Genomic DNA, 136,972 nt, shown 5'->3' with positions numbered 1-136,972 from the left:
ATTTGGGGAGTGGAAGGTTACATCCTTTGAGGGAAAATAAAACAACTGATTTATTCTGGTCCATGGATTCCATGTGGTCTGTTAGGGGAGAGGAGCAAGAAGGGGGATGAAAAGGGAGTAAGGTAAAAAAAAAAAAAAAAGTGGAGAGAAACAAGGGGGAGCAGTTCCCTTGTCAGACGGTGAGGAGGATGATTGGGTCAGTGAAGGAGTTACATGAGCATATCTAATCTGGCGAGTATAGTTAGGGTTTTTTATGTGGTTATTTGTGTGTGTTTCCCTAGAAGAGCCCCCTCCTGCCAGGGCTATAGCAGGGGATGAGGTACTTTGAAACTGACCTGCAGCAGTGACCTCAGGACATGATTAAGTGCTTTCTGATTAAAATATGCATATATTGCAACCAAGCAACTCTGCTGTTTTTTGTTTGTTTCTTGTTTGTTTTCAAAATCCTAGTTTCCCTTCAGGAAGCCAGAATCATATTGGGAAAGCTTTAATTACAGGAGGCAAGGGGAGAGAGCACACACAGCATCAGAACTGCTCTGATCAGCAGCTGCCTGACCCTGGCCGGCACTCCTTCCCCGCCCCCTCCCTCCAGTCCACCGACGGTCCACATTCCTGCAGCGCTCCCCAGGCCTGGCCTCTGAGCCAAGTTCTTGCTTCCAGGGGCTATGCCCCACTGAAGCATTTCAATAAAAACCATTTCTAAAATGTCCTGTTTGCAGTTGTTAGTGGGTCAGGCAGAAGAAATTCTACCCACGTCAGCTTCTTGGGTTTATTTAACCCAACTCATTTCTCCCTGAAGCTTTTGCCTCTGAGTGAGGTGCCAAGCCTAACTTGGTACTTAACCCTTTATAATCCAGACTCCGGTGTCGTCAGCCATGACTATCCACCCTAGTTTATTTGAAGGGAAATAAGACACCATGGATTCCACCTCTTCTGATGCCTCCTCTCTGGCCCCCAACCCATCTGCTCAGGCTGCCTGCCCCTTCTCTCTATTCTCCCTCTGCTCGATTCCATGTTTTCTCTCTGCTCCTCACTTTGTAAAAAAATTCCCTTTACTTGCCTCCCCCAGAATTTAAATAAAAACCAATCAATCAATAAACCAAGTGCTGCGGTGGACTTTAATGTAACGAGAAAAGGTTATCCCTAGCTGTGGGGTACCCAAAGCGCTGGTACTGCAGAGGGAAACATAGATGGAATGAGAGAATGGGAGCTAGAGAGAACCAGAGACAAATGAGAGAAGCAGGAAAGCAAGTCCTGGGCAGCAAGAGTGAGAGTGAGCAAAGTAGAGAGGGAGCCGGGGACATGGCAGGAAGGACGGCAGGAGACAGTGATGGGCAGAGCGGCACCGTGGAAGGGGAAGGGGGGGGCGGGGAGGAAAGGAGACTCCAAAGGACAGTGATCGAGAGAGTGGGCAGAGAAACGGGGAGGAAGGAAGCGGCTAGAAGCTAATGCACGATGAAACATGTCCCCCTGGAGACAGACCATTTCTCCAGCCGTGCATAATGAGCACGCGCCCCTCTGTGCGTTGGCCCTGTACTGTCAGCGTTACTTACGTTCCGCAAGAATCTCCCCATGTCTGCCCTGCTTGTGCGAGGTCGGGAAGAAGGTTTGAGCCCTCAGAACCACCTTCTCAACCCAGCCAGGCCAAAGACAGGAAACTAGAACTCTGTCTCACAGGAGGAGCTGGGTCACAGATTCGGTACCTTTTACCTTTTTACTTTTAGGTTCATGAAGAGACCCTCTCTCCCCTCTCGGCTCCGAACCCCTGGCCACGCCCACCACACTTGCATAACTCATCCCGTTTCTTTCTGTAATGCCCACAGGTCAGGGCCAAGGCTGTTCAAGTGGAGAGAGGAAGGCCACAAACTCCCAGAAAGACGGGAATAGCGGGTGCTCCCAGTGGGAAGGAAATAAGCAGCTCCAAGGAGGAATGTGTGCAAATCAGAAGGGACCAAAGTCAAGGGGATATTTTTGCAACTACTGCAGCTCTTTTCCCAGCTTAGCCTCAGTGCCACCGTTGTCTCAAGGACGTTCATATGTTTGAAGCTTCCCCATGCATACAGAGTTTCACACAATACCTAGGCTCTTGCATGGTAGCTCATCTCCAGCGGTGATGTGTGGTGATGGGCGGTGGTGTCTGAGCAGAGGGAATCCAGTGAGTACCAGGGTTCTGTGGGAGGGCTTGTAATCACCCGGTGTCTCTTGAGTCCTGAGGCTGCACCCCCAGCTTAATCTCTAGAAAGAAAGCAGTGGAACATTTTAAACCAAAACAACAGGTGAAGCATAGTCCCATAGTAGCCCCCAAAGAAGCAAAATGTGCAGAAAGGTGGCTCAGCCTTGAGTCAATAGAGCCTGAATGTGGTCCGTGGGTAGGGGTAGCAGTGTTCCCCAACTCATTTAAACAGTCTATGGCACATGGCCCATTGGAGAGCGTCTCTGTTAGGGTCTCTGGTTATTTGGTGATCTATCTTCCTTTTCAGTCAAACAATTACTAAGCTGTACTTTTTGTTTGTTCCTATATGTCTAGCACAGTGCAGTCTACTCGGTAGAGATAATATAATACATGTATTTTTTTAAAAAAGATTTTATTTATTTATTTGAGAGAGAGAGAGAGTGAGAGAGAGAGCGCAAGAGGGCTTAGGGTTAGAGGGAGAAGCAGACTCCCCGCCGAGCAGGGAGCCCAATGTGGGACTCGATTCCGGGACTCCGGGATCATGACCTGAGCCGAAGGCAGTCGCTTAACCAACTGAGCCACCCAGGCGCCCTATAATACATGTATTTTAATGAGTAAATGAATGAATGGACTTCACTATGTGCCCTTATGCCAATGGATTCTTTCTTCCCTTCTCGGAACTGTGACTCCCTGTAATTGTTGAATTTCAAGATGCTGTTTGCTGCCTTTTTGTTTGTTTCTAAAGATTTTAGGGGCACCTGAGTGGCTCAGTCGGTTAAGCATCTGCCTTCGGCTCAGGTCGTGATCCCGGGGTCCTGGGACCGAGTCCTGCATCGGGCTCCCTGCTCAATGGGGAGCCTGCTTCTCCCTCTCCCTCTGCCTGCTGCTCCCCCTGCTTGTGCTCTCTCTCTCTGTCTCTCTGTCAAATAAATAAATAAAATCTTAAAAAAATAAAAAAAAATAAATCTAAAAAAAAAGATTTTATTTATGTATTTGTCAAAGAGAGAGAGAACACAAGCAGGACGAGAGGCAGGCAGAGGGAGAAGCAGGCTCCCTGCTAAGCAGGGAGCCCGATGTGGGACTTGATCCCAGGACCCTGAGATCATGACTTGAGCTGAAGGCAGACGCCCAGATACTTAACTGACTGAGCCACCCAGGTGTCCCTGCTCTTTTTTTTTTTTTTTTTTTGCTGCTCTTAAGCATACTTTGAAACATATATTAATTTCTTTAAATATTTTATTTATTTATTTGACAGAGAGAGACAGCGAGAGAGGGAACACAAGCAGGGGGAGTGGGAGAGGGAGAAGCAGGCTTCCCGCCAAGCAGGGAGCCCGATGCGGGGCTCGACCCCAGGACCCCGGGACCATGACCTGAGCCTAAGGCAGACGCTTAACAACTGAGCCACCCAGGCGCCCCTTAATTTTTTTTTTTAAGATTTTATTTATTTGACAGAGACACAGTGAGAAAGGGAACACAAGCAGGGGGAGTGGGAGGGGGAGAAGCAGGCTTCCAGCTGAGCAGGGAACCCCATGTGGGGCTCCATCCCAGGACTCCGGGATCATGACCCGAGCCGAAGGCAGATGCTTAACGACTGAGCCACCCAGGCGCCCCTAAACATATATTAATTTTTAAAAAAGATTTTATTTACTTGAGAGAGAGAGAGAGAGAGTGCGGAGGGGGAGGGGCAGAAGGAGAGGGAGAGAGAGAATCTCAAGGAGACTCCTCACTGAGCACGGAACCTGACTCAGAGCCTGAGACGGGGCTCCATCTCATCATGACCTCAGCCAAAACCAAGAGTCAGATGTTTAACTGACTGAACCACCCAGGCGCCCCTAATTTTTTAAATTAAGACAAAATTGAGAAGTTTTTAAAAATGTTATGCCACCCCCTGCTTATAAATGAAGACAACTAGGTGTCATAAAAAGCAGTTTTTATTTTATTTTTAAGTAATCTCTACACCCAACATGGGGCTTGAACTCACAACCCCTAGATCAAGAGTCGCAGGCTCTACTGACTGAGCCAGCCAGGCACCCCATAAAAAGCAGGTGTAAGGAGCAATCTTGCCCAGATTCTGCAGTCCTGCTGTCTTTCCCTTCAAATGCTAGCATTAGTCTCACACAAAATATGGTCAGGCCCTGAAGAATTGAGTTCCCCAGGGTAGCTCTGCAAGGTATCTCTCTTAGCATGTGTTGTTTTGTTTTGTTTTCTGTTAGATCAATGGGCAGAGGCTTAGCCGATACTCAAGTCTGGTCCCTGGATGTCAGGTGCGTGAGTAAGTTGCTCTTCACAAGGGAAGACCTAATCGATGGTGAAAGGGAGGTTCGTGTATCACCAACCCCCTCATCTTAAAAACAAAAACCACTTTTCTTTGGGTTTGGGCTTTTCTCACAACTTAGAATTGTTGCCACTTGTTCTTCTTCCACCTGTTTAAAAACATTCTTTGATTTTCTAGGTGGTATTCATTAACATGTTCTTTTGAATTTTCTGAAGCATTGTATAACAAAGTCTAAAATAAATCAGGGAATGCCAGAGACCATGAGACTATTTCCTTGTCTCAAGTAAGGGCTGAATCTAAATATCTAAAGCAAAAACATGAACTATTTTTATTATTTTTCAAATTTTGAAATGTTTCAAGACCAGAGAAGTTGAAAGAATAGTACAACAAATACCCATATACCCTTCAAATAGGTTCACTAATTGATATCATTTTGCCACATGTGGTTATCTCTATATGTATATATCTATTTATTTGTTAACATGTATTTTACCGAATCATTTGAAAGTTAAGAGATCATGACATTTTACCCCTAAATGTGTCTCCCAAGAACTAAGATATTCTCCTGTGAAACCACAATACCACACCAAGAAATTTAACACTGATACAATCATATTATCTTGATATCTTGTTCATATTCAGATTCCTCATTTGTCCATATAGTGCCCATAATAGTTTTCTCTTTTCCTGATCCAGAAGTCAATCAAGGCTCACACATCACATTTAATTGTCATCTCTTTTTAGTTTATTTTTTTATTTTTTATTTTTTTTTAAAGATTTTATTTATTTATTTGACAGAGAGAGACACAGGGAGAGAGGGAACACAAGCAGGGGGAGGGGGAGAGGGAGAAGCAGGCTTCCCGCGGAGCAGGGAGCCCGATGAGGGGCTCGATCCCAGGACCCTGGGATCATGACCTGAGCCGAAGGCAGAGGCTTAACCGACTGAGCCACCCAGGTGCCCCTCTTTTTAGTTTAGTTTAGAACAGGCTCCCATGTTTGTGTGCGTGTCTTTTATGACATTTATATTTTGAAGAGTCCAGGCCATCATCTGTCATGTGCAGCCCAGATTGTCTGATTGTTTCCTCCTGATTAGATTCAGGTTAAACATTCTTAGCAAGAATATTACCTAGGTGATATTGTGTATTTCCCATTGTACCACACCAGGAGGCACATGTCAGTTTGTTACATTACTGGTGATGTGAAGTTTGTCTGTTAGATTTCTCTACTGTAAAGGCATGTTTGCCCTTTGTAATTAATTACTAAACTGATAATTAGTAGAGTGATCATTTGAGATCATTTGAATATCCTGTTCTCCAACAATCTTGCACCCAGTGGATTTAGCAACCATTGATTATCCTTCCTGAAACCATTTTTGCATTGGTGGTTGCCAAATGCTGGTTTTTCAATTTCTGTCATTCTTCTACATACATTAGCTGGCATTTATCTTTCTCCTCCTCCTCCTCTTCTTTCTCATTCTCCTACGTTTTCACATTTATCTATATTTAATTTTTTTACATTGTAACTTTTTCTATACTTATTGCTTTTTGCTGGCCTTTAAGAAAGACTTCTCAGCTGTTTATACAATTTCCTTTGCATTTAATAATCAGTCTGATTCAGAAATTTTTTCCTTTAAAATCTAATCTGCCCTGGGGTGCCTGAGCGGCTCAGTGGGTTGAGCAGCTGCCTTCAGCTCAGGTCATGATTCCAGAGTCCTGGGATCGAGCCCAAGTTGGGCTCCCTGCTCAGGCGGCGGCTGCGGCACCTGCTTTTCCCTCTCCCTCTGCTCCTCCCCCTGCTTTTGCTCTCTCCCTCCCTCACTCACTCACTCAAATAAATAAATAAAATCTTTTGAAAAAATGAAATAAAATCTAATCTGCCTTCACTCTTGCTACAGTATGAACTCCTTTACTTGCTGTTCCTTGAGTGCTATTCTCTGCTGCCTGCCTATCTTCCTTCTCTTTCCCTTTGCATTATCTTCGACCTTTCTGTAACCTCTCTCTTCAAACCTCAACTCTCTTACACTTCCCTCTCCAGTCCCTCTGAAGACATACTCCGAACTGAGTCTGGGATTTCCTTCCACTACTGTTCTAAAATGCTCTCGGGTGTGTTAATGAATGACTGCCGGAAGAAGCTTCCCGGCCTCACTCCAGGGGAAGTTAGATTTCACTGTATGGGGAGGCTCCCATGGGATTTCACTGAGTAGAAATAGCTTAAAATAGAGAGATCTCCTTGATTCAAAGCCAAATGAGCAGCTTTTCCTCAATCGACAAGTCATCTGTAAAGCTTAACATTTGAAATCTCCAATGTTTTGGAGTTCAAAATTATAATTTTTTTTAGGTGAAAAAGGTGCATTTTTCTTTCTATTCTCATTACCTAATAGCACAAAAATGCTTTACTCCAACTTTCTACCAAAGATTCCTCTATGACCATAGGGGGGAAAACAGAAACTTAAAATGAAATGGCTTTTCCAACTTAATTCTGACCTTTGTAGAAATGGACTCATAATTTTTTTTTTTTAAAGATTTTATTTATCTCACAGAGAGAGACACAGCGAGAGAGGGAACACAAGCAGGGGGAGTGGGAGAGGGAGAAGCAGGCTTCCCGCAGAGCAGGGAGCCCGAGGCGGGGCTCAATCCCAGGACCCTGGGACCGTGACCTGAGCTGAAGGCAGACGCTTAATGACTGAGCCACCCAGGCGCCCTAAATGGACTCATAATTTAAAACGTATCCCAGGAGGGGTGTCTGGGTGGCTCAGTTGGTTAAGCGGCCAACTCTTGATTTTGGCTCAGGTCATGATCTCAGGGTCGAGAGATCGAGCCCTGGGTTGGGTTCCGCTGGCCATGGGGCCTGCTTAGGATTCTCTCTCTCCCTCTCCCTCTGCCTCTCCCTCCCCCCCCCCACACTCTATCTCTTTCTAAAATAAAAAAATAAAAATAAAATATATCCCAGGAGACATTGGTGGGGGCAAGGGGGTGGGTATGAACATTCTATTGACCCTCAGAGGGAAGACAGCTAATCTTTCATGGACTCAAAACAAGAGACTAAAAGAGAGTTAACGCAGAAAGGCAGAGTAGATTTCAATTTAGGCAGAGACTAATGATTGCTCAAGGGCACAGGTTCTGAAGTCAGGAGGCCTGGATTCAAGTTCTGACTCCACCATTTAGTGAGCTCAATGACCTTGAGTCTGTTTTCTCATCAGTAAAAGAGACAGTATAATAGTACTTATCTCATAGAACTGATTAAATGAAAGAGTGCCTGGCACCAAATAAACCCTCAATAAATGTTGATTATAGTAATTGTCATTAACAATTCTATTTTTCCTTCATCCTAAAATTTTGAAAATGACCACCTATATGTTTGTGGATATAAGATGTTATAGTAGGGGCGCCCAGTTAAGGGTCCTACTCTTTTTCTTTTTTTTTAAGATTTTATTTATTTGAGAGGCGCCTGGGTGGCTCAGTCGTTAAGCGTCTGCCTTCGGCTCGGGTCATGATCCCAGGGTCCTGGGATCGAGCCCGCATCGGGCTCCCTGCTCTGCGGGAAGCCTGCTTCTCCCTCTCCCACTCCCCCTGCTTGTGTTCCCCCTCTCGCTGTGTCTCTCTCTGTCAAATAAATAAATAAAATCTTTAAAAAAAAAAAGATTTTATTTATTTGAGAGAGAAAGAGAACACGAGCGGCGGAAGGGGCAGAGGGAGATGGTGAGAAGCCAACTCTCCCCTGAGCACAGAGCCCAACATGGAGCTTGATCCCAAAACCCTGAGACCATGACCTGAGCCGAAGTCAGACGCTTAACTGACTGAACTATGGTGCCTCATGGCGTCTGACTCTTGATCTCAGCTCAGGTCTTGATCTCAGGGTTGTGAGTTCTTAAATATATATATAATTTTTTTCCCTATGATTTCCTGGCTGGCTTGTATTATTTAAAAAAAATTTTTAGGGGCGCCTGGGTGGCTCAGTCGGTTAAGCAGCTGCCTTCCGCTCAGGTCATGATCCCAGTGTCCTGGGATCGAGCCCCACATCGGGCTCCCTGCTCGGCGGGAAGCCTGCTTCTCCCTCTCCCACTACCCCTACTTGTGTTCCCTCTCTCCTGTCTCTCTCTCTGTCAGATAAATAAATAAAATCTTTTAAAAAAAAATTTTTTTTTAATGGAAAATATGGGAAAAGAAACAGAAAATCTATAACCCTTAAGAATATAAACACTGCTGGAGTGCCTGGGTTGCACAGTGGGTTAAGCATCTGACTCTTGGTTTCAGCTCAGGTCATAATCTCACTGTCATGGGATTGAGCCCCACATTGGGCTCTGCGCTCAGTGTGGAGTCTGCTTCAGATTCGCTCCCCTTCTCTTTCCCACTCACTCTCTCTCTCAAATAAATAAAATCTTTAAATAAATAAATAAATAATATTGGCTCAGTCAGAGGAGCATGTGACTCTTGATTCCCATGTTGGGTGTAGAGATTACTTAAAAAAAAAACCCAAAATCTTTTTTTTTTTTAAGATTTTATTTATTTATTTTGACACAGAGAGAGAGAGAGACAGTGACAGAGGGAACACAAGCTGGGGGTGGGGGTTGGGAAAGGGAGAAGCAGGCTTCCCGCGGAACAGGGAGCCCGATGTGGAGCTTGATCCCAGGACCTTGGGATCATGACCTGAGCCAAAGGCAGACGCCTAACGACTGAGCCACCCAGGCGCCCCAAAACCAAAATCTTTAAAAAGCAAAAAAAGCTATGCTGTGGAGCCAGTGAGGCATAATGATTAAGAACTTGGGCTATGGAACTAGATTTTCTGGGTTCAAATCCGAGGTCTACCTCTTATTACCTGTATAACCTTAGTCACTTATTACAGATGGCCCCTGACTTAGGATTTTTTGACTTTACAGTGGTGTAAAAGTGATACACATTTAGTAGAACCCATACTTGGAATTCTGAATTTGGCTCTTGTCTGGGGCTAGTGATATGCCGTAGGATACTCTCTCATGATGCTGGGCAGAGGCAGTGAGCTGCAGCTCCCAGGCAGCCAAGCTATCACGAGGATAAACAACCAATACACTTACAACTGTTGTGTTTTTCACTTTTGGTATAGTATTCAATAAATTACATGAGATAGTCAACTCCCTATTATAAAATAGGCTTGTGTTAGATGATATTGCCCAACTGTAGGCTAATGTAAGTGTTCCAGGCACTTTTTTTTTTTTTTTAAAGATTTTATTTATTTATTTGACAGAGAGAGACACAGCGAGAGAGGGAACACAAGCAGGGGGAGTAGAAGAGGGAGAAGCAGGCTTCCTGCAGAGCAGGGAGCCCGATGCGGGGCTTGATCCCAGGACCCTGGGATCATGACCTGAGCTGAAGGCAGACGCTTAACGACTGAGCCACCCAGGCGCCCCTCCAGGCACTTTTAAGGTATGAGGTTCAGGAGGTGAGGTGTATTAAAATCACTTCCAACTTAATATTTTCAACTTAAGATAGGTTCATTGGGAAGTAACCCCATTGTAAGTTGAGAAAGATCTATATACCTTTCTGCATTTGAGTCTCGAATATAAAATGGGGATAGGTGTGCCTGGCTGGCTCAGTCTGTAGAGCATGCAACTTTTAAACTCAGGGTTATGGGGCATCTGGGTGGCTCCGTCAATAAGCGTCTGCCTTCGGCTCAGGTCATGATCCCGGAGTCCTGGGATCGAGCCCCGCATCGGGCTCCCTGCTCCTCAGGAAGCCTGCTTCTCCCTCTCCCACTCCCCCTGCTTGTGTTCCTGCCCTTGTTATCTCTCTCTCTCTCTGTCAAATAAATAAGTAAAATTTTTTTTTTTTAAGATTTTATTTATTTATTTGACAGAGAGAGACTCAGCGAGAGAGGGAACACAAGCAGGGGGAGTGGGAGAGGGAGAAGCAGGCTTCCTGCTGAGCAGGGAGCCCGATGCAGGGCTCCATCCCAGGACCCCGGGATCATGACCTGAGCCGAAGGCAGACGCTTAACAACTGAGCCACCCAGGCGCCCCAAATAAATAAAATCTTTAAAAATAAAATAAAATAAACTCAGGGTCATGAGTTCAAGCCCCATGTTGGGGGTGGAGTCTACTTAAAATAAAGAGAGAGAGAAAAATACATTACAAAATGGGGAAAAACATAGTACCTCCCCACTACTGAGGAGATTAAATAAATTAATATTTGTGAAGTGTTCAGAACAACCCTTGCACAGTAAGTGCTCATGAACCATTACTATAGAAGGCACATTCTTGTTGTGGGATCTGAGTTTCAAAAATTTGTGTCTTAGCTAGAAAAAAATTCACTCATTTAATTATAAACGATTTTTTCCCAGTGCTTACCAAATGTCTACAATTATGCCAGCTGCTGAAGTAAGAATTAAACAAAAACAACAACAACAACCAGTTCCTGAACGGAAAAAGAAGTTTAAGATATGATCTCTGATCTCGAACAGCTTACTAGTGTGAAATCACTAAAGTATGTGAAACAATCAAGTTAGAGTTAAGTGCCACTAACCCGAGAAAGCCTGAAGTTCATGCTGATAGGGGAGAAGGAAATGGTCTGTGCTGACTGAAAATAGCTGAAGAAGAATGGGTAAAAACTGACTAGTCAGAGAAGACGAAACAGGCATTATTCCAAGCAGACAGGAGCACTTGAGCAAAGGAATAATTCGGGGCTGAAAAGGTGAGGGCAGTGGGAACCAAGCACAAACCAGGGTGTGGGACCAGATTATGCGTGGTTTAACATTCAAGTACAGGCCACCAGGTCCTCACACAGGAGGGAAAGGGGAGCCATTTTAGGTTCCTGGGAATGCTATTTTAGCCAGGTAGAGAAAAACTGGAGGCTCAGGCTGAGCAAAAGCAACGCCGGAAGTCTATTTTGTCCTCCACCTTGCTTGAAATGTTCGTTCATGTAAAGGTGGGAGTGTCAAGCAACAGACACGACCCAGAGACGTTCTACCTGGAAATCATGAGCTCAGGCCGACGCACCAAGTCCTTGATGCCTAATTCCAGTCTGAAATTTTACTGACTAGCTAGCTAACCAAGTTTAGCAAATTGTCAGAAGGAGCTCGCTCACTGAACTGTTACTCGTAATCGATGCCGAGGGCCTCGTTTCACTGAGAAAGGACGATGGGAAAGGGTGAGGAGGGTGAGAAAGTGAAAGGAAAGCGAGAGAGGTGGGGAAGGGGATAGATGCGAGCCGACCGCCAGGGTCCAGCTGGGAGGGGGTCGGGGGTCGGGGGGCCCTCAGGAGCCCCCTGGGGACCCAGCCTCGGGCGCGGCGCGTGTGCTTGCGGGAGGGGCGCCCGGCGGCCGCCGGCGACCAATCCGGGAGGGCGTCCGGGGAGGGGCGGGGCTTGCCGGCTCGGGCGCCGCGAGTCCTCCTTTTTGCACACACACGAATACAAAGAGCCATACGACCTTCGGGTATCCTTTTTCCATTTTTTTCCCTCCTTAATCTTGTGTGTGTTTTCAAAATTTTTAAAAATAGAGATCTGTGGCAGTGCTGGGGTGAGGAAACTGTTGCTAAGGGGAATTTGCGCTTTCCCCCATTTCTTTTTCTGTCTCTCTTCCTCTTTCTTTTTTCCTGGTCAAGGTTTTAAATATACCAAGAAGTTGAGAAGCCGGATGGCCGTGTACAACTATTTCCAGCCAAATTTATAGAGATTTTTTTTTTCTTTTTGTTATCACATTTTAAAAACTGGTAAATTTTTATGGTCGAGGTATTTAAAAAATTCAGCCGCTTGGGGAGTATAGATTTTTTTTTTTTAAGGCGGGGTGAAGGGATAATGTAAATTTCTGCCACGAGCAACGTCAAGGGCAACGTCGAAAGAAGCGGAGAATTGAGACTCCCTCACAAAGCTGTTTGCGTGCGTTTTACACACCCTCCCCCAGAACCAAAACCAAGTGGCTTTAATGTGGCAATTGTCCAAGGCCAATAGGTTAAAAATGTTTGGATATTATAATTGAGACACTCATCTCCCCGGGGAGGGGGGCAAAACCCTTCTTACAAATGTGTCTTACATTTTCATGAAGACATTGTGTGTGTGTGTTTGTGTGTGTGTTTTGAAGCAAATGATTTCATAAAGATTTATCTTGGGGTTTGTGCTTTGTGTATATGTACAGTATGTGTATATGTGCCATATCAGATTTTGTTTTCAAAAGAGATTACCTTTGATTTTATGTGTGCAAAGTAGCCCTTATTAGGATGTGATTTTTTTTTCTGTTGTGTTCCCAAATGTGATCCAAACAGGATTTCGTGTGCAAATTAGAGCTTAGAAGAAATCCTATGCTTAGCATACTTAGGCACTTTCATTTTATGTGCATTTACTGTATTTTTCTACTCCTCTTTTAAAGTATCAGATTAGTGAATAATTAAATAATTGCCAGGGAGTATATAGTCCATGTGGCAAATGAGAGTAGGCAATTTACTGAATCTGTGGTTCAAAGCCTTCTTTAGTGACTGTTTTGCCTTAAGTGGTTTTGCTTTTTATTGTCTCACGTTCTTAAATGTACAGCTGTGTATATTTTGGCCTTCATGTGTGGTTTGGTTGGTGTGTTCAGAGGGGAAGTTCTCTCTTGGCTTTTTGACAAAATGGTCGTTTATAGGTTGGGATTTGTTCGAAAAGCTCCACAGCTGGCAAAGTGTCAGGAAAATAATCCAGTCAAGTCCAATTCTCAAAAACCGTTCATGGTGGTTGTGATGGGGGAGGGGCGAAGAGGAGGCAAAGGCAAATAATACATAGGAGGGGGATAAGAAATGCATTGTGGTTATCGTGTTGCATTTTTGGATTGAGTAGCCTTCTCCCCAGGTCTAAGAGTCAAGAGAAAAGAGTAAAAGAATCAGAGGACAAAACAGGCTCAGAGCAAAGCCTGTTATGTGAGCCATAGTCTCACTTCATTCTGTTACTGAACCACTGTCTCCTATTAGGAGTCATATGGAAAATATATTCAAATCTGTTTCACAGATTGGAGTGAAAGCATAGGAAGTGTATGGGGTGATGAGGGAGAAACTGGAATGTCACCAGTGAAGTAGCAACCAGGATATAAAAAAGGATCTACTGTAGAGTTCAAATTTAATTACAACAAAGCCTCTGTAGGATGATGGTAATACATTTCCATTCCTCAGCCAGCGCCCTACTCAGTTTCAAGTAGTATTTAGGACGCCTCAACAACAGCTTTAAGATTATTTGTCCAGGTCTTGAAATTCATTATAATGAAAGTGGCCCTCTGTGGGCTCTCTGGGCTTCTTACCTGTACTGGGTGTATTTTTATTTCCTGACAGTGCAAGTCAGATCAGTACTTAATAAATACTGTCTCAAATATGGATCATTCCACAAGTTTAGACCTGCATGCGTATCTTTGAAATCTAGTCAGATTCCAATGACTTTGTGATGGCGGCAGCGCTGGGAATTTTTAATGGAGTTTTGTTCTAATTCTTTTCCACATCACTGCAGGTCATCACTCTTCAGCTTCTCGGGAGAGAGCGCTCGTCCCAGAGAGGTACACAACCCAAGCCTCTGACTTGCTAAGCTATTTGATTTTTCCTAGGAATCTAGACTCATGTCCAGTGTCCTTGCTTTGAGTCCCACGAACATATCGTTGGCTTTGTCTTCCTACCAAAGCACAGCTAAACTCGGTTGACTGGGAATCGCGGGGCTCCTAGAGATTAAAACTTTGAACTAAGGGGAACTGCCACTTTGCTAGTGGTATCTGAAAGACCCGTAACCATGGCCGACAGAAATTTTAAGCCTTCTACCACCAAATGTATGAGACCTATTTGTGGCACTGAATTTATAATCGTGTACACGCAGCTTTGTAAGCATCAAAGAACTAACCCGAGTAAACAAAACAAAATAAGCTAAAAATGGCGCCTGACGGCCTTGAAAAAGCCTCGCAGTCGTGTCCCTCCCTGAGGTGGCCCCTCCCCTCCCTGGCTCGTTGAGTGATTGCGGATTGCAGCCAATAACGTCCCTTGCCCTGCTCCCCTCATCGTCCAATCGCCAATCACCGGGAGCCAGGGACAGGCGGGGCGGTGCCTCCCCGCGTGCGCGCGCTGGCGGGGTACACGGGCCGGCGCCGCCGTCTTCTTTGCGAGGCTGCGCGCTCGTGTAGGCGCCGCTGAGTCAGCTGGAGCGGCGGCGCCGGGCACACGCGGTGGAACACCCGGGACGGAGCACCTGTAGGGCTGCCAGAGCCGGACCGCAGCGGGAAGTTCCCGGCGGCTCTCAGCCCAAGTCCGCAGAGCTTTTGTGGCCACGGAGTCTACCCACGGTGACCCGGCGAGATCCCCGACCGCGCCTCGGGCCACGGGGCTGTTTGCCGCTACACCCCTTTCCCCCGGAACCCCCAGGGCACTCTGCGGTGGGGCTCAGGGGCGAGTCGCCCTGACCCGTGCGGCCTGACCCGAGGGCAGTGCTCGAGCTCTCTTCTCCCAGTGTCAGAAATGGTTCTGCTGTCTCTGGTGCCCACCTTGTCATCTCTGACTAATATTTAATCAACATTTACCGAGGGCTCAGGGCACGTGATGTAGCTTTAGGAGCTAGCTTTTCATCTTTCTCAGTTGATCCAGAAATGCAGGACTTGTCCTTTATGTCAGGTACATTTCTATGAAAATCTTAAACCAATCTTAGCAAGTTGCATTTTAACAAATGTAAATTAAAAAGACGGCTACACTAGGCTAAAAACTCTTAAACCACTATACAAGTATACTTGAAATCTTCGGATTAGTGGAGGTCTTTTTTTGGGATCTCATTCTCCTCTTAGATCTACATCTCTCTCTCTCTCTTTTTTTAACCCCTGAAAATGAGGTCTTAGATTTTCTCTGCAGAGCAGTAGATGGGTCGATCTTTCAAAATGTAGGAAAATAATATTTTCTGGTATTTGCTTACTTGCTCTGGTGTGATAAAGGGGCTCTTTCTTGATAGAAACAGGTGAGCCATATTGCACCTCCAAGTGGAGGAGCAGGGCTGACCAGCACGGCTCGAGCTTTAAGTGGCCATTTTCCTCTCTTTATTTCTTAAAATGAAAATTATGGTATGAATTGCTGTGCTTTCAGTAATCACATTTAAGGAAGTCCATTGCTAGCGTGACCCTGAATGAGCCAAGGGCCCATTACAAAGACATATATCATCAGAGTGATACCATATCATACACATCTATTAAATAGTGAGGAAACTTTTATTTTTCATAGTTTGGAGGTGAACTCAGTCATGCAAAAAATTCTAAGCTCAGAATGGGTTGAAAGCAAGCAAGGGAGCTGCCAAGAGGATGATATATTTAGTTCTAACACAAATACATGTGACTTGGGAGGAAAGGCGTAGTTAAGATTATGGACAGTCTCACCCTGAACTGTCTGAAGAAGATGACTTTTCTTTCTTTTTTATCTAAATATTTATTTTTTTTAAAGATTTTATTTATTTATTTGACAGAGAGAGACACAGCGAGAAAGGGAATACAAGCAGTGGGAGAGGGAGAAGCAGGCTTCCGGCTGAGCAGGGAGCCCGATATGGGGCTGGATCCCAGGACCCTGGGATCATGACCTGAGCCGAAGGCAGACACTTAACGACTGAGCCATCCAGGCGCCCCTTTATCTAAATATTTATGAAGAAAATACCAAAATTACCGAAAAGTACATTTTCCGGGCCCCTTTCACATGTGTTAAAATTAGACACTGAATGAAGCCCAAATATATATTTTATGGAAACTTAAGTTTGACAGCTCCTGTCATTTTGTGCTGGCAACTCATCAAAAGATTAGAGATCTTTTTCTTAACACTGAATTCTAAAAGTTGATAGCATTTTGCAAATGGCCTGTATATTATTCTGTGGCGGTCAACCTTAGTTTATTCCTTTTTTTTTTTCTTTCTGGAATGAAAATATGAATTATTGGCTTGAAAATAAATTAGCAATCTGAAATTGCAAAAGTTGACCATATTAAAATGTTTAATAATGATGGTTTATATACTGCCCAGATAATTTACTTCAGTTAACCATTGCTTTGCCAAACATTCCATGGATTGCTTCATGGGTTATTGAATTAAAGTTACACATTTTGAGAAGTAAAATAAAGATATTAGAATAAAGTTTATGCACCTTAATAATGTTGGCAGGGTTAAATGGGCTCTAGAACCGTAAGCCAGTGCTGGAAAAAAGCAAGAATAATTAATTATGTTAGTTTGGGAGCGTTAGAAAAGGATTTAACAGGTTGTAACAACAAATAATGCAGCACTGTTTATAATAAAGTTCTGTTATCAATCTGGATTATTCATACTGAGGAAAGTCTGCCTCTAAGTAAAAAGAGAGTCTCAATAGTATATCTCTTTGTCTTCCTATCTCCACCTCAAAGAATTTTTGCCCTGTATTCATTTTTTCTTCTCTACAGTTTCAGGGAAAAGTTACCATTCCTTCCTTCTCACATTGGGAGGATCCTTCCTAGAAGAAAACTTAAATTCTTTTCTAATATCTTCATCCTTTACTTTCTCACGGCCTTCTTTCTTTCTTTCAAGTCTTGTTCTTTTTTTTTTTTTAAGTAGGCTGCACACCCAACCTGGGGCTTGAACTCATGACCCTGAGATCAAGAGTCACGTGCTCTACTGAGTGAGCCAGCCAGGTACCCTTGGTAGTTCTATTTTTGAGGAATCTCCATACGGTTTTCCAGAGTGGCTGCACCAATTTGCATTCCGAACAACAGTGCACAGGGTTTCTTTTTCTCCACATCCTCACCAACACTTGTTGTTTCTTGTGTTTTTGATTTTAGCCATTCTGAGAGGTGTGAGGTGATAGCTCATTGTGGTTTTGATTTGCATTTCCCTGATGATGAGTGATGTTGAGCATCTTTTCATGTGTCTGTTGGTCATCCCTATGGCCATCTTCTTTGGAGAAATGTCTCTTCATGTCTTCTGCCCATATTTAAATTGGATTATTTGTTTTTTTGTGTGTTGAGTTGTATAAGTTCTTTATATTTTGGATATTTATTGGATATGTTATTTGCAAATATCTTCTCTCATTCAGTAGGTTGTCTTAGTTTTGTTGACTGTTTCCTATGCTGTACAGAACTTTTTTGTTTTGATGTAGTCCCGATAGTTTTGTTGTTGTTTGTTTGTTTTTTAGAGAGGAAGGGGGGAGGGGCAAAGGAAGAGAATTTTAAGCAGGCTCTACGCCCAGTGCAAAGCCTGAAGAAGGGTTCAATCTCATTACCCTGAGATCATGACCTGAGCCGAAATAAGAGTCGGACGCTTAACCGACTGAGCCACTTAGGCGCTCCCCAGTAGTTTATTTTTGCTTTTGTTTCCCTTGCCTCAGGAGATATATCTAGAAAAATGTTGCTGTGGCTAATGTCACAGAAATCACTGACCTTTTTCCTTCTGCTTTGTAAGTGTAGTAAAGCTCTAGAGCCTCTTCTGACTTCCTTGTTATTTCCTTCCTTTCATAACTAAACTCTAGAAGACTTGACTTCATGTCTTGTTTGCATTTTCTCTCCATCAATTCCTCTTTCATCTACTGCATAGTATTACTTTCACTGAAAAATTACCTCTCTGATCATGACCAATGACCATCACAGACAAATAAAATGTATCTCCTTAATTTTCATCTTTTTTAGCCATTCTGCTGCACCTGTCACAGTTGATTAGATCCACGTTCTTGAAATTCTTTCTACTTTGGCTTTCATAACACTCTTTTTCTCCCACCTCACTGACCATTCTTCTCTTTTAATGAAGCCTCTTGCACAGAGTGGCTTTAAGCGCTGTCCTTGGCCTTTGCATTTCACACTTTATCCTTACTCCTGGGAGAGTGCATTCACTCTCTCAGGTTCAACTGCAACCCTCCTGCTAAAGATTCTAAATCTGCGTTCCAGCTCTGACCTTCCTCTGGGTTTTTTTTTTAGGTCCTAGTCAGTTGCTATCAGGACATCCATTTAACGATGTTGTTATCAGTTTGAAATTTAACTTGTTAAGTAAATACACATCTGGGGTGCCTGGCTGGCTCAGTTGGTAGATTATGTGACTCTTGATCTCCGGGTGGTGAGTACAAGCCCCAAGTTGGGCATAGAGCTCCCTAAAATATAATAAATAGGGGCGCCTTGGGGCGCCTGGGTGGCTCAGTCATTAAGCGTCTGCCTTCAGCTCAGGTCCTGATCCCAGGGTCCTGGGATCGAGTCCCGCGTCAGGCTCCCTGCTCCACGGGAAGCCTGTTTCTCCCTCTCCCTCTCCCCCTGCTTGTGATCCTGCTCTCACTGTGTCTCTCTGTCAAATAAATAAATAAAATCTTTAAAAAAAAAAAGGGGGGGGGGCACCTGGGTGGCTTAGTCGTTAAGCGTCTGCCTTTGGCTCAGGTCATGGTCCCGGGGTCCTGGGATCAAGCCCTGCATCAGGCTCCCTGCTCCGCGGGAGGCCTGCTTCTCCCTCTCCCACTCCCCCTGCTTGTGTTCTCTCTCTCGCTGAGTCTCTCTCTGTCAAATAAATAAATAAATAAAATCTTAAAAGAAAAAAATACATACGTACATACACATCTTCCCTAACATGGTGGTGCTTCCTCTCAATGTCCTCATTTCCTTTTTTTTTTTTTTAGAATTTATTTATTTGAGAGAGAGAGTGTGTGTGCACATGTGCACATGTCAGCAGGGGGTGGGCGGGAGGGGGAGAGGGAGAGAATCTCAGGCGAGTTCCCCACTGAGCACAGAACCCGATGTGGGGGCAATCCCACAACCCATGAGGTCATGACCTGAGCCGAAACCAAGAACCGGGCGCCCAACCAACTAGGCCACCTCAACTTTCTCATTTCTATCATTCTGTCAATGGTACCATCTGCTGACCCTCAGGTTGATAAATCTTAGCCAATATTTCTGTCCCCCATATTTATTAAGTAAAGAAATATTATCAGGTCTTCCTTCAGGATGTTGAAACTTCATATCCACAACCCTCATTCTCAACTCACTTCAGGATTGAAGAGTCTGCTAATAATCTCTAACTCTTCCACTAGGTATCTAAGACAGGGGTCAGCAAATTGCAGCCCATAGGCTGGCTGGCCTGCCATCTGTTTTTGTATGGCCCGTGACCTAAGACTGGCTTTTATATTTCTTAATGTAAGTGTTAAATATAATATCTGATGACATTTCTCTGTCCATAAATAAAGTTTTATTGGAACACAGTTGTGCTCATTATGTATTGTCATGTTTATGTATTGTCCGTGGCTGTTTTGTGCTACAATGGCAGAGCTGAGTAGTTGTGACAGCAGCCACATGACTTGCAAAGCCAGAATTACTTACTGTCTGGTCCTTTATGTAAAGGAAAAGGTTTGCTGACCCCTACACTAGAAGTTTCCTTAACATGGTTTTCAAAGTCCTATGTCAGCTTTCCATACCTTTGCTCTGACCTCGCACATGCACCTTGTAAATTCCTGTAATGTTTGTTTTTCCTTTCATCTCTCACGTCTTCTTTCCACCCTACCAATTCCTTCTGTACATTGCCCAAGGCTCAGTTGGAGGTTTTTCTTCTGTAAGACCCCTTTCTCATATGATTTCATTCTATTATCTTTCCATTATTTTAAACTATCGCCTCAAGAATTTTTGTCTGCACCATATTTTTAGGCACTTGTATTTTGCTTTGTTCCTTAAACATTCCATTCTCACATATGCTATAAGCTCCTTGCATGTAGGGACTTTGTCTTCCCTTCATTTGAGTACTTAGCGGTGGCAATCCATTTTGGTGACTCATCCTTCAGCATGGCCTTGCATACAGAGAATTTTTAGAAACTTTTTTTTTCAACTTGTTTTTTTTTCTCTAGTGGGGATGTATGTAGCTAATGAAATTTGTGCTTTGTTTTATTTTTAATCCAACTTATCCAGCATTTAAGTTGTTATCTGGTTATTAAATATTATAATGTGAAAGATTCCTTTATTACCTGCTGACTCTCCTTTCTTTCCTTGTCCTTTCATTTCAATGTCTTAGAGCTTAAGTGGATATAGGAGCCAGTACAATTAAGTCAGCAGGAATGTCCACAGAAACCAAATAAGAGTTATTTGAATACCCATTGTGCTACACTGCACTGTACCAGATTTATATAGACAGGTTAATTAAAAAAAAAAAAACACCAATTGTTGCTCTGAATGTGACGTTCTAAAATGGACATAGTTAGAGGCACCTGAGTGGCTCAGTCAGTTAAGTGTCTGTTGATTTCAGCTCGGGTCATGATCTCAGGGTTGTGAGATTGAGCCCCGAGTCGGGCTCTGTGCTGGGCATGGAGCCTGCTTAAGATTTTCTCCCTCTCTCTCTGCCCCTCCCCCCTCAAAAAATAATAATAATTAAAAATAAATAAAATGGACATAGTTAGGGTTTTTTTTAAGCTTTATTTATTTGAGAGAGAGTGTGTGTGTGAGAGAGAGCACGAGCAGGGGAGGGGGCAGAGAAGAGGGAGAAACAGACTCCTTGCTGAGCAGGGAGCCCCACTCCGGGTTTGATCCCAGGACCCTGAGATCATGACCTGAGCCGAAGGCAGATGCTTAACCGACTGAGCCACCCAGGCACCCCAGACGTAGTTAGGTTAATACACAAAGTAGAAAAGCAGAAAGAAATTGAGGAACAAAATTATAGAGACGGTAGAATCATGATTTAGGGTGGGGGGAGGGGCAAAGGGAGAGGGAGAGAGATAATCTTAAACAGGCTCCACACCCAGCACAGAGCCCGATGTAGGGCTCAATCTCGAACCCTGAGATCATGACCTGAACCAAAATCAAGAGTCAGACTCTTAACTGACTGAGCCATTCAGGCACCCCTAATCATGATTTTTTATGTCAACACAAATATGAAAATATATTTATCATTAAAAGCTAGCAGAGTTGTATATTATCCCCAGTCTAAAGCCAGTTCATGAGAGTAATAAATTGCAAATACTCTGGGTTTTTTGTTTTAAAGATTTTATTTATTTGACAGAGAGAGACACAGCAAGAGAGGGAACACAAGCAGGGGGGGTGGGAGAGGGAACACTGAGCAGGGAGCCCGATGCGGGGCTTGATCCCAGGACCCTGGGATCATGACCTGAGCCAAAGAAGGCAGACGCTTAGCGATTGAGCCACCCAGGCACCCCTGCAAATACTCTGTTTTCTCAATAACTTGTCTAATGTATATCATAGAAGCTTTTATATGTATACATGCCTCTTTGTAGACTTGAATTTATTGTGTCTTAGAAATTTGTTATTAAATTTAGCGGGAAGTCCCCCAAGTTCCATTTCAAGCCATTGCATTTTTTTCAAGATTGGGAAATCAGGATGGGGTTCCAGGATGGGAACACAAAATATTTCAGGAATAATCGTATCATCCAGCTGCTATTTGCGGAGCGCTGACCATGTGCCAGCACTCTGTAGGTGCCTTACATACATTATGTATGTATAATCATCACAAAAATACTCCAAGTAGGCAGACAGAAGAGCACTGGGGCTCAGAAAAGGGAATCATTTTTCCAAGTTCACACAGCTGTTAAGTAGTGCAGCAGGATGAGAAATACACACACACACACACACACATATTTTAAATTTCCAGTTCAGTGCTGTTTTGGAATGATGACCTGGGAATGACCATTCAAGGGGGAAGGAAGGGCTCGAGGCAGGCACAGCACTGGCAGGGGTTAAGGCCTCTTGCAAGAAAGAGTAAGTGTTGGGGGCAAGAACGTAGCCATTGTCATTTTGGTACCAGAAGGGGTACCCACCCAGTGTGCCAACCTGATGCATCTTAGTTTCTGATTTTACATATACTGAACCCAACTGGCAACCATTTGTATCTTATCTTCTACATAACTGTCTTTTTCTCACAATAGCCACGGTTCAGATTAAACTCCTTGCATGATGTTGGCTAAAAACCCTGCAAGAACAGTGAAGGCCCGGGGCGCCTGGGTGGCTCAGTCGTTAAGCATCTGCCTTCGGCTCAGGTCATGATCCCAGGGTCCTGGGATCGAGCCCCACATCAGGCTCCCTGCTCCGTGGGGAGCCTGCTTCTCCCTCTCCCACTCCCCCTGCTTCTGTTCCCTCTCTCGCTGTGTCTCTGTCAAATAAATAAATAAAATCTTTAAATAATAATAAAAAAAGAACAGTGAAGGCCCTTATTTAGGAAGGGAAAGGTTATATAAATGATTCATCCATAAACTGACACAGGACTTGCTTAGTGCTTTCCTCTAACCTTTAGTTTTAGGTTAAGCTGTGCCTTCCAGTGACTCTAATGACAGAGAAGCTGCAGATGGATTTGAGTGAAGTTCTTATAAGTAGAATACCTGGCACAGAAAACGTTTTGTTTTGTTTTGTTTTATACACACACACACACACACACACACACACACACACATACATACATACATATATATATTAGAAAGAGCAAATCAAAGACTATTCTTTATTAACCAAATGTAATGAAAATGCATTGTCAGATTTATGTTTTAGTACCGCAGAGGCATCGATATTACCTGTTTCTGAAATGAGATTGCTGATTCAAAAAAGCCCCCAAATCTCAATATATAGAAAATTCTCTTACCCACCTCCTCTTTTTTTTTTTTTTTAAAGATTTTATTTATTTGACAGAGAGAGACACAGTGAGAGAGGGAACACAAGCAGGGGGAGTGGGAGAGGGAGAAGCAGGCTTTCCGCTGAGCAGGGAGCCCGACGCGGGGCTCGATCCCAGGACCCCGGGATCATGACCTGAGCCAAAGGCAGACGCTTAACTGACTGAGCCACCCAGGCGCCCCTCCTCCTCTTTTTTTTAATTGTGATGTTATGATATAATTTACAGGGTAAGATGGAAATGTATCTCTTGTGGAAACTCTAAACATAAGATTCTGTCACTTAGGGGGCTTCAGGCAGAGGATTCTTTTTTCTATAATCAAGTATTTAGCAAAGACAACATGAAGCTCCTTGGACTGTTCTCAGTCGTACAATCCAACCCTCCCTTACCTTTTTTCTTTTCCTTCTAGAGTAGTTTAGTTGCTTACCTACGGTGATTCAAAAGTGAGGCAGTTTGGTTTATCATTGATATTCTGGTTTCCTCTTCAATGGGGCTGGTCATGTGGGCAAAGTGGCAGCACTGAGCTATTTAAGCATGCCTTTTGAGCTTTGCCCCTCCCTCAAGGAGTTTGAGAAGTGGAGATGAGGGGCCTCAGAGGTGATTTCTCTCGGGGCTACCAGCTGTAGGATTCAGAACAGCTGGATTCCTCTTCAGAGGCTGGACGCCCAGATGCACAACTGTGAGAGCCAGGGGGCTGTGCGGCCGGGGTCACCGCAGCTTGATTCTCTGATACAGCTTTCCCCTTCCTTTCCCTGCCCCACCCCAAAGCGTCAGTGATATAATAGTGTGAGGTTGGTGACATGTTGAGGCCTGTCGGCATATTCCTTACTTAGGAGTCTTACTCTGAATGCATCTGTAAGAAAATTATAGGGAGGGTAGAATCGTGATTCTTTATGTCAACAAAAAGTGGTTATCAGTTAAAAAAATAAACACTAGATTGAAAGTAGCAATAACTGGATTCCGCCGTCTCCCTCTGACCTTGAAAAAGATCTATAACTCGTCAGCATGTCTCTTCGGTGGACCTGGGGTAATATGTGTTTCCTAGAGTTTCTGTGTGGTTGAGATAACCTGCGGGAAGTGTTCTGAACTCCTTAAGGAATGATGTCAAGGAGACAAAAGGCAATGACTGTTATTACTGCAAAGATAGTGAGGAGGCAAAGACAGATCTGCATTTTCTTCCTTAATCTTCTCATCTTTCCAGATGCTTGTGGGTCCTTTTGAGTCCCCCTCTCTGTTCCTCAGGTTGGAGTGGCGGGGGGTTCCATGCTTGGGTGCAGGAAGAATGCCTTCTACCCCCTGACACTGTCTTCAGCAGGAAGGCCTGTGTAGGCACCACCCTCTGGGTCAGGGGTGAGTGGGACCCCAGCGCCCTGGGAGAGCACGGGATCTGCAGATAGAAGAAGGCATCTCTCCTCTGCAGGCCCAGGCTAGGCAGCCATGGACGGTGTGCTCCTGCACGGCTTGCCTACTCCTCCTTCACACAGCCCACTGCCTGGTGGCCAGGCTCCTCTGGTCGCCCTCCATGACACAGGGAAGTGAATCCAAAGAGGCCAGTGCTTCCTACCCGCCTTGAGTCGGGCCGACTGGGGACACCTTTCGGAGCAGTCCGGCAGTGTGAGCCCAGTTGTTCCTGTGGCCATCAGCCATGTCCTTCAGCGCCACCATCCTCTTCTCCCCTCCCGGTGGCAGCGAGACCAGATGCTGCTGCTGCGCCTGCAAAAGCGAGACCAGTGCGAGCAGCACGGGCTCCCAGGGCGGGAACCCTCCTGCCAGCACCCCCATCACGGTGACCGGACATGGCCTGGCCGTTCAGAGTTCAGAGCAGCTCCTGCACATTATCTACCAGCGGGTGGAAAAGGCCGTGGGCCTGGCCGAGGCCGCTCTGGGGCTCGCCCGGGCCAACAACGAATTGCTCAAACGTCTCCAGGAGGAGGTGGGTGAGCTGAGGCAAGGGAAAGCCTCGGCCCCGGATGAAGACGGGGACGGCCGGGCGCACGGCTCCCCGCCCGAGGAGCAGGGGCCTCTCAAGGAGAGCCCTGGGGAGGCCTGCAAGGCGGCGGCCGCGGCGGAAGAGGAGTGTGACAGCGTGGGCAGCGGCATGCAGGTGGTGATTGAGGAGCTGTGGCAGGTGGGAGCCGCCTCGGCCGTGGGGCCCGGGCCCTTGGGCTTCCCGGCGGCGCAGAGAGACGCGCGGCTCCCGGGGTGCGCCCTGGCGGCCGGCGAGGCGGCCCCGCTGCTCAATCCCGTGAGTATGGCCGCAGAGCAGGACCCGAGTGCCGTGGGGTGGCTCCCGTGGGCTTTTCCGGGCCTGTCCCTCTTCCTTCTCCCTCCCTCTGGTTCCTTTCCAGCCTTCAGCCTTGCTTTTTGGTGTTCCTTGTGCGGAAACAGGACCGCACCAGGCGTCCTTTGCCGGCAGGGATAGGCAGCCCTCGCCCGCTTTGCCCGCTTTCCCCTGAACCGCAGCCTCCGTGGCAGGAGCTCGGGTCTGGTGTGCGGGGTGCCGGCCGTGGCCGCCCCCCCCCCCCCCAGGAGCTCTGCGTGCCACCTTCCCGTCCGCAGCTGGCTCCGCTGCTCCGGGGGCTCTGCTTCTCCCAGCTAGGAGGCCTGCGGTGCACAGACGGCTCATTCATATTTTATCACGGGCCCTCCGCCTGCCAAGAGCAATTCAGTACAGAGAGAGATGGGAATGTGGGGGGGAGAGAGACAGAGGTGGAGAGAGAGGGAGAGCCGGAGAGGGACAGAGGGAGGGGCGGGGAGGGAGGAGACGGAAGGAAGGAGAGAGCGAGAGGCCAAAGGGAACGGAAAGACAGGTGTAGGGAGGGAAGGAGGCAGGTGGAGATGAAGGGTTGAGGAAGGAGGAAAAGTGAAAAGAGAGCATAGAGGAAAGGCGAATCTAAATGGCAAGAGACTCCACGCGCGCAAGAGAACGTGAGGGAAGGTGGGAAGGAGGTAGAGGGAAGGGAAAAACGTGAGGACAAGAAGTGGACGGCTGGGAGTTCCTGGGAAGAGAGACACGTCGGGAGAAGGAGGGAAGCAAGCACGCCTATTTTGTGAGCAGGAAAAGACACAGAAGTACACTGTGCTATTTCAGTTTCTTTACTGCTCAGGGCCATCTGAGCAGGAAAACCCTGGCTGAGTGGAGTAAAAACTGCAGAGCGTGGCACATGGAAGTACGGAAAGGAGATGGAGCAACTAGGGAGATCATAGAGATGGGAAAGTAACAGATGTGTCACCACTTGAGAGACAGTGGGAGGTCTGTCAGCTCTCCTCCCCCATGCTCTCCCCCCCCCCTCACTTTCCTCCTCCCTCCACAGGCACAAGGCCCAGACACCCAGGAAAGAGAAAAGGAGCAGAACACACAGGGGAGATGGGAGGGAGGAAACTCCCAGCCCATCTGCTAGATCTGAGAAATGAATGTAGAAACCCCCTGTCCCCTTCCAGTGTCACGCTGCAGCTGGTCACTGCTCCCTGAAGGCCTAGCCATGTGGTGGGTGGTGGCCACTGCCGCTTGCCCCACTCTGCCCAGCCAGGACTCTGGGGGGTGGGGGGGGAGGGTTTGGGGCTGCCGGGAGGTGGGAGGAGGGGGGCGGCGGGCAGTACCAGGTACCAGGCCAGGCAATGCCCTGAGCTTTGGTTCTGTCAGGCAGGGAAGCCTTCCAAGCCGACAGGATGGAATTAGATTTCACAGCGTAGAAAGCAGCTCACAGGTCTATAAATCTCAGCCTCCTCCCCCGCTTCTGTGTTTTTTTTTCCCCCTTCTTTCCCTGTTTTGTTTTCTTGGCTGCAGAAACCCCCCCTCCTTTCTTCCCTCTCTGTCTCCTTCCTCCCTCCTTCCTTTCCCTGCCCCGTATGTCCTTGAATGAGGGCACAGGCAGCAAGTGGATGTCAGGACAGTGACAGTAGGATGCGGCCAGGACAGAATCAAGGTGAGGGCACAGAGAGGTCCTGCGAAGGGAATGGGGTGGGGTGGGGTGAGGCAGTTGGTGCCAGCCTCTCTAGAAATTTCTGACTTTATATCTCCCTTCTTTGCTCCCATTTTTCTCCTGTTTGTTGTTACCATTTTATTTTCTTGTTCCTTCTCTTGCTTGGTGTTCCTTTCTTACCATCACTTCCTCCCCCAATCCCTTTTAGACAAAATACTTGCCTGGCTAGTGTTCTTATACCCAAGAGCAAATCACAGATGATTCCTCACAAATAGAGCGTCAAAACAATCCTTGTCCTTGTAATCAGTCCTGTGGGTAACGATTCAACCCGAGAGGCCCTGTATATCCAAGAAGTATTTGCCAACACTCCCGTAGGAGTCCCAGAGAAACAAGCTATTGACCATTAAGACTGTGCTGGATTCCCCCTGCTTTCTACTCTCTGTTCACTATCCTTGGCCAAAGAATGATGGTTGACCAGGTTCCCCTAAGCCTGGATGGCTAATAGGCTATTCTTTTTTATGTTCTTAGCTGGTGGATGATTATGTGGCCTCTGAGGGTGCAGTACAGCGGGTGCTGGTCCCTGCTTATGCCAAGCAGCTCTCACCAGCCACACAACTGGCTATCCAGCGGGCAACCTCAGAGACAGGGCCAGAAAATGGAAGCAAGCTGCCACCACCCCGCCCCGAGGACATGCTCAGTGCTGCTGCTGTGCTGGATGGTGCCTTGGAAGAGTCAGGCCCCGGGGGAACAGGGGAGCTGAGACACTCTCTAGGGTTTACCGCTTCCCCATGCAGGACCAGAGGGAGTGGGCAGAAGAACTCCAGGCGCAAGCGGGATCTGGTACTCTCCGTGAGTGAGCTCAATTCTATACATTTTTCTTCAGTCTGGAGAGAGAAGTGAAGAATGAAGTGTGGGTTGATTTTAAACATCCCATATTGAATGAATGGTATCCTGAATCCTACTGGAATGGGAGGGGCAAGAAGGAGACAGATTGGTCCATAGCCCTAGGGATAGGCAGACCCCCTGCTAATTGGGGAACTTTTTAAAGGCTTTTCCAAATAGATTGAAATCTTCTGTTTAAAGAAAAGAGAATTGTATCATATCTTCTCCCCGTGAGCTAATAGTCCTGATGGGAAGATCTTTAAGGGATTGATCAGACTGACCACTGAAGGATAGCACTGGGGTAGCCTGCAGATGACCAGTGTTCAGGGTAAGCAGCAAGGGGCCCCTTGGCAGAATGGCCAAGGTATGCTGAGGTAGTCCCAAACTCCAGAGGCGCAGAGGGCCCCTAGACACTCAGCTCAGTTATAAAGGTTTGGCGAGCCTAGGGATTCTAAGAGCTCTTGGCAGGGAAGGTACTGGGCTGAACCAGTTCTGCCTGAAACTTGGAGTGGCTTGGAGCCTCAGGAGCATCCCTAAACATCCTCCAGTGCACAGGGCAGCCGCCCACAATGATTCGACCTAAAACGTCCATAGTGCCAGGGTTGAGAAACCCTGCTCTAGGGTGACCATAATCCTTTGGATCACCTCTGTGTCCCCAAACATCTTTCTGATAACCGTCGGGGTGTTCTTTGGCTAGATCCTGTTCATATGGACTGTAAGGCATTTCCCTTCTCTGGCTCATGGCTGGTAGAGTCACTGGAGAGTTCTGGATAGGAAGGGAGCTCACCATTCACACCCACCCAAAATCTCGTCACAGTCTAGCCCTTTTCCTCTTGTCACAGTCTTAGTAAAGGTTGAAGCCTGCCAGGTACCGTGCGTACCTCCTTCATCTTCACTGGAGATTCTTCTTTCATTACTTCTTGCTTCTTTTTCCCTTTTCTAAGGGCTCCTGACTCTTACCCTCCCTTTCATTTGATTTGTTTTTACATTGAAGGGTTCTTTCCTTCCCTGGGAAGGAAGACACCATTCATAATCAGAATCAACTGGTTTCTAACCTTCATTTTCAATTTTGGTTATATTCAGGGATAGCTCACTTATCAAAAACGGAATGGATTTAGTTTTTCTGTCAGAAACTTCTGGCCCAAGAGGGCCACTCTCACTGCCAGTGACAGAAATGGAGGCATATACTTAGAAATGCACTGCAAGGGATTTCCCAAAACTTCATAATGTTTAAATCATGAATAAATGTGTGATAATTACAATTTGCATAAAAATGGGACTTTTGACCACTCCCTGTTCTTCTGCCTACGGCCTCCAGTGAGAGGTCTGGGGTTGAGGCCTGGCTGCTGCCTGCCCTTTGGAGAGCCTGGTGGAACTGAGGACCTTACAGGAGGACAGTGGGCTCACCCCTCCTGCTCTCTGTTGCAGTTGCTTGAAAAGGCTCTGAGGACCAGTCAGGGAATTTTGCTGCCCATCACAGAGGAAGGTTTCAGATGTTCTTGTGCCAGACTGTGGTTTCGAGGGAGACGGTTAGCTGCAGGCCTTTAGCTCTGGGAAGGAATCAGAGAGGCATCCCTCCAGTCTGCTCAGGCCGCTGTGGATTGCTGCTGGGGATCCAGAAAGGGGAACCACTGATTTCTTGGAATGCGGCTGATCCCAGCCACCCCTTGGGGAAATGTATTTATTTTTAGCTCACTCAGGAGGTGGGTGAGCCAGCAGCCTTTACAGTCTTAACACTTATTATTGTCTTAGAGTATTTTCCCTTTCCACTTCAAGCCTGGTTTGATTTTTATCAGCTGATTTCTTCCAAGCCACTTGAATTGGAAGCGGTGCAACTCCTCTTTTTTCTCTTTCTTTCTTTCTTTTCTTTCTTTCTTCCACTTTTTTTTTTTTTTTTCCAACACTTTCAGATTCTTTCTGAAGCATTCACCCATCCCTTGTGATTCCTTAAATTGGGACTTCTAAGAGGTAAAATAACGATATCAAATATGAAGCTAATTTCGTAACAGTCCTTTTTATAGAGTGGAGACCCTAACCATAAAAAGTTGACAGTACTTTCCTAAACTGATATGGTCAGTCAGTCATAGAGGCAGAAGGGTAAATTGGGGATTTCTCAATTGAAGCTGAAGTCCTGAGATCAGGATATGAGTCCATCGGTTTGGGACTGGGAATTTCCACTGACTGAGGGAGCTTGGGATGAAAATACCATCAGAAACACCGGAACTAAATTTAATCGGAAGAAATGTAAAATCCTGCATCAAAGTTTAAAAAACAAAACAGTTGCAGAATGGCCGAGATAGTAATCCGTATGAAAAATGGACTTGAGTTGACTGTAAGCTCACTAGGAATGACAACTGTGACCTTAGGAATAGGGGTGGGGTTGCTAAGAAAGGTAATACCATCTTGGGTTTCATTCCTAGAAGTGTAGCGTGCCACTCGGGGAAGTAATGCTCCCTTCGGCCAGGTCTCCACTGATGCATTAGATTCAGTTCCCACTGCCACGTTGTCCAAGGGACACTGGCAAGCCAGGGAGCCTGATGGTTTCAAGAGGCGTCTGTCTGGAAATTGTGTCATAAGGAATGGTTGAAGGACTTGGGGATATTTAGACTGGATAGAAGACTTAGAAAATACATGAGAGTCTTCAAAGATTTTAGGTGCTGTTAGGGGCAAAACTGGCCAGATTTTGGAGTCTAAGGCAACACTTTTTAACAATCAACAGTAAAAAAGCTGACTCGAAAAAGAGTAGTGAGAACCCATTCTTAAAGGTATGTGAGCAAAGCTGAAAACCTGTTGAATGTTGTGAAAAGGAGGTTGAGTGATAGCGTCTTCAAGGTCCTTTGCATTTCACATTTCTGTTATTTTAGGTTTGTGTTTTTCAGACCATGCTGTGTGTACCCTTGAGATTTGTGGTAATGTGCAAAGGAATATACTTAGGACATTTTCCTGGGTCATCAATTTTACTAGGAGATTAAGAAGACATTTTTTAAAAAATTTATTTTATTTAAATTCAATTAATTAACATATAGTGTAGTGTTAGTTTCAGAGGTAGAGTTCAGTGACTCATCAGTTGCATATAACAGCCAGTGCTCATTACAAGAAGACATTTTTAGATTAAAAGAAATACAGATATATTGTAAAGAGTAGCGGCCCTCAAGAAATGTCCACTTGCAGTAGTCCTGGTGTATATTTGCTCTCTCCTGGCTATTAGGAAGGAGTATGTTTGTGAAAATGTCTGAGACCTTCTGCCCTAGTGATCATATTCCCTAGAAAAAGAAGTAAGACCAGGGATGATCCTGGAGTCTCCATACAAATTAAATGAAAAGGACCACAAAAGGGAGGACATTCAAAATACTGACTTGGATAAGCTCTCTGGCTAAGAAGGGGCATGAACAGAGATGGTGCCCAGACTATGGGAAGGATTCAGGCAGAGAACCCCATAGGGACAATGCTTAGGGAATAGAGGAGGGTGTTATCATATCCACTCCCGGCTTGAATCTGTTTTTGTTTTTTTCCCCTAGAAATTGGTCCACAATGTGCATAACCACATCACCAATGACAAGAGATTCAATGGGTCTGAAAGGTATGATCCTCTTGAGGGAAAAGAATCACAAGGTACTCTGCCAACGAGAGGGAAGCACAGGGCTTCTCCAATACAATAATGAGGCTAAGGCTTTGCCCTCACCATTGTCCCTTGCCTCCTGTCCTTGGCCACGGGGGAGTTTGCCACAAAGTTGATTCGTGCCAGGAATCTCTGTCTGGCTTTTAATATGCTGACTGCCTTGTTCATGATCTTCTTTGTGGCAGCATCAAGTCCTCTTGGAATATTTCAGTAGTGAAGTTCCTTCTGGAAAAGCTCAAGCAGGAGCTGGTGACCAGTCCCCACAATTACACTGATAAGGAGCTGAAAGGTGAGAAAAACGGAATTAACTTCCATCTCATTCTTTTTCCACTCGCTGTTCTTGGTCAGAGAAGAGGCATAATGGAGATGATTTAGGTGGTTTTGAAAATAGTGGACTTAAAAATTTTTTTTGGCTATTCTCACATCTTCGCAGGATTGTTTCTTTTTCTTTTCTTTCTTTCTTTCTTTCTTTCTTTCTTTCTTTCTTTCTTTCTTTCTTTCTTTCTTTCTTTCGGGGGATTTGAGCGGGGGTTGGGGGGGGGGGGGAGGGAGAGAATCCCAAACAGACTCTGCGCTGAGCACGGAGCCCAACACAGCTTGATCCCAGGACCCCGAGAGCACGACCCAAGCTGAAATCAAGTCAGAAGGTCAACCGACTGAGCCACCCAAGCACCCCTTCTTTTTTTTTTAAAGATTTATTTATTCTAGAGAAAGAGAGAGTGTAAGTGAGGGCAGGGGCAGAGGGAGAGAGAAAATCTCAAGCAAACTCCCTGCTGAGCATAGAGCTGACTCAGGGCTCAATCTCAAGACCCTGAGATCATGACCTGAGCCGAAATCGCTCAACCAACTGAGCCACCCAGGCGCCCCAGGATTGTTTCTAATTGCCTTTTTTTTAATTCCCCTATCCCACTTGAAATGAAAATGGGAGAAGGAAAGGGCTAACACCAGCAGGCATGATGTTTCCGCAGGGCCTGAATCTAGGGTGTTAGGAAAAGGAAGTCAGAATCCAGGCCTGCCCTTTTGTCCCTAAATATTACCTCCTGGGTTTTCTACTTTCCTTACTCTTCTATTATTTGCCCATAGCTAACCCTGAAGCATTAAGAAAGCTTCTGCTGAAAACGCGCTGGTAATCCACTACCAGCAGAGTAGAATGGGAGTGGGTTTAATGGAGCCCAGGTCCGGGGAGGGAGCTACAGAAGCTTGGACTTGTTGTGTGCCAGTGGGAGATATGGGGGGAGTCAGTCTGGACAGGGAGGTGAGCAAAGAGAGCCAAACCAAAGAGGAGTAAATAGATGCTTATGGGTCTGTGAGAAAGCCCACCATCTAGAGTGATGCTCACCTCCCAGCCAGTAGTGTTAGGGCAGAAAAAAAGGGCTGAGCACCTGCTCTCTGCCCCCTCCCTTTTCCCTCCTCAGGAGCCTGTGTAGCCTACTTCCTCACTAAGAGGCGTGAGTACCGCAACTCCCTGAACCCCTTTAAAGGCCTGAAGGAAAAAGAGGAGAAGAAGCTTCGAAGTCGCCGATACCGGGTAGGTTTCTAGGCCTTCCTTTCAAGATGCTAAACACTAAACCCTACTAAGCTCCAGTGGGAAGGGCCAGTGGACGTGGCATCTGAGAATAGGGCTGAGAGCCAGGAATGTTGGCAGATAGAGGAGGAGGAGCGGGAGCCGGTTCTAAGATGACTTGGGGGCTAGGTTCTCTCAGACACAGATTTTACACAGCCTTCTTCCTACGAGAACCTGCTCCCCAAATCTAATGCATAGTTTGTTTCTCTTCCTATCTCTGCCCTGGGCCCCTACCTTAGCTTTTTGCCAACCGATCCAGCATCATGAGGCATTTTGGACCTGAGGACCAACGCCTGTGGAAGGATGTGACAGAAGAGCTGATGTCAGATGAAGAGGACAGTCTTAATGAGCCAGGTGTCTGGGTGGCCCGGCCTCCCCGGTTCCGGGCCCAGCGCCTCACAGAGCTCTGCTACCACCTGGATGCCAACTCTAAGCATGGCACTAAAGCCAACCGTGTGTATGGGCCTCCCTCAGACCGATTACCTTCTGCTGAGGCCCAGCTCCTTCCACCAGAACTTTATAATCCTAATTTTCAAGAAGAGGAAGACGAGGGAGGTGATGAGAATGGACCTGTCTCTCCATCCTTTGACCAACCCCACAAAACCTGCTGTCCTGACTTGAACTCATTCATTGAAATCAAGGTGGAAAAGGATGAATGAAATCTATAACCAAGAATAACTCTGGCATCTGCCACTCCCCATGTCCCAGGGATGGGTGGCCATGGGGCTTCCCAGATTAACAAGGTGTCCTCTGCAGTCTGAGAAAGCAAATCTGTCTCTCTTCTTACCACAGTCCCCAACGGAAGTGGAAGCTGGCAGCTGTGGTGGGGTAAAAAGACTTACCTAGAAGGGGGACCTCCCCGGCTCCCTGTGAATGGCAAGCCAGAAAATGCTTATTTCTAAGCATAAATAGTGCCTCGGGGCGCCTGGGCTGAGGAAAGGAGGAGGATGGGTCTAAGAAACATGAGGCCTTTGTGACATATGCCCCAGTCTCAGAGTTGGTTTTTTTCTGGTTTCACGCAAAGCCCTGGGGAAGCAGCCCTGGTTGCACCTTCTGCTTCACCCTGACTGCTGGTCTGGCTCTGCAGTGGCCGCCCCACAGGACCAGTCCAGGGTCCTACTGCCCCCTGGTGGGCAGTTTCAGTCATGGGCTTGCGTCTTCTGAGCAGAGCACCGCTCCATTATTTGGGAATTGGGATACAGATATAATAGCTATTGTTTATTGAATTATGTAAGGCAGATTTTATTATTCCCATCTAACACATGAAGAAATTAAAGCTTAAAGAGTTCCCATGTCTCACTGGCAGCTGCTGTCCCACTGTGTGACCCAGCAGTATATGGGGCTTTGTAGCTATTTCTTAGTCCTGTCAGCCAAGCTGTATTTGGAGGAAGGGGTGTGTGTGTGTGTGTGTGTGTGTGTGTGTGCGCGCGTGCGCACGCGGGTGCACACACTCACGCACATGCACCCACACACACTTGCATACAAACTTTGTGCCTGATGAATGGGTTGTGAATTAAAAACGGCTTTCTGTTCAGTCATACAACAAATACTAACTACTTACTAGGTGTCAGGTACTGTGTTAGGTGCTGTGGGTACACTGTTGATCAGGTGAGGTGCTGATTAGAGGTTTGGTTATCTAATCAGGAAGCCAAGCAGTTAAGTCGACAGTGAACAGAACTGCCGTGGGGGTGATGATGGGGGGGGTGTAAGGTGCCTCGGCAGCAGACAGCAGGGGTGGCTGACCTACTCTGGTGGTCTGGAAAGGCTTCTCAGACAGTGGTGCTTAAACTGGTACCTGAAAGATGGGGAGGCGTTAACCAGAAGGGAAGGGGAGGCCGGGAGTGTTCCAAACAAGGGAATAGCAAGGACGAAAGTCCAGAGGCAAGAGAGAGCACAGAGGAGTTGCCATCCTCCTGCAGAACAGTTTGAGGAAGGGATGGTGCGGAGAGAAGCTGGAGAGACACCGAGACCTCGTCAAGTATCTTAAATAATAGAGACTCTAGTTCGAAGGCAGTGAGAAATCGTTCAAAGGCGGTGAGCAGGGAAATGAGGTCATCAGTTTTGTGTTTGAGAAGAATCGCTTGCCCTTGGTATGAGATGGACGGCAGGGAGAAAGCCAGGCCGGGGTGGGGGGGGTACTTCTGCAGTGGCCCAGGAGAGAAGAGACAGCTGGACAGAAAACGATGGTGACAGGAGGACAGATTTGAAAGTGATTTAAGAAGCCGGACTGATAGGACTTGGTGATTGACAGGCCTTGCTGACGGGACTTGGTTGGACTTGAGGCGGAGGGAGGAGGACAGAAGGTTGATGTTCAGGTTTCTGGCTTAAGCAGCAAAGTGGTTAATGGTGCCATTTACTCAGGGGACACTGGAGGAGCCAGTTTCGGGAGGCAGGGAAGGTGAAGTCAACTGAAAGCATTGTATGCCTTTGAGACAACCAAGTGGAGATGCTAGTAGTCAGCTGAGTTTTTCAGTCCAAGAAAGTCTGGGCTAAGGGGCGCCTGGCTGGCTCAGTCAGTGGAGCATGTGACTCTTGATCTCAGGGTCATGAGTTCAAGCCCCATGTTGGGCATAGAGCTTTATTTATTTATTTTTTAAGATTTTATTTATTTATTTATTTGACAGAGAGAGACACAGAGAGAGAGGGAACACAAGCAGGGGCAGAGGGAGAGAGAGAAGCAGGCTTCCCGCCGAGCAAGGAGCCTGATGCGGGGCTCGATCCCAGGACCCTGGGATCATGACCTGAGCCGAGGCAGACGCTTAACTGAGCCACCCAGGCGCTCCTAGAGCTTACTTTAAAAAAGAAAAAGTGTCTGGGCTAGAGATAAGGATTTGGGAGCCATCTGTGTACATAGTTCATAATTCAAATCTTGAGGAGGGAGAACAGGGCGAACAGGGCCTGTGGAGCTCCTGGCTCCAGATGAGACTATGGAACAGTTACTACTGGAGCATGCCTTCATTGCATCCCTCTGCCCCTTCACTTGCCTCTGGTTCTTGTTATCCCCTGAAAATACAGGTCGTTGGTCTCAACTGTGCCCATTGCTGCCACCACCAACTCCCACATGGGCCTCCTTTAAAGGCTTCTCAACTTCTCATAAGGTTCACTCTCCCATCCTCACTCCAGCATGGGAAAGCTTACAAATATAAGAGGCTCTGTGGATATTTTGGTTGTAAGTAGTTGGAAGGAAGAATCCAGGTTCTCCTTTCCCATCTGGAGACAGGAAAGGAGGGAGAGCCTTATGGTTAATTCTGAAGATGTCGCTCACAGCAGGTTCTGGAGGCAACCTGATAGCTCCCCTCTGTTACTAATGCTTTCAGTGCTCCCTGCTTCTAGTCTGATAGTGAACCCTCCTCTGGATCAGAGAAAAGCTGTAGGCCTGACAGGGAAACAGAGAGGCTGATTCCCCAGAGAGATGAGGTCAGGGAGACAATGCAGCTAGGACAAAGAAGCCAAATAGTTTGTGCCATTCCCCAAAGATATTAACCTCCTTTGCTTCCCATTCCCTAAGGCTACACTAAGATTATGAAAGGTGTTCAAAATGTTGAAATGAAAATAATATGCATGATTTGTTTGCATAAAATTTTCATACTCATTTACTATCTAAATACAAAGGAATCATTTTCCTTCCCCATTTTACCTCCTCTACCTCTTGTCCCTGATGTGCTAAAGACAAAATCAGTTGCGCTGGTATTTAATTAGGCATGTTCAGCTTCAGCCACCGTTTCTTCTTTCCTTTATTCTTCATGTTTACAGTATGGCCAACACTAGAAGCCTCCTCTTTCCCTTTTCCACCCTGATCTTTTTCACTTGCTAGCCCGTCTAAATGACATTTCTTTTCTTCCTCTTCAATACTTAACTCTTTATCACAATCTCCTGTGGGCCCACCAACGGGCGAGGCGTTCGCTAGCCCTAACACCAGGCCTCCTATTCCTATAGTCCCCTGAAATAGTTGCTAAAAATCTCTTTTCCCAACACCAGGGGGTGTCTTCTAGTCCTCTTTCTGTCCTACCCGGACGGTAGAGATGAGTCCCAACCCTCCTCCTCGTTTCTTTTGCATAGACACCAAAGCTCCTTCCCTCCCTACCGGCGCAGAGCTTTGGGTTCAAAAAGTGGTGTCCTTTTATTGCAGTTTATATGTTGGGCTCTCATTCTGTCTGGACTTGCACAAATTTGCCTTTTTCTTAGTCTGCTCATCCTTCGGGCTGCGCACCACCCACGATCCCCTCCCTTTGCTCCGGCTCCCCCTTTCTTTCGCTACCTGTCTTCCACCACCTCTCTACGCGACCTTTCTCGCCCTTCTGGGCTCTTCACATTAGCGTCTCTGAACCTCTTTATGTATCTACCTTTCTTTCTCCCTGTCCCCCTCTTTATGGATCTCTCCCTGTCTCACTACTTCTGTGCCAGTCTCTCTTCATCTCTCCCACAGTCCCCACAGTAGGAACAAAGTCACGATGTTTGCGCAGAACATGCCTCGCGTCACCCCGTCCCGGACCGCGACATTCCACCGTGCCCCTCCGCGCATTCCAACTGCAAACAAAGAGTTCCTCTCCCCCCTCCCCCACTTTTCCCGGTCCCAATTCCTGAGAGATGTAGTAGCAGCTGCCCAAACTGCCCCTCGGCCGCCTCTCGCCTCCAGTCGGCGGGTCTCCACGTCCAGGACAGTTAGCATCAGCAGCACCCACCCTCGCCGGCGTACGAGAGATCCCTGCGCAGACACCCCCGTTCCTCTCGCACACAGCGCTCCGCCCCTCCCGGAAAGTAGATCCGGCCAGGCAGACAAAAGTTTGGGAGAGAAGTTCGGTCTGTGCTGAGTGTGAGAGCGAGGGGGGCGGGGGCCGGGGAGAGTGGGGCTGCCGGGCGAGTGGACGCGTGAACAGACAGACCTGCGGACGGGACAGCCGCGGCCGTAGGCCCTTCTAGCTCCGCTTAACCCCTGATGCGCGGGGGGAAGCAGCCCCTCTCGCTGGGGGATGCTGCGGGATTCCCGGCGCCGGGCATCCGGGCCGCCGGCTAAACCCCTGTGCCTACCCCGTGCCCCCGGGGAACCGGAGTCCGGCCGCTGGGAAAGAGAAGCGGCCGCCGAGACGCTGCAGGGTGCCGGGCGGGGAGGGGGCTGGAGGCCCCAGGCCCGAGGGCATGGAGCGGTTAGGGGAGAAAGCCAGTCGCCTGCTGGAGAAGTTAAGGCTCTCGGACTCCGGCAGCGCCAAGTTCGGCCGCAGAAAGGGTGAATCTAGCCGGTCTGGGTCTGATGGGACCCCCGGGCCGGGCAAGGGGCGCCTGAGTGGGTTGGGGGTTCCTAGGAAATCAGGGCCCCGTGGAGCTACTGGGGGACCTGGGGATGAGCCGTTGGAGCCAGCCCGGGAGCAGGGCCCCCTGGACGCTGAGCGGAACCCGCGCGGCTCCTTTGAGGCGCAGCGCTACGAAGGCTCCTTTCCCGGGGGGCCGCCTCCCACCCGGGCCTTGCCTCTACCTCAGTCATTGCCCCCCGACTTTCGGCTGGAGACCACGGCCCCAGCCCTAAGCCCCCGCTCCAGTTTCGCCAGTAGCTCAGCCAGCGACGCCAGCAAGCCGTCCAGCCCCCGCGGCAGCCTGCTGCTGGACGGGGCGGGGGCAGGCGGAGCCGGAGGTAGCCGACCCTGCAGCAATCGTACCAGCGGCATCAGCATGGGCTACGACCAGCGCCACGGCAGCCCCCTGCCCGCCGGGCCCTGCCTGTTTGGCCCTCCCCTGGCTGGAGCTCCAGCGGGCTATTCCCCTGGAGGGGTGCCGTCCGCCTACCCGGAGCTCCACGCTGCCCTGGACCGACTGTGCGCTCACCGGCCCGCGGGGTTCGGCTGCCAGGAAAGCCGCCACTCATATCCCCCGGCCCTGGGCAGCCCCGGAGCTCTAGCCGGGGCCGGAGTGGGAGCGGCAGGGCCCTTGGAGAGACGCGGGGCGCAACCCGGACGACACTCAGTGACCGGCTACGGGGACTGCGCCGCGGGCGCCCGATACCAGGATGAGCTAACAGCGTTGCTGCGCCTGACGGTGGGCACGGGAGGGCGAGAAGCCGGCGCCCGCGGGGAACCCTCGGGGATTGAGCCGTCGGGTCTCGAGGAGCCGCCGGGTCCGTTCGTTCCAGAGGCCGCCCGGGCCCGGATGCGGGAGCCGGAGGCCAGAGAGGACTACTTCGGTGAGTGAGAGAAGTGGTTAGGGACGGGACGGGACCCGTCACCGCTTTCGTTCCCCACTGCCCCGACGGCCCAAATTGCCGGCGCCGGGAAGTCGGAGGCGGAGACGCGGAGCTAGAAAAGAGACAAGAGGGATTTCCCCTTCCCACCAGGTCTCAAATGGACCAGGGGTTCCTTATTCCTGCTACTCTCGACCCCCCTGATTATCTCGTGAGTCCCAGTTGAAGCTTTAGAGCCTCCGTTTTTCGTGGTAGGAGGCCTCGTCGGGAGGGGACCAAGTGGGGAGTGAGAGCATCCCCCCATCCTGCTCCCCCCTTGGCGGCGGTGCCCCTGCAGGCTTCTGCGCGCCGCTCCCCCACCCGGGCCCAAGCTCCGCCCGCAGGAATTCGGGGAATGCGCGGGTGGGGGGCGGGGCGGGCGGGCCGCGTGCGTGCCGGCTCCTGCCCGGGCGCTCCAGGTGCCCGCGGGCGGGGCCGGCCGCGCGGCGCGGGGCGGAGGGTGGGGTGCGGTGGGGCGGGGTGTGTGTGTGGGGGGTGCTGTTTGCTAACACGCGCGGAGCCGTGGCCGCGGTCGGGGAAATGGAGCCTGGGAGGGAGGTGAAGCGCTCTGGGACGGAAAGCAGGGACCCTGCCGCCGGCTCGTCCCAGTCCTGCTGGCTTGCTGCGTGCGTGGGCATTTAAGCGGAGACCTGGCGGTGTCCGCTTCTACTTTCCCCATCCTCCGGAAGTCTGGGCAGAAGCCGTGACCACCTGGACACTAGCATCCCTAGCAGGTTAACGACCCTGTGTAACTGCCAGGAATAACCTGGCCTTCAGTTTGGGCCACAACCTGCTCAGAATTCAGGCTAGAAATGGCACGTTATTTTCTGCCGCTGTTAAGGAAACCTGGTCCCTCGCTCTCTCCCGCACGCGATTACCTTTAAGGAGTATTGATTGATTATATGTCTCAGCTACCGGGGGATATTGGGATCTTGAAGGATCTTTTTAGCTAAGACCCACAGCCACCACTTCGTTATATAAAGAAATGCTAATACGGTGGGAAGAAAAGAAATGGAAGGCCTTGGGCCTCTCCTCACCTTTCCCACCATCCATGTGTCTGCCCTGGACGCCATGCTCTAGACCTCTATGGCTAGAAATGGGGAGAGGGAGAGGAACCTAGCCAGGGAGGGCAGGTTGAGGCGGAAGTTGAGAGGTAGCAGGGCTGCAGGCCGACAGGGCCCTCCCTGCCCCGTTCAACCCCAATCCTCCCATCCTAAGAGAGGAAAACCTAGAGTAGATGACGCTTTGGTCAAGGGAGACTAAGTGACCAGGTCCTTTTAGCAGTTTCCTTTTGGGGCCCATGAGAAGTGGCAGTTAAGGGCAAAGAAGTCTCTTTGGCCAAGCCATCAGAATGAAAAGGAAGAAAGGAGCTTGGACAGAGTACAATAAAATGGCAGGAAGAACCTAGGTGTGGATATGCTGGGTTAGAGGAGGCTAGGTGGACATGTCTGAGCAGTTTGCACCTGTCTTCCCATAATGTCCAAGGCTTCCCAAAGAAATGCTTCTGATGGGCCCCCCTGGCATGGCAATCTTGGCTCAGTCTTATGGGCATTTTGACCCCAGAGGTAGAGGCTTTTTCTCCCTGAGAGTCAGGTTGCCTCCTCTGACAGAATTCCCAGCCTGACTGTACCCTCCTACTCTGGCCCCTAGTTAGGGGCCCTCTTCCTTGGCTCCAGCCTTGCCAGCTGCCAGAGGGTGGGAGCAGGACAGGCCTGGGCCCATCAGTCGCTGCAGCTGCTGCACGGGCTCCCAAGCCCCTGGGCAAAGACTGGGATGGGCCCCAACAGGCAAGGAGTATGGCAGTGTGCCGAGGGGGAGAGGTGGGGCGGGGTGAGGCGGGCCCGTTGGGATCTGCTCCCCAAAGACAGGCCCTAGCCCTCACTCATGAGCCTGGAATTGGGGAGTGGAGGGAGGGAAGAACACACCCAGGAAAGGTGGGTGCCAGAGCCAGGTGTATGTATTTTAGGAGGGGGGGTGTCAGAGAAGAGCAGTTCAGCTCTGTCCTTCCCGTGATAGATTTCAGGGAGACCTTAGGGATTCTGTCACCCTTCCCCCACCTTCCTGTGCAACCTCCAGTGCCTGGAACACACCCTACATTCTTAGCAGCCACCTCCCCACAGGAGTCATGCTCACATGGTCCCCTCTGCATAGGGCCCTCTGCTGAGCCATATCCGTCTTTCCATCCTTGGAAACCTAGAGGTGTGGAGCAGTAAGAAGTCATTCTGAAGCCATACAGCAGCTCGTTTTACGGATGGGGAAACTGAGGTCCCAGAGAGGCTTTCTAGGCCTCTAGGAGGCCACTGCTGGGCCATTATGGACTGGCATCTCTGACTCTTTGTCCCACACAGTGCAACGGGGGTCATACCCTTGCCTGTTAGTCTTTTCTCCCTGACAGAATCTGCACATTTGCAGGTCAAGGACCATATTTTTGACTCTCTCCCAATTTTCCACAGTATCGGGCACCATATTTTTGTCAGGCACAAAATAGATGCTCAGAAAATATCTGTTGATTAATCAGTAAACAGGGATGGGTCTGCTCAGCCAAGACCTTGCTGTATTCCATTTCTCGTTCTCCTCTCTTCCCAGGAGGGAGCCCATCAAAGGAAGTCTGGGACTGGTGGTCCTCTGGAACAATCAGGAAAGAGCAGTCAGGAAAGATCCTGAATCCCTGGTTTTGAGCTGGGGGTGTCGGGTGTGATGCTGACAACCTCTTCTCTCCCCTCAGGCACCTGTATTAAGTGCAACAAAGGCATCTATGGGCAGAGCAACGCCTGCCAGGCCCTGGACAGCCTCTACCACACCCAGTGCTTTGTCTGCTGCTCCTGTGGTGAGTGGACCCCTAGGCCTTGTGCACTGGCAGGCTGAGGCCTCAGGCACGCCCCACACGCATACACACTCTCAAGGGCCCGGGGAAAGCAGAGCTTGTGCCTCTTCGGGTCCCGCCCCCATGTGTCTGGTTGCCCACTGCTGCCCCACCTGCCCTCCTCTGGCTCTCCAGCCCCCATGGTGCGTCTGCTTTCTGGGGTCAGCCCTCCCTTCCTCCACTCAGCCTCTTTTCCTCCCCTCTGTTCCTCCCTCTTTCTTCTGCCTCCTTGCTTGCCCAGCCTGGACTCCAGCCCGGCCTCCTCGGCCTCTCCTTGGTGGGGTTTGGTCCTGGGCAGTCTGAGTTGCCTGGGGCGACAGTGAAAGACTGGAATGTGGGAAGGGTGGGGGTGGGCTGGGGGAGTGGGGAGCCCTGGGGGGCGGAGAGAGGGGGTTTTCTCTTGGCTGGTCAGAGTTCAGCCACCTCGCTGGAGTGCAGGCCACAGGGCCATGCCAAGCTGATGACATCACGCTCCAGGAATGCCCGCCACTGTTAGCTCAGGAGGCCCGCCTGGGGGGGGGTGCTCCCAGGGGCTTCAACTCCGCAGCCCTTCCCTCACCTCCCTCATTACCCCTCCCCACTGCTTGCCCACTCTTGATTCCTTTGCTAAACCTTTAATCTCCTATCTCTGCCTGTCTGACTCCAGCACTCAGCTTTTCTCTCCCCTACTCCAGCCACCACCAGCACCCCCGCCCCCTGCCGCCCCCCACCTCTGCCTGGTTCTCTTAGGTTCCTCCATCTGTCTGTCCTGTGTATAGGGCCTCTTCTGGGTGTGCCTCTTTCCCTCTCTGTACCCGCGCTGTGTCTCATGAGTTTCTAAGTCAGCTTTTCCAAACCATTGGGCAGAGGTGGAAGAGATTTTGATCAGAAGAGGGCAGAGGAGGTGGCACACTTGCCCGTTCTCCACCCTGGGTCTCACTCCTCCCCTCTCCCTGACAATTTAGACACCCTGGAGCAGTTCCTAAGTGTTGGTCACATGCCTTGTCTGCTCACAGAAGATCCTGGATTCTCTGGGTTCCTCTAAGCTTGGGGGAGCAGTCTAGTGCAGGGGGGAAGGGAAATGACTTTGCTCCCAAGCAAAGCACTTTGTCCCCAACAGTAATGCCAATATTTCCTGACCTCTACTGAGCCTGTCCCTGGAAGAAGACAGACAGGGCTAGGAGAGCAGGATGGCTGTGCATAGGCAGAGGCCCTTCGGTTGGAAGGTCCCAGAGGGCAAGGCCTGCAACAGAGCGACCCCCACCCTGGGCATTGGATGGCACCTTGTTCAGAGCTCCTTCACCTTGCACCCCAGCCTGGGGTTGGCTTTGCTCTCCCTGGTGGCTCCGCATGCACTGGATAGGGGGGCACTCATCGAGGGAGGGCGGGATCCTAGAAAACTGTTGAGGCAGGAACTGGAGGAGCAGCGAGCAGAGGAGAGGGGAAGTTGGCAGGAATGAGACCAAAGGAAATTGGAATTGCGCCAGATGGGATTTTTGTGTAGAGAGGGAGGACACACAGCAGTGAGGAGCATGGGCACTGAAGTCCAGGTTTAAATACGTCATGCGACATTGGAGAGCAGTGACCCTGGGGCGGGGACGCCCTGTACACGGACCCTGGGATGGCTCCAGTCCCTTGTCTGCTGCTTCTAGGGCGAACTTTGCGCTGCAAGGCTTTCTACAGCGTCAATGGTTCCGTGTACTGTGAGGAAGATTATCTGGTGAGTGAGGGGTCCCCCGGGCCTGGAATGGCTCCCATGCTGGCACCCCCCCTTCTTGGCGGCTCACTGGGGTTCCACCCATCAGGTCGTTCTCTACTTATAATATCCTCCCTTGGTCTTTTCTTTGTCCCTAGTTTTCAGGGTTTCAGGAGGCAGCTGAGAAATGCTGTGTCTGTGGTCACTTGATTTTGGAGAAGGTAAGCAAACTGTCGTCAGCTGAGACTCTCTGAGGCTGGGGGAGCTGATGGGTAGAACCAGGGTCTAAGTGGGTACTAAGGAAAGGTGGAGGGAGGAACCCTATCACTGCATGAGTCGCTTTCCTCTCACTCTTCCCCAGAGCAACTGTTTACAGTGGCTTCCCTCTGCCGGTGGGGTCAAGTTTGGACCCCTAATCCTGCCATCCCCAAGCCTCTGTGATCTGGTCCCTGCCTTATTCTGCACGCACAGCCAAGCTAGGAGTGCGGAGTCCTGGGTCTTAATCCCCTTCCTGCTACTGGTTGGGCTCAGTTAGAACTCAGGGTTGTTGTTGGGTTTTTTTTTTCCATATGAAGGAGGAATAGGATTAGATCAGTGGTCCTCAACCCTAGCAGATCACCTGGGAAGAAGTAAAGAATATGACCAGTGCCTGGGTCGTCATCAGAGATTGTGATGAAAACTTCTGCGGTGAGGCCCAGGCATTGATGGGTTTTACAAGCTCCCCCGGTGATCCTAATATGCAGCCTGGGGTGAGAACCACTGTCCTGGATGCTCTCTAAGACCGTTTTCAAGGTTTCTGCTTGTTTTTTGTTTGTTTGTTTAAGATTTTATTTATTTATTTGACAGAGAGAGAGATAGCGAGAGCAGGAACACAAGCAGGGGGAGTGGGAGAAGCAGACTTCCCGCTGAGCAGGGAGCCCGATGCGGGGCTCGATCATGGGTCCTGGGATCCTGACCTGAGCCGAAGGCAGCCGCTTAACGACTGAGCCACCCAGGCACTCCCCCTGCCTCTGTTTTAAGAGTCCTAGGCCCCTCAGATTACATAGCATTGTTCTGGGAGGAGGGCAGGGAGTTGGATGAGGTTGGGGGGCAGTGGGGAGCACCATGGGTAGCTGGAGAACTGAGACTAGAGGGAGACTGATTGATTCTCCTCCCACCCCGTGAGCCAGATCCTGCAGGCCATGGGGAAGTCCTATCACCCAGGCTGCTTCCGATGCATCGTTTGCAACAAGTGTCTAGATGGCATCCCCTTCACAGTGGACTTCTCCAACCAGGTGTACTGTGTCACTGACTACCACAAGTGAGTCTACCCCCATGGGATGTGGTGTGGAACTGGCCTCGGGGGTTCCCCAACCTCAACTCCTCTCTCTCTGCCCTCTCTTTTTCAGAAATTATGCTCCTAAGTGTGCGGCCTGTGGCCAACCCATCCTCCCCTCAGAGGTCAGTATGTCTGGGTTCTCCTGCGGGGCAGACAGTGCCGCTGCCCCTGGGAAGGGGATGGGGACATACGGCCCGGCTTCCCGCGGGAGGCGGTGGTGCTGAGGAATGTACTCTGAAGATTCCCGTGTGACTCTGCTCTCAGGGTCACCACCCTGACCCTAACATCCGGGCCTGGACATGTCTGACAGCCTCACTGGGCCCAGGCTTCATCCCGTCTCTCCCAGTCCAGAGGAGGAGACTTCCTTTCTTTGAGGTCAGGGTCACTAGATCCCAGATGTAGGGGCTAGAAAAAGGTGGGAAGAATCCTCAGGGCTGGTAGGAAGATGTCGGCAATGATTTATGCTATGTGTGCTACACGTTTGCCTAGGGAGAGAATCCAAAAGCCAGTGAGGAACCAGACCCTACTGGATCTCCTCGTCCCCAGCCTAGCTTACTTTACTTAGGCTGCCTGCCCCTTTTCCCTCCGCACAGCTCGGAGAGGTAGGTAAGGCCAGAGCTGCTGGACGGAGGGAAAACTGTGAGAGGACATGCCCTTCTGGAGGCAGCACCAAGGAAGGGGAGGGGAAAGCTCTAGGAGGACTTGCAGAGGCCATCTCAAAGCTACAGACGATTGCAGAGCGCTCTCTCTGGAGGCCCTCCGTATGATCTTCGCACTGGGGTGGGGAGGGGCCCGTAGCGGGGAGGGCAGAATCAGGGTTGTGCTACGCTCATCCCACGGGGGTCTGCATCATTTCAGGGCTGTGAGGACATTGTGAGGGTGATATCCATGGACCGAGATTATCACTTTGAGTGCTACCACTGTGAGGTGAGTGCTAGGAGCCGGGGCTCCTGGAGGAGAATCTGGAGCAGGGGAACGGGGCTGGGGGAAGAGGCATGACCCTGGACTGCCCGAGTCTGTAGGAGAGGTCTGAGGCATGGAAACCAGGAAGGTACTCCGACCCGTCCCCAGTATCTCTCCCGTCCTCCCGTCCTCCAGCCAGGCTCTCTGGTCCTGGGGGTTTAGTCCTTTCTGCATCTGGCTTCCCCAGAGGCAAGACTAAACTGGGGACTCCTGGTAACCCCTGCAGATGGGAGGCCGGCTCATTATTTCTGCTGTAGCAGCGACACCTGCTGTCCCACTGAGGTATTTTCTCGGGCTTCTCTGGGAGTCCGTCGCTTCCAACCCCACCCCCTTTCTTCCAGTCCTTAGGAGGCTGGTGTGGAGCAGGGCAGACTCCCAACATGTCCGAGGTGCCCGGGCTGAGGTGAACTAGGTGTCCTTCTTCCCTAGGACTGCCGGATGCAGCTGAGTGACGAGGAAGGCTGCTGCTGCTTCCCTCTGGATGGGCACTTGCTCTGCCACGGCTGTCACATGCAGCGGCTCAGTGCCCGACAGCCCCCTGCCAACTATATCTGAACTGCGGTCACCGCTGCTGCCTTCGCCACCCCTGACAAAGTCCTCTGGCCAGAGGGCCCCTCTGAGGCCAGCCGAGGCCAGGAACGTGCTCCCAGGTCAGGCAGAAGAGTCCTCTGGGGAGGGCCCCACGGGCCAGAGACCCAAAGATACGACATTCCAAATGGACTGTGGAGAAGGACCCTTCCGGTTGCCACGGTGGGGCGACCGGCTTGCTTCCCGCGTGCACAGCCTGTGCTGTAGCATACACTCAGGCGTGCGCAGGCAGGTTCCAGGACTTTCTAAAGGTCTGGTTTTAGTCTGTATCTCCAGTATCCGTTTATGCATAAGCCAAGCAATGTTCTGGCTTTGGATTATAGGAAGAGAGGACATTATGAACACTCCTCACTCTTTTGCACCCCTCACGTGGGTCAGATACGGGGTCAGCAGGTTCTTACCACAGTATCTTATCTCTGTATCTGGATGAAGAGGTGGAAACTGGACCTTATTCATGAGTTGTTTCTTGGTGACCTTCTCTCTAAGGACCAGGGGAGCCGCTCACCCCTGTGCTGGGAAGCGGGGGCAGCTCGGGTGGACCTGCTGCCTGTGTTGCATGTCTCTCAGGGACTCACGTGGGCCTGGGAAGGCCGGGTGGGTGCCTGTCCTGGGTTCCTCTTCTCCTCGGCTCGGGGACGTAACGAGTGGGTCTTTGGGGGTGGAGGTTCCAGGCGAATGGTGCAGGAGGCCTCAGGCTAGGCCACGCGCCCAGGTGCGGGCGCACGGAGCCCTCCAGCCCACTGTACACACGCAGAGGCACACTCGCTCTCTCACTCCCTTCTTCTCAGGACACTGTCATCCCCGTCCCCTCACAGGAGCCCACCACTCCAGACCTGCCACCCTGCAGAGGGATCCAGGATTCCAGCCACTGCAACTCCCAAGCCCTGAGGTTCTGGGGAGCCAGAGGGGCGACACGCTTTGACCTGGCTCTAGTCCGTTTGGCTAAAATTGGTCCCTTAAAGCCAATTCATGGAACATTTACACACTTCAACTTCACTGGTTTTTTTTGGTGGGTTTTTTTTTTCAGTGCAGAAAGGATGGTTTTATTGAAAGCGCGGGGACAGGACCCGTGGGCAGAGAGAGCTGCCAAAGTTTACGTCACTTAATGACCAGTTTGCCAAAAGCTTGGTTCCATCTGGGGAACCGTTTAGGTGTTCACTTAGGTGTTCTATTATGTTTTGGGTGTTTTAAGGATTTATATCTATTCCTCCAACAGTACTTCTGAGTTATTGCCAACATAAATTTATCAAATTTGCAGCACTTTGTAAATGAGATTGTTTCCTACTTTTACGGACATCTTTTCCTATGTTACCTACTTTTCCAACATTTTTCAAAAAAGTTTAAAGTTCCTAGCAATAAATATAATTAATTGGTACGGACATTTTGTGTATCATTTTTTGTGTTTCTTAATCTAATATCCCTTTACAAATTAGATGCCTTGGAAAACGTAATGGAGCTCATATGATTTTGATGCTTTGGCCTAACTTCTGCATTCCTGCTGTTAAAAATGCCAATGTATTCTAAACAAATGAACAAGCATGTGGCATATTCAGTTGGCTAACAATTAAAGGTTACATAGACAAGAGCAATAAAAAGTGAAAGGGTGACTCTGCTAAATCCTTTTGAAATGCTGCAGATTTGATAAATATTTGAGACTAATTGTCTCTAGGTGAGTTGGTTTTAGGCAAATTAATCTGATAATCTTTGATCCTTAGTCTTCATTCTTTGTCACTAAGAGTTTCATACTGGAAATGGTGACTCCTGAGAACAGAAATTCCGCATTTAGGGGTTATTCTAAGGTGGCTGTGTCAGCCAAGCTGGGGTCGCAGAGAAGAGGCCTGTGCATGAGGGTATGATTGAGAGGAAGAGCTCACATTCATACCACTGACTGCCGGAGGGGATGCACTTTTTGGAGTGATAAATGTTCTGAAACTAGATAACCTGGTCTACAGCTGGGATTGCTTCTTCTGAATTATTATTATTATTAAATAAGTGAATACAAAGACTCTGACTGGGCAGTTTTCTCACCAGGCCGCTCCAGGACTGGGAAATCCAGGCAAGCACGTATAACTTTACATCCATCCTTTCTTTGACTCTTGGGGGTCGTGTCCGCTCCGACCCTTCGTTTCTAACTCTGATTTCAGCCTCCCATCTGTTGCTGACTGGCTGATTCCTTTCTGGGTCTATGCTCATCTGTGCCAGCCCTGGGGCTTCCCAAGACTTCTTGACACTGGGGCTACTCTCTCCTTCCTTCCCGAGGAAAAACAAGTGCTAACATCTGATGAGGACAGGCCCAGGGAAGGCAGGCCGTGGCAGTCTCCCAAGTGTGCCCTGCATTGCAAGAGTTTGCCTTCTTCCTGTTCGCTGGGAGACTGCTCATCTTTAGTCGTTCTGTTTCATATCTACAGCTGATAGATTCCTGGGGCACTGCAAAGGATACAGCAATAAGCAGACCTTGTTTGGCCAACTAACCACCTGATTTTCATCAGCAGCCACTAGGCCTGAGATGGGGAAAGGGGGAAATGGAAGAATTACAGATCCATTTTGTGTCTCTAGATGAGAATCACAGTATAGGGGCCGACTTCGGCAGTTTGCTCTGGTCAGCCCCGTTCACCACAGGCCTGAATGTGGTTTGTGAAGAATAAGGCTGGTGGTGGTTCTCTCTCTGCCTCACTCCTTAGAGACCCATTTCCCCCTTCACCACCTGGAGCTCTCTAGGCCAGGGAGATGGTAAGATTCCATTTGTAATCAGGCTGGAGACTGTCCTCAGTCAAGAAAGTAGAGAAAGCTATTTTCAGGCACGTAAAGCCAGCTGGAGGAGGTCCTTGAGATTGTACCTATAAAGAAGGGATAACAAGAGAGAAAGGAGGCTGATAGAACTGAGACAAAAGGATTGGAAAAACCAGTGAGCAAAAGCATTTTGTTGTTTAGAAGGATCCAGACCCCAGAGTGGGCCTGGGGTCATTCAGAGCCTAATGTGAGGGGGCTCCATGGCAAGGGCAACCTCTGTCCTCTTCATTCTCCCTCACAGCCAAGGAAGACCTAAGACGGCCTCCGCCATGCCAATTACTGGTGTAGAGCCCTCGGGATATCCACACTTGGCCCTGGTTGTGAAGGACTGAGGCTTGACCTTGGAAACAAGAGCAAACTGTCATTGGGACGGATGGATTAGAGCAGTCTAACTGGTGTTTGAAGAGTCGTCCAAGGCAGATTCTGTCCGCCTAGGCTTAGAAAGGACAGCACTGCCCCATGTGAAGGGAGCCAGGGAGCTATACAAGCAGGGAGACATGGCTTAGGAGGAACATCCAAAAGGTGCAGGTTCAACTCGTATGCTTAGAGCCGAGCGGGGTGTGACTTTAGAGAGAACCCAGTGACCTCATTTTACCAAATGAAGAAACAGAAACAGTGATAAGGGCACTTACCCAAGGTCATGCAGCTGGAAAATGACTTTCCCGCTTTTGAAAACTAATAGAGAGCTTCTTTCCCCTCTTCCCTCCCACTCCAGCCCTCATCCTCATCACAGGGACTCCCATAGCACAAGTAAACTGTAAATTAGATCAGCCCTTCATTATGATAAATAACTAGGGAAAGTTTTAGTGGGAAAGCCAGGGAATCCAGGAGACAATAAAAGCACGTTAGGAGAAGCAAAGGAAAGACGCTGCAGGACAGTCCCTGCCCTTGAGGAGGTCACCGTCTAGCCAGGGAGACAAATACGCACATCAAGTGTCTGAGAAGATTACAAGCAACATGTCACCAAGTGCAAAGTAATTGAGTGTCACAAACAAAAGACCTAATGCTGCAGGGGACAGATGACAAGGGGGAGACTGTTGGACTTACACTGTGGATCAGAAGGTGGCGGCCCATAGACAAATCCTGCCCCCAAATGCATTCTTTGGCCCGCTGGGAGTTATTTTTCATAATATTAATTTGAACCCTCATTGAGGAGGGGGAAAAGGCCAGCTAACAAATGTAGAAAGAATGACAGAATTGGAAGAACAGCATTTTGTGAACTTGAATACCTGATTGATCCTGGCAAAGATTATTGGAGTTAAACGATAAGTGAAACGGTTGGTGGACAACTGGACATTGTCAAGTAGCCTCTCAGCACATGGTCTTGGCATCACCCTTTCCTGGAATGATCTTGGTGTCACTAACCAGTCGACCAGTTCTGGTGTGAGGCAAACAGAACCCAACCTAGTGTATAGTCTAGCTCCTCCCTGCACCCCCCCCCCCGAGATGTTAGATAGAGTTTACAGTTTACACACCATGCCAGGAACAGAGAAAGTAAAAGACGCTAAGAGGAAGCAACTAGACAAACTTAGGAAGGGAGGCGTTCTGCAGGACAACTGGCTAACTCTCTTCAGTAAGTCAGTATGATTTTTTTTTCTTCCTTTTTTTTTTTTTTTTTAAACTTAAATTCAATTAGGCAACATATAGTACACCATTAGTTTCAGGGGTAGAGTTCAGTAATTCATCAGTTGCATATAACACCCAGTGCTCATCACATCAAGTGCCCTCCTTAATGCCCATCATCCAGTTACCCCATGCCCCCACCCACCGTCCCTCCAGCAATCCTCAGTTTGTTTCCAAGTCAGTATGATCTTCAAAAAATTCAAAACTGCTAGATTAGAGAGACTTAAGCTATCTAATAATGATACAATGTGTGGTCCTGGATTCCCTATTGGTTTAAGCAAATTGCTATAAAAGATATTTGGAGGGGCGCCTGGGTGGCTCAGTCGGTTAAGCGTCTGCCTTTGGCTCAGGTCATGATCCCGGGGTCCTGGGATCGAGCCCCGCATCAGGCTCCCTGCTCAGCGGGGAGTCTGCTTCTCCCTCTCCCTCTGCCTTCTGCTCCCCCTGCTTGTGCTCTGTCTCTCTCTGTCAAATAAATAAATAAATAAATAAATAAATAAAAACTTAAAAAGAAAAAAAGATATTTGGAGTCAACTGGAAAATTTTTTTATATGGACAGGGAATTAGATGAGGTGAAAATTTACTGAGATGGAAAGGTCAAAATCATTAACAAAATGCCAGTTACGAAACCAGTACAGGGGACTTGTGTTTTGTTTCCAAAGTGTCTATATATGTATGGAAAAAAAAGAACTGAAAGGATATGCATTAAGGTGTTAACAGTGGTGATCTCTGAGTGGGAGAGTATGTTTTATTATTGTTGGCCTGCATTTTCTATTTTTATACAATGCACGTGTCCTGCCTCTGTAGTAATAATAAGCTGTTGCAAATAAAATAACTGGTTGCCAATATTTACAATTCAGGAGATTTCACATAAAAATCTGGATATTGTATATGAAGAGTGGGATTTCTAAGGTTTTTTGAATAATCAGAAGATCTGTCACACACACCCCCCTTCCAGTCTCACAAGACAGCAAGTATTTGGAACCAAGTGATGGCTGCTCCTCCTTTATTGGGTGTATGGTCTCCTTTCATTTTTCATAGTCCCTACCACCCTGTGTGCTTCATACACCGCTTACCTGCCTGGCTTCTGTAGACTTTTGATGATTTGGATGATCCTGATGGGCTCCCCATCCATAGAGCCTCCCATTAATAATCATTTGAAGGTATCAATAAATTAGTTTTGAAATGCTGCCCAAGAAAAGCATCCATTCCAGAATTACCTATGGCTGGGTTTGTTGTTGTTGTTGTTGTTGTTTTAAGATTTATTTATTTATTTGAGAGAGCGAAAGAGAGCACGACTAGTGGGAGGGGCAGAGGGAGAGGGAGAATCTCAAGCTGACTCCCCGCTGAGTGTGGAGCCCCACTCAGGGCTCGATCTCATGACCCTGAGATCATGACCTGAGTTGAAATCAAGAGTCAGATGCTTAATCGACTGGAGCCACCCAGGCGCCCCCTATGCCTGGGTTTTTTATAAGGCTACCTAGTCATGGGAAACCCAGATGTGATACTTAATCTACTTAGCTACCATGGTTGCATACTTGCATACTGTAAATTAGTTTAGCAAAATTTTCTCTTTGGTAAATGGAATTTAGAAAGTATACTAAATTGGTAACTTCCTCAAGGTTTTGCTTTTTTAAAATTTATTTATTTATTTATTTATTTGCCATAACACCTTAATCTTAGGAGGCATTTCAAAATTTATAATGTATGTTCTTCCCAAGCATGAAACTCCAAATGCCCTTTGGTTGGTCTGTTTCTCCCACTGGTTCTGATACAGTTTTTATTATTTTTTTTATTTTTTATTTTTTAAAGATTTTATTTATTTGACAGAGAGAGACACAGCGAGAGAGGGAACACAAGCAGGGGGAGTGGGAGAGGGAGAAGCAGGCTTCCCGCTGAGCAGGGAGCCCGATGCGGGGCTCGATCCCAGGACCCTAGGATCATGACCTGAGCCGAAGGCAGACGCTTAACGACTGAGCCACCCAGGCGCCCCTCTGATACAGTTTTTAAAGGAGGAAATCTCTTTCATATGCAACTCAATATAAGATAGTGTCATCATCAGTTTAAAATCCAGGGAAATACTTTTATCAGCCTGGCACATGTTTTCTCATTACAACAACACACTCAATCCTTATAACAAGAACTGCACACATTGTGCCTCATGTCTAGCTTTTCAAAATGATACTAGTCTTCTTCTGAATCAATTTCCTTTACTGTCTCATATTCCTTTGGTAAAAATTGTCTCAATCTGTCCCATTTTTTGAGCCAAATTTCTCAGCTCCTCTTTGAGATCCAAAATGTCCTATCAGGCCTTATTTATATACTAGTTCACAGTGGTGTCTCAAAGTAAAACCAGGCTCATTTCAGTTTGTATAACAAAAGTTTCCATGAAGAGACAGGCAACCCTTGAAGCTACAAGGGGGCTTGGTTTGAAATCCCCTTGGAATGGTTAAGCAATTGAAAAATGGCACATTATGAACATTTGTTCTAAAATTTTCATTTGATGTCATAGGTTGATTACATATTTTCTTTATCCACTTGTTTCCTCCTTAAATCATGTACTTACAATGGGCATGGAATTTCCTAGCTTAATCATCAGTAGTTGTGTCTCTGAATACCTTCATTTTCCAGTGAACACCCTTGAAAATAATTCTAAAACCTCTGGACTGCCTGTAAATTTCATTCCTGAAACTAGTTTCTGGATCCATAATACAAATATATTCTTGCTACTTGTCTTCGGATACTTTCAAAGTGGTATGGCTCTTTTTCTTTTCTTTTTTAAATTTTCTAAACGATGGCTTGGTTAAGTGTGGTTCCACAGTCCACTTACTATTTTAACATCCAGGCTTTGAAACTGGTTATTTAAGCCTAAATTTTCCATGTGAGACCATATTCTACTTGAAACTTTCCATTAGTTTGATAAATAGAATATGTACTAAATACTCATCTGAAATTTCTGTCTTTGTGGCACCATTTTGTTTCCCCAGCTAGAGTGTGGGAGGCAGAGTCCTTCCAGGTGCTCTCAGCAAATCTCCATTCTTCTCTGTAATTCCAAACAATGCAGCAAAGGAATGTCCAAGTCTGAAAGGTTAAGTAAACTTTTTCTCAGGCTCCCATTTACATTTATCATCAAGTTAAAAACATACATGTTAATGTTTTTTGAATACTTGATCAAGAGCAATGTCTTCAAGAAAGTAGAGCTAGATTGTGGGCAAGAGTTATGCCTAATTTATCTTTCTACACCCTCCCCCACAACTCCCTGCAGGAATCTAGCTCAGGAATACTTTTGAGCATGTTCTTGGCTTTATCATTAAAGAACATTTAAGACGTGAGTGATTGTATTTTGCATATGGCATAGCAGAATGTGAGATGAACAACACTGATGAAGAGACAGGCCTATAAAGGTCAAGCATTCCACTGAACAAACAAAACTATATAAAGAATTAGCATTGTGGGGGTGGCCAAATTCACTCCTGCAACAAATAAGTGCCTCCGTATGCCAAGCACCGAGATAGGTAACTTAGGGTTATGAAGGAAACACCCCCTTAACTACAAACCCAAACAAATGAAAGTTTTAAAGAGGATTCTGTACTACTTCTCAGCAATAAAAAAGACGTGAACTAAAGAAATGGATTATTGATACTAGCAACAACGTGTATGAATTGCAAAATTATGCTGAGTGAAAGAAGCCAGACAAAAAAGAGTACATCTTTATTTGATTCCATTTATATGAAATTCTAAGGAGTGCAAACTAATCTATAGTGACAGCAGATCAGTGGTTGGGAGGGGCCCGAGAGAATTACAAAGGGGCACAAGTAAACATTTAGGGGATAATGCCTATGTTCACTATTTTGATTGTGGTGATAGTGTATATAGTTAAGGTTAGAACTTAATGAATCGTACATATTAAATATTGTGTGTCAAAATACCTAATAAAAATGTTTTTGTGTGTGTGTTTGTTGTTCGTTTTTATTTTTTTTTACTAATCTACACCCAACGTGGGGCTCGAACTCACAACCCTGAGATCAAGAGCCCCATGCTCTTCCCACTTGAACCAGCCGTGTACCTCTGTGTGCATGTTTTTTGTTTTTGTTTTTTAATCTGGGAAAAAAAAAAGGAGAGAAGGAGGGAGAGGGAGGGAGAAAGAGAATGAATTCTAGGGCTTCTCTGGCAAATCTTACTTGCTCAAGGACACCAGATGGTGTGTGATTGTAAGATCTTTTTCCAGTACTTTTCTGCAGTTTTTATTGCCAAGAAGGTCTATAGGCTCAATGTTCTAGTCTTAGGTAGAACTGGCCTATATAGTCCCCTTCCCTTCAGCCAGTCCTATCTCCTCTTGAACCCAGGAGGCAGCTTGGACTCCCTGTCCCTGCCTCTGCTTGCTGGGATGTTTCCTCCATTTCTAAATGATCCAAATTTTCTCTCCGTTTAGGCCCAGTTAAGATAAGATTGATTTCATAGTCTTTCCTATCCATTCCTTCAGAAAGGGTTCTCTACCTTAGTTTAAGTTTCTCAAGTATGTATGTATGTATTTATTTATTTATTTATTTAGAAGATTTTATTTATTTGTCAGAGAAAGAGAGAGAGAGAGTACACAAGCAGGGGGAGCCGCAGGCAGAGGGAGAAGCAGGCTCCCCACCGAGCAAAGAGCCTGGGACTGGATCCCGGGACCCTGGGGTCATGACCTGAGCCAAAGGCAGATGCTTAACCAACTGAGCTACCCAGGAGCCCAAGTTTCTCAAGTATTTATAATCTAAACTGCTCTTTTGACACATTTTTGCTGCCTTGTACTATTTGCTTTTCACATGTGCATGTCTTTTTTTTTTTTTTTTTTTAAAGATTTTATTTTATTTATTTGACAGAGAGAGACACAGCGAGAGAGGGAACACAAGCAGGGGGGAGCGAGAGAGGGAGAAGCAGGCCTCCCGCCGAGCAGGGAGCCCGATGTGGGGCTCGATCCCAGGACCCCGGGATCATGACCCGAGCCGAAGGCAGACGCTTAACGACTGAGCCACCCAGGCGCCCCCACATGTGCATGTCTTAATCATCTCAACTGGATTATGAACTTCCTCAGGGTAGGGACTGGGTCATATTTATGTTTGTGTCTCCTAAGGCACTTAGTACGTGCTCAGTAAGTGTCAATTTTAAAATACCTCACTTTGATAGTCTTTCCAAAGCACTTTCTCAGCCATTATGTCATTTGATCATTACCTCAACACTCCGAGATTGGAGGAGCTAGAAATATGTTATTTCCTCCTTCTGACAAATAAGGAACCTGAAGCCCAAGGTCACTGAGAGAGAGAGAGAGAGAAAGAGAGAGAGAAAGGGATGGAACAGATAACTGCATATGAAGGTTTGATTCAATTCAAGGCTTCCCATGGCTCTCCCCCTCCCCTCCGCTCTACCCTACCTGAAGACAGGCCTCTGCACCTTTCTCCCATTCCCCAAGTCCTTTAGAGCTGCTTAGACAAAGCTTATAGTACCCTCTTATAAAACTTGACAAATATGAGACATGAAATTTCAGTCGATTTCTGGTCAGCTCTGAGTCACCAAAGCACATTTGCTATTTTGTTCCAAGTATCATTTGTTAGGAACATTATGCCTGATATTTAATGATGCTGCACTACAGAGCTGAGGAAGCATAAATGATTTTTAAAAGCCGTAGAAAATGACAGGACTTTAATATTAAGCACGAAAGGTGGCAGCTGACAAGATGACCAGGGATATAAAATTTCTGCACTGGATCACACTATTCCTCTATGTATTGCTAGTAGAACTCTCTAGTTGGTACTAAAGGAAAAGATGAAACTCTCTACCGCTCTGCATGCCTGACCGAGATTCCTTCCCCACCACCCCAGACTATCAGCTTCTCTGTTGCAAGAGATTGAAGAAACTTGGTGTAATTTACTTAGTATCAAATATTATTTTTGAGATAATTCACTTAATGACTACATTCCAGTCCACTTTGAAAAGAGGGTGGGAGTGGTGTCAGAGGTAGTTGTCCCCCTCCTCCCATGCAACTCGTGCTGGGACCCCTCATTGGTTGAAAGCAGTCAGAGAATATGGAACCCTGAAGTACTTACTGGTCTAAATAGGGTGTCCAAAAGCAGAATGTGCATCGAGGGGGCAAATGGAAGACATCTAGCTCATTGGTCTAGAGATGGCAGGTGACCCAGTCTGGCCCATGAGACATATGGGAAAGTCTGCTGGGTACTTTGGGAAAGGTTTTCTTGCCTAACTGAAGGCTCCTCCCCTTCCTTCCTGCTTGGGATGCTGTTGAGTTGGATGTACCCCTTAGATTTCTGCAGCTACCTTGTGCTCACGAGGGAAATGCAAAGAGAACTGCAAAGAACCTTGACCACAGAGCTACTAAAAAGCTTTGGGACCTCCAGCTCCAGACTTAATTGTTAAGCAAACAATAAATGCCCCTATAGTTTAAAAAGGAGGCAGGGAAGGTGGGAGAGAGGGAGGGAGGAAGAGAGAGCACAAGTGAGAGAGCCTGAGCGAGCAAGCGAGCTGAATGAAGGATGAGAGATAATGGAGAGGTTAGAGGAGCCTGGGGCAGGAAATTAGAGAAGCTGACCCAGGGGGCTGCGCCAGAATGAGGAGACTGACAGGCTCCGTGTGGGCGGCAGGTCTGGGAAGGTTCAGAGGGCCACTGGGTCAGGTTTAAACGCTGTGAGCTGCGACCTCAAACAAGTACTTAATTTCTTTGCGCCTTAATTTTCCCCTCTGTAAAATGGATATGATAGTGACTTCCTCATAGGACGCTGTACGAATTTACACGAGATCTAAATGAGGAATGGCAAGTAAACCTTTGCTTGACAGTTCCTGACTCACTGTAGGCCCTCAATAAATATTAGCAATCAAAACCATTTTCTCAACATTTGCCCTCAATAAGGGGGAGGTACTCAGGAAAACGGGCCAAGAGGCCGCCGGCTCACACCCTAAAGGCTGCGTTCGCCGGCGGTTGACGACCGAGGGCTCGCGCTCGGCGGGGGGCGGGGCCTGGCGTTCCCGCCTCGAGCGTGGCCCCGCCCCTCTTCCCCTCTCACGAGGCCTCGCGTGCACTTTGAGCCTTTTCCCCACCTCCCCCGACCTTCCCGCGCGGTCCTCCCGGGCATCTCTTCCCCCAGCCCCAGCGCCCGGTCCGAGTGAGAGGTTCCGGAGCCCGGGCGCGGGCGGGGTCCCGGTGTCGACGCTGCCGGCCAGCCCGTCCCAGCCCGCTCCGCACGGCCTCGGGAGCTTCAGCTGCCCTCTGGTGTGCAGGTTTGCCTCGGAGGGTCGGCGGGCCGCGCTGCGGGGAGGAGGAGTGCGGGGAGGGTTAGTCCGGCCGCCGCGGCCGCCCTCGCCCTTGGGAATCCTTGGCTGACCAGACGGAAGGGAAGTAGGCGCCGGAGAGCCCGCTCCGCATTTTGATTCATCTCGGGCCCTGTAAGGGTCACATCTTGTGAAAATACCTGTAAAATCAATTTAACGTTCAGTGCAGCGTGTAAAGACAGCTCTAAGAATTTAAAAGACGCCTGAGTCAGAACATTTAAATGCTTGGGTCCCCCGTAGCAGCGTTTTAACACGTCTGAGTGCAGAGGGTGGAGAATCGAGCCTGATTGCCGCCTTCGTTCACGCCCTGTAACATTTTAAAAGGGTGAAAGAAAGGCACTCCAAGAAAACCCAAGTGGGCAGTTCCCCTAGAGAGGGAAGAACAGCTGACTTTTGGAAATCTGTGTGGGTCCTCATTTCCGTGTGCGAAATTTGCCTGCAGAACTTAGATCAACGATAAACAGAATTGTTAAAACACTGGGCTTAACTAACTAGTGGCTTTTGTTGACAAGTCGATTGTGTTATTAATTCTTGGTGTCTCAGCCAAGGCAGGATTCATTATCTCCGTTTTGCAGGTGGAAAAAAGTTTGGCACAAAAAAACATTTCCCTTAAATTCACACAGAAGCAACTGCAGAGCTGCAAATTAAGTTTTAGCATTCCGACTCCTCATCTGTGTTCCCCCCTGGACCATGTTACAAAATAAATGAGTAGTTACTTTGATGCTACTCATAAAACGAGGGAGTAAACCAAATGTTCTGTGAACTTAAAGTGTTAAATCATAATAACCTTCAATGTCTTCTGCTTTGGGAGACTCAGCTGCCCTTTGGAGTTGATACCTTACAGAGAGGAGTGGGTGGAGCAAAAAAAAAAAAAAGGAAAATAACGTCAAGGGAAAAATTTAGTCTCCAGAGTCCACAAACTGTGCCCATGTTTACTGCCCCCTTGTGTTGATGTCATACTTTTCAGTGTACTCCATGTTCTGGCAAAACACCCGACAGCTGCCATCCCAGCCTCAGCTGCATTAACTACACCTTTGCGTTGCTCTTTTGGCACTGACCTCCCTGTCAGTCTTGTCATGCTCTTTCCTCCAGGTGCTCCTTACTAATGCTGTTATGTGAAAACCAGTTGTTGTTTTTCAAGTGTGGAATGATTTGTCACTCCTGAAGGATGATTCGAGAGTTAATGATCAAAAACTACCAACAGATTTTAGATGAAAGGACAAGTTAAAGAAGCTCAAGAAACTTGTGGAATTTGATAGCTGAGTTATTTGACTGGGGGGAAAAAAGCAGACACTGACTTCCCCCACCTCCCCCCCACACACACCCCTTTCCCCAATTCACTCATAACCGGAAAGCTGCAACCCTATTTTAACTTAGACATAATGTTGAGGGGAGGGGAGCATCCTTCTGTTTAGTGAATTGGAAAATTTTCTTTCCAAAGGAGGCTCCGTTTTTGACAGCTTGGAACAAGTGGAAACATTTATGTGCTTAGAATGCAGATTGTTTTGCCACTTATAAGTCTGCCCATAAAACTTGTACAGGAGCTTGAGACCCAGGGTGTGTGATATAGTCTCTCCCTGTAAAAGGCATCCCTGTGGTTCCTCCCCAGCTTATAGACAACAGAAATTTGAACCCAAGGTAGTTTTCTTGGAGCAGCCACCCAGTGTATTTACTTCTTGTTCTTTCACTCAGTTCCACACATAAGAATTTCAAGAAAATCAGATGGCATCCGGAGATTTCTGCTCACCTGGAGAGGGGATGGAAATACTCCAACAAGGTAAGGGCTGCCATTTGAAGGAGGTTTGATGACTTACCCAGAGAGGTCTGGGCCAGGTTCTTGCTTTCTATAATAAAAAGGATTTATAAAGTCCACCAGTATGATTTCTCACATAAAAGCCGAAGTTCCTGGGGAAACTAGGATACATGAAGATTCTTCGACACTCTTATTAGAAAACAGATTACACCGGCTCCTGTTAAGCACCCTCCTGTGCAGTAGACTAAAAACTCCAGTCGCTTCCATGCTGCATCAGCAGGCATAACCTGAAGAGAAGGGTGGCCGGCAAACTCTGTGAAGGCTTCCTTTCTACCTGGGTCTTGAATTTTCTCATATCTTGTACTCCAAAATCTCAGATCCTTACGTATCTTGAATTCTTCCCCTATCTCAAGCCCTTTCTATATCTTGAATCCTTCTGTATCTTGAATTCTTTCCCTATCTCAAACCCTTTCTATATCTTGAATCCTTCAAGAACTTGAATCTTCTATATTTTGAACATTGCCAAGTTGATCCTTCAGTGCCTGAGGGGGAGAAAAAAGAGTTATTTTCCAAAAGTGCTTTCTCATGGTCCAAAGCATGAAAGTTTGATTGTTTGGTAAGTAGGAGTAAAACAGAAGACCCCAGCAGAAAGCCTGTGGGAAAAGAGATGGAAAGAGAGGCCCTTGAGCTGAGGCAATAACCAGAGGATCCCAGTTTCTTGCACTTTTTCTCATTCTTGTGCTGCTCTGAATCCACATGGGTTACCCAGCTCTGTTTATAATAAGAATTTAATTCAGTTTTTCAGTTACTCCTAAGAGTTTATCTTCTTGCAGTCTTGCTTATGCAACTAGAGATCACATCCAAAGTTGGAACTTTACCTTTGTTTTTTTCCCTTCCTCAAGAATTCTAGTTATTCTATGTGAATGAGGCATTTGGAGTACTGTGGTGACCCCTACCAAAAGGTCCCTTATTACTGATTCTATTTGTCTAATACTTTCCAACTGTACTTCCATTTTCTAAGCTCTTAGTTTCATTGGAGACTCATTCCCTAATTCTTGATTAATATCTTTGTATATATATAGAAATGCTTGTTATTTTTGAGTATTGCCTTGAGTTTATTTGTGGGGTTTTTTAAACATTTCATTAGATTTAGAAAACTTCCCTACTAAAAACCTAGGGGTTTTTTGGAAGTGAGTATTAAGCTAAGAGTGATTCTCAATTATATATGATAGCTTCTTTGCTTTTTTTTTTTTTTTTGCCCCTATGGGGGACATCCCATTAAGTGTGCAGCAAACAGCTTCCTCCTTGTAACCTGAGTGAAGAGGACCTGTTACAGAACCCACACTTCAGCAAACTGCTGCTGGGTCTCTCACAGCACATGGATGAGAGCGCCTTAAGCCTCACCCTGGCAAAGGAGCAGGCTCAGGTAAGAGCCCTGGGAGGAGGGATGCTAGGAGGAAGGAAAAATTTTCCAAGAGAGAAAGAGGTTCCTACCTGGGATTTTTTTGGTTTCGTAGGCATGGAAGGAAGTTCGACTGCATAAGACAACATGGCTGAGGTCTGAGATTTTACAGAGAGTCATTCAAGAGCTGCTTGTGGACTACTATGTGAAGACACAAGACACAAATTTAACTTCTGAGGACAAAAAGGTGAAGCAGGAGAGATGCAGTAGGGGGTAGTTACCAGCTGCAGGAATGACCAGGCCAACTATGGCTTCACCTGATTGTATGCTCTGGGGGAAATAGGAACTTCGAGTAATGGTTATCAAAGAAGAAATGGACTGGGGCACCTGGCTGGCTCGGTGGGTGGAGCGTGTGACTCTTGATCTCAGGGTTCAAGCCTGTGAGTTCAAGCCCCACACTGGGTGTAGATATTACTTAAAAATAAAATCTGTTAAAAGAAGAAGAAGAAATAGACTGTAATTATGGCGGAAGAGGTGGGTGTGTTGTGAGGGTTTTGAAAAGAAAGATTGACAGGAGAAGGCACCGGCAGCTGAAGGGGATAAGATGTTTGAGGACTTTGAAAATGTGTGAAGAACTGGTTTATGAGGATGGAGGAGGTGGAGGGGGAGAAGTTGTATAGTAACCTCTTTTTGTTTTTTATTCTCTCTCAGTTTCATGAGACCCTTGAACAGCGGCTACTCGTGACTGAACTGACACGACTGTTAGGTCCCAGCCAGGAGAGGGAAATGCCTCCGCTGCTGGGGCTGGAGAAGGCGGACCTTCTGGAGCTCATGCCCCGCTCAGAGGTTGTGGGTGGGCAGATATTGGGACCAAAGAAGTGAAATGGCTTAATTTCTCCTATATATTTAAACGGTTTTTTGTTACACTTTTGTTTTTGTAAAAATGATACATGTTCATGGGGGCCAAACTCAAATAAGAAATATGTTACACAGAAGAAAGTAAAAGCTGAAATACTACACCTAGGAATAAGTACAGTATATTTTATACAGCTCGACATAAATGGTATTATAGCCTCCATGCTTGTATAGTGAATGTAATCTGTTTTCACTTAATATATTTGGGACTTTTTTCAAGTCAATAAATAAATGTGAATAAGATGATAGCTCCTAAAGCACTCTTAGCACAGTGCCAGGCACATAGTCTGTGCTCAGTGTTCTTATTATATCATCAGTTTATTTTGTTTTATTTTATTTTATTTATTTATTTATTTTTAAGATTTTATTTATTTATTTGACAGGGAGACACAGCGAGATCAGGAACACAAGCAAGGGGAGTGGGAGACGGAGAAGCAGGCTTCCTGCCGAGGAGGGAGCCCGATGCGGGGCTCGATCCCAGGACCCTGGGATCATGACCTGAGCCGAAGGCAGACGCTTAACAGCTGAGCCACCCAGGCGCCCCTGTTTTATTTTATTTTTTAAAGGATTTATTTATTTATTTGAGAGGGAGAGAGTGCAAGTGAGAGGAGGGGCAGAGGGAGAGAGAGAATCCCAAGCAGACTCCCTGCTGAGCATGGAGCTGACTCGTGGCTCAATCTCACAACCCTGAGATCATGACCTGAGCCGAAACCAACTGAGCCACCCAGGCGCCCCTATTTCATCAGTTTAAATCACTGATAGGATTCCATTGTATGGGGGCGCCTGGCTGGCTCAGTCGGTAGACCTTGCAACTCTTGATCTCAGGGTGGTGAGTTTGAGCCCCACATTGGGGGGTAGAGATTACATTAAAAAAAAAAAATGGATTCCATTATATGGATGTAGCATAGTTTGCTTAACCTTAATGATGGATATGGTAGTTTCTGCATTTTTGCTGTTAGAAACCTCACTGATAGGAACATGCTAGTTCATAAGTGTGTTTGCCTTTGTATGATTATTTCCCCAATTATGAGTTCTCAAAGTGGGATCACTGGTCAGAGGGTATACACATTAAACATATTGGTACATATTGCCAGTTCCCCACCTTTTCATCAATGTGGGGTCTTGACCATCATTTTATTCTTTGCAAATTTGATAGGCTAATAAAAATGAATCTCCCTGTTGTCTCTTGATGCATTTTTCTGGTATCAGTGAGAGTGTTATCATCCTTTACTCATTGGCTAGATCTTCCTAGTTCTAATAGTCTATTTGCATCTCTCTTTTTGCTTCTGTGGCTATAGGATTTTGTGTGGATGAGAGCTCGGCTCCCACTGGACGTGGAGGAGCAGCTCAAGAAGAAATGTTTCACCCTGCTCTGCTACCATGACCCCAATTCAGGTGAGTGCTGGCACTCTGCTCTGTTCCCAGCTAACCTGCAGGGTTCCTGGTCTGCTCTTCTGAGAAGAATGCACTGAATTTTAGATTTGGGGCAGAAGCTAGGAAGCATTGGAGATGCTTATTTGTTTGCTTCCTTGCTGGTAGAATACAAGCAAGGAATTGTGTGAGAACTCCTTTTTTTCAGCAAGGTACCAAGTGTCCTCTTCAGGGAAGGATGAGTTCATTCGTCTCCAGAGAATCAGAATGGAATAGGGAAGAAAGTTCAGGCTAATAGATATTCCCTTTATCTTCATTTCTATGACTTAAGAATTAAGGGCCAAATCTGGACTTAAAGGTAAGAGCGAGGGGCACGAGGCTGGCTCAGTCTGAAGAGCATTTGACTCTTGATCTCGGGGTCATGAGTTCGAGCCCCATGTTGGGTGTAGAGATTATTTAAATAAAAAAAATAATAAAGGTAAGAGCAAAGAGAACTTTTTGAGAACTGGGCCATTTTATTATTTTTTTATGTTTTTTTTTTTTTAAAAGATTTTATTTATTTCTTTATTTGAGAGAGAGAGAGAGAGAAACAGCATGAGAGGGGAGAGGGTCAGAGGGAGAAGCAGGCTCCCCGCTGAGCCGGGAGCCCGATGTGGGACTCGATCCCAGGACTCCAGGACCATGACCTGAGCCGGAGGCAGTCGCTTAACCAACTGAGCCACCCAGGCGCCCTTATGTTTTTTTTTAAAGATTTTATTTATTTATTTGACAGAGAGAGAGAGAGAGCGACAGCAGGAACACAAGCAGGGGGAATGGGGGAGGGAGAAGCAGGCTTCCCACTGAGCAGGGAGCCCAATGCAGGGCTCGATCCCAGGACCCTGGGATCATGACCTGAGCCGAAGGCAGATGTTTAACAACTGAGCCACCCAGGCGCCCCGAGAACCAGGTCTTTTTTTTTTTTTAATTTATTTGACAGAGACACAGTGAGAGAGGGAACACAAACAGGCGGAGCGGGAGAGGGAGAAGCAGGCTTCCCGCCGAGCAGGGAGCCCGATGCGGGGCTCGATCCCAGGACCCTGGGATCATGACCTGAGCCGAAGGCAGCCGCTAAATGACTGAGCCACCCAGGCGCCCCAGAACTGGGTCTTTTTAAGAGGACACCAGAAGCAAACCTGAAGAATTTGTAGGGCTAGATGTGGGATAGCACACTGAAAAATGGCCTTAGAAGGGCAGTAGCAATTAGGGTTTTCCTGTCAGTCCTCTCTTCTTTGTTTTATTTTATTATTATTATTTTAAGATTTTATTTATTTATTTGACAGAGAGAGACACAGTGAGAGAGGGAACATAAGCAGGGGGAGTGGAAGAAGCAGGCTCCCCGCTGAGCAGGGAGCCCGATGCGAGGCTCGATCCCAGGACCCTGGGATCATAACCTGAGCCAAAGGCAGATGCTTAACCGGCTGAGCCACCCAGGCGCCCCTAGTCCTCTGTCTCTTTGCCCAGATTCTGACAGTGAAACCTTGAAGGCAGCAAAGGTGTGGAAACTGGCAGAGGTCCTGGTGGGTGAGAAGCAGCAATGCCAGGATGCCAAGAGCCAGCAGAAGGAGCAGACGGTGTTGCTCGAGAAGAAGAGTGCCACCTACTCCCAGGTTTGTCAGAGCAGTGGGATAGCCTCTTGTGTCTTTTATCCTGGTGCCAGGGGCACTTTTGGGGAAGCCAAGGAGTTTTGATCTACCTTCTTTTCTACTGACTTCTGATTTTGCCCTCTTCCTGCCTCCCCGGGGCTCAGGTACTTCTGCGCTGCCTTGCCTTGCTGCAGAGGCTTCTTCAGGAGCACCGGCTTAAGACTCAGTCTGAGCTGGACCGCATCAATGCCCAGTACCTGGAGATCAAGTGCAGTGCCATGATCCTTAAGCTGAGGTGAGCTATATGCCCCCTGTGGGTCTCGGGAACTCGGTCTCACACACCCTCCCCCTTCTCTCTCTTTCCTGTCTGCCGTGCCTAGCGTCTTATGGGTCTTCAGTTAATGGCACACAGCAGTATTAGCCTTTGGATTACCCAGAAGTGTTCAACATTCTTTTCTTTTTCTTTTTTTTTTTTTTTTAAGATTTATTTATTTTGAGAGCACAAGCATGCACTGTGGGGAGGGGCAGAAAGAGAGTCCCAAGCAGACTCTGCGCTGACCACAGAGCCTGACACGGGGCTCGATCCCACAACCCTGAGATCACAACCTGAGCCAAAACCAAGAGTCAGACGCTCAACTGACTGTGCCACCCAGACGCCCCCTTTCAACATTCTTGAGTCTTACTTTATTTCATTTTTAAATTTTACTTAATATTTTAGAGAGCATGCGAGTGGGGGGGAGGAGCAGAGGGAGAGGGACAGGCAGACCCCGCATTGAGTGCAACATGGGGCCGGTCTCATGACCCTGAGCCAAAATCAAGAGTTGGATGCTCAACCCACTGAGCGCCCCAGGTGCCCCTTAAGTCTTATTTTAAAGCCTTCCAAAATAGGTGCACTCTTGTGAGATACGTTACTCAGGAATTCAGAGTGACCTTGCTTATCCTGTCACTGCTTAGCCCACATCTTGACCATGGGCAGGTACTATGTCCTGTTCCTAACTCTGCTCCCATCAGGGACCCTCAGCATTTCTTTTTTCCCCTCTGTCAGGATGGAGGAGCTAAAGATCTTGTCTGACACTTACACTGCTGAGAAGGTGGAAGTTCATCGTCTCATTAGGTGAGAACTCCCAAGGGCCTGGTCCCACACTCTCCAACCCGCTCATTTTAATGTGTTCACATTCTTGTCTCCTTTCTGAGGAGCCAGATCCTTACGTTGTATCTTCTCTTCCCCGGGCATATAGGGACCGTTTGGAGGGGGCCATTCGCCTACAAGAGCAGGACATGGAGAAGTCCCAACAGGTCCTGAGCACCTATGAGGTCCTTGGGGAGGAGTTTGACAGGCTGGTAAAAGAGTACACTCAACTCAAGCAGGCAGCTGAGAACAAGCGCTGGGCCCTCCGGGAGTTTAACAAGGCCTGTCGCTGAGCGCTGCCTGGTGGGGTTCCGGCGACGGACTTCTGCATGGGCGCTGCCTCCCCCTCCTCCTGCTGAAAGGATCACCTCCACCTGAGGCCCATTTTCACTCCGGGAGTGTGGGGACGCTTGCTTGAAACCCTGCAGTGGATTAGGCACCGTCCTGGTTTTTCTTCCTTGTTTTTCTTCCTTGTTTACAGTGACTGAGTCTCTTCTGGGAAATGGAGCAGATTTATGTAATTCTCTGTGCAGCTATTTGTCAGTGTCAGCCCTGTATTATATTTGATTATCTCCTGAATAAAGTGATGATGCTTCCTTTGGGCACGGATGAAAAAAGAACATCAAAGACTAGATGGGTAAGGAGGGGAACTGAGTGGATCCAGATGAACAGATGTGTAATGCTTACGCTAGGAGTGGGAGGTAGGAGTGCCGGCCTGCCCACCTGGAGTCTTAGAGGCTTCATTCTTGGAGAGCAGACATGGATTAAATCTGACCTTGCTCTTGAAGAACTGTAATATCCAGAGGAGGGCTGGAGGCCACGGCGGGTAGGGGACGATTCTGTCACCCCGGCTCTTAGTGGGCCAGTTAGGATAAAGCAGCAGAGCATCCAGCCCTGTTACAGGGAAAGACACAAGCCACTTGTATTCCCGGTTCCCGCTGGTGTGGTTTGAGGGTTACTTTTTTCTCTGAAAGCAGAGTGGGAAGAGATCGCCCTGTGTGGTTTGAGGGTTACTTTTTTCTCTAAAGGAGGGAGTGGGAAGAGATCACCCCAAGGAACCAAGTTTCATAGTCCACTTAGCTTAGAACAAGGCAGGGAGGGCCCTGATGCCATCAAAGTCAGGGACTGAGAACAGAAGCAGATCTCCACCCTTACTTACAAGAGCCTACTCACCTTCTCAAACTACTTTCAAGGGAGACTGTCTAGACTGTCTTGAGGTGTTCTGCTACAATAAATAATGATGGTCTTGGATTGGTTTATAGGAAAAACTAAGGTCTTTAACATAATTTAGATTTTTTCTATAAATGGTGCTTACTGCCATTTATCTACAAGGAAATGTTGGCCCACACGAAATTCACAAATCACAAACAGATTAATGGAAAAAGTCAGAAATAGTCAATATTGCTTCGTTCTCTACTTTATCTTTTCCCCAACATTTTTGGACTAAAGTTTCAAACCTACAGAAAAATTAAAAGAATAGTACAATAAACACCAGTATAGTCTTAACAACCGAGATTCAACAATTATTAACATTTAGCTTTTCTCTCTCTCTCCTTTCCCTCCTACCACTCTCTCTATATAGACTGATAAATCTGTAGTTATACAGACTTTTTTCTTCCAGAGCCATTGTATAGTAAGTTACAGATGTGATATATCATTCCCTAAGTACTTAAGCAGGCAACTCTTAATAACGGCATTCCTCTGTATAACTTACAAAATTATTATGCCTAAAAATTAATAATTTCATGATATCTATTGTCTAGGTCATATTAAAATTTCCCTAATTTGTTTTCTTGGTCTAGGGTCCATTGAAGGTCTGGGTATTACATTTGGATGTTAGGTTTGTTTTTTCTGTGTTTTTTTTTAAGATTTATTTATATTTATTTGACAGAAGAGAGAGCACAAGCAGGGGGAGAGGGAGAGCAGGCTCCCCGCTAAGCAGGGAGCCCAATGAGGGGCTTGATCCCAGGACCCTGAGATCACGACCTGAGCTAAAGGCAGACACTTAACCCCAACTGAGCCACCCAGGCACCCCTGCTTTTTTTTTTTTTTTTTTTTAATAGGCGCCATGCCAAATGTGAGACTTGAACTCATGACCCCAACATTGAGAATCACATGCTCTACCAACTGAGCCAGGCTGGTGCCCCTGGATGTTAGGTTTCTTTAATCTCTCTCTTTTTTTTAAGATTTTTTAACAATTTATTTGACAGAGAGATGAGAGAGGGAGCACAAGCAGGGGGAGTGGGAGAGGGAGAAGCAGGCTTCCCACTGAGCAGGGAGCCCGATGTGGGGCTCCATCCCAGGACCCTGGGATCATGACCTGAGCCGAAGGCAGACGCATAACAACTGAGCCACCCAGGCGCCCCTTTAATCTCTTTTAAAATAGAACATTTCTCCTTTTTTTTTTTTTTTTTTGGAGCGGGGAGGAGCAGAGGGAGAGGGAGAGAGAATCCCAAGCAGGTTCCACACCCAGCGGGGAGCCTGATGCAGGGTTTGAGCCCATGACCCTGAGATCATGACCTAAGCTAAAATCAAGAGTTGGACGCTCAACCGACTGAGCCACCCAGGTGCCCCACCTACCTTTTTTTTTTTTAAATTGAAATTAGTTTTTAAAAAAATCCAGTCTGGTTACTTTGTTACTTTGTAGAATGTCCTGTAGTCCAATTTTTTCCCATGGTGGTTAACTTGCTCTTCTGTCCAATATAGTAGCCACTAGCCACATGTAGCTATTTAAATTCAAATTTAATTTAAATGAAAATGAAAATTCAGTAGGTTGGTGGTTACTGTATTGGGTGGTGCAAATATAGAACACTTACATCATTATAGAAAGTTCTGGGGCGCCTGGGTGGCTCAGTCGTTAAGCATCTGCCTTCGGCTCAGGTCATGATCCCGGGGTTCTGGGATCGAGCCCTGCTTCGGGCTCCCTGCTCAGTGAGGAGTCTGCTTCTCCCTCTCCCACTCCCCCTGCTTGTGCTCCCTCTCTTGCTGTCTCTCTCTCTCTCTCTCTCTCAAATAAATAAATAAAATCTTAAAAAAAAAAGTTCTAACCCCCCCCGCCCCCCCACGGCTCAGTTGATAGAGCATGTGACTCTTGATCTTGGGGTCATGAGTTCAAGCTCCATGTTGGGGGTAAAGATTACTTAATAAATAAAAGTTAAAAATAAGCTATTGGGGCACCTGGGTGGCTCAGTGGTTAAGTGTCTGCCTTCGGCTCAGGTCATGGTCCCAGGGTCCTGGGATCGAGCCCCGCATCGGGCTCTCTGCTTGGCGGCAAGCCTGCTTCTCCCTCTCCCACTCCCTCTGCTTGTGTCCCCTCTCTCGCTGTGTCTCTCTCTCTGTCACGTAAATAAATAAAATCTTAAAAAATAAATAAACAAGCAATTGAAAAAACAAAGTTCTATTGGACAGTGCTATAAGCCTACATTTCCTCTAAACTGGAAGTAGGTCTACAGGCTTTATTAGATTCAGGTTAAACATTGTTGCAAAGTACTTAATAGATGGTATTATGTACTTGACATTATAGCACCCTGGAACCATATCAGGTTAATTCTAACCTGTCTCACAATTAATTATGCTGAGTTGGATTGCTTGGTTAAGGTGGTAACTGCCAATCTCTCTCCTATATAGAATACATTTTCCCTTCGTAGTTAGTAGCATCTAGAGATGAACATCAAAAATCTCAAAATAGTTTTTCCTGATATTTATTATGGCATTCAGCATTTCCTCATTTAATTAGGTACTCATCTTAAACCATACTAGGTTTTGATATTTGAAATAATAAGGATAATAATAAAAAAGAAATGGACCCTGTCTTCAAGGTCTACAACTTAATAGTAGACACATAAAAACAGTCTAAGAATATAAAGTAATAGGAAGTGCAAATGAATATGGTTGAAAACCAAGAGAAGTAAGGCGCCTGGGTGGCTCAGTCGTTAAGTGTCTGCCTTTGGCTCAGGTCATGGTCCCAGGGCCCTGGGATCAGGCCCCGCATTGGGCTCCCTGCTCAGCGGGAAGCCTGCTTCTTCCTCTCCCACTCCCCCTGCTTGTGTTCCCTCTCTTGCTGTGTTTCTCTCTGTCAAATAAATAAATAAAATCTTAAAAAAAAAACAAACGAGAAGTGAATCAGGAATTATAAGGTAGAGTCTTAGTAGGGAAGAGAGCTTTGGTTCAGGCTTTAGAGGTAAGTTTGGGATGGCATTTTGGAAAAAGTGACAAAGACAAAGAAGGGAAGGGGTAGTGGGTGAAGGCACAGGGTTAGAAATGAGTAAATCATGCACCAAGGAAAGCCTTCATCTTTTTTTTTTTTTTTTTTTTTTAAAGATTTTATTTATTTATTTGACAGAGAGAGAGAGAGCTAGAGAGGGAACACAAGCAGGGGGAGGGGGAGAGCGAGAAGCAGGCTTCCTGCCGAGCAGGGAGCCCGATGTGGGGCTCGATCCCAGGACCCTGGGATCATGACCTGAGCCGAAGGCAGACGCTTAACGACTGAGCCACCCAGGCGCCCAGGAAAGCCTTCATCTTAAATAACCGAAATTTGAGAAGAATATCCCATGGCTTCAATCAAGTCCCTGGAGAGCTGGGGTCTGAGAAATGTTTAGATTTCCAACTACCTGAGAAAGCAAAATGGCTTCCAAGGCAATGGTTCCTGGCCCTGGCTCCCTAAATGACATGGAGCTGGACCGCTAGCTGTTCCTTGTGTTTCCCAAAACCCAAATGAAACCGAACATTTGCTTGTAACAGTAGTGCCCAACTATATAAAAAAAAAATATTTATTGGCTTAAAAACAACAACAAAAAAACCCCACACAAATATATAATAGTAAAAAGTAAAAGATTTACCACACCCCCTGAGACACACACACACACACACACAGCCCATTACCCCAATCCACGACGCTAGAGTAACTAGAGTGATTTGGTGAATATTATGCCAGAGCTTTTTCTAAACATTTGCAAACATGTACAGCAATATTAGCTCATATTGTTGGAGTATGGCTACATCATAATTTAACCATTCCCTTCACGAGAGGTATTTAGATTGTTTCTAGTTTGCCCTATTACAAAATGCTTAATTGAATATCATTGCATCTGTACCTTGCTCAAGTGTCTGCTTTTTTTGTATTACAGAAAGTCAGTATATTAATTCTAGTAATTTCATGAGGGCACCTGGGTAGCTCAGTCAGTTAAGCGTCTGCCTTCAGCTCAGGTCATGATCCCAGGGTTCGACTCCCACATTGGGCTCCCTGCCCAGCAGGGAACCTGCTTCTAGCTCTGCCCCCCCCGCCCCCCCGCCCCTCCCCCGCTCCCTGCTCGCTCGCTCTCTCTTGCAAAAAAAAAAAAAAAAATCTAGTAATTTCATGGAAAAGTTAGTTACTGAGCTTATGAATATAGTTTGGTAGGAAAAGTATCTCAAAACTGTGCCATGGAGGTGGGAGAAGGAACAAGAGGTGTCCAGTGCTGCCCGAAGGGGGCACCACAGCGGTTTGTCTTGGTCCTTTCCTTCCTCACAGTGACGGGGGATGGCAGGTTCGCAGGATTTCGTGTCAGCTGTTGGCTACTGTGGAACGGGTGGGAAGGGGATTGCAGGGCCAGGGGAGGGGCTGGGTGACAGGGCGAGCCGAAGGTTAGCGTCTTGGACTTCAGTTGCCCTCACTCCCCCTCACACTTCAGAAAAGATTTACATTTACTGCCTCTCCTTTCTTTCACAAGCATCTCTCTCTTCACTTGTCTTTTACCCCACCTGACCAAGAACCCCGTCTTGCTGATTCTTCCTCTATAATGAGAAACAAAATAAATGACTCCCAGAGCTTGGGATAGGATTGTTCTCCGTAAGGAAACTCTGGGGCTCTTGGACAAACAAAACCTGTCCCCTCAAGGTTCTCAATGAAGGGTGACTCTCCAGGTCTCTGGGGCAGCGACCCTGCATTCTTCCTCAGCCAGCACAAAGGAAATCCAGCGCCCTCTAGAGGCCAGCCGGATGCTCCCACAAAGAGAGGGGACTCCCTGAGGTCCGGCCTCTCTGTGGGGCCCCTCACCCCCTGAACAGTCTCTCTACATTACCCATCTTGAAGGACCTGGGCTAGGTTTTGTTAAAGGAACTGGTAGGTCTCCTTATATCTTGAGACAGTGAAGATATAGGAGTCAACTGATAATGGACAAGATTAGCAATCTGTAGAAATAATTTACTGTGAAAAGTGGTTTGTGTTCGAGTGGCTGAGGTCTAGCCTAAGTGGTTTTCCTGGTCTAGAAAAATACAAATGAAATTTAGAGAGACCTAAATGTACCAAGCCTGGCTGAAGAAAGAACCTATAATCAAAAGTAAACAATCAGTCTGAATTTAGGAAAGGGTTATCCAAAGAGCAAGGTCAGGGTTCTCCAGAGAAACAGAACCTATGATTTATATTATATTATATTACATTATATTATATTATATATTTTATTTTATATTAATAATTATATTTTTCTATTTATTATATAAAATGAGATTTATTTTAAGGAATTGGCTCATGTGATTGTGGGGCTGGCAATTCTGAAAATTGAACAGTGGGCTGTAGGCAGGCAACTCAGGGAGAAATGATGCTTGCTGTTTTGAGACAGAATTTCTTCTTCAGTGGGAAACCTCAGTTTTTGCTCTAAAGGCCTTAAACTGGGGCACCTGCCTGGATCAGTCGGTAGAGCATGCAACTCTTTTTTTTTTTTTTTTTAAGATTTTATTTATTTATTTGACAGAGAGAGACACAGCGAGAGAGGGAACATAAGCAGGGGGAATGGGAGAGGGAGAAGCAGGCTTTCCGTGGAGCAGGGAGCCGGATGTGGGGCTCGATCCTAGGACCCTGGGATCATGACCTGAGCTGAAGGCAGACGCTTGACGACTGAGCCACCCAGGTGCCCCGAGCATGCAACTCTTGACCTCAGGGTCTTGTTGGAGACCCCATGTTAGGGGTAGAGTTTACTTAAAAAAAAAAAATTAAAAAGAAAAAAGGCCTTAAACTGATTGGGTGAGATCCCTTTGCATTATCAAGAGTACTCTACTTAAAGTCAGCTGATTGTAGATGCTAACCACATCTACAGAACATCTTCACTGCAGCACCTAGATTAGTGTTTGTTTAAATAACTGGGTACTGGGGCACCTGGGTGGTTCAGTTGGTTATGTGTCTGACTTTGGCTCAGGTCATGATCTTGGGGTCCTGACATGGAGCCCCATGTCAGCCTCCCTGCCCAGTGGGGAGTCTACTTGTCCCTCTCCTTCCTCCCCTCCCCCCCTCAAATAAATAAATAAAATCAGGGCCCCACCTGGGTGGCTCAGTTGTCGGGTGTCTGCCTTCAGCTCAGGTCATGATCCCAAGGTCCTGCTCAGCAGGAGGCCTGCTTCTCTCTCCCTCTCCCACTCCCCCTGCTTGTGTTCCCTCTCTCATTGTCTCTCTGTCAAATAAATAAATAAAATCTTTATTTAAAAAAATAAATAAATAACTGGGTACTATAGGCTAGCCAAGTTGACACACATTAACTCACCATCACACAAGTATTCTGGTTTTCTTCCAGCCCTAAACCTGTTTGAAAGAGACACTGAACTGGGGATATAAGTTAGGTTACTGGAGAGAGGGGCTACATTGCGGGCAGGAACAAGGCCTGATTGCAAGCTCTCTTCATAAAACAAGAGCTTTGAAACCTTATTAGGTGCCAGATATGATTTCTAAGCACTTTGTATGTAGTAAGTTATTCAATTATCACAGCAAACTTCCGAGGTGAGTACTATTACCATCCCCACTTTATAAATCGGGAAACTCAGTAAAGCGTGGAGAGATGGGGTAACTGGTACAATTTCACAAAACTTGTAACTTGAAGAGGCCTGGCATGAACCCATACAGTCTGGTTCCAGAACCTGCTGTCCTGAGACCCTCTGATACCTTAGGTCCAAGTATATATCTTCCAAGCAACATCATGTTTACTGATTTGCTTACCCCTGACTCTGGGAAGAGGATGCCCCACACATCAGATGAATATCCCTGCCACTAGAAAGCGTTATCCTCCCAAGTACATTGGCAATACAGTATAAATACTGGTTTCTAGTGAGTTTGCAGGGAGTTGGAGACACAGAGGACTACTAGCAAATAGAGGCTCTGGATCTACAAAGCTGGGCCAGACCCTGAAGACCTTGCCAGTGTCCTCCTGCCACCCCATGAGGTCGTTGGGCACCTTTCCCCTGGTGCTGCCCCATCCTACACAGGTCCACATTTTGGGCCTTGCCAATTGTCCTAACTGTCCCTCCTCTCATACGCCTCTGTTGGGCCAATTTTTATGGTGATTCTAATTTGCTTTTCATAAGTATTTTGTAATTTTCACTTTGTTTTGTCCTTTCTCCAAAGACAGTCCACATAGCTTAGCTGTGGATTCAAGTCCTCAGGGTGAAGCTCCACTTTCCAACCTTTCCCTCCATTTACACTCACTACTCACCCTCCACCACCCCCATGGGCTGACTCACCCTTTCATGCTTCCCTGTGCTTGTTACAGTTCTATCTACCTGGCGGAACTCTTGGCTCATAAAATCCTATAATCTCTGAGGCCCACCTCAAGTTCTGCTTCCCCAGTGTCATTCCAGGTAGAAAAGGTCTACCATTTAAATCCCCACAGCTTTGTCACAACTTCTTTAAGGGGCTTGCCATGTGAGGAGCTTGAATTTTCATCACAATATTGGGAGGTATGTTTGTTTATTTATCTATTTTGAATGGGTATGGTTGTATTCCAATAAAACTTTATTTGCAAAAAACAGGCAGCATGCCAACTGCCAGAGTTTGCTAACTCCTGCCCCAGGCCTCTTCTGGCCTAAGAAAAAATAGGAGGTCACCCTGGCACTTATTATTTCTTCTCAACTCCTTCCCCACCCTCACGCCTCTGCCTTTGTGAAGACCGCACTCTCCTGCATGGCGATGGAGAACAGAAAGCAGACACCACCCATTTCGCCTGGTGGTTCTTCCAGGACTACATCAGGGCTCTGATGGGGATGGAGGCCGATGGATAGGGAACCCAGCCAACACCACCTGATCTCTTTTTAAAGTAGTGACGAAGTGTGCAGTGGAACATTTTACCCTGGAGAGGGTCACTGCCCTTGGGAGCTCAGGGAGGTGTGTTTAATCCTATCTACAGAAGCATCAGAAGCTCTTGGAGGGCAGCTGCTTGTAAACCAAGTGTTCTCAATTTTTCTGGTGTCAGGACTCCTCTACTCTCAACAATTTTAAAGGACACCAAGAACTTTTGTTTTTGTAAGTTTTATCTATAGATATTTTTCATATTAAAAATCAAAATGAAGAGAATATCAACTGTGTTTTTCTGAAGACAATCAGAAAAAAATTATTTGGTTTTTTTTTTTTTAAGGTTTTATTTACTTATTCATGAGAGACAGAATGAGAGAGAGGCAGAGGGAGAAGCAGGCTGCCCACGGAGCAGGGAGCCCGATGTGGGATTCCATCCCAGGACCCTGGGATCGTGACCTGAGCCGAAGGCAGATGCCTAACGACTGAGCCACCCAGGCACGCAAAAGCAATTTGGTTTTATTGAGCATGGAGTTTCTTGAATGTAACCCTTTGCCAAGGTGGAGTCATGTAGTATCCAAGTTCCATTAAGTCACAATTGCTTTGATCTTTAAGTATGATCTTGGGGCACCTGGGTGGCTCAGTCAGTTGGGCATCTGCCTTTGGCTCAGGTCGTGATTGCAGGGACCTGGAATGGAGCCCCACATTGGCGGGGAGTCTGCTTCTGCCCCTCCTTCTGCCCCACTCCTGCTCCTCTCTCTCTCTTTCTCTCAAATAAATAAATCTTCTTGAATATGATCTTGATTAGATCTCGTTTGCGAAAGCAGTACTTAGTCCCTGGTGGCAGACATAGAACCAAAAGAACTTTCTGTAACATGTCAGAGGGGAAGAGGCAGTAAATAATGAGTAAGGGTTGAACAGTTTTCTAGTATTCATTGAAACTTGAATTCCTTCTTCCTCCTACAGATAAAATGCCATGTGGTAATATCAAGTATATGAATTTCAAGCCTATGTCTTAAGAACAGAAACTTTTTATTCAGAAAAAGTCAAAGATAATCACTTGAAGTTTACTTGAACATCACTTAAAAAACTATTTATTTTATTTTATTATGTTAATCACCATACATTACGTCATTAGTTTTTGATGTAGTGTTCCATGATTCATTGTTTGCGTATAACACCCAGTGCTCCATTCAATATGTGCCCTCCTTAATACCCATCACCAGGCTAACCCATCCCCCACCACCTCCCCTCTAGAACCCTCAGTTTGTTTCTCAGAGTCCATAGCCTCTCATGGTTTGTCTAAAAAACTTTTATTTTATTTATTTATTTATTTATTTATTTTTATTTATTTTTTTTAAAGATTTATTTATTCATGAGAGACACAGAGAGAGAGAGAGAGAGGCAGAGGGAGAAGCAGGCTCCCAAGGATCAGGGAGCCCGATGTGGGGCTTGATCCCGGGACTCTGGGACCATGACCTGAGCCAAGGCAGTTGGCTTAACCAACTGAGCCACCCAGGCGCCCCTAAAAAACTATTTTAAAGACTAAAGAAACTAATAAAATAGAGAAGTTGTCATTGTTAGAGAAAAGCAAAGAAAAAATCCAGGTAATCTAAATTGGACTTTGAAATGTGATTGGATATTTACATATTGAAATGATGTATCTGATATTCCAGACATTCACAATAAACTGAATAAACTGAATATTTTCCCAATCAAAAAATTAAAACTGAGAAAATTTTAAAGAATTTATTAATTCATTAAAAAATAAGCCCATTTTATGTTAACATAAATAATACATTTTTTAAAGATTTTATTTATTTGAGGGGCGCCTGGGTGGCTCAGTTGTTAAGCATCAAATAAATAAATAAAATCTTAAAAAAAAAGATTTTGTTTATTTGAGAGCAAGAGAGAGCGAGAGAGCGCGCATGAGCAGCAGGGAGATGTAGAGGGAGAAGGAGAAGCAGACTCCCCCCGGCCCCCATCAGGGAGCCTGATACACACTCTATCCCAGGACCCTGGGATCATGACCTGAGCTAAAGGCAGACGCTTAACTGACTGAGCCACCCAGGTGCCCCAATAAAACATTTTAATTAAAAAAGTGTATTTTCCAAAACAAAATTTAATGACAAGAGTAACACTGTTTTATATTTTTGTAACTCTCCTTAATATCTCGTTTAATAGAACACAAGTAAACTCCCATATCTTCTTTCTGTGGTGATACGTGGCTTTGGTTGAATAAAGAAAACCTGGCCCCACACAGACATGTAGGAGATCCTCAAGCACCTCCTGAAAAGGGTCTCAGGGAGCCCCAAGGTCTTTGGACCACATTTTGGGAAAGGTAAAAGGAAAAGCAGTGAGTTGGGAATCAGAAGAACTGGATTCTCATTCTGGCTCCTCCATTTAACCGAAGAATAACTTTGTTCAAGATACTTAACCTCAGTTTTCTCATCTACAGAATGGGTATATCAATAATTCCTCCCCCAGAAGATTATGTCCTGAGGATTAAGTGAGATAATATATTTAAAGTGCCTGGCATGAGATAGGACTAAACAAATATTAGTCTGTGTAGGAGGGCTATTACATTGGTGCTCCGAGGTAAGAGTGACTGCGGAAGACAGGACAGCGTGAGGGGCCTGGAGAGAGGGACGGGGTCTTCAACAGAAAGAAGGATGCAAACAAGCAGAAAGCCCAGGGGGAGGGCACAGGTTTTATATTCATTTTTTAAATGTCTTCCCTATAATATAAACATGTTTATTACAGAAAATTTGGAAAATACCATTTTTCCCCACATATCAAAGTCATTATGTACAGTTTGTAATCTTTGTCACAGAAGAGCATATCATTGAGCGCTCCTCCATGTTATTAAATTTTCTCTGGCTACATTGATTTTAATGGCTGCTTAAGATTTCATTGCATGGATGATTTATTTAACCATACCCCTATAGGATATCCAACTTGTTGTTTTACATTCTTTATAATCATAAAAAAAAATGCTACACTGAGCATTTCTCTTAATTAATCTTTGTCCTAGTTTGTGAAGATTGTCTAGGATACCTTTCTAGAAGGAAAATTATAGATGATATGCCTTAAGGTTAAGATCAAAGGCTCTGGAGTCAGTTGACCTAAGTTTGCACCCCATCTAAACTCCTTTTTAGTGGGGCAAATCGCTTTATCTTTCTAAGACCAAGAGAATAATACCTCCTACCTCACAGGGTTCTTGGGAATGTAGAGTGCTTTTCATAGAACCTGTCACAAAATAAGGGCTCAGTAGGTGTTAGATGATTTTATTATTACAAATTAAATCATATATTTAATCACAAACATGTATACACATATAACTGGTCTGTTTCTGGGCTACTGGTTTAGCTCTTTTATTCTATTCTTATACCAACTGAACGTTGTAGCCCTTTATTTATATACTGCTTATTTCATAAAAGGTTTAAGGTAAAGGGCTTAAAATACAGAGTCAGTTCCTTCTCCTTTCTCCTCTTTTTTTGAATTTTCTTTACTTTTCTTGTCTGATTTTTATTGCAGATGAACAGTAGAATCATTTTATCAAGTAACAAAAGATTCCATTAGAGTTGTGATTGAATGTTGTAAAAGCGAGAAATTAATTTGGTAAGAATTGACATCTTTATAACATTCCTTTTTTTTTTTTTTAAAGAACACGGCTTGTCTCTCCATTTTTTTCATTGTATCTCTCAGCAAAACTCTGTAATTTTCTTTATATAGGTTCCTCACATTTTGCAGGAAGGTGCCAGCTAAGCATTTTATAGCAGCATTATTGTTACCATTGTGAATGAGAAAAAACTAATCACAGTATCAAAGGCTTATTGTGTGCAGGGTAGGTTCTCAATGTTTTACTATTTTTAACTAATTTTTTTTTTTTTAAAGATTTTATTTATTTTTTTGACAGAGAGAGACATAGCGAGAGCAGGAACACAAGCAGGGGGAGTGGGAGAGGGAGAAGCAGGCTTCCGCAGAGCAGGGAGCCCGATGCGGGACTCGATCCCAGGACTCTGGGATCATGACCTGAGCCGAAGGCAGACGCTTAATGACTGAGCCACCCAGGTGCCCCTATTTTTAACTAATTTAAACTTAACTAATCCTCCTAACAGCTTTATGAGATAAGAACTATTATTTACATTCTCATTTTATGGACGAGGAAACTGAGGCCAGAGAGATTATGTACATGTAGTTAGTAAGTGGATGAACAGAGCTTTAACCATCTGGCTCCACAGTCCATGATCTTAACTATCATGTTATTGGGATATTTTTATTAATTATGTCTTCTGACTGGTTATTCTCAGCATTTAAAAGGCTACAGATTTATATTGTATTTGTCATGTATCAAGTACTTTTCTGAATTCTATTATTAATTCTCATCATTTTAACATTGATTCTCATGGATTCTCTATGTGTACAATCATATCATCTACAAACTGATAAATTTGTTTCTCTCTTTCCAAAAGTTATAACCCCCTTTTAAAATTTCCAGCCTATTGTATTTGATTTTTCAGACTAATACTAAATAACACAGTGATGAGACTAGACATTCTTGTTTTTACATAAATTGTTGACTTCATATATATACATGTGTTTATATATGAAGAATATTAAGACTATTAGGAGTGTTTATAGCAAATGGAATTGACTTGCCACGTTCTCTTTGGTGACTATTAAAATGATCAGATGTTTTTCTTGTTTGGTTTATTTTTGACCTTTTGTATAAATAAATTTCCTAATACCTAATCTTGTCTTAAGTCCCAAGATTAAACCCTAGTTGGTTTTTATGTAATTATTATATTAATATACTGCTGTCTTTTATATGTTAATCTTAAATATTTTAGGATTTTTACATTTATATTCATAAGTGAGATTGGTCTAGAGGGTTTTTTTGGGGGGGCTTCTGCTGACAGGTTTTGATATTCGGTATATTCTGGCTTCGTAAACAAATCGGGTAGTTTTCCATCTTTTTCTGTGTTCCAGAACAATTTCTACTTTCTATTCATTTTGACAGATAAACACTGTATAATAGAGCTGACAAGGAAGAGAATGCAAATCGGCACAGATTATTTTGCCTCAGTAACTCTGCCACTTTGGTAGCTGCAGGACAGCCTTGATTGCACAGAAGCAATTTGGAGCAGTAGGAGGGTCAAACGGGCCTTTATTTTGGTGTGGAAGAGTCTAGCTGGCTGGGCAGGCACAGAGGTGAGTGAAGGGGCGCTGGGGAGGGAGGCAAGTGCTGAGGGAGAAGCGGAGGACCAGAGATGAAGGGAGTGTTTACAATGGGCTGGAGGTGTTTAAACAAGGTCACAAAAACAGGATCAGGTAAAAGAACTGGGCCTGGAGGTGAGGAATGTGAGGGGAGGGGGCTTGAGGGGCAAGGGGAGAATTATCTGCGAGAGGATACTCTTTCCTTTCCAGAAAAGTTTCCAAGGTTCTGCCTGTTGGTCACTGGTTCCTGTTGAAGAAAATCCCATTATTTGTCACCCAGGGTATTTGACCCTCTGTCCTACCATCTCCCTACCTTTTCATCTCAGCCAAGGCTTGCATCCAGTAGGCCTTCCATCAGCAACTTACATGCTTCTGAGCACGAGTTCACCATGGAGGGCAGAGCAGAGGGAGGCCAATCAGAAGACAGACTTCCCCAATTCTGACTTTATCCTTAGGGCCAAGTCCTTTACAAGGTGCTCTATTTCTTTTTCACTCTTTCGCTTCTGCTTCTCTCCAGCTCATATAGGCAGCCCCACAGTACCTGCTGTTTTTAGAAGTCACAGGAAAGTGCTGTCGGAAAGGCGGGGAGCATGGTGGTACAGAATTACTGGGAACTGTTCAGCAGCATGCTTGCCGTAGAGCTGAGGCCATTCTGAACGACAAAACAAAGGCATCACAGACAAATGAAATTCAGCCATGTGAAGTTATTTTAAGGTCAGCCAGAAATTCCAGGCTCTTTTTGCACAAGTTCTTTTGAAAATTACTTTAACCGATGGCAAAACTGACATTACTTTTCACAGATATTCCTCTCTCCCTCTTACCCATGGATGGCTTAGTTAACAACCAACAGAGCAGCCACCAGCTTGACATCAGGAGGAAGACGCCAGGAGCACAGATGGTCCACAGCCCAGATAATTAGCTTCTGAAGAAGAAACAACATCTAGTAAGTCTTCTCCGAATGGAGAGTTTGGTTGGGCACAGCTGGGGCAGAGAACAAGCCGGCCTCCTCAAAATTCTTTTTTACCTCTTAAAATGTCGACGGAGCACTCACCCACTTCCTGTGGACAACCATCTACTCATAAGACCTGCAGGGAAGAATTCCAAATAAATATTGTTGACACTCCACCCTAAAGGAGGGTAAGCATAACTCCCTACTCCTTAAGTGTGGGATGCACATGGTGACTTCCTTCCAATGAGCACAGGATGGAAGGGTGTGGGGAGAGTATAATTTTACAATGGAGGAACCTGATAAACACTGCTTTTGCCAGGTGATAAAGGTCAACATCAACAGTCATAAATTATGTTGATAGTATGTACTATTGATATGATAGTATGAAAATGACACTTTGTGATCTTCCTCCCCAAACCCATAATCCCAGTCTAATCATGAGAAAACAATCAGACAAATTCCAGTAGCGGGGCATCCTATAGTATGCCTGACCAGTAGTTCTCAAAACTATCAAGGCCACGAAAAACGAGGAACAACTGAGAAACCTGACACAGTCCAGAGGAGCCTAGGAGACATGACAACTATATGTAATATGGTATCGTGGATAGGATCTTGGAACAGAAAGAGGGTATTAGGTAAACACTAAGGAAATCTGAATAAACTGTGGACTTCAGTTAATAATAATGTATCAGCATTGGTTCATGAAGTGTAATAACATTACATTAACCATACATGTTAAGATGTTAATGACAGAGAAACCTGTGGGGAGCTATATGGGAACTCGCTGTACTATCTGTGCAAATTTTCTGTAAATCTAAAACTGTTTTAAGAAATAAAGCCTAGGGATGCTTAGGTGTCTCAGTCGGTTGAGTGTCTGCCTTTGGCTCCGGTCATGATCCTGAGGTCCTGGGATGGAGTCCGCATCCGGCTCTTTGCTCAGTGGGGAGCCTGCTTCTCCCCGACTGACACTCCCCCTGCTTGTACTCTCTCTCTCTGACAAATGAATAAAATAAAATCTTAAAAAAAAAAAAAAAAAAAAAGCCTAGTAGTAGCTGTTGTTGGTAGTAGCTGTAGTAGTAATATCTGCAAGAATCAAATGAAGACTAAGATGGGACAAAAGCACTTCCAACTTTAGGCTTTAGGCATTTCCTTAAGTTGTTTGGCTTTTGGACTTTCCTCCTTCTGGAGCACTTACATTGCACCCAGGGTTCTTTACAGCTTATCCTATCCACACACTTACCATGTTTCCAAGGACTTTGTCCCCGACGGGCCAGGATAATCTCATTCAGTCTCGTGGCTTCTGTCACTACCTCTCTTCTGGCCATTTCCAAATCTTGTCTGGTTCACCTCACTGTTCATCCAACTCTCTATTACACAGCGCCCCCTAGGCGTCCAACTAATTCAGCATTTCCAAACCCGAACTCTCTCTTTTCCCTAAACCCACTTCCTTCTTGTTTCACTCACAGAGAGGCCAGAACCCACCCTCCTCTTTCTTACGGCTCCCTGCCAGGCAGTCCCTAAGTTCTGTCAACGCTTCCTTCTTTGGGCCTTTTGTGCTGTGTTCTCCTTTCCATCCCCGCTGCCAGGCCCTCAACACCTTTGGGCTCTCTGCCTTCAAGTATTCCCTTTCTCTTCCCTGTGTCTTTCCTTGCTTCATTCCTCTCCTTCCGTTCCGTCCCTCTAACAAGAATGAAGATATTTTCCCAGGCCTCCGCCAGGCAGTTCATCACTCCTCTCTGCTGTAATGCCTCACTATGAATTAATGTGTGTGTATGTGTTTATTTACCTTTTGTGTTTGAGATACAGCATCATGAGGAATTAGTGGCTGAGTTGACACAATCTATTTGTAAATATACTAAGGCCCATACAAAGCCCATTTTAAGAGCACCAGACACTCTGAATTAGTTAACGGAAAAAGCTGCCATAAGAAGGCCGCAGAACTCAATGAAATTAAGACCTGAAAAGTGAAGGCGTGAAAAGATAACAAGGAAACTTCCGAAAGTGTAAGGAAAGGGAGGGAGACTTAAAAGATGCTGCTTACGACCATATAACCATGGGATGCAATAAAGAAACCTTAGTCCCACCGAGCCAGCCAGGAGTCGAACCTGGAATCTTCTGATCCGTAGTCAGACGCGTTATCCATTGCGCCACTGGCCCTGAGACGACTGTCTTCGTCTCAGTGATGATACTTCAAGCTTATATTGCGGGGTTTCATGGGACGTGTAGTCCCTTAACGGAGGTCTATGAGTGCACGAAGCATTATGGGAGATTGAAGTTCGTCGAGAACCAGCCCCTGAGATTGGTGGATCTTCCGGAGCCACGTCGTACGTCACTATGCAGCCCGCGGATTGGCGGGAAGAGCCACTCCCCACCCCCTCAGTCTCCTGCTGTGAAGCCGTGGAAGACGCTCTGGTTGTTAGGGCGACTCATCCCGCCTTCCGGGGCTTTTTTCTGGTTTTGTGATTGGCTGCTAATATCAAGGAATCCCGGCGTGGACAGCGCGAGGGAAAAGATGGCGGCGATGGCGGTCGGAGGTGCCGGTGGGAGCCGCGTGTCCAGCGGGAGGGACCTGAACTGCGTCCCCGAAATAGCTGACACTTTGGGGGCTGTGGCCAAGCAGGGGTGAGGGCCCAGACCTCCGCAAGCGGAATGCGGGCTCCGAACTCGGGGACGAAGAGGGACAGACTAGTCATCCCCGAGAGGCAGGGGTGAGGGGGTCGGAGTGGGTAAGATTAGGGCGGGAGGAACCATTACTCCTTGGGGGAGGATGGAGAAGCCTTAGGCCCTGGAGCGTGAAAAAAAACAAAAAACAAAACAAAACAAAAGAGAACCCAAACAAACAAAAACTTGCTGGGGCGTATGGTCGCTGAGCCCCAAAGTCACGGGAGTTGTCAGGTAAACTCAAAAAGGACTAGAGACCTCTAGGGCCCCGGAGAGCGGGATTATAGTCTGAGGGGGGGGGGGAGCGTTAGAGGGTTAGGGAGAGAAGAGATAAACCTTGAGGGGGAAGGCATGGGCGGTACTGGGGCAAATCTGGATGTAACAGTCTTGGAAAGCCGGTGACAGCAGAGTAGAAAATCCACTTGGCGTGGGTTTTTATCTTTTCTCCTTTTCCATGCCTGTGTTTTGGGAAGAAACAGGCACAGTACAGCGGAAGTGATAGGCCCCAAGGTGGGCTGAACTCAGCAGTCCAGTCGGGTGACTGATGGCAGCTGAAAGGGTTGTGCAGAATTGAGATAGCCTAATCCAGTTGCTTGGATCTTTAGGCACTGCTGCTCTCTTTACATGACGATTCTGGGTCTGTCGCGGTTGTAGGTTTGATTTCCTCTGCATGCCTGTCTTCCACCCGCGTTTCAAGAGGGAGTTCACTCAGGAACCTGCTAAGAATCGGCCTGGCCCCCAGACACGATCAGACCTACTGCTGTCAGGAAGGGGTAGGGACCATCCCATATGCCCCTTAATTATTAGAGGCAGTAACAACTTCTGCTCTAACAGTGCCCTCATTCTCCTTTCCTGACTTGGATATATTGGTTAGTCCTGGGACATAGATAACTCTTCTTGTTTTCTTCTTGCTTACCTGCTAAAAAAGCCTTAGCCTGTTTTGCATCAGGCTATCCCACATCTGTGATAGAAAAAGTCTTTGTCTCTCATCTCTACTCTCTATTCCCTGTTAAGAACTAGAAATTGAACAAGTAAAGTGCTGAACCTCATTTAGTCTTTGTCTTTCTTGGATGGGGGGAGTGCAGACTGGAATACGCTAATTGTGGGAAAGCTATCTCCATGGATTCGTCCAGACTCAAAAGTGGAGAAGATCCGCAGGAACTCCGAGGCGGTAAGACTGTTTGACCTCTCCACTGGATCTTTCTAGAGATCAGGTCCGTAACCCGGCTGGGTGCAGAGAGCAGTTTTTTCCTCCCATAACTTAGTAAATCTAATATAATACAACTAAAGCTATTTGGGTTGCTAGCTCTTAACCTTTTCCTCTTGATCTCCATTCCAGGCCATGTTACAGGAGCTGAATTTTGGGGCATATTTGGGTCTTCCAGCTTTCCTGCTGCCCCTAAATCAGGAAGATAACACAAACTTGGCCAGGGTTTTGACCAACCACATCCACACTGGCCACCACTCATCCATGGTATGGCCGAGGGCCTCATTTCCTGCTGCTTATTATGGTAGTCAGGCTGTGCTAGGTACCTTCTTGTTCCTAGCCATTCAGTAAAGGGTGCATTTGGCAGAACTGAAATGTCAGTACTGCCTACCACCATCTAAAAGTAGTAAGCAGAGGGGTAGAAAACATACAGAATGTACAATTATTTCTAGAAACTTACAGTTGCAATAATGAACAGGGGAGATATTTACAGAAGGATATATACAAGATATGAGTACGTGTACGTATAATCACAAGTTGGGAAAAAACATAAAAGGATTAACTTGAGATCTGGATCAAGATAATTGAAGGAAGCTTTTGGACCCAGTGAGTTCAAAATAGACTTCTAAATAGGGTACTTGTTCATGTGCAGTTCTGGATGCGGGTACCCTTGGTGGCTCCAGAGGACCTTAGAGATGATATCATTGAGAATGCACCAAGTACACACACAGAGGAGTATAGTGGAGAGGAGAAGACATGGATGTGGTATGTCTCCTTTTGCTGCTGTACCAGGGCAAAGGGTAGGGGGAGGGGAAGTACAGGGTGGATCCTGTAGGGTGGTCTCCTCCAGCTGTGGTGATTGGTGGGCCGTATATATTGACTGTATTTTGCTGTATTTGACCCTGGACAGGTGGCACAACTTCCGGACCTTGTGTGACTATAGCAAGAGGATTGCGGTGGGTAAGTCCACAAGGGTCCTGGGATAGGTGTCTTTTCTCAGACCTCCTGTGAATAAGAATCAGGAGTTACAGAGATGCCAAGTGAAGTGTGTGCATTTTTGATAACTGTGTACTTCTGGCGACTTTACAGTTTAAAATGCTACTTTTTATCAATTTTTATAAAAATGTAGAATTTTGTTTTGCTTTTTTTTAAAGCTATGTTGTTAGCACACAGAACACTTCATTATTGTTTTAGGGGAAGGGGACATGTCACTAATAGAGTATCTCTGAAGCTAGATTAATACTGGGGGGGGGGCAGAGGGGGGATACTTTTCCCTTCTAGTTTTGAGAAACTTCCTCTTGGTTCCCAGGAGGAGGGATTCCTTGGTGTTGACACACATTAGCCACCTTGGCACAGATGCCTTGTGGTGTGGAAAAACTAAAATTTATTTTTTACATTTTCTTCTCCCTCTCTGCCTTCAACATAGACTTGACTCCCTTAAACCCAGGGACCTGTTGGAACCTGACCCCAAAACATGGTTCCTAGTTTGTCAGGCAATATGGACTTTGCAGTGTCACCATGGAGATGGCATCCCTCAAAAGAATTCCTTTTTTAGCTTGTGGATCTTCAGATTGAAAATTCTGCTATTTTCATTTGATTTCCTGAAAGTCAGTGTCGGCTTGTGAAAAGTTGTTAACATGCTAAATGTGAACCGTCAACCCTCATTCTGAACTCCCTGTTCAGAGCATCACATAAAGACTTCATTGGGTTTTATAGTAAGCTCTCTGATTTTGGTAGTCCACTGAGGAAGGGAGTTTGAAAGTAGTTGTATACTCTTGAGGATTGTCTGCCCACGTCCTGCCTGAAATACCATGAGTGTTTATGAAAAGTATCTTTAGTGAAGCTGGATACAATTAAAAAAAAAAAAGAAAAAGAATCAGGAGTTTCATGTATACTTGGCTGCTGGGCAGTTTTGCTACTTTCTCTATGCCTCAGTGGGCCTTGCTCTTAGGGAGTAAACAGATCTTGCACAAAAAAGCACAAAGGAAAGCCATCTTGCCTAGCAGTAGGTAACTGGTCTTCATCTTTTCGTAGCTCTTGAAATTGGGGCTGACCTCCCATCTAATCATGTCATTGATCGTTGGCTTGGGGAGCCCATCAAAGCAGCCATTCTCCCCACCAGCATTTTCCTGACCAATAAGAAGGGATTTCCTGTTCTTTCTAAGATGCACCAGAGGCTGATCTTCCGGCTCCTCAAGGTGGGTGGTAGAAGGGTTTCAAAGGTACTCCAGCTAATCCTCTTGCCTTACTCACATGTGTGTGATGCTTTTTTTCCTGTGGGGCTTTCTTTTCCTCTCTGGTTTCTGGAGAGCAATTTCAGCATAGTTGGAGGTCTTGAGAACAAAGATGCAAATGGCAGTAAGAGTCCCAGAAACATTTTAAAAGGAACCAGATCTCATGAGAACTTTACAAAAGGTTTCATTTAAGATGTTACAGCACGGATCCATGGGGCTGTTTGAGCCAGGATGATGCTTATATGACATAGGAGGGACATAGGAGGGCTTTATGAGTTTATTGAAGCCTCATGCTGTTCTCTTGATACCTGGAGGGATTTGTTGAACTAGAAGACTGCTGGTCCAGGTCTTATTTTACGCTAGGGTTCTTTGGCCATAAACCATAACAGTATCCCAGAATCTTGGTTCGAGGACTGCGTCTGATGGTCTGACCTCTCTCACAGTTGGAAGTACAGTTCATCATCACAGGCACCAATCACCACTCAGAGAAGGAGTTCTGCTCTTATCTCCAGTACCTGGAATACTTGAGTCAGAACCGCCCTCCACCCAATGCCTACGAACTCTTTGCCAAGGGCTATGAAGACTATCTGCAGTCCCCACTCCAGGTGGGTCTGGAGTATGCTGAGAGGAGGGAGCTTGTGGGGGAAATGTCTCTGGCAGTAGCTGCCCTAAAATCCTACCAAAGCTCAGGAGGCAGTGGGAAAGTTTTTGGTATTCTGGTACATTGACCCTGCCAGAAACTGGCTGCCTAACTTTGCCTTTTTCCTCTCGTTCATTAGCCGCTGATGGACAATCTGGAATCTCAGACATATGAAGTGTTTGAAAAGGACCCCATCAAATACTCTCAGTATCAGCAGGTATAGGGTGGGTCCGGGTCAAGTATAGGACCGGGATGACCTGGGTGAAGATGGGATTGTAGCCACGAGTTCTTCTCTCCCTCCTTCTCCAGGCCATCTATAAATGTCTGTTAGATCGAGTGCCAGATGAAGAGAAGGATACCAATGTGCAGTGAGTGCTCTTCCCCATAATCCCAGAGATTTGCATAGTTACTTCTTTATCTGCTGAGTCAGCTGACACTTCCCCTTTCTTTCTCAGGGTGCTAATGGTGCTGGGAGCAGGCCGGGGTCCCCTGGTGAACGCTTCCCTGCGGGCAGCCAAGCAGGCTGACCGGCGGATAAAGCTGTACGCTGTGGAGAAGAACCCAAATGCCGTGGTGACGTGAGCAGCAACATCCTTGCTGGAAAGTTTGTCTCCAGTGCCAGTTTTTCTTATCAGTGTCCTCACTTGCATTATCTTTATCTTAGGTTAGAGAACTGGCAGTTTGAAGAATGGGGAAGCCAGGTGACGGTAGTCTCATCGGACATGCGGGAATGGGTGGCTCCAGAGAAAGCAGACATCATCGTCAGTGAGCTTCTAGGCTCCTTCGCTGACAACGAACTGTCACCTGAGTGCCTGGATGGAGCCCAACACTTCCTAAAAGGTGCCTCCAGGCTGGCATGTACTGAGTAAGGGGAATGGATTATCAGCTAGGAAGGCTGTGGCAGGTTCCGGGGGCTGGGGTGGGGGTGGGGGATAGGGCAGTAGCAGCGGAGAAGGTTGCAAGGTTTAGGGGAAGGTGGGTTGGATTGGGGTCAGTGCCCTTAGCAAATGAAGTAATCTTTCTGAACCTCAGCATTCCCATCTGTAAAATGACAGGAGTGGACTAGAGCAGAGTTTCTCAGTCTGAGGTCTGTGGATTCCCTGCACTGACATGATATGTACCTTAGGCTTAGCTTTCATCCAGATCTCAAAGGGCTTTTATGACCCCACAGAAGACTACTAGATTAGAATATCTTAGGTTTTTTCCAGTTTGTTTTTTTTTTAAAGATTTTATTTATTCATTTGAGACACATAGATACAGAGAGAGAGAGAGAGAGCATGAGCAGGGAGAGAGGCGGAGAGGGAGAAGCAGGCTCCCCGCTGAGCCAGGAGCCCGATGTGGGGCTTGATCCCAGGACCCTGGGATCATGACCTGAGCCGAAGGCAGACGTTTAACCATCTGAGCCACCCAGGCGCTCCTGGTTCTTTCCAGTTTTAATCTTGTAAATTAACCTAGAAGTAGAATCTCCTATGACAGGAGTTGGGAGTAGGTTGGCCTGGGAATGTGACAATATTGAGCAGCCTGGGTCTGTTTTTTGGATTTTTTGTTTTGTTTTGTTATAATTTTTATTTTAAGTAGGCCCCATGCCCAACACGGGGCTTGAACTCACAACCCTGAGATCAAGAGTTGCACGCTCCACCAACTGAGCCAGCCGGGTGCCCCTGCCTGGTCTGTTTTGATGTGGGAAGTTTGAACCTTCAGTTAGTCAGACACACCATTTCATCTCTTGGGAACTTTTATGACCCTCCTGCTCTGCAGATGACGGTGTGAGCATCCCTGGGGAGTACACCTCCTTTCTGGCTCCCATCTCCTCCTCCAAGCTGTACAATGAGGTCCGAGCCTGTCGGGAAAAGGACCGAGACCCTGAGGTAAAAAGCCACCCTCTTCTGGAGAGCTCTATTCTCTTTAGTCCTCTTTTTTGTTTTCTATATTAGCATCAACTGTTTTCTTCCGCTGGAGAAGATGAAGAGGTGAAGGAGATGGGAATGTGGGAAAATGGTTGAATTGAAAATGTTTTTATCCTTTTCTGTGTCCTGGAGGCTCAGGCTTCCTTCCCTGGGAGAGTGGATATGTCTTGCCTATCTGCTCCAGCTCTTGCTTGGTCTCTCGGGACAGGCCCAGTTTGAGATGCCTTACGTGGTGCGGCTACACAACTTCCACCAACTGTCTGCGCCCCAGCCCTGTTTCACCTTCAGCCATCCCAATAGAGGTGGGTTCCTGTGTGGCTGTCCTCTGATTGGATGGGTGAGAGCTTACCTTCTGGGTTCTTTTGCTATCCTGGGTAGGGTAGGGTAGCTGTCTCTAGGCTTCCCTTCTTAGTTCTTGCTCTTGCTTTCCCAAGTTGTCTCGAGCTTCTGGTCCCTTATCATCCACACATCTCTTCCCTAACAGATCCTCTGATTGACAACAACCGCTACTGTACCTTGGAGTTTCCCGTGGAGGTGAACACAGTGCTACATGGCTTTGCAGGCTACTTTGAGACTGTGCTTTATCAGGACATCACCCTGAGTGAGTGTCTGGGGCAGTGGATGGCAGGGTTAGGGTATGTTATCTGGGCAGCTTATGTACATGTTTCACTTAGAGTCACAGGGAGCCCAGGAATCAGTGAATGTGGGTCTTTGATTACTTATTTCTCTGTTCACAGAAGACACTCCCCTCAGCCCAGGCAAAAAGTAGAGTCACAGAGACCTCAATTTTTCATTATTTTTTTTCACACAGGTATCCGTCCAGAGACTCACTCTCCTGGGATGTTCTCATGGTTTCCCATCCTCTTCCCCATTAAGGTAGGAATCACCTTTAACACTCAGTGGGTTAAGGAGTGACTTTTGCCATTGGTGTTCTGCCCCTTCCCTCCTGTCAGGATGGTGCTTGACTGTGACCCATGTTCTAGTGCTCCCATATGCTCTTGGAGCCCCGTTGTAGGTATTGAGATGTCTTCAGTGCCCTTCTACTTGGCTTCCCCACAGCTCCTGTCTACTCTTCTGTCCAGTCTCTACCTTAGCTAGAGTCATCTTTTTAAAACCCAAATCTGATCATATTTCTGTCCTGCTTAAAATCCTTCAACGACTTTGGGCTGCCTGGGTGGTGCAGTCAATTAAGTGTCTGACTCTCGCTCTCGGCTCAGGTTGTGATTTCAGGATCCTGTGGGCTCCGTGCTAAGCATGGAGTCTGCCTGGGATTCTCTCTCTCTCTCTCTCCCTGCCCCTCCCACTTTTGCACACGCGCTCTCTTTCTCTCAAATAAATACATCTTAAAAAGCAAAACAAAACAAAAAAAAACAACCCTTCAATGACCTCCTACTGCCCTCAGGATAAAGATTTAACATTGTAAGACTTGGTGTGATCTAGTTTTAGTTTGTCTTTTCAGCTACTGTCCCCTTGATTACATTGCCATCAGCCCTATGGACCTTCTTTTTTTTTTTTTTAAATTGAAATATAATTAACAGTGTTGTATTAGTTTCAGGTGTAGAACATAATGATTCAACAAATCTGTACATTACTCAGTGCTCATCATGATTCTAATACCTTGTCTTCTTTCCTGCTTCAGGCTTTCACACCTTTCTCCTTTGTCTGGAAAGTTCTTTGTTCATCTCTTCACCCAGTTAACTTATCTTCCAGGTCCCCTTAAACATTCCTCTTGTCCGATAACTTTCCCTGACCACCGGGACTAGGTGTGCACTCCCTCTCATAGGTGCTCTTGTAGTGCATGTTCTCTGCATGTTCACGGCACTCCTCACACTTTCAGTTATCTGTTCAATGTCTGATGGTTCAGTTCTGATTATTCATTCTAAAAGACTTCAGATAGGGGCACCTGGGTGGCTCAGTCGTTAAGCGTCTGCCTTCGGCTCCGGTCATGATCCCAGGGTCCTGGGATCGAGCCCCGCATCGGGCTCCCTGCTCCGCGGGAAGCCTGCTTCTCCCTCTCCCACTCCCGCTGCTTCTGTTCCCTCTCTTGCTGTGTCTCTCTCTGTCAAATAAATAAATAAAATCTTTAAAAAATAAAAACAAAAAAAGAATAAAAAAAAACTTCAAATAAACTTCATGAGGGTTGGAACGTCACGTTTTATCCTCTTCTCTCCACGCTTAGCTCAGTAGTACATTGCCACATACAGTTCATCAGCTCTACCCTGAACCTCCCTGTCTTTCTTCTTGCAGCAGCCCATTACGGTACGTGAAGGCCAGACCATCTGTGTGCGTTTCTGGCGATGCAGCAATTCCAAGAAGGTGTGGTATGAGTGGGCTGTGACAGCACCAGTCTGTTCTGCTATTCACAACCCCACAGGCCGCTCATACACCATCGGCCTCTAGCCCTGCCCGCAAGTGTTCAGAGCCTTGGAAGCAGCTTCAAGTTCTGCTCCTGTGGCACAGAAAGTGCAGTACAGCTGTGGGCTGTGATTCCCCTTGCCCATCGGAGTGGAGCATTTCAGTCTGCTTTCCTGCCTTACATCAAGGTGGGCAAAGGATGAGAATTAATTGCAGGGCTCAAGCCACCAATCTGTGAAGACTTCAGGCCAGGGTGGGAGGAATTAGTGCTGGATCTGAAGCTCCTCCAACAGGCACTCGGCCTCAAGCGCTCCCTGGAATAGCCCCGAGAACATGTGGATTGAACACATTTTCAGCCCTTTCCCTGCCCATCTCTGTTCCTGTTATGATGGTTTTGTGTGGGAGGAAATACAAATAAAGTGAAGTTACAGCCTTTTCCTGCTCCAGCCCTGCTGCCCCGCGCCTCTGCTTTCTCATACCTTACTTAAACCTAGGCGTATTGAATCTATGCCTTTATCCAAGACCCAAAGGGTCCTCACTTTGTTTCCTATTTAGGAAGCTTAATGGTCACTCTTGGACTTCTGGGTCTAGGTTTTCCCGACCAGCTGCAAAAAGGTCTTGTCCATTAAGACCTGTGATTAGTCTTTTCTCTGGGGAGGAAAGATTGCCCCGGTGGAGAAAGATGGGAGTAGTGAGTGAAGCCAGCTTCCCTTCCACTTTCCTGACAGCTACCTCTTGGGAGGGAAACTGGAAGCCATGCAGGCATCTCCAGCAAGAAGCCACCTGTTTTGTTTGAATAAAGTCACGTGGTTAGATTTTGAAGTCAGGAGTCCCAATTCTCATTTTACAGAGGAGGAATTTGAAACTGACACAAAGTTATAATGTCAGTATTCAAATCAAGACTGGAACACAGATCCTCAGACTCTGGCTCTCTGGATGTTCTAACCAGCTATGTTTCTGGCAGCTAATATATTGGGCAATTGAAGTATGGGGATTCTGGAAGCCCTTGGAACGTGAGAGTGGACATCGGTTCCTGCTCTTTCTGGTTAGAGGGCTGAGTATTGCTGCACCCAAGGAGTCACCTGAGAAACCTCCAACTTTATTTTTGCAATGGGAGGTGTGTGCCTATGGGACCAGGCAATGACCATAAGCCAGACTGTGAAAGAAGACAGACATGTGGCAAGACTTGTGTTTCCCGGGGCCCAAGCACTGAGGGCAGGAGGAGATAGTTGGGAGGGTTGTCAGCCCGCTCAGAATGGGGATGTCCGGTCCAGCATCCTTCTGACGTGAAACACTTGAAGTTGCCCTCCCCGAGGCTGTCGCGGCTAAGCAGGACACGTGACCCTCTTAGGACATATAGAGAGTGGCAAAGAAGTCAATTGTACTTCCTTGTTGGCTCCGCCCGCGGCGCTGGCCTAGTCACCTGGAGCGGGGAGTGGGGCAGGAGAGTCCTCGCTGGCTCTTTGCCCGCGTTCACCGCCTTCCGCATGTCACCTAACCAATGAGAGGGCGATGGGCGGCCGCCTTAAGACGCTTCCACTCTCGGAGAGGTTAGCCAATCGATGGGAACTTGATGGTTGCTAAGAGACATTTGAGTTTGGCTCCACCCATGCTTAGGGTTTTGGCCAATGAAAATCTGTACTTTGGACTGTTGCCGCGAAACCAGTGATTAGTTCCACAGCCTGAATGTTTCAGCGCCTGCGCAGATTGGGGAAAGTTCTGGAAGACAGTGGAGCTGTCGCCATTTTGCGGGAAGACTTGCAGCTCCGGCTGCGGTGCTGCTTTTACTGCTGAGACTCTGGAAAATATCCGTGCTTCGCGTCCCCAATACACCCAAAGGAACGGCGGAAACCGGGACCCCCCCCGTGCGGGGACCCGGAACTGGTGAGAAACCCCGAAACCCGGTCCCCCCGCGACGTCACCTATGCGTGACGTTGCCGCACGGTGCCGCCCCCTGACGTCACAGGCAGAAAATGGCGTCAAGAGCAGAATCAGGCAAACTTAAGAAAGTATTTTTGTTTACTTTGGTCTGGAAGTGTTCGCTCCCTCAGTGTAGCCCGCTGGCATGACTTTAGGGCTCGGCATCCTCGTGGCCGTATCTCTTAAAGATGAAGATGCTGTCTCAAGGATCCCAGTGACCGATATCTTAACAGGTCCCTGCAGCCCTGACGTTTAGGGTCGCCCGTACTGGGGCGGGGATGGGGGGAGCATCGACCCACCGCGGTTTGAGAGGGCTCGCACGATGGGTTTTCAGCTCTTAGTACCACCCCTCCGAGAGAGGTTAGGGAACTGAGACACTGAGACTTACTTCTCAATCTTCAGGCTCTGGAAGACTCCTGTTCATTGTGTTGGCTTCTGGGCTTTTCCCTGGTTCCTTCTTTTGACCACACGTTCCGTGGCGGTACAGGAGTATAGTGAGGCCACATATGGGTGTTAGCATTGAGACACTGGCCCTCGCAGGGACGGTGCGAATTGGTTACTTATAGGACCAATTTTTAAAGTGTAGCCTTGGCTTGTTACACAGCAGGAATGTATTTTACCTTTCTCATTGTTCCTGTTATTTATTTTTTCCTCATTGTTCCTATTCTTAATAAGCTGCCTTCAATTTGGAGGTGTTTGTACCCAGCTCTGTGACTGGACCCATCACTCCCTGGGACTCAGCATGTGGTGAATTTTGCCTGAACTGAGCTGACAGTGGTTCTTCACTCTCCTTTGTCCCTTCAGCAGTGAGGCCTAAGTGCTTGTTGGGGTCTTGACTATGCTATGACAAAGTCCAGACCCTTGCGTGATTGTGGGCCCACCCCTAATGCAGTTTTTGGAGCAGGGATGGAAGAAGCCTCTATAGTTTTTTAGTGCATGGGATTGATGGACTTTTACCCTTCATTTAGAACATGGGAAGAGTTTGAAAACTGCCAACTTGAAAATGCATAGTGTTTGGGACTTTACTGCTTCTAGGACATCTGAAAAGATACACCAAACCGAGTGAGATTTCACGTTTCAAAATGTGCTCATGTTCTGTATGTCTGTGCTTAAATAGATTCATTCATTTCTGAGTACCTGAGTGAAAACTTTACTCCATAGGTGGTGGCTCATTTGTCAACTTGAGTGAAAGTTTTTGTGCATGTGTTAAGTTAATCCTATCCTGTACTCTAGCAGCCAACAAAGAGCAATTATTGAAATCAGAAGCATTTCATTTGGGGAGGAAAAAGCAGATTTTAAAAAATAAAGAGGAGTTGTATGACATTTAGAAAACTTGTATAGACTTGGCACTTGGCTGGCTCAGTTGGAGAGCATAGGACTCTTGACCTTGGGGTTGTGAGTTCTAGCAACATGTTGGATGTAGAGATTACTTAAATAAATAAATACTTTTAGAGAAAAAAAGAAGAACTTGCATAGACTTGGCAGGCAAAATGACTGGAAAGAACAGAAATTGTAGATTGAAACCTTTTATTTTTAAAAACCATTTTTCCACAATCAAATAGTATTATAATAAGCTTGGTCCTGATATTTTGAAGTATATGCTGCTTCATATCTAGAAGCCACATAATAAGGTGTGACTAATGGGACTAATGCTTTTGATAAACCTTTCAGAATAGTAATTCCTTAGATGAGTGTGTATTTAAAGTAGACATTTGGGGGGGGGCGGTGCCTCAGTGGCTCAGTCGATTACGTGGCTGCCTTCGGCTCAGGTCATGATCCCGGGGTCCTGGGATGGAGCCTTGCAAGTGAGGAGCCCACTTCTCCCTCTCCCTCTGTCTCCCAGCTTGTGCTCTCACTCTGTCAAATAAATTTTAAAAAAATCTTTTAAAAAATAAAAGTAGACATCTTGGGGCACCTAGCTGGCTCAGTCGGTAGAACATGAGACTCTTGATCTCGGGTTGTAAATTCGAGTACCACGTTGGAGGTAGAGATTATTTAAAAACAAAATCTTAAAAAAAACAAAAACTGGATATCTCGGTATGCTGTGTACTCTTCTTTTTAAAATTTAAGGCTGAATCATAAAGTACAGGAGAGAGGTAACCTGATAGAATTGACAAGACGTTAGACTTTGGGTCAGGAGACCTTAATCAAGAGTCAGCGCCTCCATTTAAGCTTTGTGGTTCTGGGCAGTTCACAAAACCTGTTTTTTCATCGTGCATTGGACCTGATAGCTGCTTGTAGCATATGTTACCTTTGATTGTTAAATAAATGTATGGTGTTATTATAATAAGCAATTGAGTTCACTGTTTTTATTTTAAGATTTTATTTTTAAGTAATTTGTACACTCAACATGGGGTTGGAACGCACAACCCTGAGATCAAGAGTCGTAAGCTCTACCGACTGAGCCAGCCAGGTGCCCCAAGTTCACTGGTTCTTAGACACACCTATTTGATTTTAATTTGGTTTCCATTTTAAGTCTTAAATTTGGCTCCAGGTAATTTTTGTTTTGCTCTTTCCAAGAATCTTGTCTCTGTAACAGGCTTAGTACAGTACCTAGCAATATTAGGTACTGTAGGAGTGATTAGTCATATTTTTATATTACTGATTTTATATTAGTTATTACTTTTGTACTCCTGTTTTATTTTTAAATCACCAAAATAGGCTATGGGCTCTGAGGGCAACAAGGACAGCATCAGTGGATGATGCATTAGCTGCTTTAAAGAGGACAAAGGTCTCATGGATATAAGTCTGGAAAGTCTGATTATGATTAGCCTCCTTGCACAGAAATTCTTCAGGTTAGTCGGAGGTTTTTTTGTTTTTTGGTCAGCTTTATTGAGGTATAATTGACATAAAATAAAGCTGTCCACATTAAGGTGTACAGTTTGATGGGTTTTGATGTTTAAATACCCATGAAACCATCACCGCCAAAAGTTTCTTCTGCCCTTTTGTAATCCTTTCTTCCTAGCCCCTCTCCACTTCCTCCTATCCCTAGGCAACCACTGATCTGCTTTCTGCCAGTACAGTTTAGTTTACATTTCCTAGAATTTTTTCCTATAAATGGAAGCACATAGTATATTTTTGTCTTGTTTCCTTCACTCAGCGTAATTATTTTAAGATTCATGCATGTTGGGGCGCCTGGGTGGCTCAGTCGTTAAGCGTCTGCCTTCGGCTCCGGTCATGATCCCAGGGTCCTGGGATCGAGCCCCGCATCGGGCTCCCTGCTCGGCAGGAAGCCTGCTTCTCCCTCTCCCACTCCCCCTGCTTGTGTTCCCTCTCTCTCTGTCATATAAATAAATAAAAATCTTAAAAAAATATTAAAAAAAAAAAAAAAGGTTCATGCGTGTTGTGTATATTGATAATTCGAGACCAATATTTTTTGAATAATTTATCCTATTGATTTTGTTTGATGTCTTTTCTTTTTTCTTCTTAAGATTTTATTTATGTATTTGACAGAGAGAGCTCGAGTGCGTGCACAAGCAGGGTGAGCAGCAGGCAGAGGGAGAGAGAGAAGCAGACTTCCCGCTGAGCAGGGAGCCGAGCAGGGGCTCTATCCCAGGACCCTGGGATCATGACCTGAGCTAAAGGCAGACATAACTGACTGAGCCACCCAGGTGCCCCGATATCTTCTGGGTTTCTTTTTTTATTATTATTATTTTTTTATTTGATGGGCCTGAGGTGGACAGACTTGGGAAAGATGATTGCTAGCTGTGAAAGCTTGGGGGAGGCAGGAAGTCTTACCCTTCCTGCCTAGATAGGCTTCAAGGGTGGAATTGGTTAAGCCTGTCTTAATCATTATCTTTCTGAGTTACCTGAATTCTAGTTGGTGTTATATGGGAAATGCTTAGTGATGAGTCCCCTAATTACTGATGTTTGTGTGGGGGATGTGGGGAAGAGCTTAGGGCAGATCTGCATTCTGGTGTTGTTTTGTCTTGTTCCTGATTTTTAGTCTTACATCCTTACCTTTTTATTGGAAATACGTGCTTATTTCTATGATTTAAGTTTAAACCAGTTATTCATACAGAATTTTGAACTGTAGAATGGAGGCCTAGTGTCCATTGTCAAGTGAATAGTAATTTTGAATGCCAACACTTTTTCTTCACAGGACAGGGTCTGTATTGTATTTTCTTTCTATCTAGATATTTATTTTCCTTCTAGACACTTTACCTTTTCGAAGCCACAGAGCAAAACTAGTTCAGATTTAAAGTGTGCAAAAATAAACCTAGAGTAAACAACAGCCAGGAAGATGTGGAATTCAAGAAACAGAACTGTGTATTCTCAAGTCTGTGTCTTGGAGAAGGAAGGGAATGTAGGGTGCCAGAAGGGGAGGAAAAATATGAGGTTCTTACATATCCACGTCCTCTCCTCAGGTCTGCTACGATGGCGTCCGATGACTTTGATATAGTGATTGAGGCCATGCTGGAGGCTCCCTATAAAAAAGAGGAGGTAATATTCCCCATCTTACTGCTGGAATTGGGTTAGTAAGAAGAAGCAGTTATAGATCATCAGTTTCAATACTTTGTAAATTCTTTTTCCCTGCTTGTTTATTATGTATCGTGGCTATTCGTGCAAGTCATAGTTTTTTAGTAAGCCCCACTCTCCAGCTTCCGTACTCAGAGGCATGCTGGCAGAGACGGTCCCAAAGCTGGGGCAAGGGGCGGGAGGAGGTGGGGGGGAGCAGAATGTGCTGGGAATAAGTGCTCTGCTCAGAACTCTCAGTGACACAGTAGAAAGTCAGTGTATCTCAGACCTAAATAATTTCTCACTCTCCTGGGAAATGGATGTCAGTGGAACAAATGTTGGGTAGCTCAAGTTTTGACATCAAAATCTGTCACTCTGAGCTCTTCTTTTTGGGTGGTTTCCTTCCTTCTTCTCTTATTCCCTTTGTTAGAGGAGATCCGGGTGCTCAGAAACTGGCTAGATAATTGTGAACTTTGATTTCACAAGCTTTCTTCTCTGTCCACTTTTGTTCTTTTGTTGCCCAATGGAATGTGTATATGTCTGCCACCTTGTACCTGGTGACATTTTTCCTGGCAAACCCCTCAGGATGAACAGCAAAGGAAAGAGGTTAAAAAAGATGGCCCTAGCAACACCAGCATGAGCAGTAGCAGCACCAGTGGGAGCAGCGCCGGTGGGGAGGCAAGCAAGTAAGTGTGGCATGAGGAAGTGGGTCGGCGACTTGGGCAAGGGAAGCAACTGCGTCCGTCAGAGAAATAGCCAGAGCCAGGGAGGTGGTTGCTTGTAAGACTGCTGATTTTTAGTGATGGCTCTACTGGGTCCTGGGAATCATGGTGACTTGGTTTAATGATCTTCTAGTCTTCACATTCCAGCATAGACTTGCGGCTCTCTTCTACCATCATCATTCTGTTTCAGTTGAATAAAATAGCCAGGGGACCCCTGATTTGGAAACAACAACTTTTGCTGGGCTTTGGGGGGAAATGGCCACTTCAGATGCCTGACAGCATTCAGGGCTGTGTGCAAGTTGGTGCTGCTGTGAACTCCTGCCAGGTCATCTTGGGCTCTTTGGTCTTTTTTTTTTTTTTAAAGATGTTATTTATTTATTTGACAGAGACACAGCGAGAGAGGGAACACAGAAAAGGGAGTGGGAGAGGGAGAAGCAAGCTTCCCGCGGAGCAGGGAGCCTGATGTGGGGCTCGATCCCAGGACCCCAGATCATGACCTGAGCCGAAGGCAGATGCTTAACGACTGAGCCACCCAGGCGTCCCGGGCTCTTTGGTCTTTTACTGCTCTTCCACCCTGGCCTTTCCGTCGTTCCTTTTCCTTGGGGGAGAGAAGACCTTCTTGATAATAAGAATTTATCTGCTCCTTCACAGGAAGAAGAGGAGTCGGAGCCATAGTAAAAGCAGGGATAGAAAGCGCAGGTCAGTAGTTCTGGGGGCTTTGGGGCTTTGAGAATTACTCTAAATGGGAGAGCTATCCCTTGGAGGCCGGAAGAGGTTGGTTTGCCCTTTAGCAAACTCAGTAGCGCCTCGCACCTGTAGCCGCAGTCGGGAGCGGGACCGGCACAGGCGGAGAAGCAGTCGGAGCCGAAGTCGAGACCGGCAGCGTCGCCACCGCAGCCGGAGCCGGGACCGGCGGCACAGCAGTGAGACACGCAGTCGGGACCGGCGGCGTGAGGACCGCGTGCGCTACAGGAGCCCGCCGCTTGCCACTGGGTATCGCCTTTTGCTCATACGATGATGGCCTTTGTGTTGGGGTCTGGGTAAACCCCCCGCACTGTGGTTCCTGCCTGCGGGTGCTCACAACCCGATGTGGCGGGCAGGAGACCCTGGTACTGGAGGGGTGGTGGTGACAGTTCCCATGTGAGATGAGGTGCTGGAATCTGGTTTTCTCGTGCCGGAAGACCAAGCAGTGGACCAGCGCAGGTGAAATCGGATGACACGATTTTCCGTTTGTCGTTCTCTGTTCCATAGGCGCAGGTACGCACACAGTAAGAGTCCTCATTTCAGAGAAAAGAGCCCAGTCAGGTGAGTTGATACTCTTCCAGGGACTGTGAGGTATGACTAGAAAGCCATTTGAGCCAGAATACAGGAATGTGTGGTACTGGAGGGGAGCTGGAGAACAATAACCATGTATCGGGAGCGGGCGTCTCACCAGATTGTACTCGCTCTTCAGGGAGCCCATTGATAATCTGAGTCCCGAGGAGCGTGATGCCCGCACGGTTTTCTGTATGCAGTTAGCTGCCCGCATTCGGCCTCGGGACCTGGAGGACTTTTTCTCTGCTGTCGGCAAGGTAACCCTCCCCCTGCCTTAGCTTTCTCCCACGTATAGCTGTCTTCTGTGCATTCTCCTTTATGCCCAACTCAGGATTTCCTTCTTGCCCTGGATAGGTTCGTGATGTCCGAATCATCTCTGATCGGAACTCCCGGCGTTCTAAGGGCATCGCCTACGTGGAATTCTGTGAAATCCAGTCTGTGCCGCTGGCCATTGGGCTGACTGGGCAACGGCTGCTTGGAGTGCCCATCATTGTCCAGGCTTCACAGGTGAGCATGTTGCAAAGCTGACATGAGAAGATGGCCTTGGAGGGAGAGGGTGTGGGATGCGATCCATCGGTTCCTCCTCGCCTAGGCTGAGAAAAACCGACTGGCAGCCATGGCCAACAACCTGCAGAAGGGCAACAGCGGGCCGATGCGCCTCTATGTGGGCTCCCTGCACTTCAATATCACGGAGGACATGCTCCGGGGCATCTTTGAACCCTTTGGCAAAGTGAGTAGAAAGTGAAGGAAAACTCTGAAGGGAATTGGAGGAAGTGGGGGGGAGGGTGAGCCTGTCTCTTCTGCCTGACCGCGATTAACCCACTGCATCTGTCAGGACGAGTGGATGGGTCCGTGCCGGCAGAGTTAGGCTCCATCTTCATAATCCAGGTGCTCAGTATGCAGATGAGTTAGGCACCGTGAGCTCAAATAATGGGGTCCAGATTCAGTAAGATGAGCCAGGAAAGGTGTTTTGGAAAGAGGTGGTCTTTGTCTCTTTTTAAAGAGAAGATTTGGAGAGTTAGAACTGTTAGAGGTAGTTAGAGGTAGTTTGAACGGTCAGGCAGGAAAGATCAAAGGTGTGGGTTAGCCCAAAGATTGCTAATAATTTCTCTCTCTTATACAGATTGATAATATTGTCCTGATGAAGGACTCAGATACAGGCCGTTCTAAAGGTTATGGTTTCATTACGGTGAGTCTCTGGTCTTTAACTTTGAATTTCAGTGTGGGTTTGTCCACTTGTCTGATTTTGCAGCTTAGCTTCATCCTCCTCCTTTAGGAACTGTCTAAATGACCCATAAGCCCTGGTGCCTGAAGCCTGGACTAGCCTTCTGCCCCTTGAGATGAGTGCATTGCTTGAGATCTTGACTTTGCTCCTGCACACTGTCAGTGGCCCTGGTATGGGGGTGTCCAGGAGTTCAACCAGCTTCCCTGGTGCCGCAACTTGCTCTTTGGGTAATAGAAATGATTTCAGGCTGCAGCTAAAAGGTTGGGGGCATGAGGGAGGTTAGGTGTGGGCTTTTATAGACATGGTATGTTTTTAAGGTAGGAGCAGGAATAGGGATTTATTTATTTTTTCTGGTAGTACCCCATCTGAAGCAGTTTCTCCATTGAGAAGTATCTTTATATTCAGAGACCGCTATAGGGAGAATAGTGAGGCCACGTCTTACCTTTTCCTGACACTCCCAACAAAATTGCTTCCAATTCCCATAACTGGTTCTTCTAGCCCTGTGTGACTCCAGGCTGAGGACTGGCTGCCGGCCACAGAGTCTCATAGAAGCTGATATTTTCTAGGTTCAGTCCAGGCAGCATACACCCCCCGCAGTTGCCTGCAGGGCAGAGGGGAGATAGGTTGTGTTCTACCAGGGGTATTGCTCACCTCAGAACTATCCAGTGAAGGCAGGCCACCACCTACACCACCTGCCTAGGAATTGTCAGTACCACGTGCCAGGCCCTAGGGCAGGTGCTACCAGAGGAAACAAAGCCAGCCGTGGTGTTCACGGTGGCAAGTACCTCTTTTAACTCCTTGGTGACTCAGATGCAGAAAACCTTGTGAGGCTTTTTTGCCCTCGTGCTGCCACCTTTTCGGTCAATACCCTTGACACTTCAGCAGCAGACTGGAATCTTCTCTGTACCAGGCTGCTCCCGTGCTGCTGGGCGGTAGAGCTCTGATCAGCAGCGCTGGTGGAGGCGTAGGGGTGGGGTGCAGTCTTGCTCCCCATGCCAGGGTGCACTCCCTCCTACGGCTGGGCTCTGGAGTTCCAGATTCCTACTTCTTGACTGAGAATTGAAACCGATTAGTCCTGAGGGCTGCAATTAGAAAAGCCCAGGAACCTTGACTCTCAGGCTTTCTTCCATTGATACGCTCATTTGTGAAGCAGCGTGTAAGGGTAGGCCACCCTATAGATAACAGAGTTTTTGCATTATTAGGTTCTTAGTGCAGCTGGAAGTTGGAAGTGATTGCCATTGAGTCAGTTGGAAAAGGTCCTTTTCACATGATCATTTTGGGGGGATGGGGGTCACATTCCCTGGGACAGAACAATTTGTGCCACAGTGAGCATGCAATTTCCTGGGATAGCAGGACTAGGCGGTGGTAGCAGGGCTTTGTGAGCATGTCCATGGCCAGGAAGTGACTGATACACAGCCTGGGTTTCTTGTAGTTCTCAGACTCTGAGTGTGCCCGGCGGGCCCTGGAACAGCTGAATGGCTTTGAGCTTGCTGGCCGACCTATGAGAGTTGGCCATGTGACCGAGCGACTGGATGGTGGCACAGACATCACTTTTCCGGATGGGGACCAGGAGCTGGATCTGGGATCTGCAGGTGGACGTTTGCAGCTCATGGCCAAATTGGCAGAAGGTAGAGAGAGTTTCTCTGCAGAGTGAAGAATGTGGGGTGGAATTTTAGATCAGGAGTTGGGACTTAATACCAACTTCTCTTTCCCTTTTAGGCTCTGGAATCCAGCTGCCTAGCACAGCTGCAGCTGCTGCCGCCGCCGCCCAGGCTGCTGCCGCCTTGCAACTGAACGGGACGGTTCCCTTGGGGGCCCTGAACCCTGCGGCTCTGACTGGTAGACTTGGACTTGGGAAAGGGAGGAGGGGTTGGGGCCTGGAAAGAGGGAATGCTCTGTGCTCACTAACTCGTCGTGCCTCTCTCTCTTGCAGCTCTGAGTCCAGCCCTGAACCTCGCCTCCCATGCAATCGCCTCCCAGTGCTTACAGCTTTCCAGCCTCTTTACCCCTCAGACCATGTGAGTCTCAGGGTCTGGCTCAGTTTAGTCTTTGGTTATTTTCTTTCCTTTAGCTTCCCATTGATCTCTTCTCCTTGCCATAGGTAAATCAGTGGCACAGTACACTGCCTCCCTGTGCCTCTGGGTCCTGCCACTCCCTTCTCCACATCGACCTTTCCACGGCGCCTTCTCCATTTTGTGGACCAAGCCATCCTGAGCGCATGGACGTTGGCTCTGCGGGAATTGGGGCCACCCTTGGACTCGAGAAGAGCTCCTGCCCAGGGCCCCATTGGGAATGGACTCTGCTGAGCAAAGCCATTAGTCGAAGAGGACAGAATCTGCACCAATTGAACACCTGTTTCTCCGCGTATGTTGTCTTCTGGGATGACCTTCATTGCTCTTTCCAACCACCTCTTGGTGATTCCTCGATTCTTCCCCCATTGGGAAGGCCCTAGGGCATTAACTGAAGGAACTAACCTCTCTCCTCTTCCTATACCTTTTCCCTACAATCTGTTGAGGAAATCCTTAAGACCTCTGGTCCAAGAGGACTTTGGAGTTTGGGGTTGGGGGCAGTGAACCTTGAAGGTGTTGGCTTGCTGCTGCACAGGCCTGGAAGATGGCGTGGACATGCGCATTGTGAAGCCTGCCTTAAGCCTCAGCCTGGGGCCAGAACCGCATCTTGCTGGGAGGTGTGGGAGTGATCTATCCTGCCAGTGTCCTGCCAGGCATTTTGGATGGTTTAGGGCTGGGGCTTTCAGGAGTTCAGTGAAAGGTGGGATACCTTTCCAGTATCTTCCATCTTTCTTTGTATAGTTGTCCTTCCTCCCAGGTCCTTCCTGTGGCACAGGGTGGAAGGACGGAGAGGAGGCTGCTACTCTCTACCATTTCCCATGTGCCTCTACTGTGGGCTCAACCCCAGCTGTTAAAGCTGCTCCTGTCCCCTGCCTGGGCACATGTGAGCCCTTTTCATTGGTTTTTATACCCCTGTGTCTGTGTATATAAAATCTATATGTATGTGTATGTGTGTATATGTATGTGCACACACACATGCATACGTACACACGCATGTGCATACATACATATAAACTTTGTATAAAAGGCAAGCTCCACTGTTGTGGTGGCTTCTGCCCATATGTGTGTGGTCTCTGTCCGTTGGTGTGTCTGATGTTAATAACTTCTCATGAGCCAGAACCGTGAATGGTTCTAGGGATATAAAACATTTGTAATGCCTTTGTTTTTTCCCTTTATTTTCATTTTGTTTTACCTAATCTTCCTTAGAAATTAAAATGGACAGAAGGCACACACCTGGATGGAGTTCCCCATCTGTCTGCATTATACTCTCAGCCCCGTGGGTCTCTTCCATATGTCTTCATCTTAACTATTCCCCGCCACCCCCCCATCTTAAATATTTCCGAACCTACCTTGTCACTGGACACACTAACAGTCTGTCTCTGCGCCTAAGGACAGATCTTGTCTTTCCACCAGATGGCAGTGTGACGGTAGCACATTTTGCACCTTCAGCTAGAGGTGTTTCGTGATCTTGAGGAGTTTAAGTGCCAGAGAAGCCTCCTAAGTTCACCAGTCTTACCATTAGTCTCTGTGCCCGCCTTTGGCCCTTTTGTAATGGAACTCCAGGTCCAGTATCCACAGGGGTTTGGGCCTCATACATCAGGGCTCCCCAGGCCTGAAGTCCGCTATTCCTCAGTCAGTCCCCTCAACTCTTGCTTTTCATATGTGACTCTGCTTGGGATGACACAGGCTTGGGACCAGTGAATTCCAGAATGCTGAGTATTCCAGGAATTGTCCTGAGGAAGGGGATGCGCACATCTTCCTCCACCTGCTTTGTAAGGCTTATGACAAGGGGCCTGCCTCGGAACCTGGCTCACTAGGTAGGGACCAGCCTAGAGAAGAATGTCTGAAGTTCAGGGGCAGAGCTCTGTGGGACTCCTTCATTCTCTACCCGTCTCTATGGCAACAGAATGTTAAGACTTTATTGTCATGCTAAAAATACGGATAATTGCTGTTAGGTTTTAATTTGTCAGCTCTCAGACTTCTAAGCAGAGTGATGGTTTTTCGTGATACTAGCTTCTGGGGTTGCTTTTCACACTGAAGTATTAGGTACTTGGCACCTGCTTGTGGCAGAAAAGGCCACTGGGACCCAGAACTAGCTCTTGATTTCCCCTCAGCGCCGCCTGCTATAGCCTCCTTGCTTCTGTTGCCTTTGTCGCCACCCCCACCCTTTCCCTGTCCTGGTTTGCTCTCTGGGCCCAGGGGGAGGGAAGGAGGATGCATTGTTTTTAGGTAATAGCTGGCTAGGGCCCAGTCCCCCTATAGTTATTGATTTGGCTGCTAATGCATCCTGAAAAACAGTGTGGACCATTTTTGTTAGTTATCCTGAGGCTCCGGACGAGGCTTCCTCAGGGCAGTCTTGAACTCCTCCAAACTGTAAATACCCACAGGCTTTGCCTGCCTCCCTGCCCTCATCAGATGGGTGCCCGTCTCTGCTTGGCTTCCTTTCATTCCCATGCCTGCCTACCTTGGCCTGTCTTCACTTTGCTTCCTTCCACCTCAGTTCTCCCCCCCCCCCCCCAACCCTTCTTAGTTCCTCATACAGCCTCTTGCTGGGGGAGAGACAGTGCTGGAAGTGAGGAAACATCTAAGACAACTACTCTAGTCTAACCCATATAAGGTGACAGCAGCTAGTGGGTGACAGCCAGAATCACCACATGTGACTCAGTGCCTTCTAGTTACTCATCCCTGCATTGGGGGTGGTTGGAGTAGAGAGGAGGGGGCAGCAAACAGCCTCCTAAGGTGAAGGAAACCTTCCTGAGCCTCTTTTGCCTGGGCACAGCGGCTCAGGTGTGTAGAGAGGCTGGCCCAGATCCTCTTCTAGCGCAGAGTTGCCCAGCTGTCCTCAGTTCTAAACAGGAGACATTCACCTGACTTAGGCTTCTGTCTTCTCTAAGGCAGTGGTATTTCCTCCTTGTTCTTTAAACTTAACGTGTGCTTGAAATTGAGTTTCTCCCTACTTCCTTCCTAGGCTCCAACAGCCCCCAGATGTGAGTGACCAGAGGAAGCAGGGGTTTGCCCTTTGAACCTTTAGTCCTGGTGCTTATGAGGAAGGGAAAGGAGTTTACAACTTGAAGGGAGGTGGTGAACCACAGCCTCTCCTTTCTCTGTTACAGAAGCAGTGTGGTGAGAATGAGGAAGTAATGGACGGTGAAGAGAGGCTGTGCTGGCTCCAAAAAGTGGGAGGTGGTATGATGGTAATTGTCGGCATTGGTGCAGGGCTGTTGCGGGTTAGGCATTGTTCTAGTCACTTCCTGTGTACTGAGTTCTTAATCCTCACAACGACCCTCTGAGGTAGACTCTGACCATCTTTACTTTGCGAACAAGGAAACGGATACCCAAAGAGGGTAAGTAACCTGCCTTGTGATTACACAGCAAGTTTGGGATTCCAATCCAGGCAGTCTAGCTTCAGATTCCTAGATCCTAATCTCAGCTTGCCCCTCCTGGTAGCCAAGGCCTGGGAGTCGCTTTTTCTACCTCTGTACCCAGAGTTCTCAGTATGTCCTGAACTTTGCCACTTCCGTGTTTGCTCATCTTGTTCTCTCTGCCCCTCTTCTGCTAGTCGGAATCCTCCCCTTTAAGACTCTGAAGCTTTGCTAGTTGATTTCCCTTTTCAGGATTCTTTGTCCTGTTACAAGTCTCATTCTGCCTTTATTTACAGTTCTGTATAAACTCTATTAGCAGATGATTATAGCCCGATAAGGCCAGCCATAGACATGTCTTCTTCATTATTGCTTTGCTTTGCACGTATTAGGTGTCTGTCGAATTAATTCCCTCTCTGTTCAAGTCAGAGCTAAGCTCTCCGATGCCCATCCCTTCTAGCCTGCTTTCCCTGGCATCCTCCATTCCTTCCTCACCCCTCCAGGAGAGAAGGCAGCTTTTACTCTTTTTGGTGTTGCCATGGTAGCCTCTGATGCTTTCTGTCAAAAATGTTGCTTGCCATCCAACAGAGACTGATGTTTCTATGGCAACCAGGTGAAGTCGCTAGTCATGAGCTGGATGCGGGAAAGGAATTCTGGTCTCAGAACTGGGTCTGAATCTTCTGGCTTCAAACATCCCTTCTCTTCCCTCCCAAATTTTGTACTTTATATCCAGGACGGATTTGCTCTCCGTGTGCTCTTGGTGGAGAGAGCTCTGTGAGAGGTGAAGCAGACCAATTTAAATCATCTGGGAAGGTGGAGGCAAGGAAAGAGCTGATCAAAGCTCACTTTAAAAGTTGGATGAGTTCTGTTAGCTTTCCCACATGATCTCCTCTCAAGAGCCCTTAAGGAGTTGGCTGCAGTTACTGGAGGGCCATTAAGCAGTTATTTTTGAGGGCAATGGTAGATGGATGAGGGGCCTGAAGACTGGAAAGGAGCCAGTCCGTGCTGGCTTGCAGGGAGGGGAAGCAGTGACCTTGGAAATCAGAGACTTGTCAAACTCTAGCCAATGTTCCAGGAAGGAAGGGAGCTTTCATCAACTTTCAAGCATCGTGAAAGCCTACTTGTTTAGAATGGGTAGTGCTGAAATGGGTAGTGCTGAAAATTAGCCTTTTCTGAACTCCTGGGCCCATCCAAGCCAGGGGACCTTCACCCTCCCAACAGAATGGCCCCGCTCCGGAGCAACGCCACATGCTCCAGATGGCTCTGCTGTCACAAACCGGCTGAGTAAGCTGGGCGGTTTGTCACTCTGTGACTTGGACCCCTCATGTGTGAAAAGGAAAAGCTAACAGTAGCACCTGTCTCAGGGACGGTGTGAGGCTGAAATGAAACAGTCCGTGGAGAGGGCTTGGAACCCGAGAGCTTGTCATTACTACTGGCCATCATTATTCCCGTTCCTCCGAATGCCAACACACTGCACTTCCTACCTGACCTCAGAGAATGCTCCGCATAGGCGGGGAGAGAAGTGAGGATGAGGTGATGGTGAAAGCAAATCTTCATTGTTCTGGACTGAAGTCCCCGGCTCACACGGTCCTGGGTCACCAGCAGCCTAGATTTCAGAAAAACAAGTTCCACTGGCTCAATCGCTTTTTGTGCCTGAAACTATAAATCAGAGGGGGCACCTGGGTGGCTCAGTCAGTTAAGCGCCTGCCTTTGGCTTAGGTCATGACCGAGCCCCGTGTCAGGCTCCCTGAGCCTGCTTCTCCCTCTCTTGCCTCCCCCCGCCGTGCTCTCTCTCTCTCTCTCGAGTAAGTAAAATCTTAAAAAAAAGGCCAAGGTGATTCTCTCCCTAGCCACCCTGTCAGGTACCTTCAGCATGCCTCTTGCCCTTTGCTTTGGCCAGGGAAACCCCGCAGTGTTCTCTGCTGCCCCCCTTTGCTTAGTGCCCCTGCTCACCTGCCACAGGTGTCCTGTAGCACCTGCCGTCCCTGGTCTCCAGAGCTCTGACGACTTCCTTTCAGAGAAATACTTTAAATCAGCACAGGTCCTCTGCCTAAAGACAAATTAGAACTGGAACAAAAAAATGGAAAACTGTGCAGTATAATACCATCACTTAGGCTTCAGTTGCCAATCTTCCTTCCTCTTCCCCCAACGCCCCTCAAAACAACAGATCTAATAATGGGGGCTACCTATGAGGGATACCTGTGAGTCCTTTGGAGGCAAGTTGGCCCTTGTAGACAGCAACTTAAAAATGTTTTTCTTTTTTCTTTTTATTATTTATTTATTAAAGATTATATTTATTTGAGAGAGAGAGAGCATGAGCAGGGGGAGGGGCAGAGGGAGAGGGAGAAGCAGACTCCCCACTGAGTGGGGAGCCCAAAGGGGGGGTCCATCCCAGGACCCTGAGATCATGACCTGAGCCCAAGGCAGACACTTAACCAACTGAACCACCCAGGCGCCCCTCTTTTTATTTATTTTTTAAAGTAATCTCTACACCCATTGTGAGGCTTGAACTCATAACCCTAAGATGAAGAGTCACATGCTCCACCAACTGAGCCAGCCAGGTGCCCCTTAGATTTGTATCTCCGGGGCGCTGCTGTGCTTTGAGTAGTCAGCAAGCTGTCTGGGTACCTGAATAAGGGATCAGGACACAGATTGTAAAAGAACATTACTTCCATGGCTCATTTCTATAATATTTGACAAATTACAAAGATACTTGCATTTGCATTTAGTCCTCATGACCATTCTACAAGGTAGGTATTGTTACCTTTACTTTATAATTGGGAGAGCTGAGGTCCAGAAAGGCAGAGAGATTGAGAGTGACTTTCTCTATCCAGAAAATAGTGGGACTGAGTACTAACTAAAACGCTTGCAAGGCTCCCACTGAGTTTGTATTCGCACCTTGGGTACCAGGCCACCAAGCCATGGAGCATGGCCATCAGGAATCAAATAGATGAGGGGCACTTGGCTGGCTCAGTTGGTGGAGGGTGTAACTCCTAATCTCAGGGTTGTGAGTTTGAGCCCCACATTGGGGGTAAAGACTACCAAAAAAGAAAAAGAAGAAAAAATAGATGACGCGCCTTGAGCATATCCATCAGAGAGCCACCAAGATGATAAAGGACTAAGAAGCAGGATGCTCTTACCTGGTTTGAGGGCCCCTTGACAACTCAGCTGTACCATCCCCTCAAGTTTTGCTGCCTTCTCACAGGGAGGGTCTTTATATCACGCGGTGGGCTGCCCACCATGTCTCGTGTCTCCTGTGCATTTGCTCACGTAGTTTCCCCACGGAGTTTTTTTCTTCTTTCCCCCATCTAGCTACAGCCTGCATATATCCTTCAAGACCCAGTTCCTAAAATCTGTCTCCAAATTCTGTTTCTTCCGTTCAGAATTCTTAGAGCACATGACATAGCCCCCAGATAGTCAAAATGTCCAGTTTGCTGCTGTTGACCCCCTTGTCCCTTCTCTCCAGTTCAATTGTAAGCTCCCAGAGGGCAGGAGTAGTGTCTTACCTGTATTTGTTTTTCCCATAGGGCCCAGTGCAGTGACTGGCATTTGGCAGTACTTGAGGGGAACAACAGGTATTTGTGGATGGATGTCCAGGAAAAATGGACTTAGACTGATGTGGATAGAACTGTTAGATTACTAAGATGATGTATGCATGGGTGGGCTTTCTGGGAGTGAGGGTTTAACCGAGAAGACTTGTGAAATCCCCTTCTGTGACTGGCAGGCTTTTCGAAGAGGAGAGACCCTGCCCCAGTCTCTCTAGAGAGGGTTAGATGCAGCAGGGCATAAAGGCCCAACTCTGAGCAGAGGCTAGAGCAGAGGGATGGATGCCTTCCAAGACACAGGACCGGCGTCGCCTCCGGCCCCTCAGAGCAAAGCACACACACTTCCTGCTGTTGGCCCATGAGGATGCCTTGTGGGCCAGGGACTGCGGGGGTGGCAGGGGCTGGCTCGTAAAGGGGCGCAGACAAAATCACAGTGGTTAAGAGGAGCACGAGGGCGGAGAAGACCTTACCTGGCAGAAGCAGCTCAGGCCCCAGGGCCCTTTGCTGATCTCTCCCACCAGCGGATCAGCAGCCCGTGCGACTCTGCCTCCATCAGAGAGAGGGAGAAGAATGGCCTGGCTCTCAGAGAAGACCCCACCTTCCAAGTCTGGGGGGAGCGTGGCTTCAGCTTCCGTCTGTTCTGAGCTCGTCCCTGTAGGCGTCTGGAGGGAACGCACAGATGGGTTGGGCTGATGGGGCTGGCTGAGTGAGGAGGAGGGAGGCTTGTGGTGTGTGTGGCACCCCTCACAGGGGAGGCCCTGCCACCACCATCTTCAGTATGCATATTGGAAGCTTCAGACACAAGAAAGGCACTGGGCCTTTTTCCTCATCTTTCCCTTTGGAAAGGGAAATTTGACCAAGCCCTCTTCCCGGGGCGCCTGGCCGGCTCAGTCAGTAGAGCACACTACTCTTGATCTCAGGGTGGAGATTTTGAGGCCCACTGTGGGCATAGGGTTCACTTAAAAAAACCAGAGCCCTCCTCCCTTGGCAGAACCACCCCATGTTCGATTCTGGTTCTTGCGCTGCCTCGGTGGCGGCTGCGTCTCCACCTGCCTCATCTGCTTATCCCCAGGACCCTCTCTCCGGTCTCTCTTCTTTCTCTGCAACTTCAAGACTTTGTTTTAAGTTATTTCCTTTTTGAACAGGTGATATATACCATAGTTAAACATTCAAACAGAAGAAAAAGAGCATCCAGTGAAAAATAAACCTCCCACACTGGTCCTCCACCCACCCGGTTTCCCCATCCCAACAGCAATCAGTACCATCCTGGGTTGTAATTTGTTGGGTCACAGACCCCTTTGGCAATCTGGTAAAATCTGTGAACCCTATTCTCAGATGCGCGACTGCACAAACACATCAAATTGTCCCACTTCACAAACATCACAGACCTCTAAGGCCCATGTGTGGTTTGAAGCTAAGGATCCCAGCCTGTACTGTATCCTCTTCCTTAGTGCCTCCTTTAGCATAATTTGTGGGTCCTGGTGCAAAATAAAAATGCAGGGCTTGGGGAGCCTGGGTGGCTCAGTTGGTTAAGCATCTGCCTTCAGCTCAGGTCATGATCCCAGGGTCCTGGGATCGAGTCCCTCATTGGGCTCCCTGTTCAGTGGAGAGCCTGCTTCTCCCTCTTCCTCTGCTGCTCCCCCTGCTTGTGCTCTCTCTCTTTCTGTCAAATAGATACATAAAATATTTAAAAAGTAAAGATGCAGGGCTCCTTGTTCAAAGATGTTCAAGACCGCGACAGCAGTGCATCAGACCGAGCATGGGGTGCTGTGTGACGCAGCTCATCCTTTCCTCTGGCTCCTCTACTACCATCTTTACGGGAATTATTCTCATAGCTGTGTCTCTCACCCTAACTTGTTCTGAATTTCAGACCCAGCTGTTCAGGGAGCTGCTGAAACTCCATATGGATGTTCTTCTACCATCTCAAATTCAAGGGTCTCCAAAATGGAGCCAGTTACCCACTTCCTCCTCTGCCCCCTAACACCCAGTTCCTCACCATCCTCCTACCACCTGTGACTCCTGCCTGCACCCAGCCACTCACTTGCCAAGTTCCACCAATTCTGACTCACACCCCTGGTGCCTCTCCCTGCCACCACCGTCTCCCTTGGGATGGCCCTTCATTACCCTCCATATGTATTACTGTTAATCACCCCCTCAACTTAGTCCCTCAGGCCTTGCCTCCGCTGCTCCAATCCATGCACACCTCACCCAGCCTCCTCTTCCCAAGGACCATCCTGATCGTGTCACTTTCATACTCAAGGACCTTTGGTGACTCACTGTTTGCAGGCTTGGGCACAAACTCCTTTGCTTGCCATTTAAGGTACTTAAAAGTAGGGTTCTAAACCTTCTCCATGCTCATCTCCTACCCCTCCTCTTAATGTCCCTGAGGTTTCAACCCAATCAATGGGCTGAGTGTGCTTTTCTGCATGTTACATTAGGAAGTGCCTCTGTTCATGGTCCCCAGAGTTTAGCCCTGGCTATTCCCTCATAGCCACATAATCTCTGGCCCATTCACCACAGCCACTGCCCATGGCCCTGCCCATCGTGTCCCCTACATTTCTTCTAGCGACCTTCTTCCTCTTCTCCTTACTAGAAGGGGAACCTTGGATGCAAACCTGGATAAAATCATTAAGTATCAAGCAGATATGAGTGGGATCCCCGCTCTGTCGCTTCCTGACCTCAAGCAAGTTACTTAAACTGTTTCTTCTACAATAAAAGGCACAGTAACACCTTATATAGTCATTAGAGAATTAACAGAGAAAGCAAATAAAAGTCCTAAGGATAACGTCACTATTCATACTATCGTCTCATAACCACCCATGCTGAGCTGGTCCCTCTTGGCTCCTTCCCAGCTGCAGGGATCAGGAGACATCTCATCCCTCTTTCCATCAAGTTCTGGGAACCTGGGTGGGGTGGAGTGGAGGCCTGGCCCTCAGGTGCTCAAGTAGCTGTACTGTAGTTTGGGGTGAGGGGAGCTGTTGCCTCTGCTCTCTTTGTTCAGACTCGTGGCTCAGGCAGCAGTAGGCGTGGGTGTCCCCAGGGGGAGGCACTGACAGCTTCAGTTCTCACACGGGCTTTGCAGGTGACAGTTGGGGTGGTGGGGGCCTGCCAAGGGAGGTGCGGGCCATCATCATGCCCCAGCTGATGGGTCTCCCTGGTAAATGTGGGCCCCACCTGAAACCAGCCCCACCTGAAACCAGCTGGGGGTAGCTCTGGGTGCTAAATGTAGCCTCCAGCTTACTCTGCAGCATAAGGTGAGGTAAGGTGATAAGGTCTAGAGTCTGTGGATTTGGTCCCGTTGTGTCAGTAAGTTACTAAAACTTCTAGCAATTCTTTGCTTCTCTCCGGGTTGTTTGCTCATCTGCAAAGGGATCAGTTCGACCCGGTTATCTCTAAGGGCCTGTGGCTCCTTATCACGGACTACACCAGGACTAAGTTCTGGAGCCTCCGTGGAGATTTAGGTTCCTTGCTCCTCTGGGCCTAAGCTTTGTCTGTAACTGTTTCCATCTACAACTATCCCTTCTGTGGGGCTTTTGAGAACAGAGTCAAAATGAGCAAATGTAGAAAAGTTCTTTATTGAAAAGGGAAGGGTGGCTCCCTTGCTGGGGCCTCCTGGGCCCTGGCCAAAAGGGGCGATGCCACCTGCTCAGCTCTTCACAATGGCATCTGAAGGCAAAAGTCTGTCCAAACCTTACCTTTAATAACCTTAAAAGGGAAGTGCCGCGGTGTGGTGGTGAATCACAGAATCAATTCTGAAAAACAGCACTTCCAGGCCCTTGCCTTTAAAAACTTCTTAAAGGCAAAGTGGACAAGTGCAGCAACTAAGAGCCAGCACGTTTTAGGAAAAGTCTCAAAGAAGCGTCTCCGTGTCTTTACCTTTAAGGATTTCTTAAAGGTGAGGCGTATCGGCGCAGAGTACAAAGGTGAACTGGAAAGGGGCCTACGAAGCACTTTCCAGTTCTCGCTTTTAGGATCTCTTTACAGGAGAGGTGGTCAAGCGTGACTTAATAAAAGTCAAAATGGCTCGCGGAACTATAGCCCGTCCTGCCCTCCAGAAGCCGCCTGGCCCTCCGGCCGCAGCGCGCCCGCCCGCAGGTCTGCGTCCTCGCCTTCTAGGCGCTCAGGGGCGGGGAGGTAGCCAGGGCACGCGCGGTGGCGGGGCTGGGGGCGACGCGCGCCGGCGGCTGGGCGCCCTGGGCGTTTTTGGTTTCCTAGACGGTCTTCGCAGAGGAAGCCGGACGGGGGGCGGGGCGGGGCGAGGGGGCGAGCGGAGGGCGCGGTGACCATGGCGACCGCGGCTCAGAGCACGGAGAGGTCGTGACACGACCTGGAGCGCTGCTTGAAGAACTTGGCGTTGCGCGGCACCAGGTTGGCCAGGAAGCGCTTGGCCTTCTTGGTGAGGCTCTCGCGGCGCGCGGGCGGCGGGGGGCCGTCGGGGCAGCCCCACTCGGGCCGCGGGCCCCCGGCGCGGCTCCGGCCCCGCCGCAGCCGGATCTGGCGCACCGCGCCCTCGAAGAGCTCCCGCGTGTTGTGGTGCAGCGCGGCCGACGTCTCGATGTGCTTGCAGCTCAGGGTCCCTGCCAGGTGCCGGCCCTCTGCGGGAGGGGACCGGTTGAGGCGCCCGCGGGCTGCACTGGGCCCGGAGCGGGGCGGGGCGGGGTGGCGGTGGGCCGGGGCGGGGGGGGCGGGGCGGTGCCCCGGGTGCAGCAGAAAGGGGTCGCGGCCGGTGAATCTCAACGGAGAACAAGGCAGGGATCACGTAGAGGGCGGTGGTGGTGCCAAGGGGAGGAGAGAAAGGGGCCTTGGAGAAGAGGTGAGGCGTAAAGAGAAGGGGTTCTCGGGCCCTAGGCATGGGCATTGAGAGTCTGCCCTTAGCCTGCTAAAGGCTAAATTAGGCAGTTGTTTGTGCACCGGGAGGGTAAAAGGGCCCTGTGGAAAGGAGGCGACCTGGAAGGGAGAGGGTCCCCTGAGATTGCAGGTATGATGAGGTACAGGATACTCACCCTCCAGTGAGACCTCCCGGGAGCGGGCCAGGTCGCTCTTGTTTCCAACGAGGATGACAGGGAGGTCGTGGTGGGGCCTCCCAGCCCGCAGCCTAAGTAGGGTCTCTGGAACTTTGGAGAAGCTTTGTCGGTCGGTGACTGAGAAGACGATGAGAAAGGCATCCCCGGTCTGAAGGCAGTGGTCCCGCAGCCACCCCCCTGCGTCCCCCTGCATATGGGCAGAGAGTGGTGGAATGTCAGGGCTGGAGGTGTGGGAGCACCTGCCCAGCACCTGCATCTCAAGGATGAGGCATCTGGATGTGAGGGAGAAGCCACCTGCCTAGGACCGCGGAGCTAGTTATGGCAGAATCTCCATACCCTGGAGTGTGCTTGTGGAGGAGTGGGTGGTTTATAATGTGAGCCCCACATGGGAGAATTGGGGACACAGGCTCCTAGATTGGGGTAGCCCATCCTACTTTCTTATGCTTAAGTGCTCATTGTAACAGTGAATGCTCTTCAATTGTATGTAATCTGGCCTCTCATTTCTATGTAGTAACCATTTATGTTCAGATATTCACAAATCCTCACTTTTTCCCCTTCCCTGATATTCCAGGCCCTGAGCTCTTGTCCTGTCAGATCAGACTCTTCCAGACTGGAAAATGTATGGATGGGATTGATTTCAGGGTATTCAGCCTGGCTCACAGCTGCAGGGTTTGTCAAATTCAGATCCTAACTTCCCTCTGGGTCAGAAGTCCTGGAAAGAAAGCAACACTCAGTGCCATGGCATGCGCATTGATGTGGGCCTTTGCTCTGGGAGAGGATACATGTGAAAGGTTAGGTTCTAGTACATATTGGAACCAGGGCCTACAGTGCCACCAGCCTTCAGCCACGCTCTGCTCCTCCCCAGCTCTCCTAGGTTCTCACCTGTTCCCAGATGTCATAAACAACTAGAGTCACTTCCTCCTTATCCACCATGATGCGTCTTTCATAGGTGTCCTCTGTTGGGAAATAAGGACAGGGAATAGAGCCCGTTAGGAGGCTCCCCAACACTTGTGAGACCTGGTAACCAGGGGCATTCCCTCCAGGGAGGTAGCCGCAGCAAGCACTGGAGCAGTTTCTCTTAGGTTCTGGCCTCCAGGGGCTGCTCATGCCTTGAGCTCTTCCATCCCTGACTAGGGCTCCACAGGTGCCCTTGACCCTTACAGGGCTCCCCCAAATACCTGGGTTCTCCGGCTCATGAGCACTGTCTCCCTGGAGACCACCGAAAGTGCCTGCTAGGGTGCTCTTGCCCACGCCGCTCTCCCCTACCAGCATGACCTTGAAGATGCCATCCTTTTGGGTGGGGCCTGCCTCCCCTGAGCCCAAGGAGTCAGAGGAACCAGAGGATGAGGCTTGAGGTGGCCAGTCAAGTTCATCTATGGCCTGGGCGCGCCGCAGCTGGTGCTTGTAGGGGACAGGCATACTGCCTCTTCGTCTGGGGGCCCCTGGGGCAGGGGGTGGCCCACCCCGGTCCAACCCTGCCAACAGCTTCTCTGTCTTCTCCAGCAGTGAGGCATCTGTTTCTGGGGGGGCAAAGAGAAGGAAGCTATGAGTGGGGGTATGCCTAGCCATCTAGAGGGCTCAATCCTGTCTGCTCTGGCCTCAGAGCCCCAGTGGATGACCATGACCCAGAAGGAGCTGAGAATATTTGGTCTGACCTCTGACACTGAACTCCCCCAGAAGCCTGCACTGGTGGGTCTCAAAGGAGCCGACTGAAGGCTTACCTAATGTGGTTCCAGCCACAACCTGTTCAAAACATGCCCCATGCAGGGGTGGCACGTGTGCGCAGGCTCGCACACCCACTCAGGCCTCACGCTGACACACAGGCACACCCCCAGACTAGGCCTCTGGCCTGGGGGGCCTGCCCCTCCTTCCACCAAGAGGCCCTGTCTTCTACTGCTTCTGGAACAGGTAGTCCCCCCAAATGGGGAGATGTGAAGGGGATGAGAAGCTGCCGCTGCTGCCCTGGTTCTGGGGGGTGGGTAGTGGTAGAGCCAAAACTTCGTGGGGAGCCTGTTCTCAGGGAAGGGTCTTTTCTCCTTGTGATGTGTTCGTTGGGCTTCCCCAACCACCCCCCCAGCCGAGTGTGAGAAGAGCTGCCTCTTCTCATGGCCCGGTAGGTAGGTGAGCATCCCCCAGGGCATGGTTGTGTGTGAGAATCTTTTTGCATCTCTGGCAGTCCCTGGAGTCCCAGAGAATCTTCTGTGAGGTAGAGGGAGGGAGGGAGTGGGGGAGAGAGGGATAGCGGAGAGCGGGAGCATGAGCGAGAGGGAGAGTGACAATGCATGGGTCAGGGTAACTGGAGGAAGAACGACAGACACAACAAAGGGGGATGGCGAGAGGCTGGAAATAGCCTAGGATCAATACTTGGCTGGCAGCCAGGGCCTCCAAGAGCCAGTGAAACCCTTCCAACAGGTCCCCAGGGCAGCCCCCAGCCTGTGATTTCCAGGCTGGTGGGCTGCCCCTTCCCTTTCCCCCATCCCTCCTGCCCATCCCAGCCTCTTGGGAATGAGGCTGACCTAGGGGCTGAGCACCAGTTTCCCCAGCAAAGCCCTGGGAGTGATGGGGGGAGGGGGCATCTGGGCAGCACCCCCGCGGCCCCCAGCCCAGCCCAGCCTCAGTCCTGGTGTGAGCGGGAGGCTTCCCCACTTCCTGAGTTGCTCTTCCCCTTTGCTGTTTGGGTTCAAGCTCCGTCAACCCTCAGTTCTGACCTCCCCACCAGAGCTTCAGCTCCCACCCCCATGGTTTCAGCTGGAACCTGCCCAGCTCAGCCCTCACCTGGTGTGGGTGTCCCTGGGGGGGAGGCCCGGTGGCTGCCGGAGGGGCAGAGTGCTGTGGTTTCTGTGTCCGTGTCCATGTCGGTGTCAAGGTCCGTGTGCATCGGTGTGCGTGTGTGTGTGCGTGTGCAGCCCCGCGGCTTGCAGTACCCACTCCCTCACTCAGCAGCACTGTCAGCTTTTCCCTTAAATACCACCCCCATGCCCTCCTCCCCCCCACACCTGGGGAAATTGTCCCGCCCCCTGATGAGGTCACACATGCTAATGAGCAGTGATGTCAGCGGGATTCCCTCCTTTCTGCCTCCCCCTTCCTTTGTGTCGCTTCCCTCTGGGAGCACACACACTGCGGAGTCTGGTTTCGACCAGAACGAAGTCAGAGGGGCAAAAGAGACAGGGGTTCAGAGAAGCGGGGTGAGGGCTCAGCGGGTAAGGGAGCGGAGGATGGCAGGAGGCAAGGACCCAGGCACTGGGAGGTCTTTCTCCAGGAGCGGGGACTGTGCGTCATTTGTCTGTGGACTCCCCGCCTCCAAGCCGTGTCCAGCTCAGAGTGGGTGCTCGGTGGCTACATGGAGGGCCTAGAGGCAGAAACCAAGAGATTCAGGGTCACCCTGGCACCAAGCTTCCCCATCACCCTCTCCTTCCCCATACCACCCCTTCTGGGCTAAAAGACCCATCACGGTAGCCATTTCCCAACTTGGTCCCTAGGCAGATGGGGGCTCTGAAGAAGGAGCGATGGCTGCCTGGTTCCGGCAGCTTCATTTTGTCACTAGGTTCAGGCGGGTGCAAACCATGTGGGGACTGCCTCCCCTTCTCTCGCGCCCTGCCAGGCCCACCAACCTAGTGCTAGGGGAGATTGAGCTAAGCCCTCTAGAAGTTCCCTGTCCCCACTCTCCTGCTCGCTGGGGCACCACCAGCCCTCCAGGGCTACACGACGATGGCTACCTCTTTCTCAGGATGGCTTTACAGCTCCTTTTCTGCCTGGGTCCCTTTCCCTTCAGGCTCCAGCTCTTCTCTTTTCTTCCTGACGCTGCAAGCACCCAAACAGACCTTCCAATTCCCTGGCTCGTTCTCATCCCGTGTTTGTTGCCAGGTGCTGCGCTAAGCACCTTCCTGCTTTCTCTCCTGTCATCCTCCTGACCTGAAGGCTCAGAGTGGTAGGTGGCTGGCCTGTCCCCAGATCGATCGTGCAGTTGGAAAATGGGGACACCAGGATTCCCACCCTGATTTTTCCAATACCAAAGGCTGTTTTTCATCTGCGATGCTGCCTTCTTTGTCTTAAATATTCCAACTGTCTCCTATTATTGGGAACGGTCTGTATGGTAATCTTCAGTGGGCTCCTCCAATGGAAGAGACGAAGAGTAATCTTGGACTGATGTGCACTGACCACTTATCTGGAGGTGAACTGCAGGGCAACGTTCGGGGTCTAGGGGAGACAGAAAGGACTCCTGAGCAACCACCATACTTACGCACTTTACTCAGTGGAGACTCTCCAGTCCTCAGTCACAGCCCACTTGGCCTTCCTTATTCACAATTTTAGTATGTCCCTGTGTGTTCCCATACATTTAGAGTAGCAAGGGACCCCTGAAAGCCTGATAGCAAGGGAAGTAACGCTACAAAAAACTTTGAAAGCAGTCAGAAACATTTAAAAAGTGGTTGGAGGGCATTGGGCAGAAAGGCAAACAGCATCCCTGACAGTGTTACAGCCTCTAAAGATTGCTATAGAGAGGCCGCTGGTTTCTCGGAGTGATCCTCAGCTCTCCAGAAAAATGTATATTCTATCGCAGATGTGCTGAAGAGGAGTATGTTTAGAATGATTTCCTTCCAAAATGAGTTTTAAAAGTTTTTAATTGTAAAGGGGTGAGCTTCACATATCTGGAAAACTCACTTAGGTGGTTGGATTCATTTCTAGGATACTAGATGAGAGTGAGTCAGGGCACAGCTGATCCCAGTGGGACTCAGCCAGCCTTGGGTCCTAGGAGCAGGCTGGGTTACACCTTGAACCACCGTCTCTCTTGTCCCACTAGTAAGAGGTTGTGCACTGGCCCCTGTCCCAGCTTCCTCAGGAATGGGAGGTCCTGTGGAATGGTGGGGCAAAGGTGAGATTCGGAACTGAACCAACCCAGGTTTAACTCTGCGTCTCTGTCGAGGCTGGGCTAGTCTCATCACTCCTCTGGGACTGCTCCTAAACCTGTGAATTGGGTTGATGATGCTCATGGCACAGCCTTGTTATGAGGGTTCGCTATGCCTGAAAAAGGATCTGGCACTGGGCAGGTTACCAACTCTCTTGTGCTCCCACAACCTCAGGCAGTGTGGCTGGAGGTCCCTCTCCCCTCCCAGCAGGGCCTGGAGCTTGGTTCAGATCGATTCTCAAGGACTGAATTCTCGTCTGTGCTGTTATCTCAGATTCCCAGGCTGATCTCCATCTCATGCTGAGAACACCTCCCTCCTCCACAGCCAGAGCCTTGGCAAGAGTCCCACACCCTGATACTGGGTACTTTGGATGGCGGTGTCTCTGTCCTGATAGGGTGTGAGGTGGTCCCGTTTCTTTTTCCTTAGGCCACGGTGCAAGTAAACTTGGGTGACTGCTCCCCAAGGCTCCACCTCTCCTGGGTGGGACCCTCTTAGTTTCCCCATGCTGCCCGCACAAGGCTAATCCCCTGTCTCCACCAACCTGGGGCTTCACCGTGCCTGACACAAGTAGTGTTACCCCTTGCACCTCCTAGAGCATACACCCAGCACCTAGAGAAACTTCTTTTAGACTCAGGAATCCAGACACACAGCCCTTTCCAGTGAACTCTACCCTCAGGTCTTCCCCCTCTGGCTTTCTGAAGCATTCCACCCTGAGGAGCATTCTTTTACCTTAAATCTTTGTCCACATTCAAGTTACAAATACCACCAGGAGGTAAAAGGTCTGGAGCAGGACAAGGGATGAAGCTATCGGCTGAGGGTTTTTTTGGGGGGTGGCTATGAAGAAGAGAGGAGCAAGGGAGAGGCATAGACCACTGATGGGGAGGTGTGGGAGGGAAATCAGCACTCCCTGCTTCCCTGGGCCTGACACTGGGGGAACTCAGGGACTCTTAGCACTTGGGAAGGCCCAAAGGGGTTAGAGTACACAAGGATGGGGATTTCTGAAGGCCCTTTCCCAATCTCTGGAGAGGGTCTGGAGTGAAAGGAATCTGGCTCTTTCCCAAGTCAAGATCCCATGATCCCACGACTGTACCACATTCACCCTCTGCCACTTCCCTAGTCTCTTGCTCCCTGGGAGGAGGAACATGCAGTTGGTGCTAGGTGTGAGGATGCTAACAGGCTGTGATCAACAGGGCCCCTCCACCAGGGGGTGGGAAGAGGGCAGGCCTGCCAGGAAGGGTGAGGGTGAGCCTGACGGGAGTCTGCTTCTGTTGGGGAATGCCTTACTTCCGCTTGTAGGGCACCATGCCCACCCCCATGGACTCCGACTGTATCCTTTGTCCCCGTTTTCATTTCAAACTCTGGGACAGCTTCTGTCACTTCACTCACCAGAGGCTGGGCTCTAACGTTTCTCACAGATTATTCCCTCCTCCATCACCTTCTCCAGCTCTTTAACTCCGGCCACTGCTTACACTCCCGCCCCTTTTCTCAGGTCTGGGGTCCAGCCTCCAGCCCTAGTCCTCACAGCAGCTTAGTTTGCTTATCCTGTGGATGCTCACCCTTCCGAGAATCCACAACTCTATTCCAACTACTGACAACATTCTTTAGAGTCTAGTTTGAGCCCTCTTCTAGGAAGACCCTTTGGATTTGGTCAAAGTGATGCCAGCATCTTCAACCCCGAATGTTTATGATTTTTCTCTCGATTTATCTTTGTCTGCTGTGAGGCATCCTGGCTGACAGTTCATCTGTCTTGCCTAAGCCAGACTGTAAGTGCTTGGTGGGGGTGGAAGGTGGAGGCCAGGAGTCGTGGCTCCTATGTTCCATTAGGGACATTCTGCTTCTGTGATCTGTGCTCTGGGAGGACTCCATAAATGGGAACCTTCCCAGCTACAGGGCCCAGCTGGCTCACCAGACTTCTGGCCTGGCGGTGAGTAAAGAGGCTTGGTGCTTACCGCTGGTGTCACTCACCGTAGAGCTGAGCCCCAGGGGGGTAGGTGGGGTTGGTGGGGAGAATTGGTCCTTAGGGTTCTTGGAACTTTCTTACCCTCTGAGCGGTATAAAAACCAAGGGTGTGTGGTTAGTAGGAGGAGGGCAGGAGTGGGAGGGCAGACCAGAGGCCTTGGTAGGGAGGAGCACCATGAGGCGAGTATCAGCTGAGATGGGTAGAGACAGGGCTCCGGTCATAGCTCATTTACAAAAATCTGAAATTTCTTGTTCTTTTATTTTCAACCTTGACTTGCTGGGCAATGACCTAGCTATGGGACAAAAGCATTTTTTGTGCTCTTTTTATGAGCCAGGCCCCGTAGGAAGGATCACAGTTGGCAAAACCTCAGGCTCTGCCCAAATCCTTCCCCTGGGGGCTGGAGGTCTCCAGCCAACTGACATTCTGGTGCTTAAAGGCCACTTTTGGGGAGGGGTTTCATAAGGATGGAGTGTCCAGGCCCATGACCCTTTAAGAAATTTACTTTTTAAAAACAGCCACATGAGTGGTGGTGGTGTGGGGAGACGGTGGCGGTAGAGACTGTGGTCTCTGGGCATGGCAGAGGGAGCTCTGTGGGAGCCCCTTCCCCGCCTGAGAGATACCTAACTTTACAGCAGCTACACAGGGTCAACGGGAGGCTCACCGACGCCCCTCAGACGGAGGGCCAGGGAGGGAAGTGGGGGAAGGGAAGCGGAGCTGCCCTCTAAAGGGTTGTCGGCACTGCGACCGGAGCCCCCGAGGGCGCCAGGTCACCTCAGGCTAGCAGTGGCTCGTCCTCCGCTTCCACCACCCAGAGCCCTGGCTCAGCCAGTGGCAACAGAAGCACGTCATCTTCGTCCTCTGGAGACAGGGCTGTGGTATGGGGTTCAGGTGGGCTCCGAGCTGGTCCTGGGGGCCGAAGGCTAGGCAGGAGGCGGCCTCGCAGGGCCTGCACCACTCCAGACAACAGTGACGGCTCTAGGGGCACGGAGGGCAGTGGCCCCGGGGCCTCGGAGACAGTAGCAGGGGCCGGAGATGTGCTGGTGGATGGAAGGGGAGCCTTGACAGGCAGCGGGGGTGCTTGTCCCCCGTCCTGCCCACCCACCGCGCCCCCCTCACGGGCCGGACCTGTGCTGCCATCTAGAGCCTCAAGGGGAGCGGCAGAGGGGGTGACCTGGGATCTGGTCTCAGGGGTCCGGGCTGGGGGGTGGGCTCGAGGAAGCAGGCCCCAGCGGCGGAGACGGCGCACGAGCCGGCGCACAGAGCGGCCCCGCTGGCGGCGGCGGGCACCTGAGGCAGCCCCTGGAGTCACGTCCTGGCGCAAGATCTGGAGCAGTGAGCGCAGGTTGCCGAGCACTGAGTTCTGCAAGGACAGGAGGCAGGGCCTGGAGTCAGAGTCGTGGCGAGGGCCAGGAAGCTAAAGAAGGACGGTACGGTGGCAGTGCCCTGGGAGGCTTGGAAGCAGGAAGGACGAGGGCTGCGGGTCACTTACGTCGTTAGGGTTCTCCGTAGGGAAGTCCTCTACAGGCGGGATGGCGCCCTGGGCAATGAGCTGCCCGTAGGAGGGCGGCGCCTGCTGCTGCACAATCTCCGCCTCCATCCGGGACAGGGGGGCGAAGATGCTGGAAGGAACGAGGGCTGCTCAGCCACAGGCGGTGCCAGCCAGAGCAGCCTGTCCTAGCCCGGATGCGTCTCTTCCCTCTGCACCCAGGCCAGGACGACTGAGCGATGCCCTGGCTTTCCGAAAAGTCACCTGAGGTCCCCTCCTTCCTTGAGACTGCTTTCAGCATCTAGCCCCGTCCTCTCCTCAGAGGAGCACCCTGTCCCCTCCGCTGGACGAGTCCGGGAGCCAACCCATAAGCAGGGCGCCAGAACCCGGCCCCGGCGCGGGCACCGTCATGGTCCCGCCCTCGGTCCTCCCGGCCCGACGGCTGGCTGCACTCACTGACCTGTACTCCTGGGTGCGAATGGCATAGAGCTTGCAGGTGCAGCCCAGCGCGATGACCAGCAGCAGGCCGCACACCAGGCTGCCGATGACGGCGGCGGTAATGACCTTGCGGGGCAGGGCGTAGGAGCAGTCCCACTCATCGCTGCCGTCGGCGCAGTCTGGCTGCCCGTCGCACACCCACGTCTCATACACACACTTCTCGTCCCGGCAGCGGAAGTTGCCGGGCTGGCAGTGCCGGCAGCGTCTCTCGTCCGCTCCGTCGGCGCAGAAAGTCTGGTAGTTGCAGCGGTCGGCAGGCAGGTAGCAGGCGGTGGCCCCGGGCGTGCCGGCCGCCCCGCAGGGGAAGTGTCCGGGCGGGCAGCTGGGGCAGTTCTCCTCGTCCGTGCCGTCGGCACAGTCCCACGAGCCGTCGCAGCGCTGCGCCTCGCTGTAGCAGCGCTCCCCCAGGCCCTCGCTGGCCCCCAGGCCGGCGCCCAAGCCGCAGGGTCGATCCCAGGGCAGGCAGTAGCCCCGCACGTGGTAGGTGGCGTTGAAGCCCCGGCCACTGCTCCAGGCGACCGTGTGGTAGGCCACGGTGGCCTGGCCCGACAGCGTCTCCACGGTGACAGCCTTGCCGTTGCTGAAGTGGGTGAGGCTGCGCAGCAGCCGGGAGGGCCTGGGAGGCCCGGGGCCATCATACACGTGTACGGCGTCTCCGTAGCCCAGGTCCAGGGCCGTGAAGCGCACGGCCAGGCGCCGGCCGTCATGGGGGTCCAGCAGCCAGAGGCAGGACTGGGGGTGGGAGGCCGAGGCCGGGTGTGCGTAGCCCGGGGAAGAGAAGACCCCGTAAAAGTCTTCCAAGGTGTGATTGCAGGGGGGGGTGGGGACAGGGGCCGGGGTCAGGTCGGGGAAGGGGTCCGAGCTGCAACCTGCCTCATCAGAGCCATCGCCACAGGCGTCCACGCTGTCGCAGCGCTGGGCCAAGGGCACGCAGCGGTGGTTCAGGCACTGGAACTCCTCGGGCAGGCACATCAGCCAGTCTGCAGGAGGCACCGTGGAGAAGGGCTATGAGACACGGGAGCTGGGGGCATCCTCCCCTCCTCCCTGCGGCTTCTACTACCTGTTCTACTAGTCCCAGACACCTCCCTGTCCAGCATACCTTGGCTGTAGGAGAGCAGGAAGCCCTGGCCCATGGGTGCTCTGGCCCCGGCATAGCTGTAGGTGATGGTGACGTTGCCCCCAGGCAGCTGCAGAGGGCTGGCTGGTGCCTCACACAGGGAGAGCCGTGGCTGGAGAGGGGAGCGCAGGACTAAGCGCTCTGAGCCACAGGCCAGGTGCAGTTTTTGGAACCTACGGGGTGGAGGAGAGCAGGACGTGAGTTGTGTTTTTTTTTTTTAAGATTTTATTTTTAAGTAACCTCCACACCCAGTGTGGGGCTCGAACTCACAACCCAGACATCAAGAGTCCCACGCTCCACCCACCGCTCGGCCAGGCGCCCCATGGACGTGAGATATTCTTGACCACCGCTGGCTTCTTCCTCTCCCAATGCTGTCAGGTCTCTTCTACCCCAAGAAGCACAAGCCCCTGCTCATCCACAATCCAAATCCAACAGCCAAATGAACTCAGCCGAATTCCTTCACAGTCAATGGCAGTAGTCCTGACAGAGGCCAGCAGCAGCATGGCATTCTGATCCCTCCGCCTCTTCCCAGACTATCTTCCTTGCCCTTTCTGGGTAAATTCACGAGAGTGAACTCTGTGAAGCAAATAGCCAGGTACTTAACATGGGCCCCAACCCTATGGTCCAAGGTCGGAGGAGACTGGGGAGACTTATACAGCTTAAAAGATCTAGGGAGGCTGAGGAAGGTTCTACGCTAACTAGGAATAGCTTCTGAAACCCAGGCGAGGATGTGCAATGGATTGAAGGACTCCTCAGAGCAGCCACATTGGAGCCCAAGGACTGTTTCTAGAGTGCCTGCTGTCCTTCAGAGAGGACCAGAATCCAAAGTAGATGTCGGCCCCAGCTCGGCTCCAATTCACTGTGTCTGGGCCAGAACAAGCCAGGCTTTTAGGGCAGCCTCGGCCAAATCAAATTCTACTCTTTCTCCCGTTGACAGGGATGAAAACTCCATGGAGAAGTAGTTCTTGAGGGCTTTCCCATGGTGAAGGAGGGAGGGGGACGGAGGGTAATAGGGTCTTGCCCTGCTTCTCACCTCACTGTTACGGTCTGCTCCCTGCTCCCCAGGATAAGCCAGGTGCAGTTGGCAGGGGCGCTGCGGCTGTCCCGGCCCAGGGGCCTCTGTAAGGTGCCCTGCACTTCCAAGAGCACTGCCGGAGGGTCCTCACAGGCTGGAGAGAGAGGAAGGTAAGGACACTGGTTGAGAGCCCATTACTGTCATACCTCCTGCCCCCAGGCTTGAGGCCTCTAAGGGCCTGAGCTCTTTAAGAAGGAGCAGAGAAAGCCCCCCTCTCCATCCACACACCCACACCCACACTCTAGAATCATAGTCTTCAGTGGACCCCCTTCTTTCCCACATTTATTATAGCTTCACCTTAAATATCAACACCACAAACGATCTGAGGTCTGCTTTGTGCCAGCCACCGGGCCAGGAGGAACAGGAAATACTGTCTCTACAATCAGGGAGACTACATCTGGCTAGGGAGATCAACTATAGATATTTGGAAAAAAACCAAAATAGTACATAACGACCAGGTGAGAGCTCACACGGGGTCTGTTTCCCCGTTTGTAAAATAAGGATGGGTGATCTCCACTCTAAAACTATGACAGGTGCCAGAGGAATTCAGGGAAGAGAGAATCCTCATGGGTCTTCTCTTACTACCAAGCCCTTGGGGCCCAGGGGCATCCTCTACTCACCAGGATTTGGGACAATGATCCGGTCTGGATGTGCCAGAGCGCCTCCTAGAGGAAGAGCGAGAAAGCGCAGGGGAGTGAATCGCCCTTAGTTTTCTTCACCTGAGCAACTCAAGGAGGAAAGGTAGCCATCTGGGACTTCCGGGTAGTTTAAGGGAAGGGGCAGTGGAGCTGGGGGACGCTGCGCTGTGTGACCTCGAAGGAAGGTACGGCAGTACGGCCTGGGGGGTGGGCATGGCGATCTAGGGAAGCCCAAGGGAGGATGAGGGCTGAGGGGAGCGGCGGGCAGCTTCCCCGGGGTTGGGGCAGGCAGCGTCGGATGCGGCGGCAGGGACTGGGAGACACCCGCAGGCAGGGGAAGTGAGGGGCGGCAGAGCAGGAAGGCAGTGAGTGCCCGGGCTCTGTGACAGCCCTAGGGGCGGGGTGCCGGGTGAGTAGTCTCGTTTCGGTTTCTTACCCAGGAGGAGGAAGAGGAGGGTGGTGGGCAGCATCCTGAGCCGTCCGGAGGTGCAGGAAGAATCCCGGAGCTTCTGTCGTCTATCCAGTGGGGAGGCGGCGCCGCTCCGGGCGTCCAGGCCCCCCACTGCCTCCTCCCCGAGGGGGCTGCATGGCCCGGGCTCCCCCACCCGCGCTCTGGATGCCAGGGCTGGGGGCGAGGAGGGGGCGGCCGTCCGGGAGCAGGGGCGGTGCCTCTCTCCAACTTCGGAGTTGTTTTCCCCGGCCGCCGCCGCGCTCTCTCCCGAGGCCGGCTCCCGAAGTCCCGGGACTCGGTTCGAGGCCCGGCGCTGGAGCGCGCCCTCGCCTAGAGCCCGCCCGCAGGCCGCGAGCGCTCCTGTCCAGGCCCGGCCGCCACCTGCCGGGGCTTGAAGCCACTTCCTCTTCGGGCCAAACTTTGCCGACGGTCAGCCCCCAGGGCCGGCCCGGGCGCCGCACAACTTCTCCAGCGCGTCCAGCCGGCGGGACGCGGCAGGGGCGCGGGGGAGGGGGACGGGAGGCTCGGCCCAGCTCCCCGGCCCTCGCCCGGGCGGTACCCCTGCCAGCCCAGGGGTTGGAGGAGCCGGGGCGGAGGGAGGGGGCGGGTGACGAGCCTGGCCCCACCCCTGCCAATCAACGCGCGCGCCCCGCCCACCCGCTCGCCTTAACCCCTTTCCGGCCCTGCCGGGACTCGTCAGACCGGCCCTCGGCTAGGCGCTCTGCCTCTGCTTTGAACTCTGCTTTTTTTCGGTCCTTTCGGGGTGGCACGTTTGTTACAGGACACGTTGGTCAGGGGACCACTGCTTATTCCGTCACTGTCATGTCTTTCCTTTGGACCCTTAAGCTGTCAGTACTTTTCTTGTTCCAGTGTCTGAGATCCGGCAGCGCTTTTTGTCGTGAGCCTCTATTATAGCAATTACCACACGGTGCTATAACTATTTGTTTACTCCTCTTTCCCGCCTCCGCCCCGCCCCTTCTCTGGAAGCAGAAACTTCCTGTAGGTTGGGGCCTAGACTGTTTACCTTTGCACCCACAGGGTTTCTTTCCTGCTGAGACACAGTAAGAATTACCAATAAATGTACCTTCGCCACTTGCCGACTCTGTGATCTTGAGAAAAACACTTAACATCTCTGTGCTTCTTGATTGTAAAATGGGGTTAATAGTGCTGACAGTTGTCATCAACATTTACGGAGGTAATGCAAGTTGAGCATCTAGGAAGTGCTCTGTACCTTGCAACAATTATTATGATTAGTCACAGAAGATCTTTCTTATTTATGTGTGCTGCTATTACTTCTTATTCCTGTGGTACTGATAGGTAATATTAGTAAATAGTAACAATAGAAGAATTTGCTCTTTTAATCCTACTCACAGTCTTTGTGAGGTAGAAGCTATTGTTACTTCCATTTTACAGATAAGGAAACTCAGGCATAGAGAGGCTAAGGATTTTGCCCAAGATCATAAATCTAGTAAATGCTGAAACAAGGGTTTGAACCTAGGCGATCTGCCCTGGACAGAGTGTACATTTGGATCCTTACTACTCTCTCCTCTCTACAAATGGTACAAAACACTTTTTTATCCATGACATTTGTTGTTGGCATCCGTTTTGATATTTTCAAAATTGGAACCACAGCAGGGCCTGAAGCCATAGAGTTAGTCATAAAAAGGCCCTTCTTCCACTTGGACCTTGGTCCCGTGCCAAGGGATTTTGGTCCCTTGGTCTCTCTGTGCCCTCTGCTGTGCTCCCTCTCTGTACTCCCTCTCTGTGCAGCTCTAGGGATTAATGAGGAGTGAAATAGGATCCGGAGTGTGGAAAAGTATGTCGAGCAAAGGGAAGCAGAGCTAAGAGGTTGGAAAAATTAAAAATATTTAAGTTCTAAAAGTGATCATGGAGGTTTTAGTTGAGTGCTGACTATGTGTTCTCTATGCTTGGTGGATGCCTGGAATTCTTTTTTTTTTTTTTTTTTTTAAGATTTTATTTATTCATTTGAGACAGAGAACATGAGCAGGGGGAGAGGCAGAGGTAGAGGGAGAAGCAGAAGCAGACTCCCCACTGAGCGGGGAGCCAGAGGACAGTCATGAGATGATGAGATGTGGGGCTGGATCCCAGGACCCCAGGACCTGGAGATCATGACCTGAGCCAAAGGCAGCCGCTTAACCATCTGAGCCACCCAGGTGCCTTGGATGCCTGGAACTCTTAAGACTTCATTTGAACTTCAAGGAGCTTACTGTCTACTTGGAAAGAGAAATCAGATACACAAATGAAAGAAGCCAGAGAGCCATGAGGAGTACGCACGGGAGTGGGCATGTGGGGGAGTGAGGAATTTAGAAAGTAAGCAGAAAAGGTGGTAGTGAATTGGAAAGAGTTGTGGGATGCAGGGAAAGGAGGAAGGGAGCCCATGGTCTGGGATGCCCAGTAAATGAAAATTTGCCAAAAAATAAAGTCAAGATCTAGGCTGTTGGGAGCAATCATCATCATCAGGAAGAAATAGCATTAGGGTAGAAAAGAGTTTCATTCTATAAGTATTCGTTAGAGTGCCTTCCAAGGGCAAGGCACTAAACTAGACAGTGGGGGTTCATATTTAAGAGTGAATTCAAGCCCCAAAACGATAGGAAAAAACTAAAGAGGACATAGTTGCTTAAAATGAGTTTAAGTTTTAATTAATCTAGTGAGTTTAAGTGTCCGGGCCCATATAAATCACATCCTAGACCATCAGGTACATTTACGAATGAGCCTGTGGAGACGTTCTTGGAAATCTTTGAGGAATTTTGAGAAATAGTGGAAGTAGTGGAAAATGGGCAGATGTTTGGCTTTCAGAATGAAAGTATCGAACTTTGGTAGACTGCTTGCCTATGGCAGGCACTGTTCTAAACACTTCACGTGTATTATCTCAGTTAATCCTCACCACACCTCACCCCTAGGAAGTAGGTGTTATTTTTGCCCTCCTTTTATAATTGAGGAAACTGAGTCATAGGTAGGTCAGATAACTGGCTCAAGATGAAACTTCTAGCACGTGCAAGAGCCACGGTGCTATGGTCTGAATGTTTGTGTCCCCCAGCCTCCAGATTCATATGTTGATTTCCTAACCCCAGAAGATGATAGTATTAGAAGGTGGGCCTTCAGGACATGTTAAGTCCATGAGATGGAGCCCACAATGGGACCAGTGCCTTTTATAAAAGGGGCCCTAGAGAGATCCCTCCCTGTCCACTATGAGAGGACACGGTGGGGAGGTGTGGCGGTGAACCAGGAAGAGAGCCCTCACTAGCAGGTGACCACGCTGGTGCTTTGATCTTGTGCTTCTCAGTCTCCAGAACTGTGAGCAATAAATCTACCCAGTTGGTGGTATTTTGTTATAGCAGCCCAAATGGCCTAAGACAGAGGCTTGCTACTGAGAAGTTGGGGTGCTGTTGTAACAAATGCCTAAAAATGTGGAAGTGGCTTTAGACCTGGGGAATGGTCAAAAGCCAGAGGTGCATGCTTAGAAAAAGCTACCATTGCTGTGAGAGGACCATTAGGGGCGATTCTTGTGAAGGCTCAGGAGAGAGCTGTAACAGACCTCAGTCCCCTCAGATTACCTAAGTGGTAGTGCACAGGATGTGGATAGAAATATAGATGGTCAAAGTCACTCTGACTGGGTCCCAGATGGGGATGAGGGACATGTTAATTGGAAACTGGAGGAAAGGAGATCCTTGATATAAATTGGCAAAGAGCTTGGCCGAATTGTGTTTGTGTCCTAGTATTTGTTGGAAGGTAGAACTTGTGAGTGATGAAATTGGATATTTGGCTGAAGAAGTTTCTTTTTTTTAATTTCTTTATTTTATTTTTTGAAGATTTTATTTATTTATTTGACAGAGAGAGAGATAGCGAGAGAGGGAACACAAGCAGGGGGAGGGGGAGAGGGAGAAGCAGGCTTCCCGCTGAGCAGGGAGCCCGATGAGGGGCTGGATCCCAGGACGCTGGGATCATGACCTGAGCCGAAGGCAGACGCTTAACGATTGAGCCACCCAGGCACCCCTAAATTTTTTTATTCTTTTTAAAGTAATCTCTATACCCAATGTGGGGCGCAAACTCACCACCCCAAGATCAAGGGTCACATGCTGTACTGACTTAGCCAGCCAGGCGCCCCAGTTGGCTGAAGAAATTTCGAAGCAAAGTGTTGAGGAAGCAGCCTGGTTTCCCTTGAATACTTGCAGTAAAATGCAAGAAGAGAAAAATGATTTAAAGGGGGAATTGTTCATCAAAAAGGATGCAGAACTAAAAACTTGGAAAGTTCTTATCACTATCTAATATTCTATATATATTTTACTCATTTATCATGTTTATTGCCTGCTCCTCCCACAAGAATGTAAGTTCCTGGGGCGCCTGGGTGGCTCAGTCATTAAGTGTCTGCCTTGGGCTCAGGTCATGATCCTGGGGTCCTGGGATCCAGTCCTGCATTGGGCTCCTTGCTCAGCGGGGAACCTGCTTCTCCCTCTGCCTGCTTCTCCCCCTGCTTGTGCATTCTTTCTCTCTCTTTCTCTGGCAAATAGATAAATAAAATCTTAAAAAAAAAAAAAAAGAATGTAAGTTCCTTGGGGCAGGGATCTGTTTGTTTACTGGTGTATCCCCAGTGCCAAAAACAGCGTCTGACACAAAGTAGGTACTCGATAAATGTTTGCCGAATGAATGCCAGTCCTAGGCATCACACAGATTACATCTTTTAATTTGCGCAACTACTCTTTCAAATATTAGCCCCATTTTAAAGATGAGGAAATGCAAGCTCTGTAAAGTGATATAACTTGCCAGCCGCCAAACTAGTAAGTTGTAAAGCCTGGATTCCCACTTGGCTTGTGTAACTCCAGAGCCCTTGTTCCTAACCATCACGTGATACTACCTCTCTCTGTTCTGGAAGCTATGTTTTAAAAGATTGATACAATGGGGGCGCCTGGCTGGCTGAGTCGGTGAAGCACAAAGCTCCCCGGGTTGTGAGTTTGAGCCCCACATTGGGTGTAGAGATTACCTTAAAATAAAATCTTAAAAAAAAAAAAAAAAAAAGATTGATATAATGAATCAATCTAGAGGAGGGTGTTAGGACTGGTGAGGGGTCTCTAAGCCATGTCATATGATAAGCAGTTTATGGAACTAGAAAGTCTTTTCACCTAAAGAAAAGCTTAATTTGAGTGAGGGACTGAATATATGAAAAGTAGATCCAAATATTTGAAGAGCTATAGCATGGAACAAGAATTTGTTTGTTCTGTGCAGTCTGAAGGGCAGAGCCTGGAATTAAGAGAGCAAATAAGGAAAGTCAGTCTGAGGTAGGGTTGATGCAGAGGGCAGGGGTCCTGGACCTTCAGGATTCCTTGGCAGCTCTGTGAATTTCACATATCTTCCCAGAAAACAAGGGCAAAGAAGCTTCTAGAAGCAAGTTGTGTTCAATGCTAACATGAGGCCAACACAGTGAAAGCAGAGAGAAGACCTCAGGTGGGAGGAAAGCGGTCATGAGGGCCCTTTCAGGAGAAGTTTCAGTGCTCAATTCGTCAGCACATATACTAAAATGGGAACAATACAGAAAAGATTAGCAGGGCCCTGTGCAAAGATGACACAAATTCATGAAGTGTTCCATATTTTTATTGTACACCTAAAACTAATATAACACTGTATGTTAATTAAACTTCAATTGTTTAAAAAAGATTATTTGAGAGAGAGAGAGAGAACATGAGCAGTGGCGAGGGGCAGAGAGAGAGGGAGAAGCAGACTCCCCGCTGAGGGGGAAGCCCCAAGAAGAAGATAAAGATGGGGCTTGATCCCAGGACCCTGAGATCATGACCTGAGCAGAGGGCAAACATAACCTACTGAGCCACCCAGGTGCTCCCCCCTTTTTTTAAAGGAGAAGTTTCAGGGGCGCCTGGGTGGCTCAGTTGGTTGGGCGTCTGCCTTCTGCTCGGGTCATGGTCCCAGGGTCCTGGGATTGAGTCCGCGTCGGGCTCCCTGCTTGGTGGGGAGCCTGCGTCTTCTTCTCCCTCTGCTGCTCCCCCTGCTTGTGTTCTCTCGCTCTCTCTGTCAAATAAATAAATTAAAAATCTTAAAAAAAAATAAAGGAGAAGTTTCAGTAAATGTCTGGGTTGCCTCCACAGATGTGGAGTTTAGTTTAAAAAGAAATGACTGATTGGAAAAAAAAAAAAGAAAGAAAGAAATGACTGGTTGGGGTGCCTGGCTGGCTCAGTCAGAGAGCATGCCACTCTTGATCTGGAGGTTGTGAGTTCGAACCCCATTTTGGGTGTAGAGATTACTTAAATGAATAAATAACTTTAAAAAACTTTAAAAAAATGACTAGTGAAGGAATGCAGACAGCTGTTGAAAAACTTTAGCTTGACAGAAAAGGGGGATATGAAGGAAATCATTCAAGGCTGCAGCAATATCCAGGAGAGAGCTTTTCAAGATGTGGAAACTTCTGTGTTTGAAGGGAGTGGGGATTAAAGACCCTGCCATATGGTTATAGGAGCAAGTTTCCTTACACTTTGGAAAGAATGAGATGCTGGGTTGGAGACACACCTCGGAGGTTTGGAGCAACCTCAAATCATGTCCATTTTGGGGGTGTCTGGTAGATTACAAAGTTAAATACTAAGATGGTTTTGAAGATACTTAGTATATTTTATTAATTTTTTTATTTATTCATTTATTTATTTAGATTTTATTTTATTTATTTATTTATTTTTAATTTTATTTATTTATTTGACAGAGAGAGACACAGTGAGAGAGGGAACACAAGCAGGGGGAGTGGGAGAGGGAGAAGCAGGCTTCCCGCGGAGCAGGGAGCCCGATGCGGGGCTCGATCCCAGGACCCTGGGATTATGACCTGAGCCGAAGGCAGACGCTTAACGACTGAGCCACCCAGGCGCCCCTAGATTTTATTTTTTAAGTAATCATTAAACCCAACATGAAGCTTGAATTTAACAACCCCGAAATCAAGAGTCACATATTCTACTTGACTGAGCCAGCCAGGTGCCCCAATACTTGGTGTATTTTAAATGTTTCTATTTAACAAATGAAAACTCTTAGCATAAACACAGCAATAATATAGTGATAGTTACAAAATACCTACAGGCCTTTTTTTTTTTTTTTTTTTAAGTACAAGATTGAAGAGCCCTATAAATATGAGACTGGGATTAAAGGATCCTCCTGGGGTGAGGATGAGGTTAGGGTGGGGATGAGGTTAGGAGGATGAGTGCAGGTTAGAGGCGCCCCAAGAGGAGGCATGACCTCCAAAGGCCTCAGGGAAGTGACACAGAAATGCCCACTCTCGGATAAAGGAGGCAGGGAGGCCGGCTTGCCTTGGCACTTTGGTCAAAGCATTCCGAGGTCGGGCCCAGGGGAAGGGCATCGTGGAGCGATCAGTGTCTGAGGCGTCCACAGGGGGGCAGCGTGGCGACTCGGAGGAGCTCTGAGAGGGCCCCGAAGTGGCCCCTTACTTCCTCCCACACCCCAACTCCACTCCCTCTTCCTTCCCGTTGTTATTCGAGGGCTGCCCACCAACCCCCGCAACAGGGACAGCTGAGGGAAACTCTGACCTTTTCTTCTCTGCAGCTGGAAGGCTAAGGCTTGTCATCCTGTTGCGCCCATAGTCCCACCCCTTTAAGTACAGGTGTCCTGGGTGGAAACATGGAAAGTGGAGAGGGGTAAGGAACAGTCTGGCGCTATCCGGTATCCGTGGCCCGTGTCGGGGGCCTGGCTTGGTCCCTGCCTCTCAGGCTTGGTTCGCAGCGCCAACACCCAGCACAAGGGGGCGCTATCGCCCCGCAAACCCTGCCCGGCTGGTCTCTGCAGCAGAGCGGGGGTGGCCAGCCGGAGAGTGGGGTGGGTGTTCTTCTGGGCCCCTTGTCCAGCTTTCCTCCACCCAGAATTTAGATGCAGTTTTGTGCAGGCAAGGGGTGGGGGGCTCTGGAACACTGGCTGGTAAGGTAGAGGAGAGACTTTGGGGACAACTGGCAGGTGTCAGGAGGAGAGAACTTTGTGTGGGCCCCCCAGGCCAGGGTCCAGAGCATGCTGGCCTGAGGGTACAGCCTGAAGGACTGGTATTTCCAGAAGCGCTGGGTTAACACAACCCGATACTGATCACTCCCAGATTAAGGGCAGGCTGTGGGGGACACATGAGGAGGCCATAGGGACAAATGTTTAGGAATTATGAACCCATTACCTTGATATATTTTTCTTTCTTTTTTTAACTTTTTAAAGATTGAGGTGAAATATACAGTCAAGTTCATGAAATGTACTAAAACCTACAGCTCAATGATTTTTTACGTTACGTATACATAATACTTCTATACATATGTGTACAGTACTTATATATTCCCAGCTACAGCTGTTTGCTTGTGTAATTCACAACTTTCACTGGCAATTTAAGTCAACAAACCTTTTTTTCCCCTTTTTTAAAGATTTTATTTCTTTGTTTGTCAGAGAGAGAGCGCACAAGCAGGGGGAGCGGCAGGCAGAGGGAGAAGCAGGCTCCTCGCTGAGTAGGGAGCCCATTCGG

At 48.3% G+C, this 136,972-nt stretch overlaps 7 protein-coding genes, 1 long non-coding RNA gene and 2 other non-coding genes across 18 annotated transcripts; 6 read left to right on the top strand and 4 right to left on the bottom strand.

The window, feature by feature from the left end:
* Window positions 1–11,825: 11,825 nt before the first annotated feature.
* Window positions 11,826–33,785, top strand: CUNH14orf93 (chromosome unknown C14orf93 homolog). The gene is made up of 7 exons (XM_032404736.1): window positions 11,826–11,853; window positions 24,171–25,214; window positions 27,421–27,741; window positions 31,293–31,354; window positions 31,579–31,682; window positions 32,809–32,921; window positions 33,197–33,785. Exons 2-7 carry the CDS (start codon window positions 24,615–24,617, stop codon window positions 33,614–33,616), a joined length of 1,620 nt encoding a protein of 539 aa, XP_032260627.1. The 5' UTR covers window positions 11,826–11,853; window positions 24,171–24,614; the 3' UTR covers window positions 33,617–33,785.
* A 4,012-nt stretch (window positions 33,786–37,797) lies between these two features.
* Window positions 37,798–50,967, top strand: AJUBA (ajuba LIM protein). The gene is made up of 8 exons (XM_032404734.1): window positions 37,798–39,129; window positions 41,891–41,992; window positions 43,660–43,727; window positions 43,862–43,924; window positions 44,873–45,003; window positions 45,092–45,143; window positions 45,880–45,948; window positions 46,414–50,967. The coding sequence occupies exons 1-8, from the start codon at window positions 38,094–38,096 to the stop codon at window positions 46,537–46,539; spliced, it is 1,647 nt and encodes a 548-aa protein (XP_032260625.1). The 5' UTR covers window positions 37,798–38,093; the 3' UTR covers window positions 46,540–50,967.
* Window positions 50,968–58,045: 7,078 nt separating this feature from the next.
* On the top strand, window positions 58,046–67,126 carry HAUS4 (HAUS augmin like complex subunit 4). Of its 2 annotated transcripts, none has more exons than XM_032404539.1 (10): window positions 58,046–58,246; window positions 59,998–60,082; window positions 61,342–61,484; window positions 61,576–61,707; window positions 62,172–62,306; window positions 63,674–63,770; window positions 65,247–65,392; window positions 65,533–65,663; window positions 66,414–66,482; window positions 66,607–67,126. In XM_032404539.1, exons 2-10 carry the CDS (start codon window positions 60,028–60,030, stop codon window positions 66,788–66,790), a joined length of 1,092 nt encoding a protein of 363 aa, XP_032260430.1. In that variant the 5' UTR covers window positions 58,046–58,246; window positions 59,998–60,027; the 3' UTR covers window positions 66,791–67,126. The 2 variants fall into 2 exon arrangements, with proteins under 2 accessions (XP_032260430.1, XP_032260428.1); XM_032404537.1 differs by having other exon boundaries at window positions 58,046–58,254.
* A 14,194-nt stretch (window positions 67,127–81,320) lies between these two features.
* Window positions 81,321–83,939, bottom strand: LOC116632590. Of its 2 annotated transcripts, XR_004299474.1 has the most exons (4): window positions 83,800–83,939; window positions 81,770–81,830; window positions 81,567–81,667; window positions 81,321–81,397 (listed from the first exon to the last, which is right to left on the bottom strand). It is a non-coding gene; the product is annotated as an uncharacterized LOC116632590 (long non-coding RNA). The 2 variants fall into 2 exon arrangements; XR_004299473.1 differs by having other exon boundaries at window positions 81,567–81,830.
* TRNAR-ACG lies at window positions 83,779–83,851 on the bottom strand. Its single transcript has one exon. It is a non-coding gene; the product is annotated as a tRNA-Arg (tRNA).
* Window positions 83,940–84,135: 196 nt separating the features above from the next.
* Window positions 84,136–93,162, top strand: PRMT5 (protein arginine methyltransferase 5). Of its 4 annotated transcripts, none has more exons than XM_032404727.1 (17): window positions 84,136–84,316; window positions 85,010–85,128; window positions 85,441–85,526; window positions 85,695–85,829; window positions 86,215–86,327; window positions 86,473–86,522; window positions 87,597–87,760; window positions 88,240–88,401; window positions 88,576–88,653; window positions 88,746–88,804; window positions 88,892–89,014; window positions 89,101–89,276; window positions 90,195–90,304; window positions 90,552–90,645; window positions 90,828–90,944; window positions 91,155–91,219; window positions 92,591–93,162. In XM_032404727.1, the coding sequence occupies exons 1-17, from the start codon at window positions 84,207–84,209 to the stop codon at window positions 92,741–92,743; spliced, it is 1,914 nt and encodes a 637-aa protein (XP_032260618.1). In that variant the 5' UTR covers window positions 84,136–84,206; the 3' UTR covers window positions 92,744–93,162. The 4 variants fall into 4 exon arrangements, with proteins under 4 accessions (XP_032260618.1, XP_032260619.1, XP_032260620.1 ...); XM_032404728.1 differs by lacking the exon at window positions 84,136–84,316 and adding an exon at window positions 84,335–84,402; XM_032404729.1 differs by lacking the exon at window positions 84,136–84,316 and adding an exon at window positions 84,416–84,589.
* Window positions 93,163–94,146: 984 nt separating this feature from the next.
* RBM23 (RNA binding motif protein 23) lies at window positions 94,147–105,634 on the top strand. 3 transcript variants are annotated; one of them, XM_032404731.1, is made up of 15 exons: window positions 94,498–94,582; window positions 95,587–95,680; window positions 98,986–99,061; window positions 99,662–99,762; window positions 100,450–100,497; window positions 100,618–100,791; window positions 101,050–101,103; window positions 101,252–101,369; window positions 101,467–101,619; window positions 101,705–101,842; window positions 102,236–102,301; window positions 103,770–103,965; window positions 104,057–104,176; window positions 104,271–104,355; window positions 104,439–105,634. In XM_032404731.1, the coding sequence occupies exons 2-15, from the start codon at window positions 95,622–95,624 to the stop codon at window positions 104,440–104,442; spliced, it is 1,392 nt and encodes a 463-aa protein (XP_032260622.1). In that variant the 5' UTR covers window positions 94,498–94,582; window positions 95,587–95,621; the 3' UTR covers window positions 104,443–105,634. The 3 variants fall into 3 exon arrangements, with proteins under 3 accessions (XP_032260624.1, XP_032260622.1, XP_032260623.1); XM_032404733.1 differs by lacking the exon at window positions 95,587–95,680 and having other exon boundaries at window positions 94,147–94,582; XM_032404732.1 differs by lacking the exon at window positions 104,439–105,634 and having other exon boundaries at window positions 104,271–104,359.
* A 9,975-nt stretch (window positions 105,635–115,609) lies between these two features.
* Window positions 115,610–119,267, bottom strand: REM2 (RRAD and GEM like GTPase 2). The gene is made up of 5 exons (XM_032404536.1): window positions 119,110–119,267; window positions 117,513–117,854; window positions 117,217–117,290; window positions 116,314–116,521; window positions 115,610–115,905 (listed from the first exon to the last, which is right to left on the bottom strand). Exons 1-5 carry the CDS (start codon window positions 119,210–119,212, stop codon window positions 115,610–115,612), a joined length of 1,023 nt encoding a protein of 340 aa, XP_032260427.1. The 5' UTR covers window positions 119,213–119,267.
* A 4,155-nt stretch (window positions 119,268–123,422) lies between these two features.
* Window positions 123,423–129,045, bottom strand: LRP10 (LDL receptor related protein 10). Of its 2 annotated transcripts, XM_032404724.1 has the most exons (7): window positions 128,449–129,045; window positions 127,995–128,039; window positions 127,333–127,468; window positions 126,282–126,472; window positions 125,145–126,162; window positions 124,688–124,817; window positions 123,423–124,558 (listed from the first exon to the last, which is right to left on the bottom strand). In XM_032404724.1, the coding sequence occupies exons 1-7, from the start codon at window positions 128,480–128,482 to the stop codon at window positions 123,971–123,973; spliced, it is 2,142 nt and encodes a 713-aa protein (XP_032260615.1). In that variant the 5' UTR covers window positions 128,483–129,045; the 3' UTR covers window positions 123,423–123,970. The 2 variants fall into 2 exon arrangements, with proteins under 2 accessions (XP_032260615.1, XP_032260616.1); XM_032404725.1 differs by lacking the exons at window positions 127,995–128,039; window positions 128,449–129,045 and adding an exon at window positions 126,604–126,875 and having other exon boundaries at window positions 127,333–127,408.
* Window positions 129,046–133,967: 4,922 nt separating this feature from the next.
* Window positions 133,968–134,071, top strand: LOC116633477. Its single transcript, XR_004299740.1, has one exon. It is a non-coding gene; the product is annotated as a U6 spliceosomal RNA (small nuclear RNA).
* Window positions 134,072–136,972: the final 2,901 nt, after the last annotated feature.

This window comes from Phoca vitulina, unplaced genomic scaffold, assembly GCF_004348235.1.
Source record: "Phoca vitulina isolate PV1807 unplaced genomic scaffold, GSC_HSeal_1.0 scaffold7, whole genome shotgun sequence".
Lineage (NCBI taxonomy): Eukaryota > Metazoa > Chordata > Mammalia > Carnivora > Phocidae > Phoca > Phoca vitulina.
The sequence above is the reverse complement of the archived record's forward strand: the minus strand, read 5'-3'. Positions and strand labels throughout refer to the sequence as shown.

What these genes read in the sequence shown, in the direction of transcription:
- REM2 (XM_032404536.1), bottom strand. Translation starts at nt 119,212, where the DNA reads ATGCACACGGACCTTGACACCGACATGGACACGGACACAGAAACCACA. An exon ending in CCCAGGGACACCCACACCAG is followed by an intron (nt 117,855 to 119,109) that starts GTGAGGGCTGAG and finishes TTGCCCCCCCAG; the next exon opens with AAACAGATGCCTCACTGCTG. An exon ending in TCATGAGCCGGAGAACCCAG is followed by an intron (nt 117,291 to 117,512) that starts GTATTTGGGGGA and finishes ATTTCCCAACAG; the next exon opens with AGGACACCTATGAAAGACGC.
- PRMT5 (XM_032404727.1), top strand. Translation starts at nt 84,207, where the DNA reads ATGGCGGCGATGGCGGTCGGAGGTGCCGGTGGGAGCCGCGTGTCCAGC. An exon ending in TCCGCAGGAACTCCGAGGCG is followed by an intron (nt 85,527 to 85,694) that starts GTAAGACTGTTT and finishes TCTCCATTCCAG; the next exon opens with GCCATGTTACAGGAGCTGAA. An exon ending in TGATCTTCCGGCTCCTCAAG is followed by an intron (nt 87,761 to 88,239) that starts GTGGGTGGTAGA and finishes CCTCTCTCACAG; the next exon opens with TTGGAAGTACAGTTCATCAT.
- CUNH14orf93 (XM_032404736.1), top strand. Translation starts at nt 24,615, where the DNA reads ATGTCCTTCAGCGCCACCATCCTCTTCTCCCCTCCCGGTGGCAGCGAG. An exon ending in AGCGGGATCTGGTACTCTCC is followed by an intron (nt 27,742 to 31,292) that starts GTGAGTGAGCTC and finishes TTTTTCCCCTAG; the next exon opens with AAATTGGTCCACAATGTGCA. An exon ending in CACTGATAAGGAGCTGAAAG is followed by an intron (nt 31,683 to 32,808) that starts GTGAGAAAAACG and finishes TTCCCTCCTCAG; the next exon opens with GAGCCTGTGTAGCCTACTTC.
- AJUBA (XM_032404734.1), top strand. Translation starts at nt 38,094, where the DNA reads ATGGAGCGGTTAGGGGAGAAAGCCAGTCGCCTGCTGGAGAAGTTAAGG. An exon ending in CTTTGTCTGCTGCTCCTGTG is followed by an intron (nt 41,993 to 43,659) that starts GTGAGTGGACCC and finishes TGCTGCTTCTAG; the next exon opens with GGCGAACTTTGCGCTGCAAG. An exon ending in TGTGTCACTGACTACCACAA is followed by an intron (nt 45,004 to 45,091) that starts GTGAGTCTACCC and finishes TCTCTTTTTCAG; the next exon opens with AAATTATGCTCCTAAGTGTG.
- RBM23 (XM_032404731.1), top strand. Translation starts at nt 95,622, where the DNA reads ATGCATAGTGTTTGGGACTTTACTGCTTCTAGGACATCTGAAAAGATA. An exon ending in TTTTCTCTGCTGTCGGCAAG is followed by an intron (nt 101,370 to 101,466) that starts GTAACCCTCCCC and finishes TGCCCTGGATAG; the next exon opens with GTTCGTGATGTCCGAATCAT. An exon ending in CATGGCCAAATTGGCAGAAG is followed by an intron (nt 103,966 to 104,056) that starts GTAGAGAGAGTT and finishes TTTCCCTTTTAG; the next exon opens with GCTCTGGAATCCAGCTGCCT.
- LRP10 (XM_032404724.1), bottom strand. Translation starts at nt 128,482, where the DNA reads ATGCTGCCCACCACCCTCCTCTTCCTCCTCCTGG. An exon ending in CCTCCTCTTCCTCCTCCTGG is followed by an intron (nt 128,040 to 128,448) that starts GTAAGAAACCGA and finishes CTCTTCCTCTAG; the next exon opens with GAGGCGCTCTGGCACATCCA. An exon ending in GAGCAGACCGTAACAGTGAG is followed by an intron (nt 126,473 to 127,332) that starts GTGAGAAGCAGG and finishes TCCACCCCGTAG; the next exon opens with GTTCCAAAAACTGCACCTGG.
- HAUS4 (XM_032404539.1), top strand. Translation starts at nt 60,028, where the DNA reads ATGGCATCCGGAGATTTCTGCTCACCTGGAGAGGGGATGGAAATACTC. An exon ending in GATGGAAATACTCCAACAAG is followed by an intron (nt 60,083 to 61,341) that starts GTAAGGGCTGCC and finishes CATCCCATTAAG; the next exon opens with TGTGCAGCAAACAGCTTCCT. An exon ending in TGGCAAAGGAGCAGGCTCAG is followed by an intron (nt 61,485 to 61,575) that starts GTAAGAGCCCTG and finishes TTGGTTTCGTAG; the next exon opens with GCATGGAAGGAAGTTCGACT.